The sequence below is a fragment of the Archocentrus centrarchus genome, chromosome 18 (assembly GCF_007364275.1).
Source record: "Archocentrus centrarchus isolate MPI-CPG fArcCen1 chromosome 18, fArcCen1, whole genome shotgun sequence".
Lineage (NCBI taxonomy): Eukaryota > Metazoa > Chordata > Actinopteri > Cichliformes > Cichlidae > Archocentrus > Archocentrus centrarchus.
This window is the reverse complement of record NC_044363.1, coordinates 11,807,158-11,951,336: the sequence shown is the minus strand read 5'-3', so window position 1 is coordinate 11,951,336 and position 144,179 is coordinate 11,807,158. Positions and strand designations below refer to the sequence as shown.

Genomic DNA, 144,179 nt, shown 5'->3' with positions numbered 1-144,179 from the left:
GTCCACTGTGTTTTCTGAGGTCCAAGGTCAACGCAGCCGTCTACCAGGAAGTTTTAGAGCACTTCATGCTTCCTGCTGCTGACCAACTTTATGGAGATACAGATTTCATTTTCCAACAGGACTTGGCACCTGCAAACAGTTCCAAAGCTACCAGTACCTGGTTTAAGGACCATGGTATCCCTGTTTTTAATTGGCCAGCAAACTCGCCTGACCTTAACCCCATAGAAAATCTATGGGCTATTGTGAAGAGGAAGATGTGATACACCAGACCCAACAATTCAGAAGAGCTGAAGGCCACTATCAGAGCAACCTGGGCTCTCATAACACCTGAGCAGTGCCACAGACTGATCGACTCCATGCCACATTGCTGCAGTAATCCAGGCACAAGGAGCCCCAACTAAGTACTGAGTGCTGTACATGCTCATATTTTTCATGTTCATACTTTTTAGTTGACCAACATTTCTAAAAATCCTTTTTTTGTATTGGTCTTAAGTAGTAATCTAATTTTCTGAGATACTGAATTTGGGGTTTTCATTAGTTGTCAGTTATAATCATCAAAATTAAAAGAAATAAACATTTGAAAAATATCAGTCTGTGTGTAATGAATGAATATAATATACAAGTTTCACCTTTTGTAAGGAATTACTGAACTAAATCAACTTTTTCATAATATTCTAATTTTATTACCAGTACCTGTATGCTCCAGGTTGACTTCCTAAAAAGTTTTCTTTGTGATGTATGGATTAACATCGGTTTGTGTGCAGAGTTATGCCAGTTTCCTGACCGCTGGATATCGAGGAGTAGGGAGTGTACCCTTGTCAATAAATCTCAAGTCAACTGTAAATAAAGATGTTGAATGTTTTTTTCTGCTGTATCCACAGTTGGGTCGTTTTTTCTCCATGTATTGTGACAAGGTGAGTCACTGGAAGCCAATCAGGGAGGTGAGTAGAAGGTGAATGATCCTGATTTTTGTCTGGAGAGTGAAGGGTCCAACTCTGGGGCAAACAGAGGAGAATGAGGGAATGGAATCCACTCCTATGGCCGACTGGAGGATAAATGCTGGGAACCACAAAGAAAATCAAAGTCAGTTCTTGTGGGAGACCGAGATGATTGAAGAGGCCAGTTTAGTGACTGGAAATTGTGGACAGAAGAATATCTGCATCTGGCCTTATGGCATATGTATCTATGGCATAAGTATCTATAATTTTCCTTTCAAGGGAAGAATAGTTAAATGGATCAATATGAATTACAAACCCTATGGCACACAATTTATTGCTAATTGCACAAAAATGAATGCTGAAAAATTGTCTTCTGCCTGTTTTGGTAGTGATAGTTGCTCCTAGGAGTGTTTATTTTTAGGAGGGGTAGAACAAGTGCAAAATTGCTTGGATGTACACATCCAAGCAAAGAAAAAAAAACAGTTTTGTCTTGTCTGAAAATTTGTCAGTTGAATCTCAGCAATGAAAGACGGAAACTGTCCTTGAGAAGCACTGAAGTTTTGTTTTGTTGTGTTTACTGTTAATAAAACTGAGAATTTCATTTTCCCTGTTTGTGTGTCTGTTCTCATCACAAAGGCAACATCGACCTCGGCAGCTATCCACTCTGATGCTAAAATTGCAAATAATTTTCTGACAATAAAAACTGTTCACTAGGAAACAATGAAGTGCAGCTTATCACTCATGAATGAAAAACCTAAATAACTGATGAACAGATTAGAAAATAGAACAGACTGAAAGCTGAGACGAGGCTTGTTGCTTGTATCATTCTGTTTCCCACTCTTTAGATATGCAATGGAATCAGTTTATAATCTAATATTTTATACAATCAGCATAACACAACAGCAGCCCGACAGGCCTACCTCTCATTTATAAACTGCTGCTTTTAAAGGCACTCAGAGGATAAAATACAACACAGGCTAACACACAAACAGAGCAGTTAAAAAAACATGTAAAAAAAGATCAAATTCATATTTCTGTAGCCTCCTGTTGATCTTTCAGTTGGTGGCTGTTTATTCCAGTGATGTGCATTGAGGTTTGTGATGGGTGAGGCACTGACTCGTCTGGAGTCTGATGTTCACATATAAGAACCATAAATAGAAGCTTATATTTCAATTTTAATTATACTAATGATTAATTATGCTTTAATCAACTCCATACTGTTCAACAATGATGACAAGAAAAACAAAAATATTTAATGTAAGGTCAAACTTTTTTTCTTTTTTTTTTTTTTTGGGGGGGGGGGGGTCTCTCTTTTTAAATAAATAACATAAAACATGTATTATCTTACCTTTATTTGAAGATGAAGTCCATGCGCCTATCCTTCTCCCTATGGGCAGCACTGCCCCCTATCAGTGTGGCACAGTACTTTCTGCCTCACCCTGTGCATTTATGAATGATCACAAAGAATAAACATGTCTCATACATTCATTCAGTATATTATACAGACTGTGGAACATCAGCATGTGTAGCACATGTGTAATCAAACATGTATATTGGCGATATAAAGAGAGGCAGCAATGGGCATGCGCCAACTGCCTCCTCCATTTATTGTATGTGATACAGCGCCACCGGAGGTGAGCCACAGCACTGCACTGCCTTGCCCCGCATTTCTTCCATGTGTTTGAACAGGCAATGCGTAAATTGTGTGATTTGGAACATAAAAATGTTTAAATTATTCAGAATACATTCAAGTGGTCAAATGTATTTTCTCTTATCATTGTTAGTATTTTACTTGTCAAAATAACAGGGGAGGCACTGCCTCACCTGACCGCACGTCACTGGTTTGTTCTCTTCAATGATTTGATCGCTCAAATCCAGGACTCTGTGTGGTTTCTGTTTTATGAAGTAATGTGTGCACAAAAAAAGATCCTATAAATGAAATGATGCTGTGCTGGTCAGTCTGCATTCCTCTCTCTGCTTATCTGTAAGATGCTCGCGCACTTTTGTTTTGTGTTCCAGGACAGCAGCCCACATGCATTTGTAGACACATGATCTACAACACGTGGGCTGACGAACACAATGTGGATTTAACTTGTAAGTCAGACTCTTGTGCTTCTGTCTCCATCTGAGAGTTGTGCTCACTTCCTCTGTGTCATTAAACTGCTGGTTTGAATCATATTTAAGTAGCAGACTCCAAGTTGTTTATGTAAATGAGGAGTCGTCTTTACACAAGAAGCTTAAATATAGTTCCACAGGGTTCTGTGCTAAGACCAATTTTATTTACATTATACATGCTTCCCTTAGGCAGTATTATTAGAAAGCATTGCATAATTTTTTGTTGTTATGCAGATGATACTCAGCTTTACCTATCAATGAAGCCAGATGACACACATCAATTAGTTAAACTGCAAGAATGTCTTAAAGACATTAAGGCCTGGATGACCTCTAATTTCAAATCTAGAATAGAATTTAAAATTCTTCTCCTCACATACAAGGTCTTGAATAATCAGGCCCCATCTTATCTCAAAGACCTCATAGTACCATATCACCCCAACAGAGCACTTCACTCTCAGACTGCTGGCTTACTTGTGGTTCCTAGGATACTTAAGAGTAGAATGGGAGGCAGAGCCTCAAGCTTTCAGGTGCCTCTTCTGTGGAACCAGCTTCCAGCTTGGATTCGGGAGACAGACACCCTCTCTATTTTTAAGATTAGGCTTAAAACTTTCCTTTATGATAAAGCTTATAGTTAGGGCTGGATCAGGTGACCCTGAACCATCCCTTAGTTATGCTGCTATAGGCCTAGTCTGCTGGTGGTTCCCATAATGCACTGTTTCTTTTTATTCACCTCTTTTTGCTGTTTTTACACTTCACTCTGCATTTAATCATTAATTGATATTAATCTCTGGCTCTCTTCCACAGCATGTCTTTCTCTCCCCTCAGCCCAACCGGTCGTGGCAGATGACTGCCCCTCCCTGAGCCTGGTTCTGCTGGAGGTTTCTTCCTGTTAAAGGGGAGTTTTTCCTTCCCACTGTCACCAAGTGCTGCTCATAGGGGGTCATTTTGACAGTTGGGTTTTCTCTGTATTATTGTAGGGTGTTTACCCACAATACAAAGCGCCTTGAGGGGACAGTTTGTTGTGATTTGGTGCTATAGAAATAAAATTGAATTGAATTAATATATACAAACACAGTATATAAGATGTAAAATAAGATTTTACACATGCTGATCATATTTTAATTCATCTCCAATTTTACAAAATATTTTCTAAGGTATAATTTTGTAAAAAAAAAGCAGCCACATTTTCAGACTCAGACTCAGCTTTATTGTCATTCAGACTATGAGACATTTTATGCTTTTAAAAAAGTTTGAAAGAATCACTGGGCTTTGCAGATGTGAAAAATATGTTTCATTATCCTTTATTTTGTTATGAAAATAAACCTACAGTGTGTGAATCTGATATTGAGATTTATTAAACACAGTAAACATTTAGTCCTCTTTATTTTAGCTGGATTAATTATATCTGAGCCCACTGTGAAGTGGATGCTGAGGTGGAAGTTGGAGTAAATCCATGAGACAGTGAGCACATACACAGGAAAACATTAGAGCGCAGTGTGCTTTGAGCTACACATTTATAATAATCTTTATATTTCTCATGTTAAAATTATGATTCCTTTGGTTTAGAAGTATGACAATTTGTCTAAAGAGCGGAAGAGTGCAGGGCCACAAGGAGAGTATCTTTTTAGTGGGTTTTAAGTGTATTTGATGGAATCAGTAAGGTCAGAAAAACACATTCATAATGATACTTGTGTTTACAGAGACGAGGATCTGCTTTTTCATTTTCACTGGATGTGGTCTCCTTTCTTGCTCTGTAGATTTGAGAAGAGATCAAACATGAAGCAGTGATGGAAATCATAGCAGAGAAAATATTTCAGTTCAAAACAGGACTCAAACTTACCCTTGATAACAGACAAGCCACATTGTCAACTATGTAACTTATGAGGACCACCAAACCACTGAATAAAATCATTGCAATTAATATAGCTGACAAAATAATTTTAACTCTCTCCAGAAGTTCCTCCTTTGGACTTTTAGCTCCTGCAAGACAAAAACAGGTTAAGAGTCTCCACGATCACTGAAATAAGTTTAAACTGACAAGTGATACTAAGTTAAAGAATAATAAATAAAAAGTTACTGAAAATTAACTTGTGAAAATCAGACTTTCCTTTTGAAGTGTGGTTCAACTGAAGTATTTTAAGAAACAAAAAAATGATGGTACCTTCAACTTACTATTTTGTTGCATAACTACTTGAGGCAATCGCTGCAATCGGGGGATTTCTGTCACTCTCAGTGAGACTATTTTAGCCCATTCCTTGTGAGCAAACTGCTCCAGCTGTCTCAAGTTTGAAGGGAGTCTTCTCCAGACTGCATATTTCAGTTCCTTCCACAGATGTCTGATGGGATTTAGATCAGGGATAAAAAAAAAAGCCACTTCTGAATAGTACAGTGTTTTGTTCTTAGCCATTTCTGGGTTTTTTTTTTTTTTAGCTGTACTTTGTGTCATTATCCTGTTGGAGGACCCATGACCTGTGACTGAGAAAAAGCTTTTTGACACTGAGGAGCACATTTCACTCCAGAATGCCTTGATAGTCCTCCTCCGTGAATCGCCACCTTGTCATTGTGGAGGGGTTTGTGTGTCCCTGTGATCCCAGGAGCTATGTTGTCCGGGGGCTTGTCCCCCTGGTAGGGTCTCCCATGGCAAATTGATCCTGGGTGAGGGGCCAGACAAAGAGTGATTCAGAAGACCCCTATGGAAATGTCAACAAGGGAACTGTTTACCCTGCCTGGGATAGGGTTACCGGGACCCCACCCCAGTCTCCTGGAGAGGGCCTGGACTCTGTTCCAGTGTGGAGTTGCCCTCAGTGAGAGGCGGTGACCTGGGGTGGGTATTCTTGTATCCCCCCCTGGCTTGCTGCCTGTACGTCGGAGTTTTCACTGGTAGATAAGAGGGTTGCTTCCCTGCGGCTTCAGGTCAGGGAATGGGATCTGACTGTTGTTTGTACTTAAGCACCGAACAGTTCAGAATACTCATCCTTCTTTGAGTCACTGGGCAGGGTGCTTGGGGGTGCTCCATCCTACTGGGAGACTTCAACACTTACGTCGGCCATGACAGTTAGACCTGGAGGGGCGTGATTGGGAGGAACGGTCTGCCCGATCTGAACCAGAATGGTGTTTTGTTATTGGACTTATGTGCAAACCACAGTTTGTCTATAATGAACACCATGTTTGAACATAAGGATGGCCATGAGTTCATGTGGCACCAGGACACCCTCGGTTGCAGGTCGATGATTGATTTTGTAATGGTATCACTAGATCTGCGGCCATATTTTCTGGACACTTGGGTGAAAAGAGGAGCTGAGCTGTCAACTGCTCACCACCTGCTGGTGAGTTGGATCAGGTGGTGGGGGAGGATGCTGGACAGACCCGGCACACCTAAACATATTGTGAGGGTGCACTGGGAACACCTGGCAGAAGCCCCAGTCCATGAGATTTTCAACTCCCACCTCCGGCAGAAATTCCACAGCATTCCGAGGGAGGCTGAGGACATTGAGTCTGAATGGGCCATGTTCTGCACCTCCATTGTTGAGGCTGCCGCTCAGAGCTGTGGCTGCAAGGTGGTTGATGCCTGTCATGGTGGTAATCTCTGAACCACATGGTGGTCACCAGAGATAAAGGGAGCCATCAAGCTGAAGAAGGAGTCCTTGGTTAGCCTGTGGGACTCCAGAGGCAGCTGACAGGTACTGTTAGGCCAAGTGGAACGTGGCTCGGGTGGTGGCCGAAGTAAATAGGATGCCTCCTGGGAGCCTCTTGGATGAGGTATTCCGGGCATGTCCTACCGGGAGGAGGCCACAGGGCAGACCCAGGACACGCTGGAGAGATTATATCTCTCAGCTCAACTGGGAACACCTTGGGGTCCCTCCAGATGAGCTGGTGGAGGTGGCTGGGGAGAGGCAAGTCTGGGCTTCTCTGTTTAGGCTTCTGCCCCCGTGACCTGGTCCCGGATAAGTAGAAGAAAATGGATGGATGGATGGATGGAAAGCTCCAGTTTTGTCTCATTGGTCCAAAGGATGTTCTCCCAGAAGCTTTGTTGCTCATCACTGTGCATTTTGGCAAATTCAAGCCTCACTTTATGATTTGCATTCAGCCGTGGTGTCCCTCCTCGGTCGTATTCCATTAAGTCCACTTTGGCTCAAATAGCGATGGATGGTGTGATTGGACACTGATGAACTTTGACCTTAGAGTTCACCTCTAATCTCTCTGGAAGTTGTTCTGGGTTCTTTGGTTACCATTTGTGTTATCCATCTCTTCAATTTGTCATCATTATTCCTTTTGCAGCCATGTCCAGGGAGGTTGGCTACAGTCCCATGGACCTTAAACTTCTGAATAATCTGTGCAGCTGTAGTCATGGGAACATCAAGCTGCTTTTAGATGGTCTTGTAGCTTTTAACATGCAAAAATTGTTGACCACAGGACACACCTTAGTTGTAACTGTGGTCAACATCTTTTCAGTCTCTTCTAGGGGGTCTCATCATTTTTGCCCATCATTTTTGTTTCATTAGCTTGTCTTTTAAAATAATTCCCTTGAACCAAAAATCAGAAGCAATGTCTGATTTTCATTACTCTACTATCAGTAACTTTTTTTATTTGTTGTTACTTTTACTTATAAAAAGGTGTGTGTGTGTGTGTGTGTGTGTGTGTGTGTGTGTGTGTGTGTGTGTTTGTGTGTGTGTGTAATACCGGTGACAATGAGTTGGCATCTTCCAACACTGAAGCCATAAACTGTGTTGACCTTACAAATGTACAGACCCGAGTCATCAGTCCTGAGTCTGGACAGTTGAAGTCTGATTTGTCCTTCTCTGAGGGCGTCTTTGTCACTCTGGACTCGTCCTGAAAACTTTTCATTCTCAGACTCTGACACCTCAATGCCTTCATGAACACGATACAGGACTGAGGTATTCTGACCAGTTATCAGGTAACAGAGTGTACTGAGAGATTTTGCAGATCTGTCAGGGTTGGTGGTGAACGTCCACTCCAGTGTGATGTTGTGGTTCTCCTCTGCCTGATAGGAGGTCTGTGCCACATTCACTACAAATGATCCTGTTGAGGAGACAGAGAGGGAAAGAGAGGAGCAGACACACTGAGAACTGGAACAAATCTGTTGTTGAGCTTTATTTGGAGTTCATAAAGTGAAGCTGTAAACTAACCAGAGACACATGAGGTGAGGATGAGGAGCAGCAGGATCCTGCAGATCATCTTCTCCCTGTGAGAGGAGACAGAGGTGAAGAGTCATCAACACATGAGGTCAAAGGTCAGTCAGTACAGCTAGAAGAAGGAAAATCTACAGTCTGACTTCATAAATAAGACCAGATTGGGTTTATGAAATTAAAGAGACCAACAGAAATAATTATAAGATTTTAAAAAACATAAATATTTACATCCATACATGTATACTAGGGATGCGCCAATCCGATATTCAGTATCAGTATCAGTCCGATCCTGGCCTAAATTACTGGATCGGATCGGAAAGAAATAAAAAATGCAATCCGATCCAATCTCTGCGTGTTTGTGTGTTGTGCTCGCTGTGCTGAGAATTTCAGCAGTTATTTTTTTCTCTACTTCAGCTCCCGGACATACTGCTAGCAAGCACCGCGTCCGGTACCGGAAGGACCCCTTCCCCGTCAAAATATTTTTTATACTTTAATCCCTGATTAGTGACTAAATATAGACCTGCAGTAGAAACGTATTTAGGTGAATGCTTGTGAATATAAAGCATTACAAGATCACGCTCACGCAGCCCCCAGTTTTTCAACATAAACACTGATGACGCAACAGCAGCAGTCAGCTGATTTACGTGCACTCAGTCTGCACAAGCGCAAAGAGGCGGAGCCCGTGAGCTCAGATGGAGCGGTTTTCTCCCTGTAACCTCCATTAAACCTTTACTGGGAAACAGCTGGAGGTTGAGGGAATTGATTATTGCAGATTTATGAAATATAAGTTCATTGTGGAGATGCAGTATTCTGATCAGGGAAAGAAGGTGAAGAAGTCTCAGGGGAGTATTTCTCCCACTGTTTACACCAGGCAGGAGAGAAGTGGGGGTCGCATAACTGAGAGAGGAAAGTTGGCCCGAGGGAAAAAACGACTCCTCATAAGGGCATGTTCCCTGGGGCATAAAAAAAGGGACACGCGGACACACAGTCAGATTTGCAGTGCGCTTAGGGGGAGAACAGCATAATCGCAGTAAGGGAATATTAACTGCAATCTCCAAGCATGCTTGTTTAATTCTGCATTATTTTTGGCCCTCATGTATTATGTGTGTGATTAATAAATTTTAAGAATGAAACTGAAAGTCTGACTTTTACCTTCCTTTATTAATGACCCTGGGAGGGAAACGAGGCAGAGGATTCCGATCGTTCCAACAAGGTCCTTCATCAACCACCTGATCAGTAAGTGAAGAAAAGAGAACTTTGTAGTTGCTTCATCCACCCTGTTTGTTTCACACAGGAAAAAACTGCAGTACTGAAGTTAAAATATGCAGATGAACTCTTAATACGAAAAAAGTATTTCTTATCCAGTTACTCGCATAATTGGTGGTATAATTGATTCAATACTCGATTACTAAATTATCAGTAGTTGGAGCCCTACTGAAATTTGCAACATACCGTAAGCCAATGCATCACCATCTCACATAGGAGCAACAGGATTCAGGTGATAGAGCGATTGTTGTAAGTAAGTAAAGTTTATTTATTTAGTGCTTTTCACAGACAAAGTCACAAAGCACTGTACAATATTAAAACAAAACCCAGATAAAACACCATGTTAAAAACATATTAACATTACCATATTAAAAGAAAGAGAATAAAAATAAAGTCAACAGAAAGCCTGGTTAAACAGAAAAGTTTTCAACTGTTTTTTTAAGACTCCACAGAGTCAACTAAATGAAGCTGGAGTGGCAAACAGTTCCAGAGCTTTGGTTCCACTGCCTGAAAAGCTCTGCCCCTCCCCGGTTCTTAGTCTTGTACGTGGAACACCTAAAAGATTTTGATTTTGTTGTGTGAGAGACTGTTGACATATGTAAAATGTATCCAGGCATTTGAAATCAATTGATTTTTGTTTGTTTTTTAAAAAAGATCGGCTTTGTATTGGTATCGGCAGATAAAATATCGGTATCGGACCTAAAAAAGTGGTATCGTGCCATCCCTAATATATACCCCTGTAAATATTTATTTTTATATGTAGCTTTGATCATAGAGTGAAGAGGGCTGGACTGAAGACACAGCCCTATGGTACTCCTGTGTTCAGGGTGAGTGTGGGCCCACCCTGATATTCTGTGGTGTGGAATCCATGAGCAGAGTGTGGAGTGTGGTTATTGAGCTTTTTATGAGTTTATTGCATTGAAAACTGAGCTGAAATTGACAAATAGCACCCTAACGTAGGCACTGAGGTGTTTCAGATGGGACAGGGTTGTATGAAGTGCAGTTGAGGCAAACTGATGGTTGTCCAGATCAGTTAGGATGCTGGCGTTGATGTGAGTTAAAACAATCCTTTCAGAGGACTTCACAATAGTTGGTGTCAAGGTGCTAGAGAGTGAGACACCTGGTTGAGTGCTTTTTGGGCATTGGGGATAATAGTGGTGCATTTGAGGCATGTGGGGACCACAACCTCCTGCAGAGAAAAGTTAAAGATATAAGTGACTTCATTGTGTGGCCCAGCACCCTGTCTCATCCCGCTGCTTTGGTGATTTCAACCTTCCTCAATTGTTGGCACCCTAGGATGAGTACAGGCAGCTCCCTTGATGATGTTATTGATCTCACTTTCACCCTGCTGGTGTGGTTGTCAAAGCATGTGAAGAACCAGTTCAAGTCTTCAGGAAGTGTGGCATCACAGCTGGTCACTGTGGAGTGCTACACGTGTAACCCATTATGGATTTAATGTCTCTCCTCTTCTCAAAATGCCCATCAATGCACCTCTTGTGTGTTTAGCTTCTTTAATACCCTTCTTCAGCTCTCTCTGAGGATTACTGTAAGCCAGCCTGTCCCCCAACCTGTAGACCGTATCCAGTGCTCTGAGCAGAGACCATGAATTTCCATCAAGCTGTGGTTTTAATTTGAGATCACCTTGATGATCTTGGTGTTTAACACAGTGTCCATACAGAAAGTTATATCAGCCAGAACAGAAAAGCCTTATTCCTTTAAGTCTGTACTTTGTGCAAACAACTCCCAGTCTGTGTTCAAAGCAGTAAAATGGATTCAGACTCCAGACTTGGACAGTTTTTTCAGTTGGTCACACTCTGGAGATTAGAGGTCTGTAGGATCGAGTCACTTCCAGTGAAATGTACTCGGACAGACCAAGGTGTGGAGAAGGAGCAGCTTCATGTACTCCTGGTTTGTTTCCTCTGGTTGGGAATTATATCAACATCATAACATCTGATCCTGTTCATGATCCTGATTATTGTACTGACCGAAACTATATGAGCTGCAACCACCTCAATGGAAACAACCAGAAGAAAAACCGGCGCTTTGATTCACTCTGAAAACATTTCACATTTTAAAATCTCCAGAGCTGCAGGAATGTTGTGTCACAAGGTGGTGCCATGTTTCAACTGGTAAGTAAAAGGGAAAAAAAAACTGTTTTGTTTTGCTTGGAAATGTGTCAGTTGAATCTCAGCAATGAAAAGAGGGAAGCTGTTCACGAGAAGCACAGTGAGGTTTTGTTTTGTTGTGTTTACTGTTAATAAAACTGAGAATTTCATTTTCCCTGTTTGTGTGGCTGTTCTCATCACAAAGGCAACGTCAAACTCGGCAGCTGTCCACTCTGATGCTAAAATTGCAAATGATTTTCTGACAATAAAAACTGTTCACTAGGAAACAATGAAGTGCAGCTTATCACTCATAAATGAAAAATCGAAAAAAACTGATGAACAGATTAGAAATTAGAACAGACTGAAAGCTGAGACGAGGCTTGTTGCTTGTATCATTCTGTTTCCCACTCTTTAGATACACAATGGAATCAGTTTATAATCTAATATTTTATACAATCAGCATAACACAACAGCAGCCCGACAGGCCTACCTCTCATTTATAAACCTGCTGCTTTTAAAGGCACTCAGAGGATAAAAGACAACACAGGCTAACACACAAACAGAGCAGTTAAAAAAACATGTAAAAAAAAAAGATCAAATTCATACTTCTGTAGCCTCCTGTTGATCTTTCAGTTGGTGGCTGTTTAATTTCTTCAATGATTTGATCGCTCAGATCCAGGACTCTGTGTGGTTTCTGTTTTATGAACTAATATGTGCACAAAAAAAGATCCTATCAATGAAATGATGCTGCGCTGGTCAGTCTGCATTCCTCTCTCTGCTTATCTGTAAGACGCTCGCGCACTTTTGTTTTGTGTTCCAGGACAGCAGCCCACATGCGTTTGTAGACACATGATCTACAACACGTGGGCTGACGAACACAATGTGGATTTAACTTGTAAGTCAGACTCTTGTGCTTCTGTCTCCATCTGACAGTTGTGCTCACTTCCTCTGTTTCATCCTGCCGCTTTATTAGAAGCTACATCCACCAGCTTCATCTGAACGAGGACCTCACCCCTCCCTTTCCTTTGCTCTCTATCGGATAGTTACTAATGCAAAATACTCAGAGCCATGTCCAGGTTAGTGTTTTACTACATATTGTAAATACATTTCTATAAAGATCATTATGCATATGTTTTTTTGTTTTTTTTCACAGACTCAGAAGGTAAGACCAAACTAAAATAATTTAACAATATAATAAACTTTATTGATATCAGTGTCATGGTCCAGGCCCAGGCCCTAGAGAGGAGAAGGGAAGGAAAAGATGTGGTAGAAAAAAGTGTCCAAGCAATAGGAATAACCGCAACCTGGAGAGGATTGTGAAACAAAACACATACAAAAATGTGGGGGAGATTCACAAAGAGTGGACTGCAGCTGGAGTCGGTGCTTCAAGAACCACCACACACAGACGTATGCAAACATGGGTTTCAGCTGTCGCAGTCCTTGTGTCGAGCCACTCTTGAACAAGAGACGGCGTCAGAAGCGTCTCGTCTGGGCTAAAGACAAAAAGGACTGGACTGCTGCTGAGTGCTCCAAAGTTATGTTCTCTGATCAAAGTCAATTTTGCATTTCCTTTGGAAATCAAGGTCCCAGAGTCTGGAGGAAGAGAGGAGAGGCACAGAATCCACGTTGGCTGAGGTCCAGTTATTTCGAGTTTTTTTGTTCTTTGCCTTAATTGAGCATCTTTACTTATTTAGAAATTTTTAGTATATTTTGGACTACATGTAAAGGGTTTAGCCTTGACAGGATCTGATGGTTAGTGTTGGTATTTTCACATTATTTTCTGGAGCCTTAGTTATTCCTGTTTTGTAGAGCGTGTTCTTGTATTTAGAGTTCCGTTTATGATTCCAGGTTGTGTTATCCCACCTCCCCTTTGTCTTGTTGTCTTCATGTTTGTGTGGTGTTTACTTTTTGTTCTGTCTCATTCTGTTTCCTTGTTTAGTTACTGTCTGTCTCCATATCCAGTTCATGTGCTGTAGTCTGTGTTGTGATATTACCTCTCAGCACCTGCCTCTCCGTGTTGTATGAAGTGTGCGTTTGGTCACTTCCTGTTTTATTTTGGCAGTCCCTTGCCCTTGTACAGTTTGGTTCCCTTGTGTCATAGTCTTATTTGCTTTATCTGTTCTTCCCTGCTGTCTCCACTCTCCCTAATTACCTTGTGTGTATTTAAGCCCTTAGTTTTCTTCAGTTCTTGTCATGCTGTCATCTATGACCCCTTAAAGCTGTGTGTATCTCTGTTTTGTGAGTTCTTGTCTCCAAGATGCTGAGTTTGCTCCAGCCCCACCTTGGCTCAGGGATTTTGTAGTTTGTGTTTTGGTATCTTGAAGGAGACGCAGCATCAAAGCTGCTTTTCGAGTTAAGTTTGTTTAGCTCTGCATCCTGCATTTGGATGCTACTCGACCTGCCACACAGCCAACTTGTGACAATACATTCTTTAAGGGACACAAATTTTTAAAATTATTTTTAATTGTTTAGTTCTTTGTTGGGTCCTTGTCATAGTCATTGTTAACATCTAGGTTGACATCCTAGCTGTGTGTCTCCAGTTTTTGGGTTTCAAGTTTCTAGTATTTAGGTTTCGCGTAGCTGCTCCCTGACCAGCCTTGTCTAAGTTAATAATAATAAGTGAGATTCAAATACAGCTCTTGCCTTGCGTCCTGCTTTGAGGTCCTCCCTGCCTTCCACCACACAGCCTAACCGTGACAAACTATGCAAATGCACCTAATTACAGACTAGTAAATTATCCATTTGTAGTATATAAAATAATTATTCAGCATACAGAATTGCTGAGAATTAATGAAATAATATTTAACACAAATGGTCAGCAATTGGGCCCAGTGCTACAAGAAGTGAAAGTAATATGTTATTTCGCTGTTATGCCACAAAATGGCATGGTGACAGTTCCCCAAGAACACAAAGGCATAAAAGTGAGGTCCACTAGTCTATCCATGCAACCTGACCACAGTGTGAAAACAAGACAATGCTGTCACCACAGGAACAATGATTAAACCAGATGAATTAAACCACCACAGCTCACAAATGCAGTTATGTCTGAACGTGCATCAATAAAGCCAAGATTTGCCCAGCTAGCATGTCCCATCCACTGAACCACTACCTGACTGAGAGTACCTGACTTAATACAGAACACAGACAATAAAAACACAGGAGGTAATCAGGGAGATAGGACACACCAGGGAGCACAGCTGAACAAGACCAGGGGAGTAAAACTGAATACAACAATACAAAGAACTGCCAAAGTAAAACAGGAAGCAGACATGGAAACAAATACTGACATGATATAACACAGGGAAGCAGACAGACAGACACAACCCCTACACTAGAGGAACAAGATCATAACGGGTAACTAGACACAAGAAGAGGACTTAAACTACAGCACAAGGAACAGAGACCAGGACTAAATCCACTTAACAAGAGAATAAACCAGAAACAATAAAAGACCAAATGTCATATGTTGACTATGCTTCGGGTCGGCTCTGCTTGTGTGTGTGTGTGTGTGTGTGTGTGTGTGTGTGTGTGTGTGTGTGTGTGTGTGTGTGTGTGTGTGTGTGTGTGTGTGTCTTGAATCATGAGGTGTGATAACACAACTGTACATTCTTTGCAAGAGTGGCCTTTCCACCAAATTCAGACCATGAAATGTTCAGAGAAAAACCCAAGAACTACATCTCTGACTCTACAGGCCTCAGTTACTGTTAAAGGTTAAAATTACAATTTAAAAAAAGAAAAAACAAACAAATACAGGTTATTGGCAAAGTTGCCAAGAGAAAGCCTCTTTTCTTGAAGTGCAATCATTTTATATGAAGCATAGTTTGAAGGGCAGTTTAGAGCTTCTTAAAAATGGCTTTCAATGTCCATCCATCCTCTTCTGCTTATCCTGTTCAGGTTCGCGGGGGGGCTGGAGCCTATCCCAGCTGACATAGGGCGAGAGGCAGGGTCCACCCTGTACAGGTCTCTGCCAACACAGAGAGACAGACAACATTCACACTCACATTCACACCTCTGGGAAATTTAGAGTGACCAATTAACCTAACCCCAGTAACTGCATGTCTTTGGACTGTGGGAGGAAACCCACGCAGACACAGGAGAACACGCAAGCTCCAAACAGAGAGGCCTGGGTCAAGGTGGAATCAAACCCAGACCTTCTAGATGTCATTGTAGCTGTGAGGCAGCAGTGCTAACCACTGCGTCACTATGGTGCCATTTTTGAATATAACCTTGCATTTGTTTGCCATGCTTATACAACATTTTTGTACACATCATTACTAAACTGCAGTCACAGGTGTGACTCAAACAACAAAACTACACACGTGATCACTCACAAACGGCACAGTAAATGATGTTTGATTTGGATACACATAAAAAATTGCCTGCACATCATTTGATTTGTTTTTTTCAGTGTTCATCCTAATGGACTGCAGCCCAGCGTGTGCTGATAAATTACAGAATCAAATGAATGTGGGACATTACTCACTCTAGTATTACAATTATAGGTGGATGCATTTGGACAATTATTATTAATTTGTCAGTTCATGATTGTTGCACAGATTTATTTACTTGGCTCTGATATATTTTGAGCAAATAGTGACACAGGAACAGGAGTCCACAGCGGGCGCAGGCTCAGAAAACACACACTGAAGGTTGGTGTTCCTGTTGATTTTTTTTTTAAAAAAAGAGATCTTTTTCAAAAATAAACAATAAACAAAAAGTTTGAGTACACATACAGTTAACACTGTATTTTGTAAATTTTGTATTTTTATGATTAACTGATTACAAGTTGTTTTATGATTTTAGAACTCATCGTCATGATTTTGAGTATGTGACAGAAAACATTTAGAAAAATGGGGTCAAACAGTTCAAACAGAAATTGTTTAGATGTACCTTAATCATTTTGCAACTTAATATCTTCTCTACTTTTTTGTGGCAGCTTCATGTGGTAATATTTCACCTTTCCTCATTAACCCTTTCATGCATGAATAATGAGAATCTTTGTCACCATTTTTTTCCCCGAGTGTTTTTATTCTTCTTCAGGCATGGAAAAAAAAAATTGAAATTTTGTATATGGACCTATTTTTCATGGAGTTACAAACATGTCCACTTACCTGGATACAACACATTTGACTTCTGAACAAAAGAAACAAACCAATAACAGAAAATTATATTGCATCCTCAGACTGACTGTCTCTACTGCTAGCATTGCCTAATCTTGATTCTTCTAATTACATTCAGATAACAAATGAACTGAGGTGGCAAAAGTACTGACATTCTGTACTTAAGTAGAAGTACAAGTACTTATGTTAAAAAATACTTTAGTAAAAGTCGAAGTACTGGTTCAACTTCTTTACTTAAGTAAAAGTAAAAAAGTACAGGCTCTGAAATGTACTCAAAGTAAGAAAGTAAAAGTAGTTCTTTGGAAGACATTTCTACCAGCTATTTTTGTGTAAAGCTAACTGAACCTCATTATATATTATTGTACTAATATAAAATAATATTACATGAGAATACAAATGTTATTCCAATCTAAATTTTAATTCTAATGAATGCACTCAGCTTGAATCTGTTATGTAGGACACAAACTGTGAAATTTAAACACAGCTCTATTCTCTGTGTCCTCCATAGTAGAGGGTGACTGTGCCTCCACCTAAACACCAACATGAGGATACTCAGGGGTTACAGTGGGATTCAGAAGGTGGAGGAACCCTAAGATCAGCTGTAGTGGCTCTGCATGGGGAGAAGAATCACAACTTTCTATTGTGACCTCCAGTAAATGATGTTGGTGTGCAGGCTGTGATCAGCTGACCTGCTGCTGCTGCTCTGAGGTTTACTGCTCTGTGTGGATGAACTGAACTCACAAAGATGTAACCCAGTATTTCACAGCTATCTGAGCTGATCTCCATCCCCTACACTGACAGCATACAGGCTGTAGAAATGTTGGATTCAGTGAATGAATCTCAGCATCAGCAGCTTTGATTCAGACTCATCTCTGCTGCACTGATGTAACCTGTAACTCTGACCATGAAAACAGCCTCTGTGCACCAACACAGAGCTTTACTGTAAATACAGTACAACAAGCTAATCTGTTTATCACACACTAAACTGCAGTATTTTCATACAATCTTTGAATAACACAAAGCCAGTATACTTCAGTTTGTTTTGCAGTCCTTACCTTTAATTCTAACCTCTCTTCTTCCTCTCCTGTCCTCTTTCTCCATCTCTGAGTGAACTTCTCTCTCTTTGCTCTCCCTGAAATACAGCAGCTCTTCTTTTAGCTAGCAGACACACTGTGTGACAAACTGCACACACTTTGTGTGTTTGCTGATATTTGTTGAGCATTTAGAAACATTGCATTTACCTGCCACACGTTACTCCCTTCATGCTCGCTCCTCTTCAGTAGCGCTAGCTAAGCTGTTTATGTGCCGCGAGCACAACTTACGGACTCGGTCCGGCCCGCTGTGACCCCTGATTAAAAGCGCTATAAATGATACATTAATTATATGGGTTTGCATATTTAATCCCTTTGTACTCGAGAAGCCCCGGTAATGGAGGATACGCCAGTACGATTGTCTCTTATGTGTTACTCCATTTAGGCTCAGATCGTTTGTTTGATGGCGCACTGACCGGGAATGCAAACTTCTCTCTGACGTGTTAAAAAGTAAGGAGTCTGTTTTGAAAATGTAAGAAGTGCAGGGCTGGACTGGGACAAAAAATCGGCCCTGGCATTTTTGGCTTAGAGCGGCCCGCAACTATGTCTTAAAAGCATTTGACACAGTCTTACTGTTATTCAATGTGGGCATACCAGTGGCAGATCTAGGATTTTTCTGAGTAAGGGGCCATCAAGGGGGCCACAGTATTCATAGAGGGGCCAAGTATTTGTGGTAGATGTGGTGAAATATGGACCAATAAAAATGAAAGCCATTACATTAAAGTTATGGTAAATCTTATCACCATGAGATGTAAGAATTCAGTGAACTTGTGTGCCATTTCACTAAATAACAATATCAGACATTTCATACATTACAGCATTAACTGTTGTTGCTCTCCCTAAATGATTTCTGACCTGATGAAAAGGGACTGGAGGTGCCCTGCTCTTGACCAGCCTCTGGTCTACTGTGTCCTGCTGCTCTCTCCCTCCTCTCACCCTGCTCATTTTCAGCTGGCAGACTTTTGCTCAAAAACTGCTGAATTCCCACCTGAGACTGACCCGTACTTTTCATATTCTTCTCTATCACTGCCAAATATTATAGTTAATGTCAACACACAAATGCAAATTACAAACAAGTACAGGAATTAGCGAAATGCTAACGTTCATATCCAAACACAAGTAGGGCCCCAGTTAACATTATTCTTAACTAACTTTGTTTCTTAAATTAATGTTTGTCAGACTTACGCTATGTGACAGCTGTAAGTAAAAAGGGATTTATGACTTATCATTACCAACAAACTCCTCAAAATGTAGACTGGTTGTCAGTTAAAAAGCTTTCTCCGCGAGATCATTTAAATCTTCTTTTTCTTCTGTAAGCTTTATTCACTCCTGAGCATTCTGTTTTGGCTCATTAGCGCTACTGGTGTTTTGGCATGGAATTGCATCCACCTATAATGTGATCCTTGCTCTCGGACGAAGGACAGATGAGTGACAGGACAGGGGCACTTCAGGGGGCCAATCAGATTTCACATGGGGCCAATGCCCCTGTGGCCCCGCCCCTAGAACCGCCCCTGGGGCATACCTTTTGATAATAATACTTTTATACTTTTTTTACACTTACTTTAGTAATCCTTAAATTACAAAGTTTTTATTCATCATTTAGCTTTTTTAAAAATCTGTTATTTCACCTGTTTGAGTGCTATTTAAAACATGGACACTTGCTGCTCATCCAACACTTCTTGGCATTGATCGTTTGCTATTTTATCAGATTAAGGTGCCGTGGCTGCCAGATTTGGGGAAGTATGCAAATACCAATAAATATTGATACTAATCTATCGCCATTGCTCATCATTCTCATGTAATAGAGCTAACGTTACCTACATCACCTCAAAGTCCTAACTTTACTACCTGCTTATGTACTACACTTCCCCGCTCACTCTGTCCCTCGGTTTCCCTTTCCAAAGCCTGCATCTCTGGCTGCTCCTCTCCCTGTCTGATCATGATGATGATGATGATACTTTATTGATCCCACAATGGGGAAATTACAGTTAACAGAACACCCATCCAAGAAGACAAACAGAACAAACATGGGGAGATAGGTGAACTGTGACCATGCTGCCCCCCCTTCTGGAGGTGCTGCCATTAAAAAGACAGAAACAATAGTGAAAACATATAGGTATGAGTGAGGAAAAAAAATCATCTCATACTTTGTATACATACGCACATACACAGTATAAGGTTACAAAAACCTCTGCGACAGAGCAGAAACATATAGCATGGGAGCACTAGGGTGGGGAGGGATGGACGGGGGAGCCAGCGGAGGTGAGGGGGGGGGGGGGGGTCGGGCTACTGTGGGGCTGACTCAAACTCCCTCCTTGGCGAACAGTTCTGATAAGATGTAGAGTTCATCAGCAGCTAGGTCAGGGAGATCAGTCCAACACAGATCAGAAGAAGACAGGACAGCGGGGGTGTAGAGCATCTATTTACAAACATCCTGGAGACAATTTGATAAGCGGCAGTCCAAGACCGCCAGGAGGCCAAATTCCTGATTCTACGACTTGTTTTGGTACAGACTGTACTGATTAAATTGTTGACAGCCTTCAGTCTTACTGGCACCTCTCTGTGGCGAAAAATCCAATTCATCCGAATCTTCTTGGTTCGTTCCTTCGCCGTGCAGAAACAGATACATACATCTCCAAGATCTTACCCCTCAGAATCAGCTCCAGATATACAGAGTCTGAGTTTGAGTCTGTACCCTTCCCGCATTTCCGTCATAAGCAGCCTTACCAAGGCAAGACGGCTGCCTAGACTTCCTGAATTGCAACGACAAACCAGGTATCTCCAGGTCCAATTCGGAGAAATCCCAGTGTCAATAAGCCAAATGTGTGTGTATTCCATTGACAATATGGCCAGGAATGTCATCTTCCACACCACACAGGAATCCATAACGTAGCCAGCTGGAATGTCAATTGATAAGAGGGAATAAGGTTCTCCTTCCCCCAATCTCCTCATGGTGAAAAATTGATCAAAACAATGGCGTTGAGAGACCAGCTGACCACATCGATAATTATAAATTCCAGTTCGGAAGTTGTGTGAAGAGAGGCTCTAAAGCAGCAAGCAGCAAAGCAGGGGGAAAAGGAAGGGCTGGGGAGAGAAGAAAAGTGCGACCGTCTCCGCTGAGAGCTGAAGAGAAAAATGAATGGCTGCTGCTGTCTTCATCTACAGCAGAGCCGGCCCAAGCCTTGAAGGGCCCCAAGCAACATTTGATTTGGGGCCCCCTTCACACCATTTCACCCCTGAAGTTAACCATTATTAATGCTGGAGGGTTAAAGTTAATTACTAATTTTTTTTTGGATGCATTACTGTTTCAGCCTTTTCAATTCAATTTTATTTATACAGCGCCAACTCACACCAAACAGGCGCCTCAAGGTGCTTTATACTGTAAGGTAAAGACCCTACAATAATTACAGAGAAAACCCATCGTTCATCCTAATCTTAAAAATAGAGAGGGTGTCTGTCTCCTGAATCCAAACTAGGAGCTGGTTCCACAGAAGAGGGGCCTGAAAGCTGAAGGCTCTGCCTCCCATTCTACTCTTAAGTATCCTAGGAACCACAAGTAAGCCAGCAGTCTGAGAGCAAAGTGCTCTATTGGGGTGATATGGTATTATGAGCCAATGAAAAGAAGCAATATGTGAGAAATATGCACTCTCTTTCTAGTCCCTGTCAGTACTCTAGCTGCAGCATTTTGGATCAGCTGAAGGCTTTTCAGGGAGCTTTTAGGACAGCCTGATAATAATGAATTACAATAGTCCACCCTAGAAGTAATAAATGCATGAATTAGCTTTTCAGCATCAGTCTGAGACAGAAATATTAGAGTGTAACCTACTCGTTAAATTAGTGTTGTTACAAGTGTACAAATTTGGCCGTTAGAATACTCTCTTCTTCTTTTTTCTTTTTTTTTAGGAAATTGGCATTTGTAAAAAACTAAAACAAACCAAAAAAGTTTCATGCCAAATGTGGGTGAGCTTGTGGACCCCCTGGTGGTTAGGGGGCCTTATGCAGCCGCATATGTCGCCTATTCCTCTGCGGCTCTGCCTACAGTCTGCTGTTGCTGGAGCGCTGCCGATAGAGAGGAAGTGGAGGCTACAGCAGCGAACATGTTTACACATTTTATAGCATCTACAGCGACACTCTTCAATTTCTTCGCACATAACTTCTCCGCACTCCCTTTCTGCCGCTTTGGTTTCTCCATGTTCCCTCTCCTTTAACACACGCGCTCAACACTGAAACTACTAGCGGAGTTACTGGGGGCCACACAGAGAAAGGGTGGGGCCGCGCTCATCCTATATCCTGATTGGTTTCATCCACTGTCTATATTCAAGATGGGCCAATGGACCGCCCTCTCTAAATCGTGGACCGTCTCTTAGAACAAAAAAAAAGGGAAGAAAAAAAAAAAAAAATCCAATATCGTCGGTCGTTGAGGACTGTCGGACCACCGGGCAAATGCCCTTTACGCCCGATTACCAGTCCAGCCCTGAAGAAGTGGAAAGTACAGATACTAAAATGCAGGGAGTAAAAGTAAATAGTACTCAGAAAAATAAAGTGAAGTACAGATGCCTAAAATATCTACTTAAGTACAATAATGAAGTATTTGTACTTCATTACTTCCCACCTCTGCAAATAAAATAAAAAAAACTTCCTGCGACTGACCAATAGGTAGCAGTGTATGGGATGATGCACAAGTATCCATAATGTTGGCTGATATGCAACTATAACAACAAACACATGCATATACAAGAGAAGAGCCTTTGAATAACCATCCACTGTAGAGACCACTTTGTATGAAAGGGTTGTGTAACAATTAAAACAAAGAGGTCTGTATATAGAAGACTTTACATGAAACACAGATAAGTTGGTTGCATCAGTTGGCCATGTCTATGTGGAGCTGTCTGCATGACCAAGCTTGTTTAATTATTTAATAATGTAGAGCACCAATAGAGGTCATGTGAAGGGTTCAGGTCTATGAGCCAGAGGACTTTCAGCAGCGTGTTGTAAAAGCATATTGTTTTGGAGAAAATCAGCTTTACATGTTTCCTGCTACTACAGAAATATGCAATGCAAAACTAAGATCAGAGTAGAGGTGACACAGTGACAGATGATGCTGTTAATGGCTGTGGTTTATTGAAATACACTAAACTCTGCACATTATTCAAATTCTTTCCACTCTTTATCCTGATGGACTGATCAAAACAAACTGCAGCAGGTGAAATGACTCCAGTCCAGCACATAATGTATTTTACACAGTGCGTGTTAATGAACTGAAGTGTCCAATATCTAAACAATATCGATTTGTCTCTTCCAGTGGACTGATGTGCTTTTTTCTTTCTTTTACAGATATGTCAGCAAACTCGTCATTTCCTACTGAGTCCTTTTATGGTCTCCATCTTTCCTCCACAAACACCTCCCTGTCTATATTCTTAAAGTGTTTCATCTCCACACCGAGCTCCTTCATCTTTTGTGCATTTGACCTCACCAGCATCTTCCTCGTCCTACCTCTCTGCATCCTCATTCTCCAACATGGTCTCCAAGAATGGTGGAAAAAGCGCTCCACCTCCACAGAAGTAACACTGAGTCACTCTGACAGCTTCACCTACAACATGGTCATCGTGGACCTGCTGTATGTCGTTGCATCTATATTAAGCTATTGTGGGATCTCCACACATAATTTATACACTTTACACCTGGCATTATTTCTTTTACCTTTCACCTGGTTTGGACAGATGTTCTTTCACATGCTCACCTGTGTGGAGCGCTACCTGGCTGTCGTTCATCCCGTCACTTATCTGAGTCTAAGAAAAGAAAGAGGGGTCAGAATCAGGAATATCGCCATAGGCTGCATTTGGCTGCTTTGCTTGGCATTAATGGGTTGCATGATGACTGAAGATATCTTTGTTGTCATCCTGAATTTATTCCTCTTGATATCATCTTTAATCATCTCAACCTTCTGCAGCCTTTCTGTTCTCTGTGTCCTGATTCATCCAGGCCCAGGAGAACAGGGCGGGAACAGGCAGAGGGTCAACCAATCAAAGCTCAGGGCATTTTATACCATTGTGGCCATACTGGGAACGTTGGTGTTGAGGTTCATTTGTGATCTGTATTGGAATGTAGCGTATATTTCTGATGGGAATCATCTATGTGTGTTAATGTCATGCGGTGTCTGGTTTAATATTCCCAGCAACCTCATGTTGCCCCTGCTGTTTCTGCACAGAAAAGGTAAATTTGTGTGTTGCAAGCATAACACACAGTGAGGTTAATGATTGTACAACAGCAAACAAATAAAGACCAACACAGCATGAGAGTAAGATTTTTTTGCATGTGGTTGCAGAATAACCCAAAACTGAAAATACAAGTAGCTCTAACATGTTAATGTCTTACGAGTTTATTATGGGCCACAAAGCTCCAGTGAGTTTATTTAAACATCCCTTTGTGTAGTATTTTGTTATATTAGTGTGTTACACTTTGTGTACCACCTTGTTGCTAGATTTGTGTCTCAGCTGTTTCCTGAGGTCACAGCTGATTAGAGCGCTGATTGAAATCAGCAGTTTCTCACTAACTAAATTTATTTTTTACCTGCTGCAGTTTATCTAAAAGCACTGATGAAACTCTGTCATAAACTGATGTGGTTCTGATTGTGTTTTGAGTTGCAGATGTTTTTCTCGTAGTTATTCTTGTGGATTTGGCTTTTTGTGACATTGTTAGTTTTTGGGTTTCTGTTTTGACTTTTTTCTATTCTTGTGATTCAGTTTTTTTGTGCCTTTTTGTGGGTTTTTGGTTAATTTGATTATATTTGCAGTGCTTCTCTGTCAGAGCCTCCCTCTGTCTTCTTTTTGTGAGTGTATCATTGTGATCTTGGTTCATTTTGTTAATTGTTTTTCTTTGTGTGTCTTTTGTGTTATTACTCCCTGTCTTTGTGATCCTCTGATTACCTGATCACTCAAAATGTGATAGAAACATTAGACTCAGTTTTAGAGGTAGTCTTGATAAATGAATAAAAAGTTCATTGCTTTAGCCTGATAAAAAGTATAGACTGTGTTCAAGATATTAAAAATGAATAATACTGATACAGTTATAATTAAATTCTGTATGGTGTGCCAACCTCAGGTTCTGCGTGTGCATGACTGTGTGTATTTTTATTAAAGTTTATGTAACAGCTCATTTATCTAACGGTTTTTCATTTTTCAGGTTGTAATTTTCACATTAATTTTTAATGTATTATAACCAGCACAGTACATTTGGAACAAGAGGAGACACACAGAGGGAGAAAAAGCAAAAACAATCAAAAGGTTCATGTTCTTTTTAAAATCATGTTTAATCAACTTGTTTTCATATATTTTTTTTAACATTTTAAGAATGTTGCTGCTGGTGGTACACTTGAATTTCCAATAGAGGCTGTTTCTATTCTATTCTATTTCTATTATAATCTTGAATTCAAAATTGCATAAATGACTGGAACATGTAGAAAAAAACAGAATATTTGATTAAGTTGATAATTGATACTGTTTTTGTAAACTCAGCAGTTTTTCAACTCACTCGAAGCAGAAACTTTAAAAGGACTGATTTTATATATAAAACCAGTTTACTTGAATCTTACACACACATGCACACACACACACACACACACACAAACGCACACAAGCACACACGCACACACACTAGTGGGGTGTTTAATCACTTTTGACTTCAGTGACTTTTAGTACAAACTTACCATTTGAAACTCTGACTTCAAAGTCTGTGTATGAATCTGGAACAGAAGACTTTCCCAAACCACACCTGTGCAGTCCTGAGAATGTCTTCTGCTCGCTCATAATAATAATGATAATAAAATGGATGATCAAACTGTGATTTTTCTGTACGTCTTTAAAGTTCCCTTTAAAAAACAACAAAATAAAGAGCAACACTAAATGAACAATGAGGTCATCATTCCTCACCTGATAAGAAGCAGAAGAAGAGAACATGAACGATTTTCATTCTGGATTTGAACCTGATGGAGAAAAGTTGTGAAACTTTATGAGAACGACTTCTGACACTTCAGTCTGTGCTCTGTTAGCTCAGTCACAAAACTGAAGTTTTTCAGTCAGTTGGTTTCCTTATTTAGATAGATAGTGTTTATTTGTCACGTGCGCAGTTATACACAGTACAATACACAGTGAAATGTATTTTGTACCTGCAGCCATATATACACACACATACTGTATAAATAAGAAGAATAAAAATAAAAATAAGTAATTCACATATACTATACACCATACACATTTTACATGGAAAGTGCAACTGCACTCAGAACATGCTAATTTCATTACTTCCTTAACTATACTGTTTGTTTGTTTGTAACCACAATGTTCTCTATAAATTTTAGTCGGTCAGAGATTAGAAATATCTGTGCTATAACACACCTGGAATAGGAATATTTAGGGATAGGGACAAATGTCATAATATGTGGTTTGAAACTGGAGGACCTGCTGGATTTTGAATAATGTGATTTCTACATCCTGTAATCAGCTGAATGTGGAGTTGAGGACGTGCTGCATTTGGCACAGCTGTTCCCTGTCTCATCTAAAGATCTTATTCCTTTTTTCCAAAAGTCTAAACTATATTCTGCATCATTAACCAGTGGTTTAAAAATGTTTATGGAGTCTCATTTGTTTACCAGTTGGTGAAAGTTTTTCCTGAGTGTTCATACATGTTTATTTGTGCATTTTGCTGTAACACAGCTGGCTGGTGCACCTCATTCTTACAGGAACTGCTGCTATTCTTGTAACACAGAGATGACGCAGTCGCAGCTAAGAGCAAATATTTTTCACTGACTCTACAGCAGTAGTTAATATTTTTTTTAACTGCAATTATTTTATGTCTATGTAACATTATTTTATTTGATTTCTATATATTTTTTTTAATGGTGGTTCTTTCCTGCCTATTACACCAAACATGTGATTAAGATCAGTGAATATTACTATAAGTGCTCTTAATGTTGTTGTTGCCTAGTAAAATGTCAGATTTCAGTTCATTTGACACCATAAACCAAAATATATTCAGTTTAAAGTCAGAAAAATGGCAAAACTCCACATTTTATGAGCTGGATCTGATTTTTTTTCCTGAAACACTTAATCAATTAAGTACTTGCTGATTAATTTAATGTCAGTCTACTATTTCATTCATCAGTAGGTTGTGTCAGCATTGGTTAGGTTAGAATAATATTTTGGGAATAAAGTCCGACTGACTGGTGTGACTCATGTCACAATAATATTTTTAAGGTATTCACTTTTGAGATAAGAGTTTGTTGGGTGTTTAAGTTTGTTGGTTTTTTCTTTATATTGCTCCCTGGTGCTGTCTCATGTGTGTCCTTAATATGACACACATTTAGCACATAATCCTGCACTCTTGTGAACAGATGGTTGTTGAATAATTTTTTTTTAATTATATAATTTGTTGAGATCTTATTACACAATAGTTACTCTTGCACCTTGAATCTTGCATCTGACAAATAAAGTTTGAAAAACGAAAACTAATGAAACTAAACTAAAACTAAGCATTAAACAAAAAAAAAAACTAATTAAACTGAATTTGAGAAAAAAGTTTCAACAAAATTAAGCTAAACTACAATGTAAAATCCAAACCTTCTAACCCCGCTGAGCGTTGGTGTTGTGTGTTGGATCTTTTTCCCATATGCTCTTCCAGTATTGCTCTGTCTCCAGTCTTGGTGGGGGGTGCAGTTCTCATTTTGTTCCCCTACCACTGTGAGCACATCTTGGATGGTTCACTGGAGAACATCTAGTTCATTCTCCTGATTTCTATATTTCTATCTCTCTGGTATACCTCTTCAAGTGGTTAGCCAAGGCTGTGAGTCTTTGCTTGGCAGTTTCTAATGCCTCAGGTTTGCACAGTTTTTTGTACTTCTTAGGCACCCGTTTATTCATCACACCTTTCTGAGGCTCTGGTAGCTGGCTAACGTCCCTCTGTGCTGCCATACAGATCACCTGATTGGTGAGGGAGACTGTAGCAGGAAGGAGGCCAAGAACTAGTGAGTGTCAGAACCACTGTCCTAGATGAAACAACAGGTTGATGAATACATCAGGAAGATGGCCACAAAGGATCATGTGCTTAGGGAGTACCTCAGGCAGAAGAAATGTGAGAAAGAAGAAGAGGAGGAAGCACAGGAACCATCATGGAAGGACAGAAGAAGTGGCTGATGTAGAAAAATCCTACCGATGGCTGGACAAAGCTGGACTGAAAGACAGCACAGAGGCACTAATCATGGCAGCACAGGAACAAGATCGATAGAGGCTGGGGTGTACCAAACAAGGCAAGATCCCAGGTGCAGGCTGTGCAGAGATGAGACAATCCGGCACATAACAGCAGGGTGCAAGTGCTAGCAGCCAGGGCATACATGGAATGCCATAACCAAGTATACAGGAACAACCGCACCCTGGAGAGGTTTGTGAAACAAACCCATTCAAAAATGTGGGGGAGATTCACAGAGAGTGGACTGCAGCTGGAGTCAGTGCTTCAAGAACCACCACACACAGATGTATGCAAACATGGGTTTCAGCTGTCGCAGTCCTCGTGTCGAGCCACTCATGAACAAGAGACGGCGTCAGAAGCGTCTCACCTGGGCTAAAGACAGAAAGGACTGGACTGCTGCTGAGTGCTCCAAAGTTATGTTCTCTGATCAAAGTAAACTTTGCATTTCCTTTGGAAATCAAAGTCCCAGAGTCTGGAGGAAGAGAGGAGAGGCACAGAATCCATGTTGGCTGAGATCCAGTGTAAAGTTTCCACAGTCAGTGATGGTTTGGGGTGCCATGTCATCTGCTGTTGTTGGTCCACTATGTTTTCTAAGGTCCAAGGTCAACACAGCCGTCTACCAGGAAGTTTTAGAGCACTCCGTGCTTCAGAAAGATATTTCTCATCAGAATTTCCTGCCATAAATTCTGTTTCTACAGGTTTAATTATGAGCTCATTGTGCGCATAGATGCTTGAAGGTTGCACAAAACATAAGAAAACTTAATAATAATAAATAAAAATATAGAGCAAAAGCAGCGCATAATTTCAGCAGCAACCCCTGATGTTACCTGGAAATCCTTTAAAAGCTGCTACTTACTAACCTCCAAATTGTACAGAATAACACAGTGAACTGAACAACTAAACTGAAACAATCCTAATAAAATTCATTTATATTTGATCAACATTTAACAGCAAAAAAAAATCAGTGACTTTATTTAAAGGAGAGTCATCTGCCAGATGTTATCATTGATTATTACTGTCATCCAAATTAAGCATTTCTCATGTCATCGTCTCACATTTCATCTCCTCCTGACACTCGGTGCCACCTTGTGATGTTTGTATCCAAACTCATCACACTCATAAAGCAGATTTAAGACTTTGCTCTCCCACATCATTCTCACATTTAAGTTAATTTTCCAGCCACTGATGTTTTGATGCAAACAGTTAGTTTGATTTAATTGATTTGCCTTCATATATTTTATGGCACAACACTGAATTCTAAATGATGGCGCCCACATTCGGTTTACATTGTATGAGTTAGATGAATTTTCTTGGGTTACCTGTCTGCTGCTCGAGTCCCTCCTGGTTTCAGTAAAAAAGGAGGCTGAGGGTGGTCCTGGTTTAAATGCAGAGCTCACCCAAACAGATTGAACCATCTGCTGTGACGGCGTGGGGGGGAAAATGTGGTTTCTTTACGTTGTGTTCAGTTGTTGTGCCTGCAGTTTTCACATCTGCATTCCAGTGGTTTACTCTGTGAGCTTCATTTGAAGATAAGGTCTTGTTCTGTTAAGTGTTGCCCACTTATTTTCATGGTTATGTATTTTTGGTCAGATTTTTGTCTTTTGGGGTATAGTAAAATGATACCTGTGGCCATACATCCTTTGACTGTGTGGTCCCTTACACACCTGAAACCCTTCAAGGGGATTCACCTTTGGGGAGGAAATGCAGCGTTTCACTAAAACTATATTCTGCACTCATTATCTTATAAATTCTAGACTTCTTACACATCAATTCAAAGATTGGTTTATTTTCTGTTGGCATAACTGAGCATGCCATACTCATCTATTTTAATTCCAGGGCAGACCTTCGCCAACAAGGAAACACTTGGTGAAAACGTGTCAATCAAATGTCACATATTTTTGCGTGTGTATTTTGTTTTATCTCAACAATGTGTACAAGTTTCCCCTGAGCTGCAGGCTAGTTTTAAGCTTCCAACCACATGGAAAGGATATCAGGTGACACAGTGGTAAAGTGTGCTTATTCTGAAATTTTCCATCCACAACAAAATGTTCTGTAACTACTCATCAGTGTCACTCAGAGAAAGGTGCATCATGTGCTCCAGGCCTCAGAGTTGTGTGATCATATATTTATCAGTTATAATCATCAAAATTAAAAGAAACAAACATTTTAAATATATCAGTCTGTGTGTAATGAATGAACATAATATACAAGTTTCACTTTTTGAATGGAATTACTGAAATAAATCAACATTTTCTTGATATTCTAATGTTATGACCTGTACAGGTGCCGTACAGATTTCAATTTATTTTATTTCAAATTGCAAAGTAATGATGTTTACCTAAGAGGGGAAACATGCACAGTGTTTTTTCACCTTATTTTCAGTTTCTTAACCAAAAAAAAAAGCACTCCATTTCACTGGAAGCAGTTAAAGAAGCATTATTCAGGACAGATGCTAAAAGAGAAAATGTGGTCCAAAGTCCAGGAACCTAAATCCAAGAGCAGAGAACAGATTTGCAGTCTGTTACATCAGTGCAGTGGCACCATTCAAATCAATGAATCTGTTCTGTTCAGAATGTGAAATCATTATCAGTGTGAAACACAAAAGCTACGCTGGCTTTGTCACTTTCTTTTAACTCTTTCTTTCTCACCCCTCTGTCCTTCTCTCTCAATCTTTGTGTTGTCACCAACAGATAAATGTAACAGTGAAACAGAATTTAGACCCCAATAAAAGGCTCGGGTTAGCAGATGTAGTCGGTGTAGAGTTTTAGTGGCTTTTATTCTAAAGTCCTGGTCAAAATCAACTCTTCTCCTGACTTTGAGGCTTTAATGAAGTCAGTGGATCATCAAACTTATAAAGATTCATCCTGAAGAGAAACAAAAAAAAGTTGAGCTGACCTCTTTTGGGGCTGGAAAATCACATCTCTCATGAATGTCTATCACAGCAGAGTGAAACAGCATTTGCTTGCACACACTTACATGCACGCCCAGGATGAGAGGAAGCTTCTAACCGCGAGTGTAACAAACCCAAAATAACTTTATGACACTGACGCTTACATCACTCATTTGTCATGAGTGTTACTTCAGTTTATTTGTGGGCATTTATCTATGCACACCTGTCTTAAGGTCCTGACACAGCCTTTCAATCAGCGCAAGGTGAGTAAATTTATTGTTGAAGGCACATTTGAGCCTCAGAATCTCATTCAATTTTGATTTCAATTTCAATTTCAACTGTCTCTGCGCTCCGTAGGTGAGATAAGTAAACGCCGCCTTTTGTAAACGTGTTCTAACAGAGGTGAAAGTAATCTGGTTCTCTTCGTTTGAGGCTGGAGCGGTAAGTAAGTGTTCTCTGTGCAGAATGGTGCTGTGGCTGATTTTCTGAAGAGAGAGTGATGTGGGTAGAGTGAGTGATGTGGGTTTTGCAGCTCCTTAATGAACAGAACAAAGCTTCTGACAGTCCTGTCTCTCCTGGATCAGGTAGATTTGCTGTGTTCGTGTGTGTTTCTGTGCATGACAGTGTTTGCATCTTTAAAGAAGCATCTGACATTTGTGATGGCACCACATCACATGCTCAGGACTGATGATTACTCTTAACTGACGTCCTGATCTTACATGTTGATAATTAATAATTCAGCATCGAGCCTGACAGCCTCAGATTAGGGGCTCATAATTTTACTGATCCATGTATATTTGTACTGGCCTCCAAAAAAAAGTGTCATTTGAATATTAATATTTAATATATTTTATAATATTTTAATAAATTTAATATAATATGTGAACATTTATTTACATTTTATATTATTCTAAACCTGCAAAATATTGTTACTAAAAATAAAATAAATAAAAATGTGTCCAACAAAATGAGTGAGAAGTGGAATTTCCCATGTGAGGAAATGATTTGCTGACACACAGAAAGTTCAGTAACCACATGCTGGTACTCCACTGCTAACAGAAAAATGATGCCGTCTTTTCTTTCACAGGGAGAAGATGATCTGCATGATCCTGCTGTTCATGAGTCTGATTTCATATGGTTAGTTTATGCCTTCATGTAATTAGCATAAAAGAGTTGAAGCTATGATTAAAGACACTGGTTTAGTGGCCTTGTGAAGTTATTTTTATACCTAAATGAACTCACGGTTATTGTAACAGAGGTTGTTTCTAGTGTTTTAGCCATATCAGTGTCTCAGTAATTAGCAGTGCAGTTGGAACATGAATCATGAGGAGGAATTGTGATGAATTTGGACTTGAACTTTTTGTCTGTCTCCATGATAAGCTAACATATGGCATGTGGCAGCCTTTGTGGCTAAAAGATTCAACCTAAAATACGACTTTTTAACCTTAGAACAAAAATGTGGGTTTTGTAATACTTTCACTATGACTTTTACTTTCTGATTTTCAAGACAAAAACCATCTTGTTGCAGGGTTAACTTGAGGCATCACATAGCTACTGACTGCATGTTGTCACTTGTCCTTGCTTTCTAAAGTATGCCTCCCTTTTTCGGTCTTGCAAAAGTTGAACCCGTATTCTCGAGACAAAAGGGTGATCAGTGCAGCCTGGCATCTAAAGCATTAGTAAACTTTCCTCTCTCCGCCTCTTCCTGTCAGAAATTTCAGATGATCATAACGAGTCTCTGGAATATGAAGCCGAGGAAAACAGTGGCGTAACAATAGAGTGGCAGTTTGCATCCAAAGTCGACATCACCATCTCATCGATTAAGATCCACTGCCTGCAGTTATCTGAGCTGAAGGTTTTCTTCAATATGGACCATCACTTTGATGAGCCGCAGCATGAGCAGTTTGCTGGACGGGTTCAGTGTGACGAAGACGCTCTGACGACAGGACGAGTCAGACTTCACCTGTCCAGAGTCGGGACTAATGACTCAGGCCGATACCTCTGCAGGATGGCCACTCAGTTTGGCAGGAAGGTTAAAGAGTTCAGGCTCAGCATCACTGGTAAGTTTGAAAGTTTTACAAATGTTTCATCTTTTTGTCTCTTTTTCAGCATCTGAAGTCAGCTTATTCCCACCATAAACACATGTCAACACATGTAATATGTATTCTCAATTTTTTTAAGTAACTTGTGTTAGGCCAGAAGCATCACACTTACAGTGAGTGTTATATGTGTGTTTGCACCATGTGTGGGATTAATTAATTAATTTTTTTTTTTTAAACCTTTTATTTACCAGGTAAAAATGTTTGAGAACTAGTTCTCATTTATGGAGTATGCATGTAAATGATGACAGCTGGATAAAAACAGGAATGAGAAGAAGAGTACATGAGTTAGCGAAAAGGGAGAGAGTTGACATAAACGTGTTTGCGTGATTGTACGCATGTATATATATATATATATATATGAGTATATGAGTATATATAGGATAAAGTGCATGTGGGTATGTAAATTAGTGTGACCTGGGGTGGTCAGCATGAGCAACAGTCAACTGTAATCTGTTGAGTTTTATGGTTGAAAGTAGTAGGAGGAGACTCTACAGTTTATGATGTGAAATGGAAAACCACGAAAAAACACATAAGTCACCAGCGAACCCCTTTGTTGTCGACCTTTCAAATCACCTTCTTGATTTCATTTTGACCTTACAGTTTTATTAGGAATTTCCATGTAATTATGCCACATAGGTAAAAATGTGAGATATGATTACTATATGTAATTTGTACTATTACTGCCTTTGTTTCAATACCACTGTTCTCATGTATTCTGTCTCAATTATTTGCATTTATTTGGTAATGCTCTTAAAGGTGCCATATAAACAAACTGGATTTAAATATCTTTGTCCCATTTATGCAAAAGGGGCATACAAATACTGTTTTTTTGAGAAAAGAAAATTCTCCTCAGATGTCTGACAGACTTTTGTTCTTTACAGCAGCCACTGACAGACCCAAACCCAAAACACCAAAACCAACACCAGAGAGCCGAGGAAGAAGCCACCTCTTTGCTGGCCTGGCCCTCGGAGCAGCTGTTATGGCTGCTTTCATGATATTAATCATTCTCTGCATTAATCATTGAGCGCTCTCTCTTTAGAAGAACAGTTTCTGTAGGCAGTGGCTCAGCAGATCTCTGGAACTCAGCTAGAGACTCACTGATGACTGTGGAGTGCATATGATTCATATAACTTTCAAGGCCAGTGAGCTGTTAATGGATATGGATCATTGCCTCTCTGGAAGAGACCACTCCCATCAGGATAAAGGGCTCCCACTTGGCCCTTTAGGGGAGAAGCGTGGAAGCAAAATGCCTTTTCAAACTGTGTGGATACTAGAAAGGACTGTGGCTTTAGGTGATGGAGCTGAATACGATGGATGCTTGATGGCTTTGATTCAGAGTATTTCAGGAAAGGACAAAACAAACTGACACTCCGGTAACTGTTTTGTGTATCTTTACAATTTGGCTGAGGCAACAACCATCAGGTAAAAACAGAAAATAAGTTTAACAAGTGCTTTTAGCAATAAACAAAACTGTTTGGAAAGTTTCCTTTTTTTGAAGTAGATCCCTTTGATACACCTGTCACACATTCAGGGGTGAAAACATTAACAAAAGATCACAGCTAAAAACAGAAGTGAGTGAGGTATGGATTCAGCCTCAGAGACAGAGTGAGGAGCTCGGTCATTGAAAGTAGAGCCACGACTCGTCTTCACTGACTGGAGCCAGCTAAGGTGATATGGGCATCTGATCAGAATGCTTTCTGCACTTCCTAGATGAGGTGCTTTGGCCATGACTTACAGGGAGGAGACCCAGGAAAGGCTGGAGAGATTACATGTTAATTGCTTGCATGTTTTTAGTTATTTTGTACTAGAGACAAAATGACCCTGATTAGTTTCATCCTATAAACACCACAAAAATAAAATTAACATGAAATTACTGAAAACTGAGGCCAGAATCAAAGGATGGTAAAAAGCTGAGAAGTAATAATGCGGAGTGTACTTTTGAAAAATCTGTATTAAACATTGAGATGAAACATGAATACCTATGATGTCATCTAATTCATGAGATAAATTGGATGACATTAATAATTAATGCTATGAGAAGAAAAATGTTTTGCTATTATGATTGCATCTGACATGTTATTCTTGGGGTCCAATCGGTGGACTTTTAGTTAGGGCTCAATTAGATGATTCTGAACCATCTCTTAGCCATACTCTTATTTTATGCTCAGGCTGCTGGGTGGGGGGGTTCCCATGATGATCCACTGTGTGTTTTTTTCCACACCCACCTCTATTCACTATTCCCCACGTGTTTGTAAAGCACTATTGCAGATCACTATTGATTATTAAACTCTGCCTCTCTTCCACAGCATGTCTTTTGTCAATAATGTAAAAATGGTGTGGGTCCAACACCTAAAGCGTACTCTGCCTTACCCTTTTTTTTGACCTTCACTTGTATTGCACCTTGAGACGACTGTTTGTTGTGATATGGCACTATTTAAATAAAATTGAATTGAATTAATAAAGTTTCCCAGCTTATGCTGAACAACCTGCCAGCCCATCACATCAGGTGCTCCCTTATCTCGGGGTCAGGGGCGGACTGGCATACATTACTACCGGGGATTTCCCCGGTGGGCCGATGGGTTAGTGGGCCGCCGGGCCGCCGGCTGTTTAACTCAGTCCGTGGAGGAGCCATTGCCGCGCACTGCGGCCCCAGCCCATAGTCACGCTGCTGTTTAACGGTGCCTATTACCTCTCCCCCGCTCCAGTCAGGCAAATCTGCTTAGCGCGCGGCCGCGGAATGAGCCTGTAAACACATGAACGAGCATGCCGGCCAGCTGATGCGGGCTGACGGCATGCAGCGGAGATCAGAAAAAAAAACAAAAAACTTGTCCCAGAAAATCCGGGCCGGACTACGAAAACATACAGCAGCTGTTTCACTTATTAATACAAGTAGTCACGAACTGGAAAAGTCTTGTCCATACTAATGCCACATTAATTACATCTCCCTGTTTGTATCCCATGAGTGACAAGTCAAGAGAGAGACGCCAGTTGCACACTGACACTGCTGAGGGGGTCTAACTCATCATGGGATCCCTCCGCGACACTGTTGACACTACTGAAACGTGAAAAAATAAGTCCGCATTGCCATAAAGATGCACTAATACCAGCTACTAATATCATTAATTATTGCTTTTGTATTAGTATTATTACTGGTTGTGTAGTTGTTTTTTAGGCCTATTAATTCAATTAACAATTACTAATTATTTATAGGCTGAAAGTGAATCTGATGATTCTACAGAGAGAGATGTGACTCAAGAGGAAGGCCTAGATGCCCATCAATCAATTCAATTCAATTCAATTCAATTCAATTTTATTTATATAGCGCCAAATCACAACAAACTGTCGCTTCAAGGCACTTTGTATTGTGGGTAAAGACCCTACAATAATACAGAGAAAACCCAACAGTCAAAACGACCCCCTATGAGCAGCACTTGGCGACAGTGGAAAGGAAAAACTCCCTTTTAACAGGAAGAAACCTCCAGCAGAACCAGGCTCAGGGAGGGGCAGTCATCCGGTTGGGCTGAGGGGAGAGAAAGACATGCTGTGGAAGAGAGCCAGAGATTAATATCAATTAATGATTAAATGCAGAGTGGAGTATAAACAAAGTAAATAAGGTGAATGAGAAACAGTGCATTATGTGAACCCCCCAGCAGACTAGGCCTATAGCAGCATACTAGGCCTATAGCAGCATTGAGTGAAATACTCAATCAGAAATTGAGTATTTCACCAGACCCAAACCAGAGACATTAGACCTTTTTCCTCTTTCACAACAGCACCTTGAGGCTTTCATGCTCATGGCTACTCAGACAGAAGTCTTAAAGATGCTGGAGAGTGATAAAATTATAGATGGTGTAGCAGAAAAGAGTCGGTTGCTGCAGAGGTTACTCACTGAGTGAACAATGTAGGTTTCAGTAGCTTTCCAGTTGTTTTTCCCCTGTATTTTGTCAGGGTCAAGTTGTTAAGTTTGTTAGTTATTTTGTTACGCCATATTATTGTATTATTGTAGTCATATTATTGCTGGAAGTAATATTGTCCATATGACAATAAAAGTCATATACACTACGTGCCATGTATAGATTCATATACAGTATACACACACACACACACACACATACAGATATATATATATACTGTATATATAGTGGGCCAGTCTGTCAGGAACTCCCGGGCCACTTTTTCTCCCCAGTCCGCCCCTGCTCGGGGTTAACAAACTCAGTTATCGCTTACTCTGCTTTCTGGAACAGGACCCTGTACTCTGCGCAGACCCGGACGAGCTTTGTTGAAGGACGGTGGCGTTAACAGTTGAAGTCGTTCACTTTTTGCAGCCTGCTTTAAAGACGACGCTGTTGGTCACAATTTGAAAAATGAAGAAACAGCTCATGTATGTTTTCATGCTCTTTTTCTGCTTCTATCATGACTGTTATTACTATTAGTGTTTTTGTACAGCAAATGCGTTCACTGTTAAAAGCAAGAGTTTGCATCGATTTTATTATTATTAACTCCTTTAAACAGGTTGTGTCACTGGGATGGTAATCTCAGAGGCCTGTGAACAAAGGACATTTTATTTTTCTGCAAAGTTTTAAAGTGATGCAATTAAATATTAAGGAGCGTTTCTCATCATCAGGGTGGGACACTGAGGAACAATAGCTTGTTACATTTTGCCATGGTGTGAATTGAATTAAAATTGGGCTTAAAAATAAAACATGGCACGCTCACTGTTACCGTTGAGATCACATACAGATGTAGCTGGGCTATAACAAAGCAGTTTATGCAGTTGTGCCAAATATTTAGTTCAATTCAATATTATTTACATAGTGACAAATCACAGCAAATAGTTACCATGTTTTCTAAGTTTCTTTAATGGTTAATCCACCAGTATGTATGAGCACTTTTCAACATTTTTAATGCTAAACAACAATAATTATTATATCAGATGACCAATTACTGGTGGCTTTTAGTCTGGCCATGTGGCAGTTTTATTCTGAATAAAGCTGAAGAAAATATGCAGAATGAAATGTGGTTCTAAAATCTTCCATTTCTAATGTTTAATTGTTTAAATAAATTTGATGTTAAATGCTTCTTGAACACCATCATAGTATCTGTTAGTATGATAAATATTGATAAATACAGTTAGGTTAATTGATGATTCTAAATTGTCCATAGGTGTGAATGACTGTCTGTCTTTCTGTATTGGCCCTGCGACAGGCTGGCGACCTGTCCAGGGTGTACCCTGCCTCTCTCCCTATGACAGCTGGGATAGGTGCCAGCCCTGTTTATGTTTAAACATGGCGCCACCTTGTGGCAGAAAAACATTTCTGCAGCTCTGATTATTTTAAAATGTGAAGCATTTTTCAGATCAAATCAAAGTGCAGGTTCTTCTTCTGGTTGTAGTTCTTCTAGTTTTGGTCAGTCAGTGTAATAATCAGGATCATGAACAGGATCCTTCTTCTAGCTGTACTGACTGACCTTTGACCTCATGTGTTGATGACTCTTCACCTCTGTCTCCTCTCACAGGGAGAAGATGATCTGCAGGATCCTGCTGCTCCTCATCCTCACCTCATGTGTCTCTGGTTAGTTTACAGCTTCACTTTATGAACTCCAAATAAAGCTCAACAACAGATTTGTTCCAGTTCTCAGTGTGTCTGCTCCTCTCTTTCCCTCTCTGTCTCCTCAACAGGATCATTTGTAGTCAATGTGACACAGACCTCCTATCAGGCAGAGGAGAACCACAACATCACACTGGAGTGGACTTTTTCAACTGAACCTGACATGTCTTTGACTAGTGTCCACTGTTACCAGAGAACTGAAGACAAAATAGCAGTCTTGTATCATTCGGTTAATTATTTTGTGATGCCAGACGCTCAGGATAAAACATTTTCAGGACGAGTCCAGAGTGACAAAGACGCCCTCAGAGAAGGACGAATCAGACTTCAAGTGTCCAGACTCAGGACTGATGACTCGGGTCTGTACATTTGTACAGTTTTTACCAATTATGCCTCAAGATCTGCAAAATGTGAACTCAGCGTCATTGGTAAGTTGATTCAGTAGACTGAATGAATTTGCTCATTTATTGTGCTGCTAAACTACACTTGATGCAGTTAAACTGTCGAGAATTGTATTGTAAGATTGGCTTTAATAACCAAAATACATGCTGTGTTGTACATGTCAAACATCCAAATGTGCTCATTTTTGTTCTGCACATAAGTGTCAAGAAATATTTTTTTAATATTGTCTTTTACAGCAGCAGCTGATCAGCTCGGAGACCAACTTTAACACCCCAAACAGGCGGGACTGGAGCCATTTCTACTGAGCAGCAGGTCTAATGTTGTGTCTGTGTTGCTTCAGAAAGAAAGTAAAGCAACAAGACCTCTTTGTAGCTGTAAAGATGATGAGTTTCTCAGATTAAAAACCCATCGTGAGTAACAGGACTCTCTCTGCAGGAACAGCTGTCCATCAGAGTGAATTATCAGAGTCACAAAATTCTATTTAAAACAGCTGCTTTAAATAGAGTCAAAAAAAGAAAAGAGAGTCAAGCAAATAAAATGCATTATTCTGTGTTAAATGATTCTCAGTCATCGGGAATAAGGGTTCATTTATGTTGTCACACAGAACGCTGCCTTTCCTGATGTTGTTGATTATGTGTTATAAACATTACCTAAAACAAAACAAAGTGGTATTTTTTCTCAAAAGTAATAAACTCAACTTTCTTTGACATTTATTATTTCATCAACACATTTCAAACTGGCATTTCACTAAACTAAGTCCACCAGCCAGTCTCGGTGTGTGCGACCGTGTGTGTGTGTGCGCGTGTGTGTGTGTGTGTGTGTGCTCCTGGGTTCCTGCTCAGCACACCTGGAGGTGATGAGCTTGAATCGCTCCTTGGCAAAAACCCGTCAAACCTGTGCAGATTTCCCTTCCCAGAGAGAGGAGTTCATGATTGTGAGATATTTATGGAGTAACTTACCCCTTCTGTGGATTCAGACCTCGTCCTCTGGAAAACTCTGTTTAATTATTAATTATCTGAATTGTAAATAAACCTTTGAACTTTTACTTACAAGTCCTGCGTTTGAGTCTGCCAGCTTGCTGAGCCATGGCAAAATGACATTCAGATATCTTGATTCAAATGTGTTTTCTGGCATTTTACAACTTGCAAAAATGAATTTTAAAGAAGTCAATTTGTGTTATACTTCTATCCGACAGAGAATCCTCAGGTTCAGCCCACATTACAAAGTGATTCAAGACTGTGAGACTTCAGGACCACAAGATGGAGATAAATAAGTCTCTTAAGGTTCTGATTTTGAGGCAAGAAAAACATACAGATTTTATGGAAAAAGCTGCAGTGAGGCAAACAAAATTAATATATTATAAAACATTAAGTGAGAGAAAGATGAATACCAAATTGCTGTTTAGCAGAGCAGTGAAATTTCTTTTAATTTGAAACAACTTGAATTTCAACATGACACAAAATTAAATTTTGTGAGTTTTTAGCTTCTTTTATTTCACATCAGCCCAAAATTTTTATGTTTGTATATCAGTTTGACCCAGCGCTTTAAGCAGAATGACAGTAGTAACCTGTATTTTTAGTTGGCTTTTTTAAAGAAGTAATTTTATTAAAAATGTAGGTAAAAAAACAAATATGTGAAATATTGCAAATGAAAACACAAAACTAAAGCATTTTAAATTTCAGTAGCATAGAAACATCCAGTCACAAAATTCAAATGTAATATTTAGATAAACAGGAATGTTTCCCAGTATTCTACTAAAAACATAACAAAGAAACATATTTACAGTAACTATGACACAGTTTGTATATTTATAGAGATTTCTTAAAACTCACTGGGTTGAGGTGAAACTAACCTTCCATAATAATATGAAGAGTTGCTACAGCTAAAGCTAACAGTTAGCTAGTTAAGTACTGTTTCATGACACTTTGGTATAGAAAATGGAGCACACAAATGCAAGTTATTTTAGAAAGAAAAACTGATTAGGTTTAAGGTTGACATGGTGAATATGTATAAAAATAAAGAAAAAGATCACTTTATAAAAAGCATAAACCGGTAAAGCTAGTTTTAAGTTTGCTAATAAGCTGTGGTTCCCAAATGAAATACCATTCTTCTGCACAGCCATGCATGTTTGAAGATTTAGTTACAGCCATACATTATTATTGCAGTATGCAAATGCATAAACACTTTTGCTGCCTACTTTAAAAGAATGTGAGATCTGTGATGCTGCTGATTTGATAGTGCTAAAGTGATAAGGCACTGAAGCCGAGCTATATGCTCATGGAGTGGTGACATTTGCAAACAAACAACAACAACAACAAAAAAAGCTGCAGGTCCAGAGACCACAAATACGCTATCTGAAGTCCCTTAGTTTGAAAAGGAAACCTGACAATATGAGTCCCACATAAAGCCAAACATCTTAATTGTCTTTGGTAGTAAATTAATTATTAGGTTTATAGTATGTTATGATCAGTTGTTTGATCAATTAAATTTAGGAAAAGATCAGGATTTAAATTAGAAAAACATTTTTTTAGATATCAGGGTGCAGCATCAAACCTAGAGGCAATTTTGTGACAAAATAAAGTTGTGCCTTCATGTTTTGGATTGCCTCTTGGTGGTTTTTAGGCATGAAATAATTGAAAAACACTGGCTTTGGGATTCCCATATTTTCACTTTTAAGCAATTCAAGTAAAGTTCTTTCAAAGTCCAACATTTAGTTTTAGAAAGAAAAAAAAAACTAAATGAGGCTAAGTTTGAGGCCAGAACATGGAAAACACAATAAAACACAATAAGAAGGCAGTTAAAGCTAGCTTCATCTGAGCTAGCATCATGATTACAGGCCTCTACATGTTGATCACAGCGGTGCTAAGAGGACGAGGAGGATAATGAAAAAGGAGAGAAGGGGAGGACCGAAGAAGGTGCTTCAGAAGAGTTGAGGAGCTGATCGCACCAGGCCGGCTCATCCAGGCTTATTTCAACAAATGGGTCACTGGAGGAAACTGCTGAGAGATGAAAAGGATGAAAATTTAAAAAAAAATTATTAATTAATTTTTAAAAAATTTATATATATATATATATATATATATATATATATATATATATATATATATATATATATATATATATATATATATATATATATATATATATATATTACAGACATCCAAAATTTTAAAAAATTAAAAATTTTAATTAATTCAAACTTCAAAGTTCCATTTTCCCCTTTTCTTGGATGCTAGACTGAAGCATCCCACCTGAGAAGTCTCAAGAGCACGGTGCACAAAAGACCACAAAACATGCTTCCTATTTAAAGACAGCAGTGTCAAAGTGTCAAAGGTATGTATACAAATTAATTTCTTTTTCACAAATATTTCTTGTTCTGCCATTACAGCTGGCTGGAAATAGTTCATTGTCACAGTAACTGAAACATTCTCCTGCAAGGCCTAGAGCTCTATGAGTCCATCAGGATGCTCTGAGTTTGTATTTGCAGTATAAAAATAATCTTACTTGGGTTGTTGTTGTTTTCATTCTGCTGCTCCTCAATAGCATCAAAGAACAGGTTGGTACTGCTTGGTGGGTCGGATGTCTTATCACCTTCATCACTGCTCAGTGAAGGCGTGGTGTTGTCAGTGGGTGAGGTCTCCACACCATTTGCTTCTGGCTGTTCCTCAGGAGCTGGACAGAGAAGTAAAATAGAAGAAGAAAAGAAAATGTAAGAAACGATGTAGCTTTGTTTAGTGCCACAAAGTTAGTGAATGGATTCAGACTTCCAGTAAATGTATGTAAAGTCATGTTGCATCCCCAAGGCACTCAAGACATTATATACTGTAGTAGGATTCTTTTTTCCATTTTTGTCAATTCAATCTCTACTTTTAGTGAAATGTATTACTGGGATCATGACTTCATCAAATAGAAGCTTTGTAAAAAAAAAATTCTCAGCCTAAAACCATTTTAAAAAATGGACTAGACTGGTATTTAAGCTCACCAGCCACTTTTTTAGGTACACCTGTTCATCTGTCATTAAAGTTAAAGTTAAAATATCTACTCAGCCAATCCCATGGCAGCAACTCAATGCATTCAGGCACGGAGACATGGTCAAGATAATCTGCTGAAGCTCAAACTGAGCACATTACTGTCATTTAAAAGTCACATTCAGAGTCATGTAAAGGCAATTTAAATTACTTTAAAGGAAAGTTTGTTGGCAACAAACAGGCTGGTCAGAGTATTTTAGAAACTGCTGATTGACTGGGATTTTCCCACACAGTCATCTCTAGTGTGTACAGGGAACATACCTAAAAATGAGAATATAACCAGTGAGCAGCAGTTTTCTTCAAAGGAGAAAGTCCAGGCTGCTTTGAGCTGATAGGAAGGTGGTAGTAACTCAGATAACCACTCATTACAACCAAGGTACGCAGAAGAGCATCTATGAATGTACAACCTGCCAAACCTTGAAGCAGATGGGTTACAGCAGCATAAGACCAGACTGGGTGCCACTCTTTTCAGCCAAAAACAGGAAATTGAGGATACAATTCACAATAGAAGGGTGGAAAAACATTGCCTGGTCTGATGAGTCTCAATTTATGCTGCAGCATTTGGGGTGTAGGGCCAGAATTTGGCACAAACAATGAGAAAGCATGGATCCATCCTGCATTGTATCAATGGTTCAGGCTGACAATGGTGATGTAATGGTGTGGGGGGATATTTTCTTGGCACATTTTGGGCCCCTTAGTACCAACTGAGCATTACTGACCATGTCCATCCCTTTCTGACCAAAAGGGAACCCATCCTCTGAAGACAGCTTCCAGCAGCATAATGTGCCATGTTATAAAGCTCAAATTATCTCAAACTGACATTGAGTTCAGTGTACTCAAAGAGCCTCCACAGTCACCAGAACCCAATCAATAAAGCAGCTTTGGGATGTGGTGGAACAGGAGATTCTCATCATGGATGTGCAGTTGAAAAATCTGCAGTTCTGTGATGCTACCATGTCAATATGCATCAAAATCTCTGAGGAATGTTTCCAGCACTTTGTTGAATCAGTGCAATGAAGAATTAAGGCAGTTCTACAAGGAAAAGGGGGGTCCAACTCTGACAAAGTTGCATGTAATATTTTTTCTGCACTAGCTGAGCACTCAAGCTGCTTTTTTAGGACCATACAGAAACTAACAAACATGTTAAAAGCATTTTAGTCCTAATAGTGGTGAAACCTGTCAGTTGTATCCTGTTCAGATCTGGTCATTGTGTAAAATTTCAGTGGTATTTTGATGGATTTCAAGGTCCCTTGACACATCTGAAATCTCATGGTTAGCTAGATACACCTATTCAACAAGCAGCTTATTAACCAAGCTTATGATCTAACCCTACCACCCGAATTGTTAAATTTCAGTCTATCTCAAAAGTCAGTATAAACAGTTTTAACATGATCTTCAGAAATATCATTTGTTGTCAAGACCCTTGCTTTTTAAACACCTGAAAATACCTAAACTCTCTTTTTGAGGACTGAAAAACATTTTCAGTACCGTACCGGTCTCTCCAGTGGAGTCCTTTTCCTCTGAATGCAGACTTGTGCCGTTAGCTACCGGCGGATGAGAAAGGTCATCAGTGGCTGCAATATCTTTAGGTGCTGGTCGCTCTGAGATGTAACACACAGACACACACCAAAGCACAATAGTCAGGATCATCTTAGATACCACTGCATATATTTAAATGTAATGAAGTTCATGCAAACATACCTAGATCATCCAGGTAGACTTGTTCAAAGGTGCCAGTGGGCTGGTTGAGATGGTTGGCAGGACTTGGACGCTGCAGGTCAAATGAATACGTCTGGACAAACAAGCAAGACACTAACGACTAAATATAATCTGCGAAGACTCTCTACTGTAATACTATACACAAAGGCTAAGTCCACAGAAAATGACCTCTTCTTCAATTTCTTTTTCCTTACCCTGGAGGCTCTCCTCAAGAGGTAGAGGATTACACACAGAGCAATAATCATTATGATGATCAACACCAGGACCACATAACCTAAAGACAAAGGTAAACAGGGCTGTTTTAGCAGCAGAAATAGCATTGGGGCCATCCAGTGCTTTGTTTTCATCTGCTTTAATCAAAAAGGAAGTAGGATCTAAAAATGAACGCAGTTTTGTATTCGATAAGTGTTGAAACGAGCAACTGAGGCCTGAAACTCCTTTGGACATTACTTAAAAAGCAAAAATAAAGATGTAAAAGTTGAGCTGTAAAGAAATAACAGCTTAATTTCTTGTCATGTTATCAGCATTGCAATGACTGGGGGTCACTAGCATTGCTTAAGCCTATGGTCTGTACTTTAGTCCCATATAATAAGAAAAACTGAGATGTGTCTCTCACCCTCATTCAGACAGCACACTTATTTGAGTCAAATCTAGACAACTTTTAGTGCTGGCCAGAGTTGTGTGAGCCAGATGTGGCACAACTATTGTGTCAAAACTTGCATTTGGTGGAACTGTAGCCGGGTTGTGGTAAACAGATGCATCCTGAGTAAGCACTGCCAGTCAAAGCCCAGTGTGGCTCATAGGAAACCACAGATGCAGGCCAAACATTCATTAATATCTGAAAAGTATAACTGAAGACTTCATCCTTTAACAGAGACCGTGTGGATTTATTCATTCTGAAACAACTGGCCATTCTGGGTTTTAGCATATGCTACTCCAACATAAATATAATACACAATTTGGCTCTTGAGAATATATAATGCAACTGTGCGATTCAGTAATGTATTTTAACAGTTTTTGGAAAACAGTTACATTTTTGATGTCTATCAAAAATGTAACCATCAGATTTTTCCTTTAAAAACTAAAAAGCTTGCAGTGGGGTCAAAGAGCAATATGCAAAGCAAAACTGTGAAACACAGACAGCAAAATAATACAAAACAAAACAGATAATATGAGAAATATCCTTACCTGCAGATGACCCAGTTGCAGGCACTACTAAAAGAAACAAAGAGCAGGTTCAGTGATTTATCTAATGCTGGTCAATGTTGTCACTATATGGAGCTGAAGCAAGTTCAGTTTATAAGTGAAGGTGTCTGATATGTCTGAATATTTCCATTTCCTAACAGATCAGCATTTGATTTCTTTTTCAGTTAATGTGTAACTTTTCCAAGTAACTTTCTGTTTGAGAGAAACCCTGATAACCACAATGATTCAATTTATGTCAGGAACACCTTTCTATCTATTCATATTTCCTGTCAGTATCCACATTATTACTATCAAAAGCTACTTTCAAAGACTAAAATTTATTTCAGTTGAATATCCCAAAGAACTGATGAAGGTATTCCACAAGGATCCTTACTGGGACCCTCTTATTACTTACTTATTTAAAGTTTTACAGTCTACCCCTAATCAGGCCTTCTTTAGACAGGGTTTTTCATATTTGAGTCTTGGTTTGGTATTCAAAGAAGCAGACAGACAACCATCACAGTTTCTTTTTTAGTTATTTTAAAGGTAATTAGAATTTTTTGAAAACAAACAAAAATTAGCAGCTTGTCCTATAAAACCCATCATATAGACCTCACTGAAACACTAAAAATTCAAACTGGACTTTGAGTGTATTTCTCTTTTCATAATACAATATATATTTTTATATTTTTTACTTCATGATCTAGTTCAAATAAATCAGTAAAACTATGGGCCCATTTCCTTCTCAGGTTTGACTGCATGACTTTCAAATGTGTTTCTGCAGATGAGTTGCTTCTTTTTGCTTGTTTGTTAATGTAACTAACCCCTGTTCTAAATCCCAATTGATTATTGTGATTGTCTTTAAAATGTCAGAGAAAATGCCATTTTTTTAGAGAAAGAGCCAACATTTTCATGTTGTTAGTGTTGAACAACAAGCATCTATACATCATTTTAAAAATGGCAGACAAAAGAAGCAACCGGTAAATCCTTCTGCTTGAAAACATGGCTCCAATGATTCACTGACTGCCAGAATTGTTATTTAATTGTTTTTTTTTGGTTTTTTTCAAATTAAAAAAAATTGTTGCTTTGTGTGTGTCACGGTGATGTTCCACTCGCGTGTGTCTGAACATTTCTGTGTTCAGCGGTTTGTTAGAATAGAGTGAGAGTGCCGGAGTGTTCGTGTTTGCAGCCTGCTAACAGCTACAGAGCGTGTGAGCATGTGAGTGTTGTGGTTTGATGCACAGGAAGGCAAACTGAGGCACGCAACATGCGCCTTCTGAATATATGTGGCAGTAAATTACCTGTAGTGGGTGAGCTGGGAGTCGGTGTTGTAGGAGAACTGCTGGTGTGGACACTCCTTTTGACTTCAGTGGGCGAGGTGGCGGCTTGTGTTGTTGTTTCTTCAGCCTGTGTTACATTATTGGGAACCACTCCTTCTGCAGTCTGCAAAAGATGGCAGACAGAGATCACAGTTTGTGTTTTAAAGCTTCACATTCTTTAGTTTGAACCATTTTATTTTCTAATCAACCTGATTTCAGTTGCACTGGCTGCATTTGAAGGCATCTGACTCGCCAGTAGTTTCTGGCTCAAAAGGCTTCCCGAGAGGAGACTTCGTAGTTCAAGTGTGTTGCTTTTTGATGCAGTGAGTTGTGTCTATAGGCTGTATGGGCTGTATGTATTAAACAGTGGATGTAGCCACCAAGTCGTCACCCAGTGGTTTTAGAAGGCTTGGGTTTTAGCAAGTCGCCATCTTGGTTTCTTGAAAACACACGTCACAATCGAGGGATGGGTCCCAGTGTGAAACTGAGCTACACTGCACACTCATGCAGGAGCCACTACTTAAATCATAACCTACTTCTTCATTAATTTTACTCCAAATGGGGCTATAAATGCAAAAAAGAAGAACATAATTTTGTATGCAATAGGACTTTAAACTAGCAATTGAGACCACAAACTCAGCAAGAATTCATTTCCAGAGGCCTTGTAACTAAATGAGAAATAACTTTTCCTCCATGGGCTTCTATATAATCTCATTGCTTTTTGCAACCAGAGGAGTTGCCCCTGCTGGAAAGTTTAAAGTACTTCCACTTGGAGACTTGTCTTTAGTCTGTGGGCCTGTACTTCAACATTCAAGTACAGTTGATGAAGGTTTTCCTCCAAACATGCTGTATTTGCCAACTGTTTTGTTACTACAAGCCATTCACCCATTCATACAAGTGCTTTTTTCTATGCTTAATCATACACCTAATGGATGCATCAGTGGCAACTCAGGGCTTAGTATCTTGCCGAATACTTCAATGTGCAGGTTGGAGGATTAAACTAATCTCTGGCTCTCTTCCTCAGCCGCAGCCAGTCATAGCAGATGACTGCCCCTCCCTGAGCCTGGCTCTGCCGGAGGTTTCTTCCTTCCCACTGTGACCAAGTGCTTGCTCATAGGCAGTAGTTTTGACTGTTGGGTTTTGTCTGTAATTATTGTATAACCTATCCTTACAAAATAAGGTGCCTTGAGGCATTTGTTGGGATTTGCCACTATATAAATAAAATTGTATTGAACCACCAACCTTCCAGTTAGTCTACAACCCGCTCCACATCCTGAGCCACCACCTTTCCCAGAAAGTCACTGTCCCCTATCAGCACCACACAATAGCGCTTTAAACATGCTTCAGATGCATAGTCCACACCATTCTGTACAAAACGGTATTGTCATTGGTTTCAATTAATTTATTCACTAAAGCCAGTGACAGTGGCATTATTTACTAACCCTATTCCTTTATCAGTATTATTTTTTTATTAAACTAAACACTGATGCATGCCTATGATGGATGGCCTGCCCAAATTGCCTTTTTTTAAATGAAATTATACCTCAAAGGGAAAAACTTTTAATACTCACATTCAAAAAACCAGATATCTGTTTTAATTCACTGAGTACAAAAAAATGCAGTGCAGATCAGTTTCATAACTATCAGCTGATCGCTTCATTCGCCTGTTGCTAAAGCTCTGACCCTGCAGAAGGAAGGGCATCAATCTGAAGTGTAACTGAATGGTCAGTCACTTTATTCTGGTCTGTAGGGTTACACCAGATTCACCTCATTAAGTACTTACGCACTGAAAGCCAAAGTAATTAGGCACCTTCACCTCCAGGCTAAGTTAAGCCGAAGCCTGATTTGACTGACATCTGCTTTGATCGACAACAAAATGAGAGGAAAATGTGGTCAGCTAACACTTTTTTTTTTTTGTGATAGCAGTGAGAATGAATCAGATATTTAGACTGAGGTAACCGACTGGAAACATACGGCAGTGAGAACATCGTGAGCTGTTTTTGTTCATCTAAATAAGTAACCTGAGGCCAGACTCTAAGTCACAGATTTATCATTATTTTTAGTAAGGACAGTAGTCGTCTATGCTTTGCAATATTTAAGATGAACTAAAATAAGATGAGATGTAGTTTATAGTTTATACTAAAAGTTGTGAAACCACCATCAGAGCAGACAAAAAATGAAATTAAAAATACAAATTAAGTTATTAAATTAAATAGAAAATGTATAGATGTCTGCTTGAAGTCTGTTTATTCTGAAGTCAGTGGTTTCCAAAGTGTGGGCTGAGCCCCTGGTGGTGCAGGTGGGTCAAGTGAGGTAACTGAAATTCTTGTAAGACTGTAAAAGCTTAAATCGACAGGAAGCTATCATTTTAAAGGCCACAGCATTTGAACTCTTTCATAACATCATCAAATGATAACCCTTGTAGTTCAATCCTTTTTATCCTTTGGGATTTATTCCAAAATCCTGACTAACTGTTGACTTGGGGTTTGTAATGAATTATTCACATTTTTAAAAGAAAGTGAGCTAATCAAACACAGCTGTGGGATTTGCTCAGTGTTATTCATCCTTTTCATATCATTTCTGATCCTGACTATCTATCTCATCATTGGATGAAAAAACTATTTGGAAAGTAAAGCTGTAGATGGAGAACCAAGGTAGTCATCAACAGATCAAACTCAGTCAGAGAAAACAGAAAATATATTGTTGCTTTTTTTGCTTGTGTGGTGATCAGAGGTGTGATTAAAGGCAGTAAACAGCAGCCTGTGGGTCTCAGTCTCTTTACAGGTAGCTGCGTCTGTGCTGCGTCTCTGCTTTTAACTACGCAGCCTTGTGGTGACAACAAGACTTCAGGAAGTAGCTGCATGTGGCGGGTCGTGCACCAGGAAACAGCTACTGCATGTAGCAGTTAGTGTGCAGAGCCTGGATGTGTGAATGGGTGGCTTTTTGCACTTTAAAGAGAGCCAGGCAATTGTAGCCATTATTCTTTATGAAATAAAGCCCAGTTGTACTTCACAGACTGAAATATGAAATAGATGTCAGCAATGTGAACTCAGAAGCACTGAGCTCCGAGCCCGGCCTCGTCTTTTTGCACATTGAGAACTGCGAGTTGCTGTTTCACTGTGAGACGACTGACTCACTGTGTTGGTTGTTTCCTCTAAGGTCAAATTCACAGAGGGTCCGAGATCTTTACTGTCACCTTGAAGGAATGGGGTAGGGGTCGGGGTGTTAAGGGAACCTGTGAGTGACAGAAAGGAGAGACACACAAAATCAATATGAGGCCACGGGTTATCCCAAAACAACACTTTACAGGAGCGCTGTGAGACTCTGCTAGTAGTGTGGTGATGTGCAAAAACAATGTAGGACAACACAGCTATGCAACAAGGCAGCAGAAACAGGACTCTGCAGCTCGTCATTACTCTGCCACAGTTTTAGGGTCGTTTAAGAAGCCACAGAGTGCAGATCAGGTTCAGGCTGCCGCCTAAGAAACGAGAGCACGTGACTGAAAGAAAGTAAGGACCAGAACACAGCCCAGTGTTACCCCATAAATGGGGCTTAATTTTTTACATTTGAAAAAATGAATATAGTTATAATGTTAAAATTTAAAAAGCCCACCTTCTTCAGGGGCGTGTCTAAAAGACTGGCACAAGTCTCATTCCCCCACCCCTAAAATATTATTAGACATTCCCAGGCCTCCATGAGCTATCATACATATATTTTAAGGCTTTAATTACTAAATACATTTGCAAATGTTCTGTGTAAAAATATAAATCAATTAATGACTTGTTGTGTATTATTGTAGCTCCAAGAGTATAAGCAGTAAGATCACCATCAAATCATTTGCACATTAATTAATCAATGTTTCTGACACAACTATTGGTTCTTTATAATGAGTACTTTTACTTCAGGTACCTTAAGTGTGTAGTAAATGCAAAAACACCTACTTAATATGGGAGTTATTCTTATTATTGTAATCTAAACATTCATTTCCCCAAAAAGAAAATTAATATAAGATTATTTTCAAGTCATCATATCAAGACCCGTTATTACATGTAAAGGCATGAAAAATATAGAAAGTCACTAAAATGTTAAAAACATAAATAATCAAACAATTAAATGATCATAAAAACATATATTTTTGAATTGGACTCTTGCTTTGTGCCACTGTTAATCCACATCTATCTGCATTTGGACTTGGGGTAAGCTTCTTTTATGTTAATTAAATAATTTCTGATTTTCCCTAAAGCAAGTTGGTTTCCATCATACCTTTGTTACCCTGTGTATTTGTTGCATTTGTCCCCAGGCAAATAGGAGAAACCACTAGAACTGAAACAGAAAGAGAGAATGAGTAACAGCTAAACATGCCCAAAAAAGTTAATCAGAGAGTTAGTCATGGAAAGAGATCAAGTTAGATAAAGTAACTGAAATCACATTAGGAGGCAGACCGTGGGTGTGCAAAATGATTTTACCCTTTCATTAAAAACACTCTTTCTCCAGATTCTGTGTACAGGCCAAAATGCACAAACTAGCTAAACATGGTCATTTATAGATAGTAGTTACACTTGTTGACTGCTGCAACAAATATGTGTGAAAAAAAGCAACAGCTGGTGTGAAAATGAGAGCAGAGAAGTGCAATCAAACCAGGACAGGACACAGATAACTCTAGACCGTATCAATCAGTCAGTTATAGACTAATTTAAATCACACTACACTCTAACCTTTGACCTCTTTGGTCCAGTTCCCATGTTAGTCTGCAGTCTGCACACTTCCGCTGTATATTATATTGTTATATGTAATGCATACATGTTCTGGGGTCCTTATTTGCAATAAACACATCAACAATCAAAGTACTTTACTATTTTAAAGGCAGTTTTACTTGTTAATTACATGTGTAATAATTACAGCTGAACAGAATATTCACTCAGACACATATTTAGCTTCATGCTGAATCAATATGATGCATTAATGTGGTGATCTCCACGTTGATTTGCACAGCTAAAGCAGAATAAAAAAAAGGGTGTGGATATGGTGAGATTTGCGTGCTCCCATATTACTTCCTGCATATGTCACGCTTCCCTGACAGCCCCTTAAACTGAATCAAATACATGCAGGTGCAGATTTAAGGCCAAATCGAGGCTTTGCATGTGTTGGTGGGAGAAGGTTTTGAGAAATGATGACAATCTGGAGTAAAACCTCGAAACTCCTGCAGCATCTGATGTAAAAACAATCTGAGCGTTCACCGTGAAAAGTTTTTTTTGTGTTTTGATCGCGTGCGAGGACGCCGATCAGAAAATTTTCTGTTCCCTTTTATTTTTATTTACCGCAAAATCAAACTTCCTCTGGTAAACTAAGAAAGCATGAACTCTGATGTTAAAGCTGCGGAGCTAAACTCACCGAGGAAGCAGAGGCGACTCCACTGCTTCATGGTGGTGATGGATTCACTTTTCTCTCTCTCTCCTCCTGCTCACTCAGATTTAGATCTCAAAGCTGGCGTGTGACCATCAGCGGGACCGGGAAGTTTCCTTTTTTTTCTGATTTTCTTTATTTTGTTCCTTCTTCTTCCTCCGCTGCTGCTCTCACTTAACTATGATCTTTTTGCGTGCTGCTCTCTCTCTCTCTCTCTCTCTTCCTCTCTTCCTCTCTCCCCCCTCCTCCCCCTCCTGCTGTGTCTTTCGTCACCTACTCACTTAGTGGCTGTTTCTTTTTTTTGCTTCACACTTGTTCTATTAATACAACCAAAAGTAAATAAAGACAGGGCGATCCTTTTTTTTTTAATGAGGAATTTTTAGGATGAAGCTGAACCTGGACCGATTGGTCACATCTGATCAGCCAGCATCAGTTTTGGGCTTCACTCGTGCTGGATTCTAATATCTGTAACTAAATGATAAAATCTGGGGGCAAGATTGAAAGAAGAAGAGTGGAGTGTGTATCAGAGACTTGTCTGCATACTTTTGGGTGTTTTTCTTTTTGTGTGTGTCTGCTTCTGTTTCTCTCCACCTGCTGCAATCTCCCCTAACCTTTCTCTCCGCCTCCCCCTTTTATTTCTCAACATCTCAGCCCACTGCCCCCGCTCGCTTTCTCTCTATGTGCTCTGCGTCTATCTCCACCTTCAGTGTTTCCTTCGCTGTCAGGAATTGAGTCATCAACCACAGCTACAGGATGCCAGCTCAGTTTGGCCTCTCACCTCAGAAGTACATCAGTAGGACCTCTTTATCATTAGCATTCACTTGTTTGAAGCCACAATGCAGCAGACAGCATTAGAAAAAAGCCTACAGAAACTACAGAAAGGGAGACTATTACGCAAAGTGTTTAAAATCCAGCTTTTGGTGCCTTGAGTGCTTCAAATTTGCATCTGCTGTTTTTTCTCAGTGTCCTGAGCCAGTTTATGGAGTAAATCAGTCTTTTGAGGGCATATAGCAGTTTTTAATTTGCACATGCCAATCTCATTTTGCACAGTGACTCACATGTGATGCCTGCTCTTCACCACTGGGGGGAGAAGTTACACACAACTACAGCACAGACCTCACTAAAAATATGAAGACGGAAACAATCTGAGAGGCAAATGAGGAAGCGCAAGATCAAGAACTCTGATTTGATGTAGTTCATGAAGTGAGAATGCACAAAGTAGTAGGAATTGCTAGTGTGACACTCGTGTCTCACAGTAAATGTTACTGGACTGGGACATTTTTCCTCTATCTGAGCACTCAAAGCTCTTTTTACTGCAAGCCTCATTCACCCACCTCATTTTTAAAAGCTCTTTTTTTCTCAGCACCCACAGGTTGGAGCAGCCAGGGACTGATCCACCGACCTTCTGACAGGTAGACGACCCGCTCTGAACCATGAACCTGAACCATGACCGCCCCCAGGAAACAGATGCAGTCGTGACTTAGTATTTGAGGAGGAAAACAAAACTAAAAATGCTAAATCATCCCAACTCACATTCATTTTTAGCAAAATGATGGGCTAAAATCTCAGTCCCCAAAATACTATGTTATATATCTTTTTGAACACAACTGACAAAAAAAAAGTTTATTCTTTATTAACAGCAATATATAACAAATAATTCAAGGGAACTGAAGAAAAAGCATTTAATTTTACACCCTTTAGATTTTAGTCGGCTAAATCGACTGTAGATTTAGTCGACTATATTCTTACGATAATTTTGTCAACTAAAACTAGACTAAAACTAAAACTATTCAGATGACTAAATTATGACTAAAACTAAATTACATTTTCATCAAAAGACTATGACTAAAACTAAATCAAAATTTGCTGTCAAAATTAACACTGGCCTGTGGCTGAGGAAGGCTCCATGTGTATACTTGTTCATATTTTCAGCTGTTGTAGGGAAGCCAAAGAAAAAGTCTAAATATTGTCACAGTGTTGTCAGCGGCGTCTGTTCCATAAAAAACTTTAACATTGGCCAGAACTCGAGAACGATGTGACCAAGAATGCTCAGATTGACACCACAGATGCATCATGTTCCAGCTAGACCCATCAAACTTCACACACTTGTTCACTGACTTTACTACCACAGTGCTCCCTCCTGCTTCCCAATGTTACAAATCCAAAACAGCTGAGCACTGGAACTCTCTCAGCAGTGCTCTTAGTAAAATTCAACATGCAAACTTCTTATAATTATGTTGGATGTGTGCTAAAGTCTAAATCTGTAGTTCTAAGGAACCGGGCACATAAGATGCTGCAGTAGTTCAAGAATCATTTAATGGTACAAATGTAATAACTTAGAAAAACTCAACCAAAACTAGGGCAGATGGAAATCTTGGCAAAAATAAGACAAAAGAGGAAGAAAACCAGCCACACAATGGTTTGAGGCTCAAGACCTCTTCCCTAAACTAATATTAGTAAATTACACTTTTAACCAAACACAAAAAAACAGGACTCAGGACTCCCAGCTCAACTAATAATTAAGAAACTAAACAGCAACAAGCAACTGAGGAATAATGAAGGTGCTGATGGAGGTGAGCGAGCCAGTGTGCAGGTGATCCTCAGCAACCAATCAGCACAAGGGATGATTCAGAGAGGAGCGAGCAGGTGAAAAGGGGTCATAGAGAACACAGTAATTGGATAGTAGAACACTGAGGTGCACATAACAATGAAACATTCCTATTTCATAAGTAAATCATATTCTCAATCACAGCAACTGAATATCAGCAGATTCTCTGTGGCCACCTTGACTTTGCATCTTTACTCTGTACTGACATTTCTGTGTATCACTCTGTGAATATAAATGAGGATAGAGAGAGAGGATTTCATACACAACCACATGAGGGCAGAAAAACATCACATGATCGTGTGGTTTAGAGTGCAGACGAAGCTGTTTGGATGCATTTGTGAGGCTGATAGATTTGAGAAAAGAGTCAAACAATTCAAAAGATGCGTCTTACCGATTCTCAAAAAAACCCATAATGTAATTGTGAGATTGAGGATTGCTGTTTAGACAGAGACCTGATAATGACCTACATGCTCTGTTTGTGGCTAGCTCACCACAGTTAGAAGCTGTTGCTTCCACACTGCAGTTTGAAACAGCGGGTTTCAGTTTGTGTACTCTGGGGACCAACTCGGGTTTCAAACTCTCGTCAGTCCAGGCAGATTGCATGCAAATGCTAATGAGCACTTTGTAAAATACCACATGCATGAGTCATTACACTGAAGGCAGATGGGGAATTCAAACCCTGGACCTTTGCATACCTAGAGAGGATGACTGCATCTATGAAGAAGGCCCAGTTTTCAGGGTTTATACATCTGGACGAGGGTGGCATGTTCATATGTGTGCAGCCTGCATGCTGATCTGAAGTTGTCTTGTTTGTATTTTGTTAATATGGAATATTTTATTGCCAATATTGATTTTTATTAATTGCTAATCATCTAATCTTCATACCAAAACATTCTTCTTCCTGCAGAGACAAATAAAAACATTCAATCAGTTACATCTTAAAAATAGTCCAGTTCCACTTGAGAACCACAGATTTGTCATCAACGTTCTCACAAACCGTTAGAAAGCAAAACCAAAAAACTGCATGGTTTACAACAAAAAGAAAAAAAGTTGTCTGTCCCTCCCTGAGGCTGGTTCTGTCAGAGGGTACTTCCTGTTTAAAGGGAGTTTTTCCTTCCTACAGTCACCAAAGGTTTGCTCATAGTTGTGGTTTTCTCCAGAATACTGTACAGTCTTTACCTTACTATGTAAACTGCCTCGAGACAACTGCTGTTGTGAATTAGCTTTAAATAAATAAAACTGAATTGACTTTATTCATACCAATCATCATGAAAATGTGAGCAATCTAGAAATTTGGATTTATCACTTACACTCACTATTCACTTTATTAGGTACACCTTGCTACCATTGGGTTGCCCGAACCCCACCCCCACCCCACCTTCCCTCAGTCCACCACATCCTAAAGATGCTCTACTGGATTGAGATCTGGTGACTGTGGAGGCCTCTCTTGAGTAAAGAAAACTCAGTGTCGTGTTCAAGAAACCAGCTTGAGATCATTTGAGCTTTAAGGCACATTATCCTGCTGGAAGCTGTCATCAGAAGATGGGTACCCCTTTGGTCATAAAGGGATGGTCATGGTCAGCAACAGTACTGATACAGGCTCTGGCATCATTGATACATAGCAGGATGGATCCATGCTTTCATGTTGTTTATGCCAAATTCTGGCCCTACCATTACAAGTTTTGCAGTATAACCTGAGACTCATCAGACCAGGCAGCATTTTTCACTCTTCTGTTGTCCAAGTTTGGACAATTTTGGAGTCTCTGTGAAGTATAGACTCAGGTTCCTGTTCTTAGCTGACAGTAGTGACGCTTGGTGTGGTCTTCTGCTGCTGTAGCCCATCTGCTTCAGGGTCTGACATGTGCATTCAGATATGCTCCTCTGCATACCTCAGTTATAACAATTGGTTATTTGAGTTTCTGTTGCCTTTCTATTAACTTGTTCATGAATGTTCTGGCTTTATGAGGTCATATGACATGTTCAGATGCATGCAGTTGTGTGGCAATAAGTTCCTTTTTTGCTGTTTTGGTGCAGTGTAGGGTTTTTAGCATTTACAGTACTACATGTATATGAAGCACAAAGGTTACCTACTCCACACAGTATGTAGTAAAACCCAGTAAAGGAACCTGTACAATTTTTTAAAGTCTAACAAAAGAAACATATGTTACTACAATAGCAAGTTTGCAGCTGAACAACAAAAACATTTCAAATTGTCTTCTGTTGCCTTCTAACCTTCTATCACCTTTACCCTTTTTTCACACTCTTCCTCTTCCTCTTCCTCTTCCTGCTCCATCTTCTTGCCTGACACCTGCATAAGTCATTCGAGGTCTTGTTTATACTCTGACATGTGAATAGATTGAGTTTGATCATGTGCAACACAAGTGAGACTTATTGGTAGCCACTGTGTTACATTTTTAAATCCAGTGTTTCTATATGAGCAAAGTGCCAAATGACAAAATTTGTACTCGGAGGTTTGAAGAGATTTAAAACTGTGTTTTCGACCAGCGCAATTGTGCTTAGAGTTTACCAGTTTGGAGTTATGCAGTTGACACATGAGCTTTGTGTGCATAGTTAAATTTTTTTGTGTGTATAATCTTGAAAAAGTGAACAACTTCATATCAGCCACCATAATCTTGAAAAAGTTCACTTCTTCCAGCTGCTCCCTGCTGCCCCCTGCTCACATGGACACATCTATCTATTTTGGCTCAGTAACTTTTTAAATCTGAAGTCCTTCCTGTCTCCACTATAGAGCCTCTAATCTTGACTCTTTACTATACAGTGATAATTTTGTACATCAGTCTATAATACAAAGGAGGTTGGCGATGGTGGTGGTGGTTTGTTCCTTTTATTTTTGATTGATTGATTGATTGATTGATTGATTGATTGATTGAGCTGCTGCTAAGAACACTGCAGTCACTCATACACAATCATGCTCATATTCTCAATAAGTATAGTTATTATTTTTATATTTTCCTCAGTTGTGTCAATAATTCCTTAGCTGTGTAAATATAACTTAAACATATGTGTACAAAGTTTTTTTAATTTGTCTTATTTATGTTTTATTTATCTTATTCTGTTCTGCTTTATATACTTTATACTATATGCTGCACAATGAGAGAAGCACCTGTAATTTCATTATATGTGACGTATAATGACAATAAAACTATTCTATTCTAAGGCAGCCACATGAGGTTGTAAAGACTGTCACATGTCCTCAACATGGTCTGATGTAGTGAGTGCAATGAATGCTCAACAGTGTTATTATTTTGACTGGGTTTTGAAAATAATGAAGACCTGTAATGCAATTTTGTGGACTTTGTATATTTCAATTTAGACACATTTCTTTAGAAGCTGATGCATCTTTTTCACTCCTTTCGTTTTCTGTCCAGCTGACTGTGGTTAGAAGTTGCAGTTTAAAATCAGAAGGTGTCACTTTGTGTACTTTACAAGCCAAACACGCACATCCAGCAGTTAAAGTGGTGCAGGAACAAGGACGGTAGCAGTAGACAAAGACACTCCGCACACCGGAACGCTCCTGGGAAAAGAGCGTTCCGGTGTGCGGAGTGTTTTTGACTACTGTCACTTTGTGTACTCTCAGAACAAACGCAGGTTTCACACCCTTGCCTTTACAGGCAGACTACTCGCATGCAAATGCCACTTTTAAAAAAAAGCCACATGCATGAGTAATTACACTAATATCAACTGGGGGATTCAAACCCTCAAATTTGCATACCTACAGTGAGTGACTGTACCAATGAAGACGGCACAAATGTCAGTGTTTATAAGTCAGGACATGGTGGGATGTTCATGTGTGTGTAGCCTATGAGCTAATCTGGATTATTTTATTTACAATTTTGGCTTTTATTCTTTGATATTCATCAATTTTTTTAATGCAAAATAGCCAGAGTACAGAATCAAGTCAATTAAACTTCTGAGATATTGATCTGGTCTGTTAACCTTTTATCCACGGCAGGCCCATTAGAGACAAAAGTGTTGCCTTTCGCAGACTTCCAGCAACAATTACGGTAATAACCTTAAGTTGGGTGGGAAGCGCAGTTTCTCACTTTCAGAAACCGTTTGAATTTTTCCGATGAGACAAACGGTTTCTGAAAGCTGAATTACAGCAATTCAAAGTGCGTTTGAGCCGATGTTTCAGCGCTGACACGCTCACCATTAACCAGCTGTTCTCAGCAAGTAAGGGCAGGTACTGTAACAGGTGCACTGGTAGCAATCGCCAGCTGTTAAAGAGTTAAGTAGCTGAGGAGGTTGTTAATCAGTTTCAGTTGCCTTGTTATGAATGAGATTAACTGTAGGTGCACTAGAGGGGCAACAATGAGACAACCCCCAAAACAGGAATGGAGTTACAGGTGAAGGCCACTGATATTTTTTCCTTCCTGATCTTTTCTGATTGTTTTTTTCTCTAGTTTAGCATTTGGCTAGGGTCAGTGTCACTACTGGTAGTCCGACTCCTCCAGGATGGCACATCCATACATACTATTGCCCAAAGGTTTGCTGTGCCTCCCAGCACAGTCTCAAGCACAAAAATACTGAGAACCATTTTGAGTAGCTGCAATAAAATTTGGGAAAATTGGCTTATCCTGCTGCATCATTTTTCCACTTTGATGTTCGGGGTGTCTTTGAATTCTGTAGGTTGATTTCCATTAAGCTATGTTGCTTCCTTTCATTCCTAACACATTACCCAGTCTATGTCAGTATAGATATCCAGCATGATTGTTGTCAGCACTGAGATCTGATGTGGTTTGAAAGTGTTCCTTTAATTTTTTTGAGTTCTGTTTGAGAACCACAAACTTGTCTTATAAACCTGGTGATAAAAACCACAGGTTGATAAACCATTTAATAAGATTTTCTCTGTAAAACAATAAAAACTGCATGTTTTGTTGCAAAAAGCTGTTCTGATTGACTTCCTGTTTGATCCACAGCCTCTCCAATGTTCCAAAAAAATCCCCACACCTTTCCTTTAACAGATAACAGATATCTCAGTGTGCATGAGAGATCTTGAGTCCTTTCGGGCCCTTGAGAATCCCAAAAGCTTAAATGTACCATCTTCTCTCCCAGTTTTAGACTATAAGATTTAATGTGCACCATATGAGGAATTAAATTTGGCGGAGAATAGAAGACAATAACAATAAATTGAGGTTTGAAACGTGAGATATCTAGAAATTGAGATTTCTTGAAATAAACCACAGCCACTGAAACCAGTCATCACCAAAGTTTTAGGTGACAGACTCATGACTGTAACAGCCATATTAAGGCTCACCTTATCTCAGTGACTGCATCTTTTAAAGAAGATGTCCCACACAAGATTCAGATTACCAACAGAAACAAAAATCCAAAAATTTTGAAATCCGCACGCTGGACAGCCTGGAACTACTGAATGTTTGGCATTCACTCATTTTCCCCATCTGACTAACTGTTTCAGTGCTACTAAACAGTACCTGCAAATAATAATACATTTAGTGGAGTAAAAACCATGATAAGTATCATTCATTTAAGTTTTCCGCCCACAGAAATACTCAGAAAGTATTACAGTAAATCTAATGATAGGATCTGATCAACCCGGATGGAAGATATGACTCAGAAATTAATAAAAACAGACCACAGCTCTGACGGTTGTGGTTACAGAGCAACTTCACACTGCATATCAGCAGCTCAATAAAAGATGTGTGAGAAGATTATTTGTCGAGAAACACACAGGCAATCGCTTCGGCAACCAAACCACTAACCTGCCTATCTGCAGCAGGGTGATTTTAAAAAAAAGTCTTTCTTTATAAAAGCAGGGTTTGAAGGTTTCCAGTTTATTTAAAGTAGCTCACACTGTTCAATGAAAGAAAACAAGACAAACACGTTTTTATGCTAGCATGCAGAAAGCTAAAACCACTGTCATCAGTCCAAGGCTTGAGGGAGCTGCAGAGAGAGAGAGAGAAGAAAGTCATGAAAATGCTGCAACCTCTACAAAAAAATAAATAATAATAATAATTAAATTTTATGCATTTCCTCATTAGTATTAAGGACATCTGGCACACCTAATTCTGAGCTAGCAAGAAGCTCTCAGAAAAAATAGCTATAGCTATTGAATAAACTCAGACAGGTTTAAACAACCAAGACTTAAACAACCAAGAATTGTAACCATGGAGCAGAAGGAGCTGACGTTACCTGAGGAGGAACTGGAGGACAGACATTCACCACTGCCATCATCATCGAAATTTTGATCATCTTCATCTGATAATGAAATAACAACTCAAGTTATAGCAGTTTAGCATTTAATCTAACAATGCCTGCTTATTAATCCTTTTAATATTTAATTTAAAGGATGGATGGATGGATGGATGGATGGATGGATGGATGGATGCAAGCAATAATTATATTTTAGCATTAAAAACATCATCATTGGTTAAAGAGCTTGTGCATACTGGTGGATTAACCATTACAGAAACATACAAAGCTATTACCAATACTGTTAATTTAGGGCAGCTGTGGTATAACGTTACACTGGGTCATACTCTAATAAATTTCTTAGGCACTGTAGTTCTCTAGTATATCAGGAGTGCAGTATTTAAAGACAAAATAAGTAACAAAACTTTAAAATAAATTTTCTTTCATACTAAGAGGAAATTTTGTAGCAGTCCCAAACAGTAACATCCACACAGCAAACTTAACCCTAGAAAAGTAAAGTCAGGTGATTTTCACCCACATACAAAGTAAAGTGAAAACATTACAAAACTCACTTCAGTTTTTTAGGGTTAAACAGCCAAGAATTGTTAAACTGAAGCAGACAAGGCTGACGTTACCCGAGGAAGAATCTGTCCATACAGGCCGCAGTATTTCAGTGTCATCCAATATTACGGGTGAATTTTCTGGGAACAGGTTATCTAATTCCTGATCTTCGTCATCATAAGTTGGCTCATCCTCCACTGATAAAACAGCTCCAGCACCTTCAGAGAAATAAGGACAGAAGGAGGAACTTATGTAAGTTTGTAACCTTTAATCCAACCGAATTTGTAGCAATCCACTTATTCACCCTCTGCTTTGAAAATACACAAGTGTTTAATTAGAATAATTGAATGAAAGTTAAAAAAGAAAATCCTCACTAATGAAGTAAGTGCTGTTTTATTAATGACAATGTCTGCTCATCATAGTACCAGTGAAGCACAGTTTAGAAGTGTTACAGACTTTTTTTTTTTATCTGAATGCAGTTCTTCTTGAATCTTTTTTACAAAAATTCAAACTACAAGTTATAATCAGAGGACCGGTACTTTTTTCTTCCAGATATCTACTCATAGGAAGTTGCTCACAGTCAGATAATGTCAGAGGATCGCTGCAGACTTCGATCTGAGGGGACTAACGAGTTTGTAGTGCAGTAAAACTCATAGCATGACAGATGTTTATTTGGTTACACAAACATGATGTAGGAGCAGCTCATGGATACTAGGTGTTGTTTTGTAGTTAACTGGACATGAAAAACTTTAAAAAGCTTTTATATAATATTAACCAGGCAGCTCATTCTCTCTCTCAACGATACAAATTTTGGGGTCAACTTGGGAAAAAAAAGGCAGATGTGAAATGAAAAAGTGAGGTCAGAGGTCAAATGGGATTTACTTGGATGCAAACTATTGTGTGATATTTAGAATCCCCATTACCAGTATCATTTCCTAAATGATACAAATTAAGGAAGTAGCATTTTAAGCAGAGTTTTAAAGGCAAAATACATTTTATAAAAGTTTGACCGTATTTGACCTTGAAGAAGAGGTCAGAGCTCCAAAGTTTTATTGGAATTCATCTTCATATTTACAAACAAATCTATGACACACACTCACACACACACACACACAAACACTACCAAATGCATTACCTCCTCAGCATATGTATTAATGTTTTGATGAGAAATAAGTTTTGTTATAATCATAGTAAATTATTCTTGGGGTCCTCAGGTACCCCCACTGATATGATGTTACATGTATCAGTAGGATGAGGGATGAAGGAAGCGTGGATGACGGAGCTATACTACCAAATATAGTCATATTTTGTCTGAAGTTATTCTGACAGGAACAGTCCAGCCTGTAACCTCGAGTCAGACCTCAACTTCCCATTTTTAAATGTCACACACTTCTTTAAGCTAAGTGGCTCACAGGTGAAGCTTTGCATTTAACTTACTGACACAACAGCGGTATTAGTCAGTCTAATTTTTTTATAAAGGAGGTGAAACTTTTAACCATCTCGTACGTAGATTAGGCCTGTGCCGCTTACAGTATTGTTGCTGACAGTGTTGCATGTTTGTGTCTGCTGGCCGCACGGTTAAAAGTGAAAGTTTTCTCGGTTGTTATGTTCGGTCACTGAACCCCCGTAACACTGCAAAAATGAAAACTGGATTTAGTGAGGGGCTGAAATATGTACTGCGCAACACTGAAGTACAAATGTTTACTAACTGGTCAGTAATTACTTGATAAACTGTCTATGGGGGCTCGGAGTGACAAAGATGTGTGTGTTCACTCCTCTGTCTGTTTGCCTGGGTGTTTGGCTGCTAATTTATTCTTCGTTGCTTTAGTCCAGTAATCATCCAATCAGCTTTCACTCTGCTTACTTTCAGTTTCACTGCTTACCCGAATATGAGCCTGAAAATCAGCAGAAACATCCCTGCCTATGAAGCAGGTGTGAACATGGAAATCCCAGTTATGATCCTGTTTCAGTCACTGCTTTTTTCTTTTTTTATATAACGTTGGTTTTGCCATCTGTTCAGTTTGCTTAAGGCACCACAGTGTTGCAGGTTGGGTTACAATCAGACCCATCTCATAGGGCTGGTGCTAAATGGCACAGTTTTTGTGTTTCACTAAGCAGTCGTCTCTGACAGTCCGGTACTGAGAACAGCATCACTGATCATTTATGAAAGCTTACACGATGCAGTGCCGTTGCAGCGATGCAGCGTCTTTATACATCACGACAACATATCTAAAATGATTTACATGCAACCTCAGATAAACATCGATTCATGACACATTACGCTGTGTCATCATTTAGCACAAACTAAACAAAGTGCAGAAGCAGTTTTGGTAGCTTGTGGAACCACATTTAGCACCAATAACTTGAAGTCACTTTTTTCTGACTTTATCAGTCTCTCACATCACTCTGGAGGATTTTTGGCCCACTTTTCTACAGATCATTGCTTCAGTTCATTGAGGTTTGTGGGCCGTCGTTTATGCGCAGTTCTCTTAGGTTCCTGACGCAGCACGTAAATCAGGTTGAATTTTACACAGTTGCAACATTTTGATTCTTTTCTTTTTCTGCTGTTCTGCTGTGTTTGGGATCTTTGTCCTGTTGCATGACGCAGTTTCAGCCAAGCTTTCACTGCTGGACTGCAGAATACTTTGGTATAGAGAGGAGTTCATGGTCAACTCCATGGTCCTGTGGCTGCAAAACAAGCCCAGATCATTGTGCTGATATGTTCTGTGGGCTTTTCTTCAAACATGGTGCTGTGCATCCAAATTACATTGTTACAGAAGTTTTGTAGTTTGTTCAGATGCAGCTTTGCTGAAGCTGTGCTGCCATGTTCTTTTTAGTAAGAAGGGGCGTTCCCCCAGCAACCCTGCCAAAACAAGCCGTACTTGTTGTAATTGTACTGCTGTGAACTGCGCGTGGGTTTTTTTTTTTTTTTTACAGATGCTCTGAGCTTGGGGTGAATCTGCTGGGACGTCCACTCCTGGGAAGATTGTGTCATTGTGTATGCACACACACTTGAATGCTGCAGACCAGCAAACTGCCAAAGCCTCTGCTTTTATACAGGCACTCACAGTTGCTGCTGAGTCAAAGTGCATTTGATTTTGCTCTTATTTTATCCAATCATGCTGCTGACCCGCTGCCAATTAACCTGATTAGTTCCAAAATCTTCCTCCAGCTCCTTCTATTATTGCTCTCCCAGCTTTTTTGAGACGTGTTGCTGTCATCAAATTCAAAATGATGTAATATTTTTCTTAAAATGGTGAACTTTTTCAGTTTCTATTTTATATGGATTTATGAAATTTGCAAATCATCAGATTCAGTTTTTGCTGTATTTTACGCAGCTTCCCAGCTTTGGGGGAACTGAGATCGACTTAATGTTTCACACACTGCTTCTGATCGGGCTCAGTTTCTGTTAAATACTGACATGGCGTCATATGTATTTCAGTCATTTTAAGATCTGCTGAGGATCAGATTATTTGTATTATGTCCTGATATGTAAAGCCTTGGAGCTATACCACATACTGACATAAACTTATAAATATCATATCTCATGTAGTTTCAGTGTTTGTTTCTAAAAAAACATCTAAAAACATTAAAAATAACTTTTAATTCATCATTAATTACTGATGGTTGTTATCAGTGTTCTATTTTCTGTGCTTTTTGAAAAGTAATGGAGGAGAATGTGCCAAAGAAACAATCAGAGTTGAAAACATTTTTCAAAGTTTCTTTCATTTGCACCAACACACACACACAGACACAAAAAGATCCGCTCATGCTCAAATGCTGAACTTTAGAAGCTGTAGACTGTGAAGTTGTACAGAAAAAATAAAGATTAGATTAAAAAAAAACCTTTCCAACTTCTAAGTCTGCTTTCAGTGATCAATGTCTCCCTAAATGTTGCTTTTGAAATCTATAGAAATGTTGGTAGAGGCACACCCTGCCACAATGCCATTTCAAAGTAATCACTCACTCACCAAGAACCCACATCAGCAGGTAAACTGTCGTCATTGCCATCATCAGTGGATGCTTTGTTCTTCTTCTCCTGCAAATTTAATGTGAAATTTTCAAACCAGCAAAGTTTCTCCTCGTGACTGAAGGCTGTCGCCCTGCTGAGTGGTGGAACGCTTCATTCAGCATGTACTGTATACACAAAACAGGAACTAGCGAAACCACAGCGGGCTACAGCAGCTGACTTGCGATAGCTTGCACATTGTTGTAAAGCTTTGATGTTCGCTTCTGCGCCACCATGAGGTCGACATTTATGGGTTTTTGATGCAGATTTTACATCTTTATTGAGAGGATATTTTTTGATAACTCTGTGGCAGTCCTCTGATTTTTCCATGACTTCCACATCAATTTCAGTTTGTGCAGAACTTTGGTTTCCCAGATATGGATTAAGCCTAGTCCTGGAGTAAAAGACAATTCATTGAAAATTCCTATTGAATTTTCTTTCTTTCTTTTTTTTTTTTAAATTAATTCATTAATTTTAAAAAGCATAATCCATATCTGGGAAACTGAGCCTACAGTTCCCAGTTCCCTGAGCTTCTGCTTAGCATTCACATGTTCCTGGTACATCATTGGGGCCATACATTCTAGCAAATGGTAAATGGTAAATGGACTAGTTCTTATATAGCGCTTTTCTACTCAGATATGAGCACTCAAAGCGCTTACACAACAGCAGTAGCAATAGACAGGAGGGGAAGTATGGGGTGGCACGAGCCCCCAACTGAAATATGATTGCCCCCTGCCAACAGCACCAATGCCACTGACCTCAGGCTCATTGGATGAGAGCATAGATAAGACCAGGGTCGGTGTGTGTGACTACATTTGCTCTCATGCTTCAGTGAAGTAAAGTTTTAATGTTTTTGTACTTTGTTTAATTATTTCAATATTGTGCTGCATTCTGCTTCTACTCCACCATGTAAATATTACATATACTAACAGCTTGAGGTTAAGGTCCTCACAGGTATAAATTTGTGCATATCCCTACAGCCCCTAGGCCACCTCATTCAAAAAAAATAATGGAAACACTCCTGACAGCAGATGAATGCTGGACCTGTTGAAGTTAGATTTTCTCTCTGTGTTAGTTTTGAATGTTTGGCGTTTATTTAGCTTCAGTGGTTAACACATTACATGTGTAATATCTCCGATTTTAGACCAGGAGGAGACACAAACCTAGGTTCAGGCTGTGTGCTATAGGGCTGGTCCCAAACCTGAAGAAATGGGAGGATGGAGTCAGGCTTAAAATCGGTCCCAAATCAAAAATGCACTTCCATCCACTTTGGTGATCCCTTGAGAAATAAGGGAGCAGCCAAAAGTATCTGACTTAGCTCCTGTTTCTATTTTGAGTTTTTTTTATTTCTCATGTGTTTAGTTCCCTCATCTCCATCCCTTTGACCTCCACTGTCCCCTTGTCCCTCTCTCCACATTAAATGTGAATCTTCTTCCCTGTATGTTTGAGTCTTTTGAATTACTTCCTGTTTTACTTTGAAGGTTAGTTTTCTTTTGTGTTGTGAGTAATGTTGAACTTCCCATCTGTCATCAATGTTCAGTTCTTCCCTTTTCCCTTTTTCTGTGTCCCCTGCATGTTGCCCTGTCTGATCTCCAGTTTTCCCTCACTTCCTTTGTTTCTGCAGCTACACTTTGCTCATTTTGTGTTATTTTGTTTATTTTCATCAACTCTAATCCCCTTTGGACACCTACTATAGAGGTGACCCTTGTTTTTCTTTTCTGGACTCTTTCTGTCACATTTCAGGCCTGTTTCCAGAACAAAATGACAAAGTGCATATCAGAAGGAGCCTGCCCTCTGCAGAAACAACTGATACTGTCGTTTGGATTGGAGGACTTGTTGATCAGAATTTAGTGAGGGTAATCAGCTTACCCTTGGAAAATCTCAGAAACTGTTCTCATGGTCATCAAACCCCTTCTTTATCAAAACGCATCATCAAGGGTACAGGGGAGGCCATTAAATGTGGGGGAAAGAGTTAAAGGTCACCTTCAGTTTGAATAGTCTGCTTCCTGATTGCTGCACAGTGGAAGTCCAAAAATCTCTCTTTCAGTTAGGCTCCAGTATCTAAGTTAGGTACAAGTTTAAAGCTGTTTGGCTGACACAAGACGAAGAAAAAATTTACCAAGAGTTAAAAGATGTGTTACATTGTATCATCTTGGCAATAATTTATTTCAAAAGAGGGCATGAAACACAAGTAAAAGGAAGAAAAGTGTCCCATCAGATGTTAACTAGCAGGTGGCAGCGTTAACACACATCAGCATCGACATCAGCAGCACTGCCTCAGCGTTCAGTCAGGTCATGTTTAAATGTTGCTGATCGGTTTCTTCAGCATTCTGAGGGGAAACCAACAGATGCATTTACAGAAAATGTGCAAATGAGTGAAGTGGTGGTTTCAGAGCAGTGGTTTCTTATTTTTGATTTAACGTGTAGGAAGTCAGATCACTGATTATTGTTTCCACCTTAAAGCTGAGGCGAATGAAATCTTATGCAATCAGGAACTCAAATCTCCTTTCCTTCCCACAGCTCAGTAAAGTGAACGCGGCAGGATCACAACAGCAGAGAACATCATCTTAAAGAGACACGTGAAATTTAAAACGCTACATTAGCGACAACAAAACACTCACAAAAGTTTAAAGGACAGATTAACATCAGATGTTTGCGGGAGAAAGTAGAATCCACTGTGTTTGCATCGTTGTGTATTGCACTAAAATCTCAGTCAGCTGAAGAAAGGCTTTTGTTATTTACCTGCGTGTTTACTTGCATATAAATACATCAGAAAAAAACTGAAACAGGAAGACACGGCTGATCACAGGGGCCCTGACACAGATACAGATTCAAAGATTGTCCATCACTTTCTTTGAATTTTACAGTTTCTTCCATCTGGTTGAAAATGCTGAAATAAAGCCACAAAAAGCAATAAAATCAATTATTGGACACTCGGAATGGCTTTGAGAAGCACAGGAGACAATTTGTTAAATATAAACGGTAATAAAACAACAGAAAAGACCAGTGAGGTGCTTAATCCCACAACACTCAGTGCTTGGTATATAAATACTGATGTTTAGGACACTAATGAGAAAGAGAATACTGATGAAGCGCCCATTTATTTAATGCTACAGCTTCGTTTTCCTCCATGCAGAGTGGTGTAGCTGATTATGCTGTAGATAAGTGTCTTCAGGAAGTATAAAATCTGATAAAAAGTCTCATGAACTATACTTTCCTGCCACGGGCTTCCATCCTGTGTGGGGGCCTTTAATCTGTGACATAGTTGATTGAAGCGTGGGGGGGTCAGGTTTAGTGAAAGATCATTGGGGGACAAAACAAGTATAAATTGTACCATCTGCGACAACCCTTTCCTCTATTTTGTTTGTTATGGCCACAAACTGAATATACAAAGATGGGTGAAGCCTCCAGGTCAGAAAAGTGAAGTCAATGTTGAAGCACCTCAAACCTCCTCAATCTAATGCTTGTGTAGACATCTATGGGAAAGTGATGATGTATACACTCGCCTTGGCTTTACAATGAGACTTTACACACCACAGTGTCTACACTTGTCTTTTATGATGTATACATCTATGACACAAAGTTTGTCACTGCCATAAACCACAGATGGCATAAAACACAGATGTAGCCGCTGTGACGTCATCCATTGGTTTGTGAAGCCCCAAGCTCAACATTTCAGTGTTTTGAAACAGGGAAGCAAAGGGTGGATATGACTACGTCTATAAAACCAAGGAACTCTGAGTGGTACCGACTTGCCGTTACTGAATGAGCAGATGAACCTGGGTAATGCTTTTTCTGACCACAATAAGAACCATAACTTACAAAACTGGCTTAATAATTTATTCTGTATGAACAGGAACATCAGGAAAGTGTTTGCTGAGGTCAGGGCCAAAGGATGTTTTTCAACAGGCATCTAAAGGACCAGTAGTTTTTTGCAATCACGTGTAGCACCCCCCGATGGTCAGTAAAAAGATTGCAGGTTTAAGACAATTCCACTTTGACTTCACCTTTCAGACTCAAAAATTACATCCCTCTTTTATTCTCACTGGTCAAAAAAATTATTCACCGGATGTGAAACCATAGTGTAGAAAGTTTGAGTTGTTTGATAGATACTTGTTGGTTATAATTTTTAGATGTGTTTGTAAAGCCACTTTAGTGCATGTAAGGTTAGTTCAGCTAGTTTCTGCAGCATGCTGTCCATCCTGAGTTGGAGGAATAGTAAGGTCCGCTGCATTTTGAACCAAATCTTTAACTTTTTTACACCTCAACAAATCTGTGCAAAGATTTAAGAAAATATCGTAGAAAACTATTTTCAAAGATCCCACAAATATATAAAACTCAGTACTGATTTATCTTCAAAATAATCTCCTTCAAATCATTTTATAAATATCGATCATAGTCACATGGGGAAAGCATCAACTTTTCAAGTGCTGCCAGGAATATACACATAATATGAATATGATTATTCACATGTATTAATCCTCGATAAGGAAGGTAGTTCGTGCTACATGTATCCTCCTTGGAGCTCAGTCCTCTGCTGGAAGCCACAGCAGGTCCTTCATCTCATTAGCAGCAATCTGGCAGGCAGATTTTCACAATTGAACTATTGTTTTGTTTGTTTGTTTGTTACTCCTCAGAAGAACAGTCCAGAGTGATGCTATGCTCCTGAGCAATGGCAGCCAGCTCCTTCAGGAACTCAGCGTACAGGATGATGGCGAAGACTCGGCTCTTGGCTTGAGGGGGTATGGTAGGACAGGGGGGCAAGACAATGAGAGGAGGCAAAGGCAGAGCGTTCTTCACAGAGCCATTGGGAAGCGACGGATTCAGGATGATGTCGCCGCCCTGAGACTGGAGGCACTCTGAGGGAGAAACAAGGCATTGCAAACTGAGGACTGAAAAACTTTCTATTTATAACCTTCCAATAATTATTCTTGCTTTGTAAAGCCATTAATGTTAGAGTAGCAATAGTCCAACAAGAGACTGCGTGTACACTTTCAGATGTGGCCTGACATCATCTATAAATTAGTTTGTTTCAAGCCTAAATTGTTGAAAAGTTACACAAGAAGACATTGCTCCCAAATCTTTTAGCTTAGCATAAAGACCCAAATTGGGTGGAAACACCTAGCCCAGCTCTATCCTGCCTAAAAACACAGCTAAGGATAACCAAGCCATTCTCTCTTGGTTCAATCTTTGAAAAAGGTTCCACCGTCCATTATATTCTTCTGCATTCAATGTTGAACAGCCAAAGGTAAAAAGGTTGACAAATCTCAGTTACTTAAATTTATTCTGGTCCAGTTTTCCTCTGATGAAGACGAAAAGGCTGAAATGTTAACATGCTTGTTGGCATGGCCAGAATAAGTTGGTGAAATTAAAAACTGTCAAGTTTCCCAAAGGTTTTATTTAAGTTCCAACTTTTCACCTTTGGACATTCAGCACTGAAACTACTTTCATTCAGTGTCACCACAGTGGATCATTTCTTTCTGTCCTTCCTGTCCTCTGTTAAGCCTGTACATCTTCTTCTCACGTCTTTGGTCTTCTCCTTTAACTCTTCTATCTTCAATAACCTACCCCTCGCATATAAAAAGTGTCTCCTCTTAGCATTATACTCTTACTTTGTCAAACCTGAGCTGTTTCTCCATATCCTTAATCCTGATCCTGTCGATCCTTGTCAGTCCCAATGCAACTCTTTCTTGCTGTCAATATGGATCACAGAGACTCTTGCCTGTTCTTGTGTCACAATGTCCAACTAAGGCAGACTCTCTAAAAAATTTTTTTTTTGCAATTTTAAGCTATGTTGTTTTCTATCCTGTTTATACATGTCTTTTTATTAACCTCTGAATTTGCCGTCTTGGTCTTTGGCCAACAAGAATCTCCAGGCCTGAGTGACCAGAGCCGGATAGTCTGGTCTGGCCATCACGTAACGCTCTATCTGAGCATGCACCGACACCAACACCTGCGGATGTGCACAGGAATGAAAATGAACTTAATATTTTAATCAAAGAAATCAAATTGCATGGATCAGATTTCTTACATATGTTGCTGCTACCTGGTAAAGTGTGCGAACATTGGGCTGGTTTTGTATGTCTGTGCTGAGAAGAAAGGATCTCAGAAGAGGTTGCGGGTACGATGCCAGCTGGGCCAGAATGCCTGTCACCAGCAGGTTCACAGCAATAGAGTTTTCCAGAAGGTTCTCCAGCCGGGACAACAGCACACTGATGAACGGACCTGGTGAGTGTGTGTAAAGAGCAAATTTATTGTGTAGAATAATGGGGTTTTTTTACCTTTATAAACAGGTAACGTCACAGGATTTCATGTTTTTATTCTGTATTTACAATGACTGTAGCTTTCAGTTAAGAACCTTTGGTCTAAGAGCTGAAATCCAACCAACAATTTTAAGCATCACTTTCATTTTCAGTGACTCCGTTTATTTTGGGATCATTTTGGCTGTAGACCAGTGTTTTACTTTTTTTTTTGTGACCACAGAGCAATGTTGTCACAGAGTAGTTGTTGTTGGAAAGCAGTTGCTGGGGAAACCAATGTATCTGTGACAAAACAGGCATTTTCTCATTCTGCCTTGTAAAAATATGCATATGAACTTAAGTTCAACAGGAAGTGAAACCACTTGTCTACCCAAATAAATCAGTGAAGCGGCTTTAAATTTCACACAAGCACAGACCTGTAAATGGAACTCCGTGTCTCCTGCTGCCTTTCTTTATGTTTGTCCTGCTCTCCTCCTCCTCTTCTTCCTCTTCTTCCACCTCGACCTCTCCTTCTTCCTCTGCATCATCCCCCAAGGAGCTAAAAATAAAGTCGGTGCAAAGTTCCTCTTCGTCTTCTTCAAGTTTTTGTCTCAGCACTTGGACGCGTTTGCTGAATGTGTCTGTGTCATCTGTGATGTCCTCACAGTCTGGTTCCACCCCTAATGAGAGCATGAGCTCGCGGTATTGGGACAGGAAGTTATTGTTGTTCGTGTTGTTGTCAGGCGGGCTTGGAGAAACGGGAAGGTCACATGGTTCAGATTCATAATGGCCATTGATTAAAGCGTTTGTCACTAAACATGGCAAGGGTGCTTGTGTGCTGTGATGTATGTGTTGCTGATGTGCTGTAGTCGTGTGATTGACATGAGCTGTGAAGTCATTCAGTTCACAGTTTTGCTTTAAAGACTTTATGTCATCATCCGCCTCATCACATTCGCCGATGATGGGATTCTTTACATTGAAGCCATTGGTGAAGAGCTGATCTCCCAGGGACCCTCTGTGACTGAATATCCTCTTCGTCTCCTCTTCTCCCTCCTTTGTTCTCCACGTCTCCCTTCCACAGTCCTCACTCCTCCTTCTTTCCTCTTTGCCTCCATCCTCACTCCTCCTCCTAGTCAACATAATGGTATTTACCGTTTCCATCACCGTCCTCCCTGTTGTTGTTAACATTGTTGTTAACATTGTTGCTGATGCTGTTGCTGAAATTCGCTGTCCTTTTGAGATGCTCCCACGGGATCGGCGATTTGCCACCATGATCCGCTCCAAAATGGCCGCCTTTGCATCTTTTTTAGCAACAAGATCATAGACAAGGACATCGTCCTGAAATTCAGACTCTTCTACGTAAGAGCCGTGCACCAGCTTGGTCGCATTGCGACGCATTTCCTGGATGTGTCGAGGAGGCAGCGGGGGAGGTGCTGGAGGAAAAATACACCCATCGGTTTCCACGGACATGCTGCCATTTGCCATATTTACCACTGCCGAAGATAAGGAAGTTTCATCTGCAAAGATGTCATCCCACTCCAGCTCAAGGGCAGAGCTGGCTCTCCCTGCCTGGCAGTTATCTAAAGAGGACGGTGTGGGGGAGAGGGCAGAAGGGGGAGGACTGATGACCAAAGAGCCTATGGAGTCACTCTTGACTCGCTGTACGAACTCATCCTCATCATCTATGTCGTCACCTGGTGTGTCAGATCGATACTCTTGAGGTGGAGGGTCGATGCCGTCATAAGGAGCTGACCATAAACGGCACACCCTGCAAGAAAATAAATAAATGAACTTATCAGATATTCTGTGTTTAACATGTTTCTTACTGGATCAGTTCCAGAAACATAAGACCTGTCACAGTAATGTCACAAAACATCATTGTATGTTACATTTATCACTGAGCAGTGATGCTCAGGCATAGAGCAGTGTTGCCACAAAGGCACCATTATATACAGTGCTTACATTAAGTACTCTGTTAGTAGGCATATTTATTCACAAATTCTTTATTACTCATTCTTTGCTTTGATCATTTGGTCACCACTGATGGAGGATCTGCTGCCAATGTCCCAGTAAAAGGCAACACCACCAGTGCAGTCCATTCACCTTGTGTCCATACTTTGATGGGTCAGGATATGGACAACAGGGTGTGGGTTTTATTGGTGACACAAGCAGGGCCTTCAAAGCATTAAGCAAGTATAGTGGTTTTAATCCTGTGGCTTGTGAGTGTGTGCAAGTTTTTGGGCCAAGACATTCAGATGTGAAACACTAATGACATACCCATTAGCCTCATCTGCACTTTATTCGCTCATTATCATATGTTAGCATGCTAACACGCTACACTAAGAGTGTAAAAAGATTTGTTTCCTGCATCTTTTCAATATTTACATTAGCCTAAGATTATTAAGCTATAATAAGGATATAATTTTTTTATGTTAATATTGATTTCACCACCAGATAAAAAGTGAAACAGACTAATGTGGCCACATGTATTGTTGCAGTACCACCACCACCACAAATACTTCATTGCTTCCTACCATAGAGATCTCTTGCTGGTTTTGAATACAGGATGTGTTTATCTAACTGTGGTTAAAAAGCGGAACTGTGAACGTTAAAAGCAGTGCACTAACACTGGCATTGCACCACTGGCATTGCACCAAGTCACAACAAACTCAAGGTGCTTTACTGTAAGGTAAAGAACATACAATAATTAATATAGTAACAAGAGCTGTAGATGTTCATTCATTCTTCCATTAGGGTTTTTACTACTAATGTAATACTGCATGTTGACCAACAGATGGCACTCTAAAACAATTTACCACTATTAGAATAGAATAGAATCGAATAGAATCGAATAGAATAGAATAGAATAGCCCTTTAATGTCATTGTAGATGGTACAGTGAAATTTTTCACCATTTCTCACTGCGGTTTGCTGCTTGTTTCCCCATAAATGTTGTGATGCAGTTTATGAGAAATCCCCCAAAATTGCATTTAATTCTAATAATCAAAGCCAGGTGGCGCTGTAGTCCTTTTGCAGAAGAAGAAAGACACACTAACCTGTGGGCAGTGGAGATAGCCTGGCGGGCATCCCAGAGGTAATGAAGGTAGTTTACATCCATCAGGAAGTCTGAACCACGGCAGTAACCAACACTGTCTGACACTGATAGATCTGACACAGACACAGATTTCAGGTCAGTATGTTAGAGGTAATTGCTTATTTATACATACACTTTAACTGTACTGACCTGCTCCTTTGGGCCAGTGGATGTGCTCTGAGTGTGTGGGTGAGTTTTGGAGCTGCACAGGGCACCAGGAGGGCATTAGGAGTAGGAAAGCTGCAGCGCTGGAGGAATAACAATCCCTCTGCTTTAAGGAACAGCGCTGCTTCCTGCTCAGGTGACTGCAGGGAATCAGATACCTGAGGAGGCACAGAGAAGTCACGCTTAGTCGTAGCATACCGTGCACAACTGCCAAGGCAGGTGCAGTTTCTCCAGTGGCCACAAGTGTGTGAAGTTTGATGGGTCTAGCTTGAACAGCAATTGTGTATGCTGTGAATTTGAACATCCTAGGCCACACTATTCTCACAGTGGTGGCCTCTATGGATAGTCTCTGTGGGTGAACATTATACAGCTCATTCACCTGGATACTGGTGAACCTTAAAATTAGGGGCTTGGACACTGTAGCAGATTTGCCGATAAAAACCTGAAAGTTCAGCATTTTATTAGCCCACGTTAATCAGCTCTAATTAACAGATATGTGTCTGTGAGTTGCTCTTAGACTGACCTGAAGACCAGCTGCAGCATCACATCTTCACAGAAGAGTCCGATCAGAGTCCTGAACAGCGCCAGCGACACCGTGCCCAACTGATGGACAAAAGGTGAAAGGTCATCTCTTTTACTGAATGACAGATCATGAAGCAGCTGCACATAGTTTTAGATGAGTGTGTCAGTACCTGGAAAGGTGTGTTGACCCTGCTGACCAGTGTGTCCAGGATGTGAACGCTGTCGTGTGTGTGCAGCAGGATGAAGGACAGGAAGGTCTGGAGGAGGGCAGGCTCAGAGATGGAGCGCAGGAACAGATCCAGGTACGCTGTGGTGGTCATCACTTCCTCCACCGTCAGCTACACACACAAAGACAAATGACTGCATACACCAGGATGTGATTAAATAATTATTCCATGCAGATGTTTTTATCCTGCTAGATTAACATTAAAAATATTGTATTAATAGCTTTCCTGTGATTACATGTAGAGCACGAGGAAAGTGTCCTGTCTGGTCCTATTTGACCAGATGTACAACAGAACTACAAAGTCTTTACTGTTTTTGTGAAACCAGTGCAATACTGTTGGATGTTATGCAATGATATAGAACAATACAGCATCTAGTTTAGTTTAGTTTGTATGCAAAATAACTAAACTAAAATAAATGTGCACATAAATGTATGATACTGCTTCAGTTGGGTTTTTTAAGTCTTTTTTTTTTTTCATTTTTATTTCCATTAATAAAAATGTTTCCCATAGCTTCTTTCAGTTTAGTTTGACTTAGACTTTAATGATTATGGAAGAGCTTACAGTCTGTACATTCCTTTCATTCTTTTCATTTGAGAGCTCTGGCTGCCTGTACTTTACTGAACTTTATCAGGGACATTTCTTACAGTGTACTGATGAGCTGTGGTACCTTGTGCAGAGCCGGAGCGAGTACAGGCACGAGGAAGCCGTTGTAGATGTAACCCAGCAGCTGAAAGCGGATGGAGGGATGAGCCACCTGAGACAGACAAAGACACGCTTAGTGTGCATGTGTGTGTGTGTGTGTGTGTGTGTGTGTGTGTGTGTGCGTGCGTGTGTGTGTGTGTGTGTGTGTGTGTGCGTGAGCAGTACGTGTGCTGTATGCTACCTTGGCAACAGCACTACAGAAGTCCAGTGAGTGCAGGAAGTGGACCAGAGCAGGAACCTGTTGGCCCAAACACGAGGGAAAAGTGAGATCATTTTTCATTCATTTACTCTCGTTCAGTCAGTCCCTGATTTGTACACTCACTTAATATAGTTTTATATTTTCATATAGTTATCTAACACATACTTGTCCATATTTGATTATGCACATTTTACAGGCAGCCATTGTAGTCAAAGTAGCAGCACTTTACATTTATTTTACTATGCACACAAGTGCTGCACTGATAGGATGAGAACTCTGGCCAAGTGGGGGAGGTAGGGCAAGTCAAAATCTTTGCTTCAGTGGTTTAAAACTGAAACCTGACAAAGACAGCAACACAAGCACTCCACACACAAAAAGGTGCACGTACAGATGGGCAGGGAGCACCCCTTCTTATCCCTGTTGCTTCATTTGCTGTCACGGATTCATTCATTCATGATTTCATCCTGTCACCCCGCTGCTGTGTGGTTGTTACCTGCTGCCAGTCCGCCTGCTCCAGGTAATGCCAGTCCTCACTGTAAACCTGCAGCCGGGCTGGAAGAGACGAGTACAGACCAGACAGACCTGTGGCCAGCACCTACAGCACGTACGCACGCACACACACACACACACACACACACACACACACACACACACACACACACACACAGGTTTCCATGAAAATTACGTTCTGTAGACAACTAGCAGAGAATCAGTGCACACACAAGGCTAGAAGATAAAAAATGGTTCCCTGATCTTTTTTTTTTTTTTGGTAGACTTGGTAAGTCATTTAATAAGATTTAAAAAAAAAAAAAAACCTTAAAATAAAGAGAAACAGATGGAAGCTTGTTTCTACCACTGAAAAAAACATTCATCAGCAATTGTAAAATTTAAAAATATAATTTTGGGTTATTATTTTTGGACTTACTAACTCAAACTTTTGAGAAATTTTGGATGAAAAAAGTGGCAGAAACAAGCTTCCATAGCAGCAGCCTGCAGATGCCACTTTGGCTTAAAAAATGTTTATTAATCATGATTTGTCTTATACAGGAAACTGGATATACTGGAGTTTCTGGTCCCAGTAAATTCCTAAATATTTCCAGTTATTCCTTTCCAATCCAATCCAACTTTATTGGAATGGAAAAACTGGAAACATTTGACACTTAGATTGCTAATTGCAGTGTCAGTCAATGCTCTACTGCCATCCAAGTTCATGGTGGAGTTGGAAAAATTAGATCCCGCCTGCTAAAATTCACATTAACATTGAACCCACTTGTGACATAAACTGTCGCGGTCCGAGTCATATTTGTTGGTTTTGTCATGATTCTTTGTGTTTCTATATCCTCCAGTTCCTCCTGCCTTCTGTTTCCCTCCTTTTGTCAAAATGTTTCACTGAGAACTTTTTGTCTTAAATTATTAATCTGAATTTCTGACACCTAAAACAAAAAAAAACAAAAAAGATTTTAGCCTTCAGCACTGAGGTATCAGGAAAGACAAAGATGATCAACATCAGCATCAGCGGCAGCGGTGGCGCTGGTCGTCAACAGCTGCGGTCTCGGGTCCCGTTAGCAATCAGGCAGGCGTCCAATCATGTGCAGACTTGCTAATCCCTCTTTGTGTTGGAGCCAATCTCACGCTGATTTACTAATCTGCTCTCTGCATAAAGATTGAGGTCAGCGTGTGGTCACATGGGCTTAAATCTGACACACACACACACAGACACACACACACGCGCGGCACGTGCTCAGATGTCTTTGCTCGCCCTCTCATATATTACACCCCTATCCTTGCTCTCTCTCTCACAAACAGTCAGAAACTGGCAGGCTTGGAGCCAACATGGCTGAAGGACACAAACATGTTCTTCAGTTTCTATATATTTAAAATTTTTTTGCTTTAACTTTTGCTTGTAACTCACTGTAGCCTCAAATAAGCCTTATTAATATTAAGGTTTATTCTATTTTGTAGTGACTCAAGTTTTTCTCCAGATGTTTTTATTTTCTCTTATTTGCGTTTGTTTTTTCCTCCGGGTTTCCCTCCTAAGCCCCCTTTGTCACTTTCCACTGTAGTTTTCCCTCAGTTTTCCGCTCCTCCTCTCTCTCCATATCCCTCACACGCAGTCCCCGAGGAAGCAGTATGAGCTCATTAGTTTATTGCATAACTTGTGCTAATGAGATTACAATGCAGAGAGGAGATGAATGGGGGAAAGCGCTCATACACTGTGTTCAAAAACTACTGATTGTATTCATTAAACAGCCATCTGTTTCATAAAAAAATCTGTTAAATGATCAAGGGTCGGGCTCTTAAGGGGCCTTTTTAGTCTCCTAATTCCTTTCATTTCTCTCCTTCTCCATGCAGCTTGTGGTATTAATGAACGTTATCAACATCTGAGCAGAAATTCTTTGGATTTCTTCACACTCGAGCAAGTTTCAAGAAATTCAGGCTAGGCAGCGTGCACACATGCACGTGACCGTTTCTTCCCAGTTTCTTAGCATAATGCAAACACAGAAAGGAGAGCCCCTTCTTGTCTTAACCTATCACCCCTTTCATTTTGATCTTATTCAGTGTTGTAGGTACTGACCGTGTCCTCTTTTGACCTTCACCACATTCACCTGTCATCACTGTTTTAAGGTTGAGGTAAGAGCAAACCCCCAAAGCCCTGTCCACACAGGAAGCGATTCACATTTCAAGTCACTTTATGGCTAATAGTTACAGAAATCAAGAGCTCCAGTTGCCTGGGTAACCCTCTAATTAATTTATGACCCTGTCATGTGTCAATCAGCAGTTTCCTTCATTTTGATTGTCACTTCAATCTCTCCCCTCAGTGCTGAGCAAAGTTCATCTCGGGACTTGCTCACTTCATCCTTCGTCATCAACATTTGTGCACATTCAGGCACACATACAGTTTTGGACAAAGACACAGTTCATGGAGTTTTGCCTCTGTACACCAACACTGACCACCACAATCAGTGTGTGACTGAAGTGCAGACTTTCAGCTTTTATTCGAGAGGGTTTACAAAAGCTTTTATACACAGTCCCACATTTTCAGAGGCTCATAAAAAAAATGGATAGTTACTAACAAGCAGTTCTGGCCCAGTGAGGCCTGTTCCCTTATTATTTGATGACAACCAACGCAGATGAAAAATCTGGAGTTGATTTCAACTTGAACTTGGCAGCTTTTTACTTTTCTTTAGCTTTACAACATCGAGCCAAGTGGAGGGAGAGGTATTATTGTCAATGACTAAACTCAAGAGACATAATGGAATTAAATCGAATTATAGATGGAAATATGGAGGGTTTACACCAAAGTGCAAACACATGGTTACAGTCAAGAACAAGAACATCAGGTTAGAGTTTGCCAGAAAACATCTGAAAGAGCCTGAACGAGTCTGTTAAAGAAAAGGAGAAACAAATGAAACCAAGATGACCTTGTACAGAAATGATGGGAAGAATCAAGTATGGCAAAGGGGAGAAACAGCTCATGATCCAAAGCATGGGCAGGTATGGCTGCTAGTGGAACTGGGTCACTAGTGTTTATTGATGATGAGACTGATGATAGAAGCAGCAGGAGGAACTGTGACGTGTGCAGGGCTGCACTGCACTCGGCTCTCAGTTTTAGAAAGAAAATCAGGGCTTCGCAGTGTAAATGGATGATGACCCAAAGCAAACTGCAAACACAATACAGTAAGCAAATTCTTCAATGACCAAGTCAGTCATCTGATCTCAACCCGACAGAGCAGCTCTTCAGTTATTAAATACACAACTGAATACAGAGAGACCCACAAACAAACAGCAACTGAAGGGAGGAAACACAGAATTTGGTGACAATCGCGGGTTCTACATCAGCCAGTTATTGACCGCAAAAGATTTTCATCCAAGTATCAAAAACAACCCTTTGATTTAAAATGATGTTAGTTTATCCTGTTAGTTTTGAGCCTCTGAAAATGCATAAAAATGTCTGTAATTCCTAAGCAGTTATCTTTTTATGCTGTTCATTTAAAAGAGGTTTTTATGCTTGACTTTGTGTGTTTGTTTACTTACAGGACAGAAGTACGTGTTCTCTGCAATGTGCTGAGCGACTCGTGGCTCGGAGGCTGACAGAGACATGATGAGCAGCAGAGCATCTCGGGCCTGTTGGCCTACCAAACCCTGTCTGAGAGAGCGATAACATAAAGCTGTGGGTTTTGTACACTTCTGAAGTGCATGTATTTACCTGTGTGTCTATACTCATACTGCACCCACCTGTGCGTGTATGGTATGAGCAGGGAGAAGAGCAGGAAGTTGGCGGCTCCCTGGTCCTCGCTGGTGTGGAAGAACAGTTCGAGCACAGAGGGATCTTTGACCAGAGCCACACAGAGCTGGTTCAACAGCAGAACCAGCTCCGCCTCCACCACACCACCGGTGTCTGTAGGGGGAAACACAGGTGATTTAAAGATCAGGTAAGCAATTAAATGTCTTACTGGCCAGTGGCTACACCTCCAGCCTCATAATTAACCACTTAAACCCACTTTGATCTCATTAGAAAGCTCAGCCAACTGCAGGATTCCAACAGGGCTGGATGGAGCAATTTAATAAAAGTGTCTGTCAAAGAAAATCTGTATGACCTTGTTTGAAATAGCTTTCTTTGTTTGCTGTGTGAATTGCTACTTATTTTTATTTTTCCACAGTATCGTTATGAGGCATCAAGTGAAACTTCAGCTACTTTTAAATGTGCTTATTGTAAACAGCTGAGTCTAAAAGTAGTTTAAAATCTTCCTTAACTAACTGAAGCTATCGATTAAGCACCCTCTCCTACTTTATATCCAAAACATCCATGTACTGTATGGAAGAGATAACTGCTGATGCTGAATTTAGGCTGAGCTGCACTTTAATGCAGTACCACTTTGTACCACAAGATGGCGCAGTGATCATCGTAACCTTTATTTGGCTTGCAAAGTCAAATTTTATGCATTTCAGCACTTTCACCTCCCACTCACCAGTTGCAGCCCCGGCGCAGGAGGCGAGCAGCATCATGAGCGGGCGTAGAACCGGTTTGTGGTGCAGCAGAGGCTGTTTGGCCTGAGACAGAAGCATCTGGTACATCCTGAGCTGCTCCAGCTTCATGTCCTCAGTGAACTGTCTCCTCAGGCTCCACAGAAACAGCCTCTCCATCACGCCCTCCAGAACCACAAACTCCAAGATCGGACCCATCGCTCCCCCTGGTACCAGTGCGTTAACACCCATGAGACCCGGTATGCTACAGGATTTGTCGCACAATGAGACATGATTTCTTTATTCCTACCTTGTCCCGCCTCTTCCTCCATCAGCAGAAAGAGCATGTGCTCCACGTAGTTCTGGACGGCGCTGGCCTCATCAGCTGGGATGGGACCGAGACGTAACGCTCCACTGCTGCCGCTGCTACCGTGACCTGTGAGGAAACTCAGCGCGCTGGTGCTGCTGCGACTCGGCTCGTGTTTCTCCAGGATCTTCACCACCTGAGCAAAGGCAGAAACACGTGTTTTTATTTTGACTTGCGTTCGTTTTTAATGGTACCTTTTTCACTAACAGTAAAACGTGCCTCCTCCAGTGTACGTTAAAGGAGAAGTCATTTTGAGCAATTTTGACCAGTATATATTTTTCAAATTTCCTACATTTTGTGGGCAAAATGTAGCTTTTTTTGGCTCCAATAAATGACAATGGTTACTGAATGATGGATGGATGGATACTCTGGTCTAAATCACTTGGTAAGTTTTTTCGGTGGCTTGGCTTTTTTTCACTCGCAGAAAACTTGAAGCAAAAACCAAAATGTGTCACTATAAACCACGTGAAAATGTTCAGTCCATTTATTGGCCAAATGTGTCTGTGGTAGGAGCAACCAAAGTAAATATAGGAAGAAGGTGCTCTGTTGTGAACTAATGGATAACATGGAGAATTTACTTTATTTTTACAGACTGTGTGCTTTGTACATCTGTGATACTCTGCTGTATCCTAGAATGCAAAGCACACCTGGTAGTTGGGCTGGATTGAGGTCAGATCACATTCTCATCATAAACAAACTGCTCGGGAGTTTGTTTCAAACTGCGATTACTGTGTTCACATCTGCAAATATGAACTGCACCAAGGTGGAAAACAAAGTGGAGGTTGATTTAAGTGAAACAGAGCAGCTATAAAAACAGACTAAAATGACTGCTGGTGTTATGCAGAAGTCAGAGTTTAATAAACTATGACCTTTCTATAATAATGTACGTGTGGTGATTAAATTTAACCAAACAAAAAAGAAAAAAATGAGCCTTTAAAAAGGTCAAGATAAGACCCAATTCAAATCTCTTGTCCCAAAGGAATTTTATACACACCTATTTCTTTTCAGTAACAATTATATTTTAAACTGCATGGAACAAATCACCAATATGTTAATTTAACTGAAAGATTTGTTTAAATTGTACAGTTTTACCGATAAATCAATTATGTATTACAGTTTTTTTATTTGTGTATAAACATGAGAATTTTATTGTTGCAAGACATTTAAGATGCAGCAGAAGACAGATAGCTGTGGGAGGGGGTGAACAAGAGATGAATGAAACAAGAATGTAATTCACTGTCTGGACTTGTGTTAACCTTTGACCTCAGCTGCTTCAGACAAGGACCACATACACATACTCACAAACACTTGCACACACGCACAGGCGATGCAGAGTGTGTGTGGGTTTTCTTGGCGGCAATAGAGAGCGATTTGTACTAAATAGAGCCTGTGTTTAAGGGCCAAAGTCTGACCAGTAATGCCAACACACACACACTCACACACACACAGTCATTATGAGTGAAATGAGGTCAGGCCAGGGAGGCAGAAGAGACAGAGACTAAAAACATGTCAGTGAAGTAACTTAATCTGTCTGTGAGGCATTGCATTGATTGATCGATGGGGATGAACATGCTGTAGGAAGAGTGTAAATTGATCACCTGGGCCCAGTGGTTCCTAAACACAATCATGCAGGTCTCTGGGTCCACGCCTCTCAAAGTGAGGGACTTCTTACGATGTCCCCCGATCACTACAGAGGCCATCATTCTGACTGACTGTCAGGCAGCTAAAGCATGATCCAGCTCAGTGCGTGGGGGCTGTCTGATGGTAGGACCGGGGGGCATTTACCTGGCTCTCTCTGCCCAGGATCAGTCTCTGGCCCTGGGCTTGGTGGGCAGCAGCTAGCCTGCAGAAGGTGAAGGAGGACAGAGAGGAAAATTTGAATTGTTCATGTCATTAATGAGGTTAAAGGGGTTATAGGGGGAGATGGTGGGTGAAAGTTATACTGGAGTGGCTAAAAAAACTCATGTTATTAATGCACTGTGTGCTGGCATATGATGGCATGGTGCTACACGCTACATTTTGGGTCTTTATTTCCCAGTCTTTGTCCTCGGACACCTCAAGATGTTATGGTGGAGCTTGGCCTTGACGGTCTGACCGTGGGGGACAAGTTCATGGATCACAACCACAACCGCATACTAGAAATCACCTTTGACCTTTGCCTGATGCTCCTTCACAACACTGCAGACTGACTAAAAGCCCTGTTTGGTCTCTGAGGCGCAGCCTAAAACTCTCATCATCCATGATGACCCCCTGACTTTAAAGTCAGAATATTTTGACACAGAAGTTTATGTTTGCTCTCTGTGCAAGTTTGACGTCTGTGGTGAAACAGCAGAAGTGCAGGTTCAAGTGGTCACACCAGGACTTCAATCTAAGTACAGCAGCCGCACTAAGAAGCCACACTTCCTCCACTGTGACATTTGCTGGAATTTTGACGGTGCAGTGATCTATGACCAAAGAATACAGTATATTTTTAGCTTAGTTTGCTTCCTTCCAGGCAGCCGCTGGATTCGGTTCATTTCTCTACATCATGACAATCAACTTCCAGAGATTTGAGGCTGCAGGAAAGTAATCCAAATATATTTTAAGCTGTGCTTGGTCCAGTAAAGCCATGTCTGTTAATGTAATGGAAATTTGTGATGTCCACCTTTGAAGTGACCACAGAAAGAGTACTGCAAGAGTCTCCCAGTTTTTGATTTTTATCCATCTGACTGATGATCTTCCCTCTAAAGTTTTTGGTTTTGCATGTAGTCATGTGCTTTCTGATTCTTTTTATGTTTAGTCTTAATGTCTTATGTAAAGCACTGATACTCTCCAACCAGAGGTCACTGATCACAGAGGATTTTTTCAGGAGGAAATCCTCTTATTTTAACTTTGTATAAATCTGACCATCACAATCACAGAGCTCTGTCCTTACTCTGTGTCAGTATATCTCTGTGTGTGTGTCCACAAACTAGCAGCAGCAGCCAGGATGTAAGGCTTGTCAGTTGAAACAAGCAAACAGGAAAAATGACATCAAGTCCCACCCTGGGCGTTCCAGGACATTCCATGAATTCCCATGGAGGTCTCCAGGAAAACACCGGACGGTTGCTACTACCTTTGTGCTGCTGCTGCTGCCGCCGCCACTGTGATGTCATGGACAAGCGAGCCTGCTCCCTGCAGTCCTAAAGGAGAGAGAGAGAAACACACACACATAGGCCATTACATCAACTTACACTGTTTCAGTAAATGTAAGCATTTATGTACGGGCTTGATTTATGTCCCCACAACATGAGTTAACCAAGAACACACAAACACACAGTTTACAAATCCATCCTTAACCATCTGGGACTCTAATCTGTGTGTGTGTGTGTGTGTGTGTGTGTGTGTGTGTGTGTGTGTGTGTGTGTGTGTGTGTGTGTGTGTGTGTGTGTGTGTGTGTGTGTAGGATAAACAGTAGGATTTTGGTCCAATTCCCTGCCTTGATCGCCAAGTTGATATGATTGGGTGTGTGTGTTTGTGCCTATTTTTGTGAGGACAAGTCTGAGCTTTTTTTACATGTTGGGAGCATGAACACTTTTCTTAGCTCATGACATGTTTGTGGAGAGATTTGTATGATTAAAGAAACCTGCAGCATTTAAAACTCTGAGTTTTAGATGCTGCATATTGTCCAGGCTTCACTTTGTAGCATATATAGAGATAGTTACAGTATACTGCTACATAATAGCCATTTGTGCATAAACACAAAAAAAAAAAAAAACAAAACAGAAAAGCTTACAGAAAAGTCTCGAGCAGAAACACAAATTAAGCAGTTTTTGTGCTGCCCTAATATAAGTTATCATCTCAGTTTGGACCTGCCTATAAAACATTAAATCACTCCATCAGTGCCAGAGGGCAAAAACTTCTTTTGGCCCCGTTTACCCCCACTGCTTGTTTCTTTAATTCCTCAGGCAGTCAGAACTAAAACGAAATCAATGAAGCTACATCAGTTTACTTTTTTATAAAAGTAAATTAGCAAAAATGTCCAAATACCTGTGGTACCAGCAGTTTGGTCTCTCCTGTGTTATTTTTGTGGAGCTAGAAACGACCATATTTGAACAAGAATGTGTATTGCTAAGTTATGAACTAAACCCAGCAACCTGCATCCATAAACTTTACAGATACCTGTTAACTAGTACTAAATAACAGACTATATTATTTTTCAGATAATTACAATATAATGCTCCACATGGCTCCGTAATGTGGTGATTTACACATTTATGTAACAAGGAAACGATCCCTGGTCCAGTATACAAATGCTAAATTAAACATGTAGAGTGCCCTGCTGTGGTGACCCCTTTCAGGATAAGGCAGCAGTTAAAAGAAGCTTTAACAATAAACGGTGTCAAACTGCAGAAAGGTCCAGTTCATTGAGTTAAATCAGCAGATACTGGACTACAGCTAACCTCTCTATAGACACCTGTCAATCACAGCGGCCACACCCCTAAATTAACAGTATCCAGATGGATGAGATAAAAGGACCCCCCCCCCCCCCCCCCCCTCCCCAAGTACAGTAATTATTAAGCTGTAAATATTGGCATTTTAAACTGGGAGTCTATGGAGATACTGTAGAGTCACATTTGGAGCCTCAAGTGGTCATTAGAGGAACTGCAGCTGCTGACTTCATTTCAGAAAAAAAAAGAGGTAATCTGAGATGAGACAGTGGTGTTTAATCCCAGGCCGGCTCTTTCTGTGTGTGTCAGACGGTCACATGCCATCACACAAACCAGGGATTAAACACACACACACACACACACACACACACACACACACACACACACACACACACACACACACACAGAGACTTGACCTGAAGTCCTTTCTGACCTGGTTTTAAAATCATTTCAGGCATTTAGCTGATTGAGCTTTGACCATGAAAATTTTAAAAAAACACCTCGCTGTGTTGTTTAATGGCACTTCAGCAGGATATGTCCTGAAGCCTGATGTGGAAATCAAAATTTAATCTTTGGTAGACCTGCAGCAGACTTTGTTTGCATTCTTGTTCTTTTAAAGTCATTTCCAAACGAAAGCTAAAGAGCAGCAGCTAACGTGGTTGGAAAACTGTTTCTGGAGGGAAACATCTGATTATTATGTCCTCATACCAAACTGAGAGAATAGGCCGTGTGTAATGGTGTGTTTTTATCAATTGATCTGCTCATCAGATCACAGTGATGTCTTCAAATTGCTCGATTTATCACGACAAGCCGCTGGACCAGTAAATATATTCACATTTCAGAAACAACAAAATATTTGTTACAAAATATCAGAGTTAACATTGAATTTCATCCAGTTGAACTATTAATTATTCATTATTAATGTTTTAAGCTCTCTAAAACTATTCACCATAATCATTTTGCTGTTTTTTACATGCATTTAACTGAACTTTATTCTCAAATACCAACCAGGGAATTTGGATAATGGCCCAATAGTGCCAGGATTACTTATTATTTTTATGCTACTTCATGTGTCTATTATAACTCTACTGAAAATGTACACCTGAATAAAGTATGGTTTCCAGTGAGTCCTCTTTTTTGTTGAGTTTATTTGTTTAAATGTTTTCTTGTCAAATTGTTTTTCTTTTTTTCTGCATGTCTGTTTATTAACATGCTGTGAAGTTATATCACTCCAGCCAATAGTTTCACATTTTCACAAAGGTTTGTGAAATTTCTTCCCTCCTACATATCCCATGGTCAGCTGTAAGTGGTATTATTGCAAAGTGGAAGCATTTAAGAAGCACAAAAAGTTAACCTACATTAGAGAGGAGCTCTTATACCTTTCCTTTTTTTCAGTCATGTACAGTTATAGTGGTGGATGCTCATATTAAACATGACCAAAGCTTCAGATAATATCAGTGTAGTATGTAGAAGTGATCCCTGAGCGCCAAAAGCTCAGACTGCTCTAAAAACCAAACTTCAGACAGGACAGCTTTTTTTTTTTTTTACTCTTGGCTTTGTATGATGTCACAGAGAGATTTCCTTAATATGGTCATTTCAGGCACAGATGTCACTGTCCCCCTTTTGACGAGGGGCAGCCAATCAGAGGACAGTTTAAGTTAAAATGGCTTGATTTAGGCAGCAGATGAACTGAGGGGCTGCACCAAGACTTGGGATGAAATAAAGATAAACAGGATTTTTTTTAAACTGTGAATCATAAGAAGCACATGAAAGAATAAAACCATGGAGCTGGAAATGAGCAGAGAAGGTCCACTTATCTCAAGAAACGTGGATGGAGAGGGATCACATAATCTGTGACCCAGCAACCGTCTTTGCTCATTGTTTATCATCCAGTTTCAGTGTTAAAGGGTCAAACTTAATGAGGACCTTTGACCGTCCAGCACAAACTTACCGGTTTACCAGCATTGTAATGGAGTGGAACCGCACCTGTATTTGGTGAGGTTTCACGCTTTAGGGGAAGCCTCAGAAAGGTCACAGCAGGTGGAGGCGTTTGGAGCACACTGAGTTGTTTAGTGCCTGGCTGCTTTTTCACAGTGCAGGGACACTCTGTGTTTCCTTATCTGGAGGGTCGATGCAAGATGAGATAAAGCTCTTTGATTAGAGATTAGAGCTTCAGGACTCAGATCCCACTGTAACACCTGTGTATATAGTTTTATTTTTTATTTTACTTATCAGCAAAGTCCCTCCAGAAGCAAGGTTTCCCACTTTGCAGCAATGTGGGTAATGCCTCCAGGCAGTTTTCTGGACAACTATTTTAAGACATCAGGGAATTTAACTTTAATTTAAATGCTCACAAGACACAAAAATTGCATGTATAGAATCAACAGATGAAAAACTACTTTTAAAGTTTCCTGATTTTCCCCAAAATAAAGTTTTATAAATGTTTGTCCTTCCTGGAAGTTACGTATACTTCTATTACAATCTTTGCTGCTGCAGAAATTCCCCAAATTCACTTCAGGATTGAGTGCTGTGTCTCTGTTATAATATCTTTGATATTAATCTGCTGTTCATCTCAGTCTGCATGAGAGCAAACTCGGTCCCTCCAGCAATGCCACTCCACTCGAGGACAGAACCAGAGGAGCAACGTAGCTTAATACATTCACTCAGTTATGCTCCTGAAGTATGCGGTTTTAATGTGCTTTGAGCCTTTCTTTGTTACTTTCTGTGACTACTCCACTAAATTTTGGATGCAAATGTTTTCTTTGCACTCCAAACCATTTATTTTAAAGCTTTAATTACTTCTTATTTGGCACATTAACAATATAATAAAGGTATGAACATCTATTCAAATCAAGTGAAACGACAGCTCTGAGTCACGTCAAAGGATTTCAGAGGCCTTTCCTTCCTCTTTAAATGGCAGGTTTGAAAACATCCTGGAAGACAGCGGACTGCGAGTCTCAGGAGATGGTTTTGTTTTTGGCTGCGTTTGCTTGTAAAGCTTCTTCACACAATACTGGAAAACAATCATAAATCATCAAAACAATCATAAAAACATACTTATAAATAATATTGTTATAGACAAAGGTATGCAGCAGTATGTCGGCCAATAAAAGTTGAATCAATAATTAGGATCTACTAATATTGTATATGATTCTGCATAATGAGTATTTTTACTTTGGTATTTTAAGGTTCTTGGGATACTATAGCCTTGGTACCTTAGTTACATACTTCTTTCTCCACTTGGCAAAACAGTTTTTCAACATAAAACAGTTCCAGGCTCTTTATGGCTGTTTGTTTCTCCTAAATAAAATTACTTTTTTATCATTTTTATTTGTTATAACAATGTTTTGGCAATAATCTGGTCCATGAATGCAGTTTGTTGAAGCCATATTTAGCATATTCTCTTGGTGTAAACTTACTTCTATCGTTTTTCAGCACTTTATTCTGTTTCTGTATTTTGTCTTTTCCATCATAATTTGTTTATTTCCTTTCTATGAGAGTTAACGCTCCCCTGAAAGTCCCTCCACACTGCAGCATGAAAACATTGTTAATCACAACATAATAAATCTGCACTTTTACCGGTTAAACTGCGCCAGTCGCTTCTTACCTCGGCTGCCTCTCTGAACTGTTGCTTGTTATTCCCAAATTGAGAAAATAAGTTGCTAAAAGCCGCGTAACGGTCCAAAAACGTGCGTAAATCCTGAGGTTTGTTGTTTTAAAGCGGTCAGGTTCCCCTGTTTCTGCGCGCTGCCGCGTTTCTGAGGCTTTAAGCGGCTCAGCTGTCAATCACTCAGCTGCCGGGCGCTAGGTAAGACGTAACCACGCCCACAGATGGTAAACGCCACGCCTCCAAAAGAGAACCAGAGGGAGCGAGAGAGAGAGAGAGAGAGAGAGAGAGACAGAGAGAGAGAGAGAGAGAGAGAGAGAGAGAGAGAGAGACAGACAGAGAGAGACAGAGAGAGAGAGAGAGCGAGAGAGAGGACAGACAGAGAGAGACAGAGAGAGAGAGAGACAGATAGAGAGAGGAGACGACCGAGAGAGGAGAGAGACAGAAAGAGAGAGAGAGAGAAGAGAGAGAGAGACAGACAGAGAGAGACAGAGAGAGAGAGAGACAGAGGAGAGGAGAGAGAGGAGAGAGAGACAGCAGAGAGAGATAGAGAGAGAGAGACAGACAGAGAGAGGACGAGAGAGAGAGAGACAGAGAGAGAGAGAGAGGAGAGGACAGAGAGAGAGAGAGGACAGAGAGAGAGAGAGAGAGAGACGAGCACAGAGGAGAGAAGCACGGAGAGAGAGAGAATCCCCCCAAACGAGAGGAGAGAGACAGAGAGAGACAGCAGAGGATGAGCGAGAGAGATAGATAGACAGACAGAGAGAGACAGAGAGAGACAGAGAGAGAGAGAGAGAGAGAGAGACAGGTTTCCTCCCACAGTCCAGAGACATACTGGGTTAGGTTAACAGGTGATTCTAAATTGCCCAGAGGTGTGAATGTCATCTGTCTCTCTGTCTTATGTTGTGCGCTTCCCATCATTTCTATGGCATCTTTAGAACTGTATTTTAAATCTTTTTTTTTATACATCTTTGAAATATTTACATCAGAGTTAAAAGTATAAGTGCAAATACTAAAATTTTACAGTAATTTATTTTTACTTCAAAATATATTGTTCTGAAGCGCTAAACATGTGAAGAAAATCAGTGAATGCTGAAGAAATACATCATAATTTCATTTGGGATAGTACAATATTAATAAGCCATTACTAACATGCTTTAGTTTTTGTTGATTAATAATAGAGAGGTTTCATTAGTAATTGAATTCAACATCAACAAATAACTGTAACATGAAACTGAGACGTGGCCTTAAATCCTTACAGTAGGATTATAAATATTAATGCTTAAAGTCTTTATGAAAGCTCAGTGATGCACCTGCTTTTTTTCCTCAAGTGGAGACGTCACAATGTGAACAGAAAAAAGGGCAACCCCCCCACCCCCCACCCCCTCACACACACACACACACACACACACAGTATCTCCCCTCTCTTCTTTAACGAAGCTTTGTTAATCAGGATGGAAAAGTCTGGTGTTGGGGGGCAGCAGGGGGCGTTAATCTGAGCTGTTATAATAATACCAGGTCACCTGGATCCAAGCCAGCTGCTCATCAGCTGCTTCACAAAGTGACCTCACTTAAAATAAAATAAATAAATAATTTTATTTAAAAGTTTATTAAGTGAATTTAGTAATGATGGTGCATCAAACTGTAAAAGCAGCCTTAGTATGAAGTGTATGATGCTCATACTTTCAGAAAACAGCATGAAGGAAATGATTGTTTTAGTTTTAATTATTGAATATAAAGGGTGAGTTTGACAGCATTATGGAGGACCAAAGCTGCCAAAATCATAAACAAACAAACAAAAAATACACATAGGAAAATCAAAGGAAATAAATAAATGAAGACATCCATGCATGAATAGGAAACCATGTAAATAGAGGACATAAAAAAGAAAAATTAAAGATAAAATTATTGATTTATGTCACATTTACAGATGATTGTTGTCTATTTTTATATAATATATTTGGTACATTTAACAGGTTAATTTTGCACGGAGTCTTTTATTTATGTGAGTTTGGTTTTGGTAGTTTTGGACCTTGTTGTTTCTGGATTGTGTCTTTGTGTTGTTTCTCTGCTGTGATTTGCACAGTGTGTGCAGATTTTTTTTTCACACCAGAATCGGGACACAATTATTTCCAGTGCCCTGTTCAGATGTGCAGCTCTGAAACCTGAAAGTCCGCGCGTTCCTCGACATTCATCAGTAGCGCACTCTTGTGGCAAAGCGTTGGAACTACAATTGATTGATTAGTAATGGGCTGACTCAAACTCGTCATAATAATCAGCATTTTAGTAGAGTAGCTTGCTCGAGCGTTGCAGTGTGTGATTACTACAGAAACATCATTGTGACTCTTCACGCAGTCAGCTTGGAAAATCCTCCTCAATCCTCCCCCTTCGGTTACTGCAAATGAAATGCAGCCAGCAGATGAATGCAGCTAGATAAAAAATCTGAAGGATCTCTGAAACTCCAAGGCATTAATGGCAACAGCTTCAGTGTCAGCTGCTGGCCTAGACACGTTAGTATCTGTTTACATACTCGTTGTGCAGCTTTTCATCTTTCTGCAGTGTTAGTCATGTGTCATATTCAGTTCACCTCAGTTCAGTTTACAGCCCATAATGGAAGTTCTGTTTGCAGCGGGGCTCAGCTCACACAGGCGCTTACAGTATAAAGGACTTCCTGTAGTGATCATTTGCATATCTGATTCTATAGCTGTCCTCCATGCTGTACTTTTTCTGCCCAGCTGGCTGTGTGATGGTGGAAGCTCTCACAGAGCTGCAAACTGAGTGTGTAAACAAACCAACTTTAACGTTGCTTCTCTGTGAGCATTAATCTCTCATTTATCACTGCAGGAGTCTCACTCATGGCGGCCTATCAAGAGACAAACCTTTATGCCCTTCTTGGCCACACGAACTGGAAACTGCATCACACATTCACAAGAATCAAAGTCTAAGTGTGAGATAACTCAAAACACCACTAAATGAAGGATTCACGTTAAACATTAACAGTCCCACGAGTCTCTCTGCTTGTTAATCCACAAGTGTTTCAAGTATACATTCAGTGTGATCACATTCAGTAATAACACTGTGTTTGCAGTGTATACTGCTGTCAGCTACATTCTGTATTGTTGCTTTCTGAACATTTGTAGTCATCTTTGCTGTCACTTTGTGGCTCTTGACTTCTTCCACATCAGAATTTTTGTAGTTTCATATTTGTCATTTATGCTTCTTTTGCATCTCTTTGTTGGACCTCTCACACTTTTACACCTGTTGTTGGTCCTTCTTGTCTCTTTCTTGGCCTTTTGTGCCTTTGTAGTTATTTTAAATGCTTGCATGATATACTTTATATGTACTTTATGTTTGTCCTCGCCCATTTTGGTTGTTTTGCACCTGTTTGTATCTGATGTCTTACTAGTCATTTCACTTTTTTTTTTTTTTTTTTAAAGTTTGTGTCCATCATTCTTGTCTGTAGATTTTTTGAGGGATTTTATGTCTTTTTGTAAATATTTTGAGGCCTTTTGTATCTTTCTGTATGTGCATTGTGTTGGTTTGTAAATGTTTCAGGGGTATTTTGTGTTTCTTTGAAGCTATTCTGCATCTCTTTGTCCCACTTCTGTGTCTCTTTGCAGATATTTTAGTTAATTTTGTCCCACTTTTGAGGCTCTTTGCAGATTTAGGACATTTGTGTCTCTTTGTCCTACTTTTGCGCCTCTTTGAAGAGTTTTTGGTTTATTTTATAACCCTTTGTCCCATTTCGACTGAAGAGGATGTTTTGGGGCATTTTTTCCCCTCTCGTTATATATTTTTGCGTGCCCGTATATTATAGCGGTGTTCAGGTGTACTATTCTCCACCCTCTTGTTCCGCCTCTCTACCCGGTTACTTCTTCCAGCTCTTCTCCCAGTTTATCAGACATTATGAGACTTCGTTAGCTAAACTAACCGTTTAGTCGTCCATTTTTGTTTTTTAATTTTTGTTCTTCTTCTTCACGGTTTTTTTCCTCGTCTCTGTTGCTGACGTCACGCCGCCGGAGCGCGACCGGGGAAAACAGGGAAGCTTAGAGAAAGTGTCATCCGAAACTCACCGCGAAGATAGTTGTTGTGTTTGTAATAAGACTTTATAGCGTGTTTTTACGCCTCGAAAGCTGCCGGACACGGAGTGGAAGTGTTCAGCTGACCCTGGAAGTCAGCTGTGGACTTTAAAGTTGAGGTGTTGGAGTTGTTGTGGTGCATGTTAGCGACGAAGCCAAAGCGAGAGGAGGAATAAATAATGTCCTTGCTGCCGCCGCTGCTTCTGTTTTGAGACGGCTCCTGTTTCCCACGGACACTCAGGAGAAACAAAAGGAAGGAGAAGCAAAGTAAGAAAGTAAAGAAAAAAGGAGAAATGGCCGAGGCACGCTCGGAAGAAGAGGAGGAAAGCGTGATGAGGGACAATCGGGAGCAAGTGGTCCGACGACAGCCCAACGGCTCCAGAGGTAATAAAATTATCTTAATGTGTTTGTTTCAATCGTATTCCGTCTGAAAAACATCCAGTTCATTAATATACAAGGGAGACATAAGCTGTCACGAGTCTTTTAGGAAATACAACCCCATAAATTTGAACTTATATGGCCACAAACGGCCGTTTTTTTATCTGATAATCTGTATTTACGGTATGTAAATGGCGTGTACCTGTTGCACCTCCAGTCTTTTTAAAGGTATCCTAACATGCTGTTTAGCAGCTGTGGGATCCGGGATCTCTCTTTTCTGTGATATGTGTAGCATCCCTGTAAAATCCTTCATGGGACTGATAACTGCACCCTGACCTGCACACAGTGTCGGCTCAAAATACCGCTCACTTCGTGGTTTAACAGGAAAACTATGAAGCCTGGACCCAGTGTGGGCAGTTTTAATGATACTTGGCGTACATTTCAGCAGGGAAGGTGTTGCAGTAAGTGATGTTTTATAGAGTTTTGGCATGTTTAGAGCTGATTATGTGATTGAAAATTGGTTGGCAGCTTTTTTGAGTCATTTTATGGCTTTTTTTTTTTTTTTTAAAGCAAAAATGCTTAAAGGTGTGCATATTTGATGGCTTTTTATTTTTCTGATCTCAGACCAAGGAGGCGCTTTAGATTTGGTAACTCTTGAGCGTCACTTTTTTTTTTTTTCTGCCCCTTTGTTTAACGAACCAAAGGGAATCAGTCATTTGAAACCACAACCGCACTTCTAATATGTTCTGTAATATCTGGAAAGCCGTTGTGTGAGTGTGGGTGTAACCCGCTTGCGCTCATAAATTTGTGTCTCACTGTGTGAACTTGCCGACACTGGGGTCAAAGTTCGTGGATACATGTGCAGAGAAAATCCTTCGCGGCTGGCTGTAATGGTGCAGGCCTGTGCCAAGACTTACGGCCGTTAGTTTAATGCACAAGCCTTCCTCTTTGTCTGCCTTTCGGGGAAGTTATAATTTAACGTGTCGCGACTCTTCTGGGCTTTCCTCAGACAAGTCTGTAATTCCTCAGAAAGTCTTCAGATGATGCCTTCACCTCTACCCTATGGTTAGGGCGCGGTGCATTTTTGGGAAAATTACCAAATGCTTCTTGACGTGATTATATGACTCAGTGCCACCTGTGTTGTGTCTCTTTGCGGTTGTTGTGCAAAGTTTCGAAATCATCCCGAGAGTAACGTCAGACTTAAAAATTAGACCGTGTTGGATTAGAGTTAATCCTGGGTGATATTTTTGTGGTGGCTACAGCAGGAATAATGCTGCTGTTTTGAGTGAATTTGCTAAAAACAGGCCTGTAACTGGCAATTTATTATTACACACTTGTTTTGACTTTAAAATACTAATAACATAAAAAAAAAAATGACAGTTATTTACAGAACACGCTAATCGTCCCATAGCAAGACTATGACTGTATGTTTTATGTATACAGCCAGGAGCACTAGATTGTTTTTGTTTTTATTTTGAACATAGTTAACTTTTGTTTTAAAAAAAAGAAACTAAAACCATTTTACGCACAGCGCGACTGCACTACTTCAAAAAACAGAAAGTACTGCAGTGAGGCTGTTCATTTACTTTTGAGATCATCACATCTTTTGCACTAATTTAGCAAACATTCATCATGAGCAGGCTTATGCTGCATCATACTTAATAGATGGTGTAAAAGGTGGATGCAGTGACCATGACGTAACCCACTAGTTTTGGACTGTGCATTTTGAAGCTGGGAAGCTTGGTCAGCAAGCTGCATTCAGAAGCTCTGCAGGAGAAACACATATAACCCATACACCTATGGGAGCTGCTCAGACATGGAAAACCATGCCATGAAGCTCCCGGTGCAGTTTTTGTGCTGATGTTAATCCCAGAGGAGGTTTGGAGTGCTGATGACGTTGATGCACGATGCACCTCAGCACTCGGCGACCCTGCTCTGTAACTTTACGTGGTCTGACACTTCATGGCTGAGTTTCTGTGCTAAACACTTCCACTTCACAGTACTACCACTTACAGTTAATTGTTGAATATCTAAGAGGGAAGGAATTCCACAAGCTGACTTGTGCCAGCGTTGGGATCCTGTTCCAGCTCCACACTCAAAGAGCCATCCACTCTTTCACAAATGTTTGTAAAGGCCGACTGTGTGATTTTTATACACCTGTGGCAATCAGACTGAAACACCTGAATTCAAATATTAAAAGGTGTGTCCAATACTTTTGTCCATACAGTGTACACTACAGCGCAAAAGTGTTGCACCTGTCATTTCTATTTTGCTAGCAAAATGGGAAATGGGGGCAAAGATTTATTGAAATGCGCAAATATAAATGTAAGTACATTAATATAAGGCAAAAAGAGTTTGTACAGTTCTAATGAGGATGACAGTCAATATTTTGTATGACCAGCTTTATTCTCCAACACAGCCTGAACTCTGAGGCAGCTTTCTTGTCATTTCTTTAAGTAGTCTTCAGGAATAGTTCTCCAGGCTTCTTGAAGGACATTTAAAGCTTTTCTTTGGATTTTGGCTGCTTTTTGTTCCATTCTCTATAAAGATGATCGCACACTGCTTCAGTAATGTTGACGTTCAGTGCCTGGGAGGCCCGTCGATGACTGATAGTACTCTACTGTGTATTTTTCTATCCAGGTTTACTGCATTGACCTGGATATTACCTTGGAATTACTGTAAATAGTCTAGTTCTTATATAGTGCTTTTCTACTCTGTCTGAGCACTCAAAGCGCTTATACAACATGTTTACATTTACCCATTCACACAAGCACTTCCATGAGTAACTAAGCTAAGTGCTTACTGTTTAACATTCACACACATTCACACTCCGACGCTTGCGTTGGAGAGCAACTTGGGGTTCAGTATTTTGCCCAAGGATACTTTGGCATACACTCCGGAGCAGCCAGGAATAGAACCGCCGACCTTCCAATCAGTAGGTGACCTGCTCTACCTCCTGAGCTACAGCCACCCAATGCTAAAAAAAATTTAAGCCAATTAGTCACTTTCTAGATGATATCAATCAAACTCAGACCATCTTTTTCTGCATTCATAATTTTATCAGTTTTGACAAGATCTCCAACACCACTGAGTGAGATGCTGCCCAAACAGATAGAGCCTCCACCGTGTTTGACAGATGACTGTAGGCACTCACTGTTAGTCCTCTCTCCTGCCCCCCCCCCCCCCCCCCCCCCCCCCCCCCTCTGTATATACTGACAGTGATTTGAACCAAAAATTTCAAATTTGGATTCATGACGCCATCAGACATTTTTGTATAAGTTGGCATACATCAGCCTTTTCTTCCTGTTTCCCTTCCTTAAGAACGGCTTCTTGACAGCCGCCTTCCACTGAGACCATTTCTGATGAGGCTTCAGTAAACAGTAGATGGATGACCTGAAGGGTCAGATGCGTCTCTCAGGTCCTGTGTCAGATCTTTGCTGGACCCCCACCCACCCACCCATTTCTTAAGTACATGACTTTCAGATGCTGTTCACCTGTTATAGATAGTTGTTTAGGCCTGTCTGTTCATTGTGTTTAGGTAACAAGAAACAACAAAGAAAATGAGAAGTTAGGAATAATTTTGTCTTTAACATATTCTGAATATGACTATAAAAATATCTGGAGGCAAGGGACACAAAGTTTTGTACAGGGAGCTTCTGGTTTCTGTTTCTATTTCAAGTTTTATCAGCCAGACATGTTTGAGCAGGTTGTGGCTGCATGTAGGTGAACGGTCTGGAGGGGAACTAAGGGATGGATAACAGTGTTTTCTGCAGGTTTAGATCCCATTTGTTGCAGATCAGTGAGTGTTGCATTGTAAGTTTGAACTACAAATTGATCATTTTGGACTCACAGCTGGTGATGGAAGTCCTTACTTTGCTCTGCAGCCTCAGTGAGCTCTGCATAGCGGTGCGTGAACCAGGTCTCTGTATCAGTTTAGAGCAGCCCTCCTGCTGCAGTCCAGAATGTGGAGGAGTCTAACTGTGGGATGAGATCCCCTCTGAGGAGGCAGGTGAATGACATCGAGCAGCATCACAACTGCAACCTGGCCAGGTAGCCAGCCAGCAGGGCAGCATGAGTTGGAATGCATTCAAATTAATAGTGAGGGGATTGTCCACTAGTAAAGTGAACATGCATGAAAGTGGAGTGATTGAAAGTCATTATGAACACGTTGGACTTGTATTAATGGACTTTTAATTATGTTCATTTTGCACTCAACAGATCGGTCTTTTCTTCTTGACAGCATTCAGCATTTGTTTGATTTTCCTGTATCAAAAACAAAAAACTGAACAAAACTGAAATTTATACCAACAGATGAATTTTTGTCCTCTACTAAACTGCAACAGAAGACAAACCATGAAAAACACACATCTGGGAGCACGTTAGAGTCAGCAGCTGGTTTAGAGAGAGTCTAAGTCAGCTGTTGTTGTGCAATAAAACCCAAACATCTGATGATCTGAGCTCACTTGGATTTGATCAGATGTGTTTCAGATACTTTTGTTTTCTCCAACTCAAGAATTTGAATTGGGAAATGTTTGGGAAATGGCAAGATTTCATGTTGATTAAAAATCATAAACCATGTTCATGCAGGAAAACAAATGCTGTGTGTGTGTGTGTGTGTGTGTGTGTGTGTGTGTGTGTGTGTGTGTGTGTGTGTGTGTGTGTGTGTGTGTGTGTGTGTGTGTGTGTGTTTTTTGCTTGTGCAGCATTGCTGGACTGTTGTTTATTGTCTCTCTGTGGGTTTAACAACAATCTGTTAATGATTTTCTGAGGTTGGGATTGTCTTTAGCCCTTTCCTAGCTGTGGGACATGCGGCTCAATCAAAAGCCTTTTTTAATTTACTGGTCAAGCTGTTTATGTTTTTATAAATTAGAAAATGAGCCAAAGTGAACAGCAAATAGTTTAAAGATGAGGAAAGTTGGAATTAGTTGACCTTTTGTGAAAGACTGAGTGTGGAAGTCATCAGCTGTGTATGTTTTAAGGCTTTATTGGCCAGTCACATGTTTGCAGGCCGCCACTGTTTTCCCCATAGAGGCTCATCTGTGAGAGTGACAGGTGATAAATGCCTGATGTGAGAGTCCCAGTTTTCATCCAGTGTCTTGAAAGGTGCCCGCAAATAAAATATATTATTATTATTATTATTATTATTATTATTAATACATAAAAAAAGTATGCATTTACAAAAACGTGGAGAGAAAATGACCGCTGACTGCAGTCACTGCTCCTATCAGGACCAACAGCCTTTAATATTAGATTTTTTTCTTCTTTTTTTTAAAGTCAGGTAGAAAACCCACAATATTTGCCCCTCATGGCTAACAGGATGAGGAGGACACTGACGACTGAAATCAAGTTACAGAAACACATTTTCAGAACTTGCCATGAAGTCCAGTCATTTTCCTCTTTTTTGGGGGGGTGGGGGGGTGCTGGTTTCATTTGTATCTAAGTTGGACAGTACAACTCCAGCTGCACTCAGTCACATCTATTTGATATGTTTGGGTACCGACAGAATCCCAGCTGATGGGTTTTTATGATGTAGCGTGATGTGAATTTTTCCTTCAAATTGACATCAGTGACCCTGGAAAACCTCTGCCGCTTGGTGTGACTCACATTTTACCTCATCGCACAAACATCATATGTAATCACACTGCAGAAACTTAGCTTTGTGAGACTGGGATGGAGGATTTAGATATATTAGAGATATATTTTATTAATGTACTCCAGGTAACTATTGTTTTTGAAATGAAACAACACCCACAACAAGGTGAGGCTGCAGCCCTGACAGACGGCAGCACCTCTCTCTCTCTCTTTGCTCATTTACATGTTCCTTTCAAAGTTATAAACTCAGGCAGAAGACAGCTGCGCTAACCAACACTGTTGTGCAGACCTTTGACGTAGAAGAAGTGTGTTTGTACGTTGGTTGTGTCAGAGTAAACTGGCAACAAACCCCACCCCCGGCAGATGTTTTAGCTGATCTGGACGTTGTCCGTCTCACAAACGTGTCGCTCTCCAAACACTGAATCACTGAGATAACACACAGGTCCTATTCTCCATGCTCATAATTTTCCAAGATTTAAAAAAGTTGAATTAAAATAAATTTCATTTTATGGTCATTTGCATTTTTTTGTAAAAGCTTTATCTCTTATAATGAGAAAATTTGTGATTTGTCAGGTAGGCGATAATGAATGACTGGATTGATAGTCAATATTTGCGTATCCGGATGATATCCCAATCAAATGTTACATGTTCATCGACAGTAGTGATATGCTTCTTACTGCAATAAATGAGGATCATGTCTTTTTTCAGCTGAGATATGGGCAAAAATATCTGTTAAATGGAGTTTAATATCCAAAATCTGGATCAGATTTAGATGTCGTTTGATTCGGCACTAGTTTTTAGACTATTCATCTAGTCTGAGTTTGTCCTCCTATTTAAAGACAATAAGAAAGTCTCCAGAAACATCCTTGGAGTGGAGGCTGTCAGTGCAGACTAACATCCTGAGGTATCTGAAGAGTCACAAGATCAAGAAGTAGTGCTGCAGTTTTGGCACACTGTAGGAGGCACCGGCCATTACATGTATTGATTTACAGCTTGGACCCCTACTCTAAAAGAACTGCCACACATTTAACATCCATCCATCCATCCATCCATCCTCTTAACACTGGTATTTATATTAATTAATGAGAAGACTTTAAAGACCCCATAAACTGCTGTTTAATGTTAGTTTCTTCTTTTCCTTTGAGTTACTGGTTCTGTTCATGGTTAGCTAACATGAACTAATGTAGGACTATGAGAGGCAACCAGCCAACCTAGTGACCTCATAATCTTTACTCAGACACGATGGCACTACCCCTGCTTTAAAACTTGAAAGACTTATTTTTTAAATCCAGTTTCATGGACAGTTTTAAATCTGTGGCAGTTTTTTTTTTAGGCTCCATGGTGTAAATCAGGCTAAATACATGCAGTGTCTCATGTCCACTTTAAGGGAGTGCTGATTGCTGTCTTCTTAAAATGTGAGCAAGTTTCTTCAGGAAAAAAGTACCCTTTTACCTCACTAACCTCTGACCTCCTCGTGGCACACAGCGAAGCCAGCAGATGACGAATGCTGAGTAAAATTTGCTGCGTTGTGCATCTAGCGTGTTTGAACACAACTCCAGCACAAAGCTGAGCCAGCCTGCAGCGCAGGATGAACATCTGGAAGTGTTAAAACTCTGATGACTCCAGCAGAATCCCTCTGCAGCCAATCGCACCCTGGCTTCCTGGATGCTCTCTGCCAATCAGGAAGCTAGCCAGAGCGGACGGGCTGTCCAGTTGGAGTTTTAGAGACAGAGAAAGTAGTGGAAAAGGAGAAAAAACAGTGTACAGAGAAGAGAGAAGGTTTTTTTGGAGTTTTTGAAAAGAAGAGAGAGAAAGAAGCATCTGCAGAAAAATCTGCAGACACGGCAGCATTTAGTTTTTCTGGACTGGTCACACTGATCTGTTAATCAGTTTGGGGTGTGAAGGAGGAAGAAGAAAGGAGGTAGGAAATGGAAAAATACACATTTACAAAGGAAAAGATGCAGCTCTACTTTTCTTGGCTTTTCGCTCCCTTCGTTCTCATTCTCCTTTCTTTATTCATCATCTTCAAGATGTTCCAAGAGGTTTAAATGAAAGACTCATGAAAACTGTTTATTCTTGGTTTTAATTTTTAATTTTTTTTCTGCTCAGTGCTCTTTGGTGATCACAGACAATTGCCAGGGGAATGCAACATCCTCTTCCTTTTATTGTCTGCGCCTAGCTTCTGTAGGTGGCACTATTTTCTTTGTGCGCTCCACCGCGATGAACCTTCCAGCCAAACTAAAAAAAAAAAGTAAAAATAATTGTAGCTACATTGTGGTCAAAGTTTAAATTCTTTTTCTCAGTTTAATATAGGATTATTTAAATGCATAATCAATGGGATTTCTTTTTCCTACTGTGGGAAAAAGGAAATCAGTAACTTTTAATCCCATAGTTTGGTCCATATAAATATGTTGTTTTCTCATAAAATAACAGAAATAAATGTGAACCAAAGAATTTGGTGAGAAAAGTTTCTCTAAATGTAAAAAATAGTACATTTATAATGTGAACGATAGACCAGAGGTTTTTATTAAAGGTCCAACTTTGGCTAAATTTATAGGCCCCTGGTTAGTGTAGAGACATGCACTCACTGACCACTTTATTAGGTACACCTTGCTAGTACTGGGTTGGACCCTGTTTTCCCTGCAGAACTGCCTGAATTCTTCATGGCACAGATTCGAGAAGGTCCTCAGAGACTTGGGTCCATATTGACTTGACAGCATCACAGAGTTGCTGCAGATTTGTCAGCTGCACATCCACGATGTGAATCTCCAATTTTGTTCCCCCACATCCCAAAGGTGCTCTGCTGGATTGAGATCTGGTGACTGTGGAGGCCGTTTGTGCAATGTCATGTTCAAGAGATCAGTTTGACATGATTTTATTTTTGTGCTTTATCCTGCTGGAAGCATCCACCAGAAGATGTGTACACTGTGGTCATAAAGAGATACTCAGGTATGCTGTGGCGTTTAAACAATGCTCAGTTGGTACTGGGGGATCCAGAGTGTGCCAAGAAAATATCCACCACACAATTACACCACCAGCAGCCTGAAGCCCTGATACAAGGCAGCATGGATCCAAGCTTTCATGTTTATGCCAGATTCTGACCCTGACTCTGGATATTTCCTCTTTTTCAGACCATTCTCTGTAAACCTTAGAGATGGTTGTGTGGGGAAAATCCCAGCAGATCAGCAGTTTCTGAAACTCAGACCAGCCCATCTGGCACCAACAGCCATGCCACGTTCAAAGTGGCTTAAATCACCTTTCTTCCTCATTCTCATGCTTGGCTTGAACTTCAGCAGGCCGTCTTGACCATGTCCGTATGCTTAAATGCACTGAGCTGCTGCTGTGTGCTTGTCTAATTAGATGTTTGCATTAATGAGCAGTTGAACAGGGGTACTCAACGAAGTGGCCCGGCAGTGTAAATGGGCAGAGATGCAGCAGTGACCAGTCAGAGATGTGGTCATATGATCTGCAAGGAAAGCAGAATAAAGGCATAGATACTACATGTATGTGCAGGCGTGTAACTACATGCCTGCATATTCAGCTAATCCCAAAGTTTAAAATGACACTGGATGTTTTTTTATTTATTTCTCTCTTTGTGAAAGATAAATGATTTCTTTGTAACAAGTGCTTCTTTTTATCTGTTCTAAAGTCTTTTCAGTTCTTTGCCCACATGAAATGCTGAGTTCTGTAGACTAAACAGTGACTATTAGTTTACAATCCCGCCCTCTCTCTTTCTCTTCCCAGGTCGGCCTGACAGACATAAGCCAGAGCATCGTCTCAGGTACGAGGTTTCACCTTTCACTGTCTCTCTTGGCAGCTCGGGCAAAAAAGACTAACTGCTTTCAGGAAGGGTGCTTCTAATCTGTCCCACATGTAGAAGACAGTTTGTGCTGGGGAGGTGTGTTTGAAGCTGAATCCAGGTGAAAGGTCTGATTGCTTTGATTTCACCCTCTCAAAGGATTTACTTTACACTATGAGTCAGGAAGTCTTTGGTTTGAAGGCACAGCTTTGCATGATTTTCTTCAGGATCCTTGCAGAATTGCAGGGACTACTTTTCTCCCCTTTGGTCTGTGGTCCTGACACACTCCTGAAAGTATTTTGGCTGTTGGCCGGTGGGCATGGCAACTAGCTGGAGGAGGTGTGTGTGTGTGTGTGTGTGTGTGTGTGTGTGTGTGTGTGTGTGTGTGTGTGTGTGTGTGTGTGTGTGTGTTTTTATGGGGAACAAAGCCTCGCTTTTGTTGAGCTTATTTCACTTAAAAGACGGTGAACAAAGAATCCAAAGTGATTGTGAGAATGTTGGTTTCATGATTTTTTAAGGCTCCAAATGCACACACATACGACAGGTTAAGTTTTTTTAGTGAGTCCAGAACACAGCAGAAAGTTAACAAACCTCCATTAAGTAATTTTTGGGACTTTATTTTGTGTGTTGAAGGACTGATGTGTGACCGAGTCTCTTGACCTGAAACAGAACAAATTTTTAAACCTGATTTTTTTGATGAAGACTTCTGTCTTTGTTGGTATAGAAAGAACAGTGCAGTAGCAGGTTATACTCAGGTTATATATATATATACTCAGGTTCAAGCTTCCATTGATTAAAAACTTCAAATCAAGGAAGTGCCAAAATCTGCAGTTCCTCTAATAATCAGCTGAGATGGGGCGGGAGGCATGCTCAAACAGTTTTGACTTGTTAACTACACATAGCCCTCTGCTAGAGAATCCCTTGCTTTATCACCCTGCTGTCATGTTATAATTAGTAATAGTTGGAACTAGCAATGGAGCCCATAAAATCACCAGGAAAATGTTTACTGAGGGCAGGAATGAGGAAAACAAGGAAGTCTGTGCTTAAAATGAAAAACTTCCTGCTTCTCACATTCTCAGGGGAGGACTGAAAAATGATCAGTCAGACCGGAACTGTGACTCCATCCCACGACTCTTAGGTTGGCGCTATGTGATGTCACCGTATCAGATTTTCTCTATGTGATTAAAGGAAATCACTATTGATACTGGATATCTGAAGAGAATTCACCAGACAGACCCAAGTTTGATATATACAGTATTTAATCGGTCCTCTTTTATGGTGTACTGAGGCCATAGGTGCACCCTCAAAAACACATAGAGTGTATACATCTATGTGCAGAGGCAGGCAGTGATGTAGAAAACAACTTGCCTACATCTCTTTAGCAGATAATGAAAACATTAGCTGCAACTCTCTTTTTTTAATCCTCCCTTTCTCTCCTCCACCTCTCCTTTGACCATCTGTATGGCAGGGCCTTGGCTAACATTATGCATGAAGAAGCAGGGAGGCAACTCATTCCTGCTTTTATACCATCGCTTTGTGAATTCACGGCAGAACACGACCCGTCCGTCCCTGGATATTCTCTTTGTGTAAAAACATTGCTCCACTGGTGTTGGAAGAAGAGCCACGGAGCTTTTATTTCATTTAAGTTCATGTAATGACTCCTGATCGTCACGTTTCCTGTGGACAAGCATCTATGAGTTGGCTGTTGCCCAAAAACATCTGCCATGTTCTTTATTGTAGCATTTATCTCTGTGCCAGCAGGCTTTTAAATTCAGTTAGAAATCCAGCCCCTTCTGAACCATTACAAACACTATTCGGTTTGACAACAAGTGGTTCACTTGTTCTGCTGCATTTACATGTTTTTTGGGGGCCTGAACTGCAGAGCAGTCAGTCGCACAAACCCCAAAATGATGTCATAGGAAAAGAAGCTGTAAAAACATTTTCCAAACATAGAGAAGCTACATTAGGAAAGAGGCACATTGTTCCCATCGACTCTGACTTAAAACTATAAACCATAGCTTTAAAAATGTCCACCAAGTCAAACCGACATCTCTGATGGTCTAAACAAAGTGTAAACATTGCGATAAATGGCTGATGAGAGGCGCAGTTTGCTGAGATTTAATAAATTCCTCGTGTTTTCTTCAACCTTTCTTTGCAGTAAACAGGGAGAAATGGAAAGAGGAGGATAAAAGGAGCATTTTTTCCAGCAGCATTTAAAGTAAAGCAGTGTGTTTGGGCAGTGTCAGGGGTGAGTCATGAGTATCTGTTCATAGTTAGCAGCTCCGTGGCAGAAAGAGAGGGAGAGCGGGCAGCAGAGAGAGTCAGGAGACTCAGAGAAGGAAAACACAGGCTGATCTATAACGAACAGAGTGAGAGAAGGAGATAAAGAACCATCGCGTCATCCTGCTGTCGTCTGGGTGAGTCTGGCCTCTTATATCAGGAACTACATTTCCATTTAAACAGGAAAAGCTTGGACACAGCTTCTCTGAAAGATCTGTGAGCCACTTTGATCGATGGGACTGCTGACAGATGGAGTGTTGAACTTGATAAACACACTCCCAGTTTGGAAATACCAGGGAATTTTCCTAATTTTTCCTTTTTTTTTGTGCAGGAATTTTGACAAAATGTGCTATACAGCAAATGCTTTGCTGTATAGCAGATATGGCCCAAACTGACCTCAGAGTTTTGTATTGAAATTTATGGATCACAATGGATCTGCAAAAGAACAAATACTGTTTAACATTAATTTGTTCAGTTTTTAGAAACAAAAAGCACGATTATATAACTTATTTATGAACCAAACCACTCCAGATCTATAAACACTCCTGTGTAGTGATGCTGGTATCCAGACAGCAGGAATAACAGTACATTTTATCTGATAAAACTGGAGTTATTAATGAGTTTGCTGCAGTTTCCACACATCTGTCCATCCAGTGGGCCAGATTGGATCCTTGGGTGGGCTGCAGAAGGTTGGCAAAGGTGAAAAAAATCACAGTTAGCAGATGAAACAGTTTACAACAGCAGCAGTAAAGAAGATTTCTTTTAGGACACGGTGATTTAAGCGACTGCTTCTGCACCCCATAGCTGAGGGGTCAGTCAGATAGTTTTGCTTTAAATCCCGATGCTTTATCAGGGCGGTATCGGAGGATCGGACGACTGCTTGTGAGTGCTAATAGCTGCATCCGTTTGCTAATTGTGGTGATGGTAATCAGTTCTGATAGAAACTAGTGAAATTTCCAGCCCGGCGCAATGATGCCTCAGCCCAGAGCAGCGCCATGAACTGCTGGCTGAAACCCTAAGCCCTAACCCTGTGCAGTTAGAATATATGATGTATGGCTGTTGAAAATAGAGCCCACCACGTCTTGGTGACCAACAAATAAACATTCTGTAACTTACACTAAACTCATTTTTTATTTTTTAAGTTAGTACATGTAGTTTGGGAACTTCATGTGAGTTCAGCCCTAATGGTCATCATGAAGCTCTGTTGTAATATGTGGAAGCTCCAAAATGACAACACACCCGTTAACAGCCTTTTTTTTCCCTCCACACTGACGCAGTCATCGCTCCCTTCCCACTCTACTTACCAGATTTGGTTCACTACCACTTTGTCATTTTCCTGAAATTAAAATGAACTTAAATGGTCAGAATTTGGACCAGAAATCAGCATCGGGATTCCAGGAGGGGACTTCCAGGGTGTCCACGTATCGCTGCACAAGGTGACTACTTCAAACAGGGTAGTGGACCAATTAAAATCAGGCTTGTTTTTCACTCTTTACAGGCAGTCAACTCAATCTGCTGAATTTGTAGATATCCACAGTTTTCTCCACGTTAATGTGCATTACCTTATCTTATTATCTTATCTTGTATTAGTCTTTTTTTTCTTTTTGGTCCTACCATAAATGAGGCACTTTCCAGGGTAGGAAGAAAGTCAAGTGATGTAAATGTTCTGTGATTGGTCAAATTCATTAATGCAGCACCAGTAATAACCTTCAGTAAAGCATTAGCCATGTAAACAACAGCTCTTACCATTAGTCATAAAGATGGAAACCCATTCCATGAAGCTGTCTACGCTCTGTTATTAATCTGAAGGCCACATGAAGCTTTGAAGGTCTGTAGGGATTGTTGGTGACTTCTGTGCACTTTGCAGCCCAGCATAGTGAACCTGCTCTGTGATTTTTACCATTTGGTGGCTGAGTTGCTGTTGTTCCCAATTTCTTCCACTTTGTTATAATACCACTAAGAGTGGACTGTGGAATATTTAATAGCAAGGAAATTTCATGACTGGACTTGCTGCACAGGTGGCATCCTATCACAGTACCACGCTGGAATTCACTGAGCTGAGAGCGACCCATTCTTTCACAAATGTTTGCAGAAGCAGTCTGCATGCCTAGCTGTTTGGTTTTATACACCTGTGTCATGGAAGCGATTTGAACACCTGAATTCAATGATTTGGATGGGTGATTGAGCACTTTTGGCAATATAGTGTGTTTGTGACCTGTTTCCTTTGCTGTTTGCTTTGCTTCATATTAAAGTTCTCAAATTACAAAGTGTGGACTGGCTGGGACGACCGAGCTATGTTTGTCACTGGAGAATGGAGGGAGAGAGGGAGGAGGTGGCAGCAACAGAGGAGAAATAATGTGACTCACTGTTTCCTTCTTCTCCTCTCTGTGCAGCCAGGGACCTCTGTCATCCATCAGAGCGGTCATCAAGAGAAGTGAGTATTCACTTTCAACCTAAACAGCTGTGCCAAATACAAATGAACACAAAAGGGGAAAGAAGTAAAAGAAGTCACTTAATTGCAGTGTGTGTACAGTGACTGGGATGAACCAGAAGTCATTACTTCTTGTACTTAGTTTTGAGTGCTCAAAAAAGCTGGGAAAGAAAGGCTTCTTAAAAGTGCCAAATTTCCATCCACCCCTGTGTGCTTTGAGGGCTGTCACTCTAAAAAAATTCAGCTTTAAGGTAAAACTTTTGCATGTTGTTGTACAGAAAAAGGAAAATGAGCAGATTCTGAGGGGTCTGACGGGAGGCACTCAGTAGTGATAAAAATACCGTTTTGGTTCATGTGACTATTTTGACTCTGCCAACACAGTGATCTTCCTTATGGTGGGAATTAACCGGATTCTGTTTTCCATCAGCCTCTGCCAGGTCGACCTCTGTGTCTGAGACGCCCAGAGACAGAGAGAGGGACAGGGAGAGAGACCGGGAGCGCGAACGGGAAAGGGAAAGGGAAAGAGACAGAGACAGGGACAGGAGGTATGTCTCTGCTGCACCATTGTCATCGTCACTGGATTATATTTAACATGCAGATGTTTCGTGAGGTGCACGCACTGATTGAATTCTGCCAACTGGTGAGAAATCGTCTTCAAACTGTAAAAGGAAAAGTCAAAACCAGCTGGTCATTCTGTTCATTCCCTTTAATCCGTTTGACATATCAGGAAAATATAAAACATTTTAGTCAACAAATAAGCATTAATCTTTGTTTTTAGAGTAAACAAACTTCGTGTAAGGGCTGTATGTGTTTCTCTGAAAGGGGAAGCTTATCGTTGAGCTTCTTCCTGCTCCACATTAAACACTTGGATGGCTCTTGGATCTGAGCCAGCATAAACACTTATAAAGCACTGTGTAATCTTTAAGCTACATGTGTTTGTCTGCTTCTTACTTAATGATGTCTTTTAAAACTATTTACTATGACCTCTAAGGAAGTTAAACTGTTTATTTTCTGGTATTTTATTTGACGCACGTCTTGGCTGGCGGATGGTCTGAGTTATTCAGGGATATATTTAATTCCCAGACACATGCGCTTTTGAATTCAGAATAAAACAAAATAATATTTACGCCTCAGTGAAAAGCTAAATTGATCATTTTTATCAGCAGGTTACGTTTTAAATAAGATTTTTAATGTGACAATAATCAGAGTAGGAGGATTTTAATGTTTTATTCATTTTCTTAATGAACTGATCAGAGTTTGGGCAATAAAATGTTATAAAAATCTGAAAAATACTCATTTAATTTCCTTAAAAAATGTGTTTTGTTTCTAGCACTACAACTCTGTAAAACCTAAAGATAGTTTACTGATTTTAGACAAACACAGACAATCATCACTTGGTTAAAATCAAGAAATGTTTTTTTTTTAAAAACTGTAAATTGTTTAAATAATCATTTAAATTAACACAAGAAAATTATTTTCATAGACTCAGTAAAACTGAAAATGATGCAGTTATAAAAAAAGTGATTAGTTTTATAAAATTAATTTTTCACTCTTTTCATTTTAAGTTGCATCTATGCCAGTTTTTGATTGGTCAAACAAAACTAATAGCGAATAACTTCTTAATTATTTTTTGTATAATCTTCTCATAAACAGCACACATATAACTTTGTGCTTGTGTGGTTATTAGAGCGTCTTACCTGCTATTTTCCTGTTTTAATGTTTCTGTTTATAATCTCCTCATAATTTGTGGCCTGTTTCCAGGCGTCCGGAAATCACCATCCTGTCAGCGGAGCCTCTGTCCTCCACTTCCTGGTTTCCTGGAGCTTCTGGAGGGTTCCCACCTCCCCCTCCTCCTGCTGCACAGATCTGGGGACCCACAATTCCTCCAGCCATACAAGTGAGGGTTTTTTGATTGTGTGTTTCAGAAAGTTTGTTTAATGTCCTTCAAAATCGCAGCTAAGTGTGTAGTGTATGTGTCATGTATTTGCATTTTTTATCTCTCCCTCAGCCGCCTCCTTCCTACGAGGAGGTGATCAGGGAGAAGACACAGGAGCAGGTTCTCTCCACTTCTTCCTCTTCCTCTCCCTCCGCGTCACCCTCACGTCCAGTTTCTACTGTAACCATCGCCACGCAGACTGACTCAGGATCTGCCACTGATCCTTCAGCGCCACAAGGCAAGAAAAAAACTTTAATTTTTAAACTATATCAATAGATCAATATATCAGTAGTATATCAGAAGTTTGCACTTGTGTAGCTCCATAACCAACTCGCACTCTGCACATAAAGATCGCTCCTAAATCTCAGGGAGGCGGTCACAGCGCTGGTTCAACTTTGAACAGCACCGCAAAGTTTAAAAAAAATAAACTAACCTAATGTTTAAATTGCATATTTGTGTCACACAGAAGGTAAACAGCTGTTTGTAGGCTATTTATCACTGAGAATATTAAATCACTAAAATTTATTTCACGTTGATCTGATCAGAAACTAAACTGATTTGCCCGCCTCCTTCATTAGGCTGTGGGATGGTATCTGACTGCAACACACTGATGTTTAAATGTTTAAAGCTTTCAGTTTCAGCGCTCTAAAGTGCAGCTGTCAGGCTAGAAATAAACAAATGCTAAAATCAATAAAATGAAGGATTTTCAGCTGCCTTGCTCTGTTTTCAGCACTTTTATTGGTTTTGCTGTTTTATTTTATCATATTATTACTCTGATAATATCTGACTAAAGTAGTCAGCACTCAGTTGATCCATTTTATGTCAAAGACGGGTCAAAAACCACTTTTTATGTGAGCGTGCAGAAAGCCTGGGTTAACGGAGGCTTCATAGCCACAACTCTGAGTCATTAAACTGGACTTCTCTGCAGTGTTTGTGCTGTCAGTGCCTTTTAGAGCATTTTTAATGATGTTATCTGACAAATTATACGGTTTGCTCTGTGGTATACTCGATAAGAGGTTTGTGCTTCAGTTTTGTTGATGTAAATTCTAGTATTTTGTTAGTCTGTTACACTGATTAGCTGATTTGTGTGTCTCTGTGTTGTGTTCAATACAGTTTATGGAAGGCGCATGCTAACCAAGTTAACTAACTTTAGCTGATGAATTAGCACTCCACCATTTCATTTAAAAACCCATATTATGATGGCCACAATGCCCCAAAATGCCAAATTCAACAGGTAATGTCACCATACAGTCCATGCTCAGGACTTAGGGAGTGGTACGCCACCCATTGATTCACATTTCAGGGGAATGCCTGAAAATTGAAGGATATTATATTTTTTGTCCACATCACTCAGCCCTAATCTAGCTCTAGTTCTGTTTTATAAGTAATTAATCGAGTAATTGTAACTTCTCTCTGTGTGTGTGTGTGTGTGTGTGTGTGTGTGTGTGTGTGTGTGTGTGTGTGTGTGTGTGTGTGTGTGTGTGCAGAAGGAAAACCAGGGAGACCGCCTCGCCCACCTTTCCCCCAGCCTCCTAAATCATCTCATGCTGATGACATTGCCAGCACTGCCAGCCAATCAGCGGTCGCCCCCCTCGGCAGTGACACACATATTTCCGCAGACACACAAAGCTGCGACCCCACCACTGATCTGTGTTCACCTTTAACCTCGAGCTCCAGTGTTCAGACTGAGCAGTGGGATCAGTGTTCTGCTCCCGTCGATGTGGCTCCTCCCCCTCCCACCGCTTCCTCTCAAGTCCCATTGGAGCGTCCCAGACCGCGTCCTCGATCTAAGCCTGGCCTCCAGCCAATCAGCAACGAGGTTCAAGTTCAGACTTTGGTGAAGCTGCGGGAGGACGGTTTGGCCACATTAGCCAGCCGTGCACGAAGTGACTCCGCTAACCAGCAAGTGACTCAAGGGAAGTATCTTCAGGAGCTGCTCGAGGCCTTCAGCTCTGACGACTGGGGCTTTCCCGAAAACCGCAGTGACAGCAGCGGGCTGAGCCAATCTGATAGCGAGGAAGGGGAGGAGGAAGAGGACGGGGAGGACATGGCGACTCTGAAAGCGAGGATACAAGCCTTTGAGCAGCAGCAGCAGCAGCAGGTTAGCAATGAGAGCTCTGGAGACAGTAATAACAGACAAAGTGGAACCACAAAGAAACCCGAACCTCGACCACGCCCTCGTCTCCAGGGGCAACAAGCCAAGTCTGCCCCTCCCACCATTGCCCCAAAGCCCAAAAGCTTTTCACCTGGGCCTAAACCGTCCAGCAAGGGATTCTGGGAAGAAGGGGGTTTGACAGCAGCCATAACAGACTCAGCTGAAGCTCCCTCAGCTGAAGCCCCCTCAGCTGAAGCCCCCTCTGCTCAAGCTCAAACTGCTGCAGAACCACCACCGAAATCCACTCCAGATTTGGAACCACAGCCCATTAAACCCACAGAAAAACCCACAATAACACCCAAACCCCCATCTGTTACAGAAACCCTCACCCCTGCTCCTGTCCCAGCCCCAAGGCCCCCTCCACCCAAACTAACCCCCAGTCTTAGTGACCCTAAACCCCCACCCAGACCTCCAGTCGCCCCCAGGGCCAGCGTGGGTGTGCCACACCCGGATAAGATCACCACAGATGGCGGCGCTACCCCGGTTCTAACCCCAAGACCCTTGATGGAGGTCGGCAGTGCATCACAGACGGAGACTCAGACTGGAAGCGAAGCAACGCAGAATGCCCCAAACCAAACTGGTGAGTTTTCAAGAGGTTTCCATCCCTGCTGACCCCTGCAGGCAGCTCTGAGGAATGACTGCAATTTACTGTTGGGTTCTTCTTTTTTCTTTACTGATGTGTGTTGTGACAGGAAAATAATTCAAGTCAATTTTATTTATATAGCGCCAGATCACAACAAACAGTCGCTTCAAGACGCTTTGTATTGTAGGTAAAAATCATACAATAATTACAGAGAAAAACCAACAGTCAAAATGATCCCCTGTGAGCGACAGCGGGAAGGAAAAACTCCCTTTTAACAGGAAGAAACCTCCAGCAGAACCAGGCTCAGGGAGGGGCAGTCATCTGCTGTGACCGGTTGGGGGTGAGGGGAGAGAGACAAGACAAAAGACGTGCTGTGGAAGAGAGGTGTATAAACAGAGAGAGAGTGAAAAATGGTGAATGAAAAAGAAACACTCAGTGCATCATGGGAATGCCCCAGCAGCCTAGGCCTATTGCAGCATAAGTAAGGGATGGTTCAGCATCACCTGATCCAGCTCTAACTATAGTAATGACTCTCTGGTGCCTTAATCCGATCTAATCTTAATCACCACAGCAGCAAAGTTTGCTAAATAAATGACATGATAAGGGCCAGATCTAGCTGCTTTGCAGTGGCTAATCTTTCAAAATAAGAGCTAAAAAAAACACTTGGGTATGTATTAAAATACTTGGATGTCCTGCCAAATTAAAATAGATGTGTGGGGGGAAAAAAAACTGTACTTACAGGTATAAGTTATAGCTGCATAATGTCATAGCAAAACAGGCTTATTGCTATTCAGTAATTGATACAGATCTTGATTAGACCAGCATCTCTGCTTGAATTATTACTTGATGGGATTTAAGAATTCTGTCAGTTGATGAATTGAGCTCATTACGTTGAGTGCGATCACCTGTATCAAAAATCAGTTGAATATGATGACCTATGGTAAATTAACAGAGCACCCAGTTCCTGACTGGGGTGCTGCTGGGACTGACGCTTCAGCTGCTGTACAGCTTTTTTTTGCTGGAAAGGTTTTAGATTGCGTTGACCTTCATTTCCTGTTTTTGTGACATACCTCAGCAGCGAACTGAACACAGAAACTTTGGCCTGTATGAAAAGGTTTCTCTCGTTTGTCCGGTGAACCTCTTTGTTCCTGCAAGTTCAGCTCAGTTCACAAATATTTACAAGAGGGAAGCGTGTTGCTTATCTCCCAGATAACCTGATTGTGTAGCTGCTGCTGATAAGCTCAGTTTCATTGACTGAATTTCAGACTGATACACAGAGCTGCGCTGGGATAATCTGCTATTACCACTGTTACTGATAGTAAATGGGAGTGTTTCACTTGTAATTTTACTCACAGTTTAAGTGTGACGGCCAATAGATAACATGCCAAAAATTAAGAGCTAATTAGCGACGTTCAAATTTACCACGTCCTCTCTGGAGAGCCTGGACAAAATATGTGCCGCTCAAAGTTGTCCTGTCCGGAAAAATTTTTAATCTTTTACTACGATTCCAGTCTGGCTGTAAACACTCAGTTTATTGGACCATCATGATGTCATCTCAGGCACAGCAGCCCCACCTAACTCTTATTCAGCCCTTCTGTTTGCTAATGTAAGGGTAGCCAATCAGAAGGTGGTTGGTTTAAAAGAGATAGGAGCTAAACCAGCTTGTTTGAGAGAGCTTGATAAATAAAGATTATTTTGAACTGGGAATCATGCAAAGTTTTCTACTCGAGTCCAAGAATACAGATTTTTAGCTGTAAATTAGAAGCTGTAGGCATAAAGCACTTAGTTTTAGATTTTGCAGCAGTAAGATTAGACTTCATTATCTTGGAGCTTTGTATTACAGCTCCTGCCTCTGATCAGTTGTTTGGCACTGGGCATGTCATATATCTCTGTACAAGCGCTTTGAGTAGTCAGAGTAGAAAAGCGCTGTCTAAGAACTGGTCTTTTTACACATCAATAGGTCAGTATCTGAGGAAAGTTTTAGGTGTTTGCACACTTACAGGATCACTTGAGTGAGTGGAGCTCCTTTGGATTTGTGTTTGCTGAAGCATTATTTGTAAGAAGAAAAAAAAGTCCTCCTGTGCTAATGTTGACATTTGAAATACTATCCGCTGTTTTCCCTGAAACCTCAGTCGGGGATTTACAGTGACGTCAGTGTTTGTGGTGCCTCCTCGCTAACTGCTGAATAGGGATTCATTGTAATCTCAGACTTCACAATGAGCAAACGCCTCAGCTCACCCTGGAAGAGAAGAAAAGACTGAAAACCAGTCTTTGGAGGAAGTGACTCTTCCTCCCCGACCAGTGAAGTCCTTTCTGCTCCGGCCTGATGCTGAGTCAGCAAACAAACTGACCTTCTGGCTTTTTTAATGACACCTTTTGAACCTAATGTGCTGTCAACCAAAATCCTGAAGGAGTGAGCAGTCCATAAACCAGCTCAAGTGTTCACTTTGGAATCACTGCTACTGTAACCGTGAAAAGGTCCAATATAAATCATTAACGGGATCTTTTCTCTCCTCCTTTATAAAACAGTAAATATGTTCCCTGATCCTTTAGCCTGAGCTGAAAGGTCTTTTAGTTTGAGAGTTCCTGCCAAGCCTGACTGACTGCAGACCTCTGACATGTCCGTCTGTGAAATAGTTGCAAATAGATGGTCACCATGGTGACCAAGAAAAAAGTGGCAGCTGGTGTATTTTAATGAAAGCCGTGATCTTTTTCCTAAACCTAACCAAGAAGTTTTATTAGGAATGTGTCCATGAAGGACTCATTCTTGGTGTGAGTGATTCGCTCCGCCTTCAAATCTCCACACGTGGCCTTTGTTTATTTCTTTGTTCTTTCCTTTTTCTTCCTCTTCTTTCCGCTGCTCCCTTTAGGGGGCGCCACGGTGGGTCATCTCTGTCCATCTCACCCTATCCTATCCTAGCATCCTCCTTTGTCACACCAGCCTTCTACATGTCCTCCTTCACTACATCCATGAATCTTCTCTGTGCTCTTCCTCTTTTCCTCCTGCTGGGCAGCTCCATATTTAAGACCCTTCGTCCAATATATCCACCATCTCTCCTCTGCACATGTCCACAGCATCTCAGCCTCACCGCTCTGACTTTGTCTCCAAACTGCTCAACCTGAGCTGTCCCTCTGAAGTTCTCATTTATAATCTTGTCCATCCCGGTCACTCCCAGAGAAAACCTTAACACCTTCAGCTCTGCCACCTCCAGCTCGGCCTCCACTGTCTCCATACCATACATCGTACCATCTGTCTGGTAAACCTTTCCTTTCACTCTTTCTGCTGTCGTCGCCACCCTGCCTGCACTCTCTTCTTCACCTCTCCTGTGGACTCTCCCTTGCTTTGTACAGCTGACCCAGGTATCTAAACTCATCTACCTTCACTGCCTGTACACCTTCTTATTTACTAAACATGAATCAGTAGATGTGAGACCAGTTGAGCTCATTGTGTTCTTGTAAATGAAAATGCTGGGGCTGAATTTGTGTCCAGGAACGTGAAAAAACTGGAAACTTTTCCCAACAGCTAAAAGTGTAACATTGTTTAGTTTTTCTGTGTTTTGTTTGCTTGTTGAATTGTTCAGTGAACTGTAAAGGTAGAAGTGTATTGGGGGGGGTTATTATAGTGACAGATTTTACATATATAGTAAATACAACAAAAGTAAAAACTTCACTTTCTTGCACTTTAACATTGTTGTAACTTTTCCATTTTTTCATTGTTGTTTAATTTGCTGATTATTTTCTCAGTTGTTTTAAGTCTGTGCTGACAAAGAGTCCAATATTTTTTTTTTATCTCATCAACAAGTCAGTACCCAATAAATCCTGCACGATTTAAAATTTTTATTTATGTTCAAGATGAGCAGAAATTCCTCCAAAATTCCTCTACAGTTGAGCAGGTATCTATATACCACAAGGCTAAATGCAGCAGCCTGGGTTCAACTCTGACCTGATGCCCTTTGCTGCAGGTCTTCCTCCACTCTCTCTCTTTCCCCACTTTTCTGCCTCCCTTTCACTGCACTTTTCAATAAAGATGAAAAACCACCCCAAAAATAATAACAATAAAAACATCTAACCAAAAGAGGCTAAATGACACAGAAATCAGACATCAGGCAGCATCAGTGGTGTAGAAGAGGGTTCGACTCCCATCACCAACTTTATTTTCTGCTCTGTTGTCTCAGTGAAAGCCGGAAATGCTCGTCCAGGCATCCCGAACAAGCCGGCAGCACTGACAGCACCACGCAGAGCGAGTGGTAAGACGTGTGTGTGTGTGTGTGTGTGTGTGTGTGTGTGTGTGTGAACACTCAGCAGCAGCACAATGGCGTGTTTGAGAGCTTAGAGACACAAATCTGTCTTGCTAGGAAATATGCAAACGTGCAGAGAGATTTTCTGTGGTTTGTGTGTTTTTGCATGCGAGTGTGTGTCTGTGTGTTCAGCAGAAACTGGGAGGGAGGGAGGGAGGGAGTTAAATTATGCAATCCAAACATTGTGAAAGAAAAAGGCTGTGATTGTGTGAGGAGAAACAAGACTCACTGTTGTTGTTGTTATGTGCTGTGTGCTTGACGCACCAGAATTTTGTGTGTGCACAAGTGTGTTAAATTTTCAGCCAGGATATTTATTGGCTGTAGCATGAGTTGTGTAAACCAGCGGTCAGTTAATAGCCTTTCATTATCCTACTCTGAGTTGTGTAACAGATGCACTGTAAGGCTGATGGGTTGATAAGGTTTGATTCGTACCAGCAGCCTCATCTGTTCTGCTTGTGGGTCTGACTCTGCAGGGCTTTTGTCATAACACGACAGCAGTTTTTGTCACTTCTGGCTGTTACTTAAACAAAAATAAATGTTTACAATGCTTAAAGAAATTAAACTTCATTTAACAAAACTTGTTATAAAAAATTACACTGATTCTGGTTTTCCTTTGGCCGCCGTTTTGTCTCCACTGAGACTGAACACAGTAGAAACAGAGCTCGTGTGTGACTCAGGTGTGCAAACCCTCCACCGACACGTGAGTTAGACGTCATTGTTTGGTAATTAGCTGTCAGAAAAAGCATGCCAGCATTGGAAAAAGGAAGTAATAAGCTCAGAGAGGCAGTTCTGATTTACTCAACCATTTGGAACCTGTCCCTGCTCAGGATATTTGATACCGTGCTGCAAGGAAGGAGCACGATTCTGCAGCAATGCAAGGGCTATGTGTGCATTAAGTTGAAGTGAGTGTGGTCATCATTTATCCCTCTAAGTTGTGTCTGTGTCAGTGCTAGAAGGAAAGAGGAGGCCAAACACTGAGTACAAACACAGTAAGAACAGGCGTATACCTTAAATCATGCTAAAGTTCTCATGCAGTTATTCAGTCAGCCATGTGGCACCAAATACGTGTAACGAACCTGTCCTATTAGCAACAGGCTAATCTGGCATCACATGGTTTGAGTAAACTGCCAGTCTCCTGGAGTCTCACCACAACAACAGTCTGTGGATGGCTTGAGAAACAAAAGTCAGCGCCTGGAAACAAATCAGAGGCCAGACTGGCTTGAGCAGCTCGGATAATCAAAGCATGTCGGAATTAATGGCTCGTCCAGGCTTGAGGTGGACGGGATACAGCCGCAGAAGAGATGGAAAACTGAGGCTTGATAACAAATGGAGGCCCTACTGAGTATTAATATGTATCCTAATAAAGAGTCGGTGAATCTATACACAGGTATATTTAAAGCAAAACAGTAAGAACCTTTGAAGTGACTGAAAGCCTTTATTAGTTTAATCCAAGTGCTTCCACATGCAAGTCTCACCGCTAACCACCCATCTTAAATAAAACTTTGGGGAATTTTGGGGGCAGTTATTTTTGAAACATTACACAAATTGCCTGCATGTGGAGTGGTCAATTTCTCAAAAAAAAACCTGCCAATATAGATGCACCTGTCAAAGCTAGTTAAAAAAAAAAACTTGTGACATTGCCCTAAAATAAGGGCTCAAAGTGTGTTTTTCCTCTAGAAGTTGTGATTCTCTCAGATCAGAGTGCCACGTCTCTGTTATGGCTCAGGTTCAAGGACAGGTATTTGCACAGAGTTTTAGTGCCAGCAGAGGGCGCTGCTGCCTTACAGAGGACATTTCAAGTCTGCTGGAACTCAAGCTACACTTGAGATGGTGGCCAATAATGTAGCTTTATCTAGAACCATTGTAAACAGATTGCTTCCACTATGTTAGAAAACAGTCCACAAAGACAGCAGCAGAGGGCCCTCAGGGGCACACCCAGTGTGACTCTTACAAAACTGATTAGTGATTCTTTTTTTTATTTAATTACATTTTTTAAAAGAGAGAGAGAGAGCTTATTATGTATCTCTGATTAAGGATTATAAAATGTTACATTTACTGGCCTTTGTTTTTCTTGTTTTCATGGCCCCATCACCCCTAAAATGTGTGAATTGGATTAGTCTCATATTTGTTGAGACACTTGTTTTATCTTTAACTTTGATTCACCTTTCCTGTGTCATTTGTCACCTGTTCTTTCTTAGAAGCTCTATACTAAAAGATGTTAACTGCAGCTGTTATTACCAGTTTGCTTTAATCAGACCACTCAGATTATTTAAGTAGCTTTAATCTCAGTGGTTTGATTGCATCTCTGTGTTAAATGAAAGTGAGTAAAGTGTGTGACCTTTGCTCTTTACCTCCAGCTCCAAATCTCGTCCCCAAACCCGCTGGAGCCTCACCGACTCCTCCGGATCCAAACCCAGTCCCGGCCAAACCTACAACAGCCCCTAAGCCTTCAGGACCGGCCTCAGCCAAACCCCCGAACCCGACCCCGGCTCCGGCCTCGAGGAAGGGCCCTGCGATCCAGACCAAAGCTGAGACTGCCAACTCTGCAAATCCAGACTCCTCAGACCCTGCTCTCCCTCCACGGTAAGAAAGAGAGCCAAGTTGTAGGAAGTTAGTCGCACAACAATAGGTTTTCCAGGCTGTGGTGCCTCCGGGTTTATGGGAATGTTTTCCTCAGAGCTGCATTCTCAGATTATTCTTATTCCAGCAGTTTTTTAAAAAAAATATTTATATTTAGAAGACAAATATTGATCCACAGAAAAATGCACCATCAGCAAACGTAGAAGAGACAAAAACAGCTGAATTTAAGATCTTTGATTTATTTCAGACTTGTTAAAACATAAACTTGTGAATGATAATGAGAGAAAAAGCATTTCTGCTGGTTTAGCTCTCTGGGTTGAGCAGCTGATCCATGTGCTGTAAGGCTCATGCAGAGGCCCCCTCAGGGCCATTTACTCCTCATCTTCCCAGCTTTCCTGTCCTCTCTCCAGCCGCAGGTTCGAGACCCCTCGTTTAGGCGATTTAATCAGGGTGAGCTGCAGAGAAGAATAGAAATTGTAGGGGAGTGAGTTTACTGGACAGCATCTCATTAAAGCTGCTGTTTTGTCTTAAAGCGCATTTCCTGTTTACTTTCACTGGAGTCACACTCTTCCTTCTTTTCCCCTTCAGCCCTTCTACTGTGAAGCTCCTCCCTCTTCGTCCACCACCAATCAAATCCGTCCCTGGGCGACCGCCACCTCCAGCCATCAACTCCACCTCCTCAGCTAGCCAGATCCCTCCTCCATCTAAAGTTACTCCCGCACCTTCTGTCTCACCTGCCAGTCGAGTGACACCTCCACAGACCGGTTCAAATCCTCCTCCTTCTTCTTCAACAGCCAATCAGACACAGGCACAAAGGGCACCAAAGCGAGGCCCACCTCTCCCTCCCCGCCCTAAACCTGGACACCCTCTGTACAGCAACTACGTGGTACGCAAACACACACATACACAAACATAAATACACAAACACAGTTCTGATTACGTTTCTAATTCCACTGTGTTCCTCAGAAGCAGGAAGTCCTGATCGTCCTGGATGACCCGAGCCCCTCGCCCTCAGAGCAACCTTCAGGCGATAGGCAGGATCAGACCATCCTCCCCCTCATCAACACATCACAGTGTCTGCTGGACCTGGACACCCAACCAGAGCCCATCACAGATCAGAACAGCCAATCAAAACCTGCCCTGGAGGACCTCAACCTGTCAGACTCAGAGGTACAGCTGCAGTTTTTTAATGATCAAATTTGCTGATTAATCATTTGTTTTTTTCTGAAAAAGGTTCAGACGTCAGTGAGGGAGCCTGAACTGAATGTTTCATGTTATTCTCAGTCAAAGGTTTCCTGTTAAAATCCTTAAACTTTGAACAAATTGGTTCATTTTACTCATTACTTCTGCAAAATTAAATTAAACGTTCACCACAAGGTGGCAGCACTTTAACAGAAAGTTTGAGTGTAGCTGTCTGTTCACACCAGCGTCACATTCTTGAGTGTGCATTTGAAATCCGTTTATATTTCTGTCTCAATAGATGACTTCTAATCTAATGTTTTTATGCTGACAAAACAAATCGGACACTCTCAGAAAAACTATCAGTCATCTCGTCTCTGGAAAAGTTTAGAACTGAAGAAGCCGTTCGGATGAGACGTGAAACGTCTTAAAGAAACTTAAAGAAGTCCAGTCGCCCTTTTTCAAGCCCCAGAGATGACTGTGACCTGGATGACTGAGGACCTACAGACACATCAGTCGTCTCATATTTCAGCTCACTGTTTGTTACTGATGCTTCGTTTTCTTTCATGTTTCAGTCGATTCTTCCTGTGCAGCCTGCTGAGCAGAAGCAGCAGTCAGACTCTCCTCCTGTCAGGTTGGACACACACACACACACACCTTTTTAACTCTCTGTATGAGACACGTCCTAATCAGCAGGTCATCGGGCTTTTCTCTCTGCAGCGGCCCTCGGTGCGTCGCTCTGTTCGACTATGAAGGAGCGGAAGAGGACGAACTCACCTTTTCTCAGGGTGACGTCATCGCTCTCCTGGAGCTCAATGGGCAGGAGTGGGGGCGGGGCCAAATCCACGGCCGAATCGGTAAATTCCCCCTGAACTTCACAGAGGTGGTGGAGCCCCTCCCACAGCCGGTGACAGCGCCGGGGGAAACAGCCAAACCGGCACTGGCAGATATGGAAGTGACAGAAAGCTCTGGTGAGCTGAAGGCTGCTCTTCCTTTCCTCTTTCTCATCATCGCTACAATAAAAAGTATTGTTTAAAAGTGTGACAAGCTTTGCGATGTAGTTGAGTGAGCAGCTGGATGTGTGTGCACAGGGCAGCATTCATACTGTGGAAACTTTCTCCTTCACAGGACTGAATGTGCTTCTTTTACTGTTTTGGGACCTCTGTTAAAAATTATGGAATAATTTCACCTTTAATGATGTCCCTTCAGAATTTTTACTCCATAGCAAATAAACACACAAACTACTTTTGTTCATCAAACAAACTTATATAAATGATTTTATTTAATGGCAGAAAAAGCAGTCAGACAGTAAGAAGTGGGCTGAATCAAGTGGGATTCACATTTTGAAGAGCCAAATGAAAACCGGCCCTAACATCTAAACAGTAGTGACCAAGGTTACAATGAGCTAAAGAAGGGTTTCCTTCTCCAAATGAGCCTTTGTGGGGGCTGACTGCACATTTAGGCCCTGCTGGTCTGCATGAGTCTGCGGTGACCCTGTTTTATGTGGCACAATTAGGAATGTGAGCGGGATAAAGAAAGCAGCTTATGAACCAGCAGTCAGTGGAAAGCAGTTTCCGAAATACAAGCAGCTTAATTATAAGTTCTTTTTTCTCATTAATAAACTTCTGACAAATTGTGCTCGTGTCTTTGGGACATTTTAAAACTGTTATGATAGAAATGTTGTCATTTTTGGGCATGAACGTAATGATGTCCCTTTTCTTTGTGTGTCCACTGCAGGACCAAAGACCTCACAGGACTCAAACTCAGAGGTGAGTGTGTGTGTGTGTGTGTGTGCGTGCATTTTTATTCAAGTATTGTTATACTGTTGAACAGGAATCAATCAGCATGTTTCATATTAGGGCTGCACAGTTAATCAAATTTTAAATTTAAATCACAGTTTTAGTTTTCCACAATTTAATGAGCACGATCGGGAGATGCTGAAAACACGTGCTCTGCCAGTAGGACTCAAAGCAAAAGCAAATCAAGCGCTCCCTAAATCACTGCCTCACGGCATGTCTGCATGAGCCAATCACAGCTGCTCCTGCACCGTGCAGCTTTAAGTTTCCTGGATGTAGTCTGGACACAGGAAGGTGAAGAGGAAGGATCATCATCATCTGCTGTTTGGAAAGACTTTATATTTGCTGTGAGGAGCTGCACTGAGATCAGGAGAATCAACACTGAATTTGTCTGCAGGGTTTCATTAACAGGAATGCAGCGCAGAGTAAAAGTGAAAGTTTTGGTGCTTTTTTTTTTATTTCTGTGTTTTTTTTTCTGAGAGAATCTCTGAGTTTAGGTGAAGAAGGACTGATTTTATTTGGGTGCAAGCATCTGGACATCAGCAGGAGTGCAGCACAGCGTGGATGTTAAAGCAGAGTTATGTTTACGTGGCGGTGCAATAAAAACATCTGCCACGAAAATCAATGAATAATCGTGACAATCTTGATATAAATAAAAATAATCATGAAAACCATTTCAGCCATAATCGAGCAGTCCAATTTCATATTTATTTTCACAGGGTTTCCACAAGTAATTAAAAGGTTTTAGGAAAATAAAGTCTTAATAAAATGACCCATGTTTCCTGGAAATTTGCTGCCAGTGATAAATTTGCATATTGTGTGTTTAAGGAGAAAAAATTCATAGACAGGAAGAAAATTGTTTTAATCACTTTTTAAAGTTGTCAGTAACATGACACTGTTTGTTTTTAACATTCTTGACCAGCTGTTATAATAAACTAAAACTCGGAATTTTTGGTTTTAGTCTCTAATATACATTCAACAAGTATCAGGAGCCTGTGTACATGACAAAGTGCTGTATGTTTATTCTCAAATATAAAATTAATGAGGAAAAAACTAAGTCAGAAAATCTGAAACCTCGAAGCTGCATTCGTTGTAAATGGCCAGCAGAGGGCGACAGAGTGGAAGAAGACTGCCAGTTATTTAAAAGTCCATCAGCCCTCGGTCCCTCACTCTGTGACCTCAGGAAACACTTTCCTGATGACTTTATGAGTTCAATCATTCATTTTGAGCCTTATTACATTGTGAAAAATTAAGTTTATTTTGTAAATTATGGTTATTATGATAGACCACGGTGTGCTCACCAGCTAACATTAGGTCAGGTACAGTTTCCAAATACTGACAAATCGATCAAAGTGGTTTTGATACACTGCAAAAATGGAATAATCTGGTCAGAAAGAGCAGCTTTTTTTTATGCTTTTATAACTTATTGATTATGAGTTATTTATCCCAGAAGCTCTGTGAACATCTTTCCAACATCACCGAAGTCGTCAACAACCTGTCTCAGCCACCCGATGAGGCGTGCATTTGGCTTGACTCGCCATTATTCATTTTGTTCATTCATTACTTTATCTAAGTTTTCGTGTTTATGATATTTTACTGTTCTTAGTAAGGAGGGCTGAAGGAGACATGCAGCAGCTAAGATGGCGAGCCAGCTGACATCTGGTTTGAGTACGTTAATTTTATTTTATGGACCACCAGAAAAACCTGGAAAAAATGTTGTCAGTTATGAAATCCTGGAGATGAAATGGTGAAACTGAAAGATCAGCTTCCTTGTTTTGTCTGACCATCAGTCCAAAATTGAAAGAAATTCACTTTCCTGTCATGTGGTCAAGAAAAACGGTAGTGTAGTTGTTTGGGCGGATGGATGGATGCTTTATTGATCCCACAAGGGAAATAATTGTGTTACAGCATTATGAAAATAGTACAATCTGCAATAAATGAACATTGAATTGAGATTAAAAGTGTAAACTGTGAGTGCAAAAAAACCACACAAAAATCTACGGGACCTGCTGCCACTTGCACGGTGCTGGAAGATGTGAAGATATAATCACCATGCTGTTGTGGTCTGGGCTTAAAATTGTTTTTTCTCTCTCTTAAGGTCTTAAAAAGCGCTGGTTTTGATTTTGATTTTTCAGATGGTGCAAGAAGCTCCTTTCATATTCTGTTTTATTATAACTTAAGTTCATTTATGGGATTTTTTTTTTTCATATTTTCATCCTTTAAAGCAGCATCTGTTACTGATGTGTTAAACTGTGTGTGCAGGCTGAGGAGTGGGCCGTGGCTCTGTTTGACTTCCCCGGTCAGACCCCAGAGGATCTGTCCTTCCAGAAGGGGGCGCTGATCCGAGTGACGGAGCACATCGATGCAGAGTGGAGGCGAGGAAAGCTGGAGGGGAGAGAGGGGCTTTACCCCGTGGCCTTCGCACAACCCTGCCAGGGTACGACACAGACACAAAGTCTGAGATGTGTGGACCTTAGAGAGATTAGAAACCAGCAAAATACACAAATAAACACACACCCTGTATCTGGCCCAACCTCCTCTCTTTTTTTTTTTTCCAGCTCCACCAATCACAGACCAGCAGTCGGTGGCTAAAGGAGTGGCCAAAGCTCTGTTTGACTTCACAGCAGAGAGTGAGGATGAGCTCACGCTGAAGGTGTGTGAGGAGCCATAAGTCAGTCTCTGTAGCTTTGGCTCTACACACGTTACACACCTGTCAGCCAGTTGTCCAATTACTGTCAAGCTTCTGAAAATGACGGCATAAAAAGAATAAACTGTTTGTGCAATATCTTTGTTAAACCCCTTAAATTAAGGTTGAAGTTTTGCCCTTCAGTCACATCTTTGTTTGATTTCAAATCCAGTGGTGGTGTACAGACGCAAAACTATGAAAAAAAAAAAAAACAGTGTGTCACTGTCCAGATACTAACTGAAATACAAGATGTCCTGTATGTAGCTTTTGTTTACTAACACATCTGTGTATTTCTGTGCAGGTGGGTGACATTATCACACAGGTGGAGGCTGTGGATGAGCAGTGGATTGCGGGAAACGTGGGCGGGAAACGTGGGATTGTGCCTAAAAACTACATTTCACTTATCTGACGAGGGAAAGCCTGAAACAGCCGATGGGAAAAGCTAACAAAGAATGAAGCTGCTGACTGCAGCCGCTCTGTTAAACAGGTCGGAGGTTCTGAACTGGAAACCTCCGACCTGTCGATGCTACAGGGAGTGGCACATGAAACTGATCCAGTGCGCTTTTTTTTTTTTTTTTTTTTTTTTTGAGAAAACTGAACTTTTTGATTTTCAGAGGAATAAAATCAACTTGCTCAGACTGTGTTAGCAGTTTGATGACTCCATTGATGTTTCTGTTGTCATGATGTTTGAATACTGGATGATTAAGAGGTGGATTCTCCTCTCAGCATCATCCTGCTGTGATTTAGGGTTTTTTCATCTATCCTGGACCGGATTTGCCTTTCCTCTTTTTTTTTGTTTGGCACTTATGAAAATCAGTTAGAATCTGGATCAGTGGATAAAACAGATCTAAAGTTGGACATCTGCTTCAAAGAGCCAGTTTTAGACCTCCACAGCCCACTTTGTAACTGATTACAGACGTTTAACAAAGACTCTTTAAAGTCAGCATTTTTTTTCATGTGTTAAACACTATGAACTGTAAACAGTGTTGGGGGTCGTTACTCGAGAAAAAAGTAATGTGTTGCACATTACTGGGTATTTTTCTTGAAAGTAATACATTACATTACTTAATTGCTAGAGAAAGTAATTCATTACACTACTTGTTACGTCACTTGCTCATTACTCTGTAACATGACCTGAAACGCATTGTCATATAAGCACCAGTTAACAATATTTAACTTAGGCTACAGTCTGACACACCAGCACAAATCCCTGTTGAGGGCACACATGAGCTTTATTTTAGTGTCTACATATGAACACAAAGCCTTTGAAAACCAACTCAAACAGACTTCATAGCAATCACCACAGTTATTCTACTGTAGAAACATGAACAGGTAGAAATAGAGGCCACAGTGCTGCAAGCCTGACTGCTCATCACTGCCTCTGTTACCTGTTCAGGCTCTGGCTGCCTACGAGGTTGGGGTCGGCATACTCTCGGCTTTGTCATCGCTCTGGGTTCGCTTTGTGTTAGCATGCTGTCTGTGCAGAAGTGTGTAATGTGGTTGTTTCTGTCTTGGACACAGTTTGCACTTTACCACTGCACTCTTGTCCTTTTGTGCAATAAAAATTAAAGTAATGCCCATATCGCTGCTTCTTAAATGCTGTAGGCCCCGTCACTGCTGCCGTCCACCCCAGACATGAACTGAAATAGGAAGAAAAAGGCACATCTCCTATTCCTGCCTCCTATGCACTCTGCGTGCAGACAGTTGAACCTTTGGAATGCAAATGATGACATAAATTGTAACTATAATGTAGTTACTGAATTTAGTAACATGTTACATTACTGAGTTAGTGAAAAATGTGATGTGATTACAGTAATACTAGTTGCCAATGTATTACTCTTCCCCAACCCCCTCGGTTGCCTCAAACAGCCTGTGGACTGATAACTCTGAGAAGGTGAATTTTTGCCTCTGTGGTCGCCCCCAGAGTCCTTTTCTTCCTACAGCACCGACAGTGAGCAGCACGAGCTAAGGGTAGATTAGAAATGAGTCCAGTAATCATTGACGTCAGCAAAGGACCAGCTCCAAGCACAATGACTGAAACTACACATAAGAACAAAAAAAAAAGATATTATTTTGGAAACAGCCATAGAATTAAAGATGGATTAACCCAGGGGGACAGCCCCTCTACACTGAACAGTGATCATTCCTCTTTCCTGTAACCTGGACTTCTAGGACAGCCCGTACTTACTGAGGAGGTGGCAACGTTGTGCTAAATGACTTGTGGTTCTGTTTGTCGAGTCTGATGTCCTTAGCTGCTCCTGGATCTAAGTTCTCCTTCAGTTCCCACAATTTTGAGGCACTGCTGAGAGTTAAAAACAGTCCAAAGTTTTTCCGCTTCAATAAAATGATCTGTGTGGCTGTTTTCACTGATGATACAATAAAAGAAATTTGTAAAGTATCTACAAGGTTTAGTGGAATTGGATGTTAGCAGGAATTTAGCAAGCTAGTTTCCATGTAAAGATGATAAACCATGTTTTGACTGAAGTATTTCTGAAAAACTAAAACACACAGCTGTGCTATAACTTTGGAAGTAAACAAAGATGGAAAACAAAGTAGCTGCAGCAGTTGAGGGTTAGTGAAGTCGGGCTAGTTGACATAACATAGTTGCCTGGTGGCTAGCTACAAAGCTGTGGTTAGGCTTATATTGGCACAGGGACGGTGTAGGAATAAGGGTTAAATGAAAGTTTAGGGCCCCTGATGGTCGAAGACAAACGCCATGATATGGCAGGAAGAAGAAGCCAAAAACAGGCCAAACATGAACCAAGAGAACATTGAAGATGATCCATCCAAAACACGAGGTTAGTCATTAATTTGTTGCTGCATGGTTTGAGAGAGTTTTGGGAAATCTTCAAATATTTGACATCTGAGACACCATGAACCCCTGGGCTGTAGTGTACATGAGTTTTTAAAATTTAGCTAAAGATGTATTGCACATGAACATTGCTAATAAAAAGCCAGAGAGGTCGAGAATGACCACTGATTATTCTTAGAGGGTTTGATTATATTAAATAAAACAAGACAGAAAGCAATAGTCCTTTTGTAAATTATGGTCATTCAAAGAGTCATAAAGTAGGATTGTCATGTCATTGGGCACTGGGCATCAAATCCACTGCTTGCTCATCACGCCTGGTTTAAAAACACTAAAACACTCATATCGAGACTTCATAACACATCTTCACTAACCAGTGGGTGACATTCATCTTTTATATGGCCAACTAGTGTGTGTCTGTCTCTGTGTGTGGTAGCTAGTAGTCCATCTTAGATGAGCTAACATTAGCTGACAGCCAAAACAACATGTCTTTCTAGTCTCTGATGCTAACTTTAGCATTGCTTTACAATAGCACATCCAAATCTTTATACTGATACTGACCTAAGCAGTATTTAATCAAGTCTCTCAACTGTACAACATATGTGACATAAAGTACAAGCAAAGTTGCAACAAAGCAGTTTTGTGTATGTTTTATACTGTTCACTGTCATAACTATCAATAAAGTACTTGGTTGTGACTAAAATACACAATTTTGTAACACGAAGTAGGTTTTACAAACATGATAAATTTGCCCACTTAGTGATTTATCATCAGAAATTTACCTGCATTTCCTCACAGGCCACTAGGTGTCTTATAGATCTGTGTTGCTCTCTGTTTAGCACTGATAGTAATGGATGGTAAAAGCCCAGAGAACCTTGTAGAAGATACTGTAGGTGAGGACATGTACTGGTGACATATGTAACTAATAGCATCTGATCAAATGTGTTAAGATCACAAACTGAATAAAAGAAGCTTTCCAGGATCAGTAAAAATCAGGAACACCAGTTTCCCGGTGAACTTTCAACCCAAAAGTTGTGACATTATCAAACTCAAACTATTTCCTGCCTGTATTCATCCACCTTTGGTTTGCTGCAGTTAAACTGACCTGTGAGGTGGTTTCTGCTCTAACAGGGAAGTTTTTCATCCACAGCATGAAAGCTCCAGCTGAAGTTTCACAAACATGATGCACTTCCATCTTCTCTTTCCCATATTTCTTTAGCATTTTTCCTGTGTTAAAATTCTGCATCTCAAAAACAGCAGCTCATAGTTCCAGACTGAACACGAGTCATAATCACAGCTGAAACTCTGGAATTTTTCTCTAAATGTGCAGCATCACAGGTTAATAACTATTACTCATTCACCACATAGAACAGGGGTATTCAACTCCAGGCCTCGAGGGCCGGTGTCCTCCAGGTTTTAGATGTGTCTCTGCTTCAACACACCTGAGACAAATATAGAAATCATTAGCAGGACTCTGGAGAACTTGACTGCATACTGAGGAGGTAATTCAGCCATTTGATTCAGGTGTGTTGGATCAGGAACACATCTAAAACCTGCAGGACACTGGCCCTTGAGGCCTGGAGTTGAATACCCCTGACATAGAACATTACAGAGTGGATACTTTGAGTCCTGAAACTGAAAAGGTGCAAAAGTCTGGTTATGTAACAGAGAGAAAGAAAATATCTACATTCACTACAGCAGCTTTTGTCTGCTGATTGTGTAACTGATATTTTTCTACCAGTTTAAACACTAAATTAGTAATGTGTGTGTGACTGAGACAGAAATCTTTCTGTAACAGATATTTTCATGTAGAGCCAATCATTCCCATTTTCAGTCCAAATAAAACTTCAACACATTTCAGTCATTCTTATAGCTTTTACTTTATTTCTTCTTAACATGCAGTTAACTGTGTACACAACACACAGGCCTGTATCACTTAGTTTTTAGATTAAAATATATAAATGATTGAGTGTGATCAAACTTTTAATCCCAAAAATGACATTAAATAACATCACTCTAGATACAATCATTGATTTTTAGTATAAGCATCAGATCATAGTTAAAATGTCCATTATAATCTCAAACAGCTCGAAGATTCAAATTTTTGTTCCACAGGACTAAAATAATGATAAAACAATCAATTATCTCATCATTGACTAACTGATGAATCACTGCAGCTCCAATGGATTATTTGCATTTGACAACCCACTACAGCAACTACAGAATAAAACCACTAACCAGACTGATTCAAGATTGAAAACATGCTGAATATGAAGAGTAGCATAATTTAAACTCACATGATTATCAGCCATAAGAACAGATCCAGATTTATATTGATGTAAGGTATATAAATGTAAGTACAGTTTGAATCAGTGCAATATTATTTTCAGACATCAATGGACCACTGAACTTCTCAGCTTCTAAAATGTAAAGCCTCATTTAGAAACTACACAAGTACATATAATGGTCAGGATCAACATGAACCTATCTTCTCTGTCTATCTGACTTTAATCAACTCTGCAGTGACTCCATCAGTGAAACCAAGCCAAAGTCCAGCATAGAGCGGCTGAGTGAATGTGGTCTGGACTCTGTGGAGGAGAGTCATGGTTTCAGAGACGCTGTAGAAAGACAGAATACCTGCTCTGTGATCCAGGTACACTCCTACTCTGGAGGACCGAGGACCTGAGAGGTCAGTGTGGACATCGTTGTGCCAAAATTGAAAACTGTTTCCGTCACAACATAATGCCCAAGATCTGTCATTCCATCCAAACCCACATTCATTGAGGCTCCCTGCTCTGCTGATATTCTTGTATGCAACTGCTACATAAACTTCTCCCCCTCTCCACTCCACCTCCCAGTAACAACGTCCAGTCAGACTCTCTCTACTCAGGACCTGACACCATCCAGTGAATCTGTCTGGATGATCAGAATAAAACTGTTGTTGTTCCATTAATGTTACTTTTCTGTTCTCCTCAGATAATAACAGATATCTGTGTGCTGTGTTTGGATCCAGTGTGATTTCATGTGAATATTTTAAGAATCCAGCTCTGGTCTTTGGCTCTGATGGTGACAGTAAAACATCCTCTTCAGTGACTGTCAGTGAGATGTTTGTCCATTCCTCTCTCAGGATGTCCTGTAGTTTATCTCTGGTCTCTGACACAGCTGCTGTCACATCCTCAAAGTACCTCAGAGGACCAATATTGATGCTGGATGAGTGTGTAGACTCACTGAGTGCTGACAGTGAGGGGTAGTTGTGTAGAAACTGGCTGTGATCCTCTGTGTGTGAGAGCTGCTCCAGCTCGGCGTCTTTCCTCTTCAGCTCAGCGATCTCCTGCTCCAGCTTCTCCTGAAGCTCTTTGACTCGACTCACTTCAGTTTCCTGCTGGGATCTGACCTGCTGCTTCACATCAGAGCTTCTTTTCTGGATCAGACGGATCAGCTCAGTCAACATCTTCTCACTGTCCTCCACTGCTTTATCAGCAGAGCCATTGATGGCCTCCACCTCCTGTTGAAGCAGCTTCACATCTTTCTCTCGGTCCTGGATTCTCTGCTGGATGTTTAGTCGTCTCACCTCGAGCTCCTTCTGCTTCTCAGTCCTTTCTGCTGCAGCTGGGACTGTTTCATGGCCTTTATGTTCATCCATTGTGCAGAGATAACAGATACTCTGCTGATCAGTACGACAGAAAATCTTCATCACCTCATCATGACGAGAGCAGATGTTCTCCTGGAGCTTCTTGGAGGGGGCCACCAGCTTGTGTTTCTTTAATGGAGCTGCATCATAGTGAGGTTGGAGGTGTTTCTCACAGTAAGAGGCTGGACAAGATAAACAGGACTTGGTGGCTTTCAGCTTCCTCCCAGTGCAGACATCACAGGCCACATCTTCAGGTCCAGCATAGCAGTGATCAGCTGGAGCAGCTTGGAGTCCAGTCTTCTTCAGCTCCTCCACTAAAACAGCTAATATGGTGTTTTTCTCCAGGACAGGCCTCGGTGTGAAAGTCTTCCTGCACTGAGGGCAGCTGTGGATTCCCTTTTTCTCCTCCTCTTCATCCCAGAAGCTTTTAATACAGTTCATGCAGTAGCTGTGTCCACAGGGAAGAGCCACCGGATCCTTCAGTAGATCCAAACAGATGGAACAAGTGAAGGTTTCTCGGTCCAGCTGAACTCCTTTCTGCGCCATTTCTCCTCTCAGTGTCAGTGACTGTGTGAGTTTCACTTCCTTATAACTGAAACTAGTCTGAGCTCTGATCTCAGCAGCATGGGTTTCTGCAGTGAATGGAGCCTGTCAGCTCTGACACAGCACCACATGTTGGTTACACCCATCTTCAAACTACAGATCTGAAGGGGAGGGAATGAGGAAACATGGACAGAGAGGAGGTGCTGTGTTTAAGAGCAGGAAGAAGAGGGAGGAGTTATCAGGCTGTGCTTCATTCCAGGAAGAGGAGCTCTCTGAGAGCGATACTGTGTGTTTAACCCTTTTTATTTACTGATCACCTGAACTTCTCAGCTTGTTAACCCTTTCTTCTTTGTAAATAAACTTCACTTTAGAAATGTCAGAGTTCTCAAAGTTAACAAACTGTCCTTCAGTTTTAGTCAAAGCAGGAAGATAATGATCCACTGACATGATGCTTATGTTGCATTTTAGTTCATGTTAACTTCAATTGTTTGACTTCCTCAAACAGAGAGGGTGCAGGAGGTGTAGTCGTGTATGAGGCAGTAAATAAGAGGTAGGTATTAACAAAGTGCAACCACTTTATTGTACTTGAACATTTATTTTTCTCACAACTTTTTACTTTTACTCCCGGCATTTTTCATATCTTTGCTTTCTACTCTTTCCACTTTCATAGCAGGCTTGTTACTTTAAAACATTCAAGGGGAGTTATTTAATGTCACTGTGCCTTAAAACAGTGGATCCTTAATGGAGGGAACAGTAACACATAGTGACAATCATTCTGGTCAAGCCAACATCTGTGCTTTAACTCACTATGAACCTTAATAATACATTTACATCTATAATAGTATCCTCATAATGACACCAGGATCCAGGATCTGCATATTTTCTGTCATTTTACTGTCAGAATAACATGAGACTGAATCAGAAGTATGTACACAGTTTGGAAAATTTCATCCTTCTGTAGGAGACATGTTTGCTTTGGTCTGTAAAACCTTCCACCACTTGGGGGCTCAGTGCTGCTCCCAAATAGGCCAGAGTAGTATAATGAAGGGTTCACCTGGCACATGTCTAACTGACTTAAAGGAAGTAAACAGTTTATGGATTGTGTTATAGTGGTATTTATTGTGACTAGGGTTGTGCAATATTGATAAAAAAAGATATCTCCGTATTTTCTGTAATTTTGTTGATAATGATAAACAATTTTTGCATTATCTAAAAATGTGTTCGTAAAAGAAATGCAAGCTAGTAAAATATAAGACTTAAATCAGTGTTTTTTACACGTTAACTTTGGTGAGTTTTTCAAAAGCAATCACTAAATACAGCAGACTTGACAGAATGAAAAAAATCGAAAAAGAGGCTGTCCAGGGGGATTCCCCCTACATTATAGCAAAAAAAAATTATGGAAAATAATTTGGGGGGGGGGGGGCGCTAAAGTTTGCTGAGTGTGTGTTTTGCCACCTTAGCTGATTTAGGTTTGTCTTGGACAGCAGGCTCCCGAAACTTTTCATGTTCCTCATACTCTGTGCGGTGGTTTGTTCGGAGATGATGGAACAGGTTAGTTGTTGAGCTATCTTTAACGCCAGTCACTTTGTTGCAACGTTTGCAAACTGCAGTCTTATGAGCAGGGTTATAATAGTTTTGGATTTTACATTTTCGTTTAGTTTTAGTTAGCTTTTACTTTTTTTTCTCTAGTTCAGTTACTTTTAATTCGTTTTCAGAGTGTTTCGCTTGTTTTTATTTTTGGTTTAATGCTTAGTTTTAGTTTAGTTTCGTTAGTTTCAGTATTAGTTTTAGTCTTTCATACTTTCTCAGGTGCAAGATTCAAGGCACAAGAGTGACTATTGTGTAATAAAAACTCAATAAAAGATACCGTTTACAGAAATATATTCAACAACCAACTGTTCAAAAAACAGCAAACATATTTGTCCCTGTTTTTCACTTTCTTCATTCCCTCATGTCCATTCCGATAGTTTCAGTGTCTCCCTCCAGGAATTTGCTGACATTGGTGAGTCCTTATATTGACGCTTTGATTATTAGTCCTGATTGTTATTCTCTGACTGATAAAGTAGCCGGAAACTCACAAGGACGGAACAGGTTAATCACAACGTTGCGGGACCCAGCGAGTAGTTACGTGTCTCCAGAGGTGAACGTCAATTTACGTCGGTTCAGAGCGATTCTGCCGCTTTGAGAGTTCAGCTTAAACTCAGAGAACAGAAAAATGATCAGTCCACAAGGCTTTTAAATAAAATGACAAACAAGAAAAGAAAGGTCATTTTATCTATAATTTTAGTTAGTTTTTTAAACTCACAATACAGTTTTAGTTATCAATTTTTTCCTTTTAATTGTAGTTTTTATTTATTTTAGTTAACGACAATGTTTTTTCAATTTCACTTTTCGTTATTTCGTTCGTTTTCGTTAACTATAATAACCCTGCTTATGAGCAATGTCAGTCTTTTTAAAACCAAACGGCCTCCATGCCAATGAAGATGACCCCCACCTAGGAATTAAATCTAATGGGCTCGACACACGGGGAGCGACGTCGCTCCCTCTCCATTCATTGTGCAATGAGGCAACAATCGCTTGCCCTCCTCCAGCCAAGCGATTGGCAAAATTTGTGCATGTGAATTTACAACCACTTTCAACATGGAGGAAAGCATCATTTTAGATTTGCAATGCTGCTGTCACTATCGCATCCCATGTGTTGGATTTCACCCCAGTGGCGATGAGGGCCATTTGTCACTGTTTGTCGCTCTTGGTGTGTCTAGCCCATTAGACTGCAAGGCTGGCAATGTCTGAATTTCTTCCCCTGGTGCACTCATTTTCAGCTTTAGGTGTGTTGTTTAGGCAGCTATGCTAGCACACAGTATGGCAGGGAATCCTCAAATTCAGGCCTCAAGGTCAGGTGTCTTGCAGGTTTTAGATGTGTCCCTGATCCAACACACCTGAGTCAAATATAGAAGTCATTAGCATTAACCCCTTTTCAATTTTGTTGTGTCACGTCACCTGCCCGCATGCGCACGTCTGTATGTACAAGCTCCAAAATCATATGCATGAATTTCGCTGGGCGCTTGGCTGGAGGAGGGCAAGCAATTGTCGCCTCATCACACAAGTTCCATAGGAAATGAATGGTGAGGGAGCGACGTCACTCCCCGTGTGTTGAGCCCATAAAGCATCAAGTAGTGAACAAGTGGAGTCGAGGCGTTTTGCTTCTTCCCAGTCAGTAGCATACTCAAGAATTTCAGCTCGCACATTGTTAACACAGCAATTAATATATTATCATAGACGATATATATCACACACCCCTAATTGTGACTTATTAAAAACTGACTCATTATGATAACAGACAGCAGGTCAGATAGTATGCTAATAAGGGAAAATCTACATTAAATTAAATGAATAATGAATGATTCGATGACCAACAGTGACAACAATGCTTAGAAACACATTCAAAGTTATTTACTGTTGCAATTTCATGCAGTTTTTGATCCTGCAGCTACACTTCATGAACATCTTGTGTGTCTCATTAATTAAAGCCCTGCAGTGAGGAAAGGTAAACAGGAACTATAATACAGACTGAGGCATGTTTATCCAAATAGTCAAAACATCAGTTTCTATATTTATATAAAACAGAAACAAAGAAAAACTTGTGTAAAATAAGGCTTAACACTCTGTTGTGCTGTTTTCATTTATTTGTGATTACACCTCAGAAAAATACTCAAACAAAGTCTGAATGAAATCTTTATTTTTAAACTTTAAGAACAGATAAACACTAACAACAGAACTAAACAATGATCCAACAGAACAAGAGCAAACTGAACTTTAACCTTCATGAAATGTAAGCTCAGATTTTCCCTGATACAATAATTAGAATAGGGTAATAACCTGAATAGGGATGCAACTATTCCTCGAATAATTCGATTATAAAAAAATCCCCGAAGCAAGTTTGCTGCTTAAATGCGTCGTTTGAAACTCTGCAGCGCTCAGGTGTCTCCAAGGAAGTGGCGCGTTTCACCCCCATTAGTAGCAGTACATTTCTCCATCGTTGTCGTCTTCTTGTGGGTTAACTAGCGGTAAGCAAACACCTTAATGCTGCATTACCACCACCTACTGAACTGGCTCAGGAGTCAGAAAAAACCCCTCTGAAGTACTCCGTCGCTGCGACGCTGTTATGTTTTTCCACACCTCCACCGCTCTCGTGTTTGTGTGTTGTGCTTGCTGTACTGAGAATTTTAGTTATTTTTTTTTCTCTACTTCAGCCCCCAGAACGGATCACTATAACCAATGACATATTGCTAGCACTAGCCATCGTTCGGTACTGGAATGACCCCGTCCCCGTCAAAATATTTTTTATACTTTAATCCCTGGTTAGTGACTAAATATAGACCTGCAGTAGAAACTTATTTAGGAGAATGATTGTGAATACAAAGCATTACATCTTGCAGCCCCCAGTTTTTCAACAAAAACACCAACGCACTAACAGCAGGCAGCTGTTATACATGCAGTCTGTCTGCACAAGTGCAAAGAGGCATGTTTTATTTTTTTTTAGCCCCCCTGTAACCACTATTACACATTTACTGGGAAACAGCTGGAGGTCCTTCAACCACCTGATCAGCAAGTGAAGGAAAGAGAACTTTGTAGCTGCTCCATCCACAGAAAAAAAACTGCAGTATAAAAGTTAAAATATGCAGATGAACTGTTAATACAAAAAAAGTATTTCTTATCCGATTACTCGAGTAATCGATGGAATAATCAATAGAATACCCAATTACTAAAATAATCAATAGTTGTAGCCCTAAACCTGAATTAACAATGCTGAGAGCATATATCTCGTTTAACTCATTTTTGCAATCTAACGATTTGATATTATCCTTTAAAAACTGCAAAATAGAAATACGGCAAGGTTCAATTTTAGGACCACCACTCTTACCTATATATTAATGCTTTACCAGAGTGTAGTGTGAAATGTATGCTGATGATGCAGTCATCTATGAAACATCAAAAACCTCATAACATGCTGAAGAATTACTGAACAGCCAAATGACTAGTGTCTTACAGTGGTCCCGAAAATAATTTCCGATCTTTGAACTGTTAAAAAAAAAAAAAAAAAAAAACTACAAAAAAGTTTTATAGCACCCAAATCAGTTAGAAAACTTGTAATGTTGATATATAAACTTATATATCATATAGTATGGTAATCTTTGAGGATTTCATAAATCTTTCCTCTTTTAAAGTTGACTTTGAAATGTGTGACTGGCCTTGCCCCTGACTCAGTCAGATGATTTGGAAATTCAACAGTAAAGATGTAACCACTAGGTAAGCTGATCTTAAAATTAAAATTGCTCTTCTTAATGGTTTTTCTTAAATGTTTCTATTTATCTATAGTAGTTGCTCTTTTATGATTATTATTGTTGTTGCTATTTTTAATGGTTTGTTCTTATATTTGTATTGACATATTGTGCCTTAAAAGCCTGCCTGCAGACAAGGTCTGCAAATTAGCTGTTGCTAGAAGTCCTATACACATCAGCTGCATTTTTGCTTAAATGCAGCAATGTTAAATTGTCCTACTGTATAAAAAAATAAAATACAAAATATAAATACAGAGTTCCTTCCTGCTCTGTGCAGAAAAGACTGACTTGAATATGGATCACCTTTTCACTCACCACCAGCTCTACCACCAACACACTGCTACAACTCACAGCTGTCGCACATTTTCTAAGCATGGAACTTTGAACTAGCATGAACTCTCATGTGTTTCTTTAAATGTGTTGTCTGAGTGAATCTTTTCCCGCAGGTGCTACAAGAATGTGGCTTCTCACCTGTGTGAATTCTTACATGAGTTTTCAAAACTGATTTCTGACCGAATTTTTTCCCGCAGGTGCTACAAGAATACGGCTTCTCACCTGTGTGAACTCTCATGTGATTTATGACCCCCGATAAGCCAGCAAATCTTTTTCCACATATGTTACAACAATGCGGCTTCTCACCTGTGTGAGTTCTTAGATGACGCTGCAACTCTGATGTCTGAATGAATCTTTTCCCACAAGTACTACAAGGATATGGCTTCTCACCAGTGTGTGTTCTTACATGACGCTCCAAATCTGATTTCTGAACAAATCTTTTCCCACATGTGCTACAACAATACGGTTTCTCACCTGTGTGAACTCTCAGGTGTGTAGTCAGGTTGTACTTGTTCCGTAAAGTTTTTCCACAGGTGTCACATTGTACAGACTTTTTCCTTATGTCAGTTCGACTCTGACTGTCTGACACAGGAGCACTGTCTACTCTCTGACTGTGACTTCTCTTTCTGTGATGTCTCCTCTTCTTCAACTCTGCATTTCTAGTTGTTCCCAAGTCCACATTCTGGCTTTCTTCCTGATCTTGGCTCTCTGCTTCTGGAGAGCTGTGAGAAAGGAACTGCTCACTCTTTGGTTCTGGTTGACTAAGGTCACTTTCCTCATAAGAAGGAGTCACCATAAAGGTATCAGCCTCCTGCTTCAGTTCAAGCTGCTCTCCCTCCTGCCTGCTGCAGAGTTCCTCTTGTTCCACTTTAATTACTGGAGGCTCTGGGTCCTCCTGGTCCAGACTGGAGTTCCTCTCCTGGTTACAGACCTGCTGCTCTGTGAGAACCTCCTCCCCACAGACATCTTCCTGATGGAGGTCTGAGAAGACAAATGGAGAAAAACCATAAAAACAAGAATTTGATCAAATATATTCTGATCTGACTGTGGCTGCATGTGGCTCATATATACCAGAGAATTTTAAACAAATGTGACAAATTATTTGGGCTCTGATGCAAATGAAATAATTCTGACATCCTTAGCAGCAAATTCAGCTTCATATGTGGATGTCTGTGATGCTTTAGATGTATGAAATGTAAAGATGTTTGTGTGTTTTCTGTGGATGTCTGGATTGGGTACATTTATAAGTATTTCTGCTAAGTCACCAAACATAATTGTTACTCTGTCCTCTTTTTGTCAGTACAGAAGATCTGTAATCACTCTGCTGCCTGCTTTCCTCAGGGTTTGGCTGCTAGCATATTCCTTAGATCACTTCCTATCACTTCACTTTCAAACTCAATACTGACATCATTACTCTAGTCCAATAATTTTCCTGCCCACCGTCCACAAGCTAATTAGCCTCCATTCTCTGTGTTTATAATCTCAGTGGTCTTCTGTCATTCTGCCTTCCAGACTCTCACTTGCCAGGGTAACAATGAATACCTCTGGTGCTGCTGGCCAACAGGGTGCTGGTGTAAACTGTGCTACTTTTGGCCAAAGACAAAAGAAAGCCAAAAGCAAAAAAATAAATGTCACAAATGTGTCCTGCAAAATTTCGTGGTTAGTGTGAATGGCATCATTAAGAATAGCTGAGTCCAAAAAATATTTTTAAAGCACGAAACATTTGCGTGAATTTTATGCCTCTGATGTGTAAAGAACTTAAGACCTTAATAAATGCTCAAATGAAAGAATATCTGGAATCAAAAAACATTTTAGAATCAGAGCAGTCATGTTTTAGGCCATATGAACAAGAACAGCTGGAGAATGTGTAACCAATAATGTTATTGAAGACCTTGATAATCCTTAATATCTTGCTGCATTTTTCATAGCTCTATCAAAGGAATTTGATTCAGTAGATCATGGCATTTTATTTGAAAAATTACTCTAGTTGATCTGGATGAACAGTCCCTCAAATGGTTTCATTTTTACCTTTCTGACAGAACTCAGAGTTACCAAAGGTTTCAGGTCAAGTTCACTCACCATTTGTAGAGGTGTTCCACAGGGATCTATTCTTGGCCCTCTTTTATTCACTCTATATATAAACAATATTATATCTGCTACCTAAAAATGGAATGTTTATGCAGAAGACACTATTTATATGCCACTGACTCTCCACCTGACTTGGCCCTTGCAAATCTACAGTCTGCTTATGCCAAGTGTCGGACAAGTCCTGGGTGCTTGGGGCCAAGGGTCCTGTTGGGGCCAAGGGTCCTGTTCTTGGCTTGCGCTGGGGTGGGCTGCTCGCTGTCTCTGTTTTTTTGGGGGCTCTTGCCCTTTTTAATTTTGCTTGCTTAAGCTGCCGGACAGGACAGGTTAAATGAATAAATAAATCCACAGTTTTGTCTGCTTTTGATTATGGTGATATTGTGTATGTGCATGCTTCTATATACACCTTGAAGCTTCTAAATTTTCTGTATCACAGTGCACTACAATTCATCACACATGATTCATACTCACCATTGTATCTTATATGAAAAAGTTTGATGGTCCTCCCTTGCAAATCAAAGCGTGCAGCACTGTATAACATTTATTTATAAAGCTCTGCTGCAAAGATTACCTGCTTTGCCTCTGTTCTTTGACTGAATTTAAACCACTTGCAACTTCAGGTTGCAGGACATTTAAGCATTGTTCACAGTGGACTTGGGAAAACTGGGTTCAAATACTTTGCTGCCTACAAATGGAAACCATCCATCCATTCTCTTACGCTTATTCTGGTCAGGGTCGCAGCGGTGCTGGAGCCTATCCCAGCTGACATAGGCTGAGAGGCAGGGTACACCTGTACAAGTCGCCAGCCTGTCGCAGGGCCAACACAGAGAGACAGACAACCATTCATACTCACATTCATACCTATGGACAATTTAGAGTAGCCAATTAACCTAACCCCAGTAAGTGCGTGTCTTTGGACTGCGGGAGGAAACCAGAGTACCCGGAGGAAACCCACGCAGACACGGGGAGAACATGCAGACTCCACACAGCTAGATGCCCGGGTCAAGGTGGAATTGAACCTAGACCTTCTAGATGTTATTCCAGCTGTGAGGCAGCAGTGCTAACCACCACGCCACCGTGCTGCTTGCTACAAATGGAATGAGCTACAAAAACTATGAAACGGCATTCTCTGATTTCATTGAAAATTTTTAAAAGGTATTTGTTGATTTGGAACTACACTTGAGCATTTTTTAATTAAATTTACATTTTTTTTGTACACACAAAAAAGGAGATCTTCAGCTTAATGAGACTATGTGATTAAATAAAGGACTTAATAATAATAAAGATGGATGATGTGGTAGACTTCAATGGACATATACGTGAAGAGAATGGAGGTGATGAGGAGGTGTTGGGTAGGTGTGGTGTTAAGGAAAGAAATGCAGAAGAACAGAAGGTGGTGGATTTTGCCAAAAGGATGGAAATGGCTGTGGTGAACATGTACTTCAAGGAGAGGGAGGAACATAGGATGATGTTTAAGAGTAGAGGAAGGTGCACACAGGTGGATTACATCTTCTAGAATGAACAATCTGAAAGAAATAAGAGATCAAGCTGGAAAGGATGTGCAGCAGGTTAGAGTGATTTAAGATAGAGATGGCAATATACTAGCAAGTGAATTGGGTTGAGAAGATGGAAGGAGTAGTTTGATGAGTTGATGAATGTAGTGATGAAAGAGAAGAGGACAGATTTTTAACCAGACTGTTTAACACAAATTTTGGGAGTGAGAGGATGACTGAGGAATGGAGAAAGTGTACTGGTTCTGATTTTTCAAGAACAAGGGTGATATGCAGAGCTGTAGTAACTACAGAGAGATAAGGCAATGAAATAGCAGTGAAGATATGGGAAAGAGTTGTTGAAGCCAGGTTAGGAAGAGAGTTGATGACCAGTGAGCAGCAGTATAGCTTCATGCCGAGAAAGAGCAATGCAGATGTGATGTGGAAATATGTGAATGAAAACACAAAATCAGGCCAAAGAGATGCATTCATGCTGCTTATAGCAGTTGGACCTTCAATTCTTCCTGTGGCTCTAAAAATAAACGTAACTTTGAGCTCTGATTAGGATCCTACTTAGGGACTAGGATATTTATTTTTATCAAGACCATGAAAGTTTTGCATACCTATTTTGCCTGACTTTTTCTCAGGTTTCCAGATGGTCTCCAGCAGTCTGAGCCGCTCGTCATCAGTCCAGATGCCTTCAGCCTCCTGCTTCAGTCCAAGCTGCTCTCCCTCCTGACTGCTGCAGACTTCCTCCTGCTCCTCTTTAATCTGTGGAGGCTCTGGGTCCTCCTGGACCAGACTGGAGTTCCTCTCCTGGTTACAGACCTGCTGCTCATCCAGACCCTCCTCTTCCTCACAGTCAAGTTGTTTTGGGAGGTCTTGATGAACAAAGAAGCACAAGAACAAGGTCACTAATGTGATGATGCAAAAACACACATTAAACTATTTTATAAAAGCATCTATGAAATCCTGAATAAATAGTGATCATTTACACACAAATGTTTAGAGCAGTGATTCCCATAGTGTGGGCTGTGGCCCCCCTGGTGGGCTGTGAGGTTATTGTAGGTAGGCTGCAGTAATGACAAATTCAAAATGAAGTGACTCACAAGTACGCATATTTACATATTTATATAAATATATCTATTTTTATAAAAATAAATTAAAACTGTTAATAGGAGATGGTTAGTTTGTGATGTTACTCTTTACTTTGACATAATTTACTGCTCTTGTATTGAAGTTTGTGTCCCTGTGGCAAGTGGGTCACACATTGGCCTTAATAGTTTACATGAGACTCGGTAGTGTTAGCAATTTATGGCCAACAGCTTGCATTCATGTTTTCCTAAATTAAAATATCAAGGAAATCCATCACTTTCTCTTGTATTTTGATGAGAGTGAAGGTTTCAGCTTGGGTGGGCTCCATGACTTTTTCTGTTTTTTTAAGTGGGCCGCAGCACTTATGACTTTGGGAATGGCTGGTTTAGCGACATGACTCATGCCACAGTGAGGTGTCAATCAGGTTCATCAGCTGCCCCCCTGGTGGCACCCTCAGATTCCATGAGGTACTGCAGCTGTTTGAGGTGGAATTTACAGGTATTGGTGACGCAGAAAATGAATGAATGTTTTCCATGTTTGAAATGATCAAGTTTAAA

The 144,179-nt window shown here is 40.5% G+C and overlaps 5 protein-coding genes across 7 annotated transcripts in view; 1 reads left to right on the top strand and 4 right to left on the bottom strand.

Annotated features, from left to right (window-relative positions):
- Positions 1-41,629: 41,629 nt before the first annotated feature.
- LOC115797391 (uncharacterized) lies at positions 41,630-52,856 on the bottom strand. 2 transcript variants are annotated; one of them, XM_030753954.1, is made up of 10 exons: positions 52,664-52,856; positions 51,536-51,595; positions 50,410-50,507; positions 47,255-47,396; positions 45,957-45,983; positions 44,963-45,042; positions 44,751-44,841; positions 44,543-44,650; positions 42,526-42,693; positions 41,630-42,020 (listed from the first exon to the last, which is right to left on the bottom strand). In XM_030753954.1, the coding sequence occupies exons 1-10, from the start codon at positions 52,692-52,694 to the stop codon at positions 41,884-41,886; spliced, it is 942 nt and encodes a 313-aa protein (XP_030609814.1). In that variant the 5' UTR covers positions 52,695-52,856; the 3' UTR covers positions 41,630-41,883. The 2 variants fall into 2 exon arrangements, with proteins under 2 accessions (XP_030609814.1, XP_030609815.1); XM_030753955.1 differs by having other exon boundaries at positions 41,630-42,017.
- A 15,326-nt stretch (positions 52,857-68,182) lies between these two features.
- Positions 68,183-90,659, bottom strand: LOC115797268 (protein FAM160A1-like). The gene is made up of 18 exons (XM_030753797.1): positions 90,523-90,659; positions 85,601-85,667; positions 84,105-84,349; positions 82,450-82,642; positions 82,145-82,366; positions 81,411-81,573; positions 81,210-81,321; positions 77,668-77,769; positions 77,157-77,213; positions 76,941-77,027; positions 76,217-76,384; positions 76,048-76,127; positions 75,510-75,682; positions 75,322-75,433; positions 72,704-74,034; positions 72,074-72,252; positions 71,860-71,980; positions 68,183-70,886 (listed from the first exon to the last, which is right to left on the bottom strand). The coding sequence occupies exons 3-18, from the start codon at positions 84,207-84,209 to the stop codon at positions 70,654-70,656; spliced, it is 3,438 nt and encodes a 1,145-aa protein (XP_030609657.1). The 5' UTR covers positions 84,210-84,349; positions 85,601-85,667; positions 90,523-90,659; the 3' UTR covers positions 68,183-70,653.
- A 3,865-nt stretch (positions 90,660-94,524) lies between these two features.
- LOC115796723 (SH3 domain-containing protein 19-like) lies at positions 94,525-129,704 on the top strand. 2 transcript variants are annotated; one of them, XM_030753103.1, is made up of 17 exons: positions 94,525-94,985; positions 104,316-104,352; positions 109,044-109,084; positions 109,509-109,626; positions 110,843-110,978; positions 111,090-111,255; positions 112,505-113,752; positions 117,931-118,002; positions 120,411-120,636; positions 121,222-121,519; positions 121,603-121,803; positions 122,388-122,446; positions 122,533-122,783; positions 123,550-123,581; positions 125,871-126,045; positions 126,167-126,261; positions 126,596-129,704. In XM_030753103.1, the coding sequence occupies exons 1-17, from the start codon at positions 94,895-94,897 to the stop codon at positions 126,701-126,703; spliced, it is 3,354 nt and encodes a 1,117-aa protein (XP_030608963.1). In that variant the 5' UTR covers positions 94,525-94,894; the 3' UTR covers positions 126,704-129,704. The 2 variants fall into 2 exon arrangements, with proteins under 2 accessions (XP_030608963.1, XP_030608962.1); XM_030753102.1 differs by having other exon boundaries at positions 121,600-121,803.
- A 1,306-nt stretch (positions 129,705-131,010) lies between these two features.
- LOC115796724 (tripartite motif-containing protein 16-like) lies at positions 131,011-133,513 on the bottom strand. The gene has a single exon (XM_030753104.1). The coding sequence runs from the start codon at positions 133,278-133,280 to the stop codon at positions 131,601-131,603; it is 1,680 nt and encodes a 559-aa protein (XP_030608964.1). The 5' UTR covers positions 133,281-133,513; the 3' UTR covers positions 131,011-131,600.
- Positions 133,514-136,999: 3,486 nt separating this feature from the next.
- LOC115796903 (zinc finger protein 391-like) overlaps positions 137,000-144,179 on the bottom strand; it is a 9,550-nt gene continuing 2,370 nt past the window's right edge. Inside the window, exons 2-3 of the mRNA XM_030753387.1 lie at positions 143,151-143,408; positions 137,000-139,933 (exon numbers count right to left, since the gene is read on the bottom strand). Coding sequence (XP_030609247.1) covers positions 138,987-139,933; positions 143,151-143,408 — 1,205 coding nt within the window. The 3' untranslated portion in view covers positions 137,000-138,986. The remainder of the gene's footprint in view (positions 139,934-143,150; positions 143,409-144,179) is intronic.

What these genes read in the sequence shown, in the direction of transcription:
- LOC115797391 (XM_030753954.1), bottom strand. Translation starts at nt 52,694, where the DNA reads ATGAAGCAGTGGAGTCGCCTCTGCTTCCTCG. An exon ending in TCCCAGCTCACCCACTACAG is followed by an intron (nt 45,984 to 47,254) that starts GTAATTTACTGC and finishes TGTTTCTTTTAG; the next exon opens with TAGTGCCTGCAACTGGGTCA. An exon ending in TCTTGAGGAGAGCCTCCAGG is followed by an intron (nt 44,842 to 44,962) that starts GTAAGGAAAAAG and finishes TTGTTTGTCCAG; the next exon opens with ACGTATTCATTTGACCTGCA.
- LOC115797268 (XM_030753797.1), bottom strand. Translation starts at nt 84,209, where the DNA reads ATGATGGCCTCTGTAGTGATCGGGGGACATCGTAAGAAGTCCCTCACT. An exon ending in CCACTGGCCCAAAGGAGCAG is followed by an intron (nt 75,434 to 75,509) that starts GTCAGTACAGTT and finishes TGTCTGTGTCAG; the next exon opens with ATCTATCAGTGTCAGACAGT. An exon ending in ACACGGAGTTCCATTTACAG is followed by an intron (nt 72,253 to 72,703) that starts GTCTGTGCTTGT and finishes CACACTCACCAG; the next exon opens with GTCCGTTCATCAGTGTGCTG.
- LOC115796723 (XM_030753102.1), top strand. Translation starts at nt 94,895, where the DNA reads ATGGCCGAGGCACGCTCGGAAGAAGAGGAGGAAAGCGTGATGAGGGAC. An exon ending in GGAAGTGACAGAAAGCTCTG is followed by an intron (nt 122,784 to 123,549) that starts GTGAGCTGAAGG and finishes TGTCCACTGCAG; the next exon opens with GACCAAAGACCTCACAGGAC. An exon ending in CACAGGACTCAAACTCAGAG is followed by an intron (nt 123,582 to 125,870) that starts GTGAGTGTGTGT and finishes CTGTGTGTGCAG; the next exon opens with GCTGAGGAGTGGGCCGTGGC.
- LOC115796724 (XM_030753104.1), bottom strand. Translation starts at nt 133,280, where the DNA reads ATGGCGCAGAAAGGAGTTCAGCTGGACCGAGAAACCTTCACTTGTTCC.